A 144,179-nucleotide genomic window follows, 5' to 3' on the forward strand; every position below is an offset into this window, starting at 1 on the left:
GGCGGTGGTGGCGCACGCCTTTAATCCCAGCACTTGGGAGGCAGAGGCAGGCGGATCTCTGTGAGTTCGAGAACAGCCTGGTCTATGAGAGCTAGTTCCAGGACAGGCTCCAAAACCACAGAGAAACCCTGTCTCGAAAAACCAAAAAAAAAAAAAAAAAAAAAAAAAAAAAAAAAAAAAACTTTAATGCTGGCAGTGGTGATTCCTGTCTCTAATCCCAGCTCTTGGGAGGCAAGAGAGGTGAGTTTGAGGCCAGCCTGGTCTACAAAGTGAGCTCCAGAACAGCCAAGACTGTTTGTTATATACAGAGAAACCCTGTCTCCAAAAAAAAAAAAAGTCTTATAACCAGATATTCAAAGCAGAATTCTAGACATTCAAAAAAGAGTGCTGCAAACTCTTATGAAGTATCTTATCTGATACCTAAACCAGGAAAAGGCGAAACATAAAAAAAGGCCAATATCCCTGATGAACGTAGATTCAAAAATACCCAATAAATATAAAGAATACAGACACAGTCAAAAAGATTATCCACCAAGTTGAAATTACCCTTGAAAAGCAGGGATGGTTCAACACATATAAGTTGATGAATAAACCACATAAATGGACTTAAAGACAAAAAGCATGTGATCATCTCAATAGAAGCAGAAAAAAAATACTTTGACAGAATCCAACATTTATGACAAAAGTACTAGCTAATATAAGGCTGGAGGGAATAAAATACAAGTAACTCACAGCCAACATCATCCTAAATGGAGAAAAGCTTGAAGCAATCCCACTGAAGTCAGGAACGAGGCAGGAATTCCCACTACCCCACTCCTGCTCAGCATGGTGCTTGAAGCACTAGCTGCAGCAATAAGGCAAGAGAAGGAAATCAAAGGACTACAAATAGGGAAAGAAGAAGTCAAACTATCCCTATTTGCAGATGACGTACTATACATGACAGATCCCCAAACTCCTACCAGAAAACTTCTGGAGACAATAAGCAAATGCAACCTTGTTGATACAGAATCAATTTGCATGAATCACTAACTTTTCTGTTGGTATTTCCTATACCAAGAACACACATACACAGAAGGTGGCTATGAACACACCTTCACAACAGCCTCAAAGAAAATATGGTATCTAGGGGTAAACCTAACAACCAAGGAAGCGAAGGACCTCTACATGAAAACATAAATCCTCTGAAAAAAGAGATGGAGACAACTAGAAAATGGAAAGACACCCTATGTCCATGGATTGTAGAATTAACATTGTGAAAATGACCATTCTACCAAAAGCTATTTATAGGTTCATGCAATCCCAATCAAAATCTGCATCTCACTCTTCACAGGAACAGAAAGGGTGTCCTAAAATTCATATGGAACCATGAAAGACCTTGGATAGCCAAAAGAACAATGCTGGAGAGATTACAATTCCACATCATAAGATATATTACAGAGACATAGTAATAAAAACAATATGGTATTGGCACAAAAACAGGCATGTAACCAAACTGAAGACCCAAACATGAGCACACATAACTTCAGCCGTTTAATATCCGACAAAGACTCAAAAACAAACAAACAACCCAGGAAACAAGGAAGCATCTTCAACAAATGGTGCTGGGAAAACTGGATGCCAACATGCAGTGCACAAAAACTAGCTCCAAATAGATCAAAGACCTTAACTTGATATCAGAAATACCCTCCATGCCATAGGTACGGGAAAGGACTTCCTGAATGGGACTCCATTTGCCCAAGAATTCATGACACTAAAAAGCTTCTGCTTTTTGTTGTTTGGAAACAAGTCCTACAATAGAGAAATGGATAATGAAAATGTGCCACATACACACTAGGGATACTAATCAGTTGTAAAGAAAAATGAAATAACTTTGCAGGTAAACGGATGGAAGTAGAAAAGACCGTATTGAGAGAGGCATCCCAGCTCCAGAATGACAAGCACCGTGTGGTCTCTCTCATTGGAGGCTCCTAGCTCCAAACCTTCAGATGCCAATACATAGCATATAGGAACTACAGAAACAAGGAAAGTAAAGCAGAACCATTGCCAAGATAGGGAGGTCGGGGAACAAGAGGGAGGAATTTAGCCAGGTACCAGGGAAACGGGAGGGGGATCCTTAGTGTCGGGGAGCAGAGTAAATACAGAAAGTGGGAGGAGAGTATGGGGAATAGAAGGATACAAGTGATTTGATGGGGGAAATGGGAAAGCAGGGCTCTTTAGGGACTGAGAGGAAGGTAAATACAGAAGGAAGGAGGTGGCTAAAACAATAACAGTGACATCTAGACCGATAGTGTCAGTGGTGGTGCACACCTTTAACCCCAGTGCAGAGGCAGAGGCAGGTGGATCTCTGTGAGTTCAAGGCCAGCCTAGTCTACAGAGTGAGTTCCAGGGCAATAAGAGCTACACAGAGAAACCCTGTCTTCAAAAACAAAAAAAGGACATATGAAAATGCTACAAGGAATCATACTATTATTTACAAAACCCACAATACAAGAAATTCTGTGTATAAAAATACATATGTATTTTAATGAACCTTTCTCATCTCAACTTTTTGCGCTAGTACAACCTAACCCTCGCAACCAGGAACACAGTGCAGTGGTTCCATGCACTGGGCATATGTAAGACCAAGACTGTTAGCAGTCATGGATAGGGGTGGGCTCATCGGGTTCTACCCCTTCCTGCTGAACTGTCTATCAGTTGTTGACAGATTCTTGGGGAGGGGAAACCATTGTCTGCAGTTGTATATTCACAGCTGAGCCCACCAGGCTACACAGGAAGCCATGGAAAGCCGCGGTCACACAGAACAAAGCTAGCAGATTCTCGAGGTGAGAAATAGTTCTATAGGGAAGATGTGGGGTAGACAAGGGTGGGAGGGAGCTAAGAGGAGATTGAGGGGGAGTAATCAGTATGCAGTAGACTATCAAAGAACAAGCAATAATTTACAAAAACCTTGATCCTTGATTCATCCTCGAGGGCTGGCTCAGAGGTCAAGAGCACTGACTGCTCTTCCAGAGGTCCTGAGTTCAATTCCCAGTAACCACATGGTGGCTCACAGCCATCTATAATCAGATCTGATGCCAACAGATACATAATAAGTAATTAAACTTAAAAAAAATTCATCCTCAAACTGAGTAGAAGACACACCTGAAACTGGATTGACTTCAGAATTTTTGTTTTACAACGCTTTGGGGCAATTATAGTCAATTTTATCAGAAAAAAAATGGAATATATTTATATGTGTGTATACATATATATATATACACATATATATTTTGAAAAATATATTTAGCCTTATTTTTCAGAACAGTTAATTCTGGGATCCATAGGTATAGGTGATCACTTGATTTTACTTTTCATTTTGAGACAGTCTCATAGGATGATCCAAGCAGGTCTTGAACATGTGAGTCTCCTGGTGCCATTAATGGGGACAAGCTAAATCTGTGTTTTTTAAAAGACTTTTTCTGTACATTGGGGTTTTGTCTGATGTCTGAGGATGCCAGATTCCTTGGAACCAGAGTTACGGACAGTTGTGAGCTGCCATGTGGGTGCTAGGAATAGAACCCAGGTCCTTTGGAAGAATAGCCAATACCCAAGCCATTGTAACAGCTGAGCCATCTCTCTAGCCCCTAAGTCTATTTTTAAATGGTTATAGTGTGGTACTGGTTTCTGACGTGTATGTGTGCGTGTATGTGTATATATGTATGTATCTATGTGTGTGTGTATGTATCTGTGTGTGTGTATTTGTCTGTGTATGTATGTATGTATCTATGTGTGTGTGTGTGTTACGCACGCTAAAGGCCACCATCATGGTGGCTTGGGTAAGCCAATATTCTCTGTAGCACTGATTTGCCTTAGGCAGTCCAACATTTGAGTCAGTAGCTTCTTGGTGCCCAGTGTTATCCTTTAACACCTTCCTACCTGGCATAGCAGTGAACACCAACAGTCCCAGCACTCGGGAGGCTGGGCCAGGACTGCTGTGAGTCTCCAGGCAGCACACTGCACATCAAGTACCATGTCAGCCAGGATGACGCACAGGACCGGACCGTAAAAAAAAGACAGAAAAGCAAGCAGACCAAACCCCACTTTGCTTCTAATCTGTGTTCCTGCTGGCTATGCCACTGGGGGAAGTGGCGAGTTCCTCCGAGAGGTGGTGGCCATCAGGCAGACAGCCTGGCCCTGGAGGTTCATCCCTTCATGCTGTTGCGATTTGCTGTGTGTCGCTAGTGTCTACTGCTGAGCTACACTCCTATTTCAGCCTTGCTCAGCCTAGAACTCGACAATGGTGAATTCTGTTTTACTTTTGTTTTTTTAAGACAGGATTTCGCTGTGTAACAACCCTGGCAGTTCTGGAACTCACTTTCTAGACCAAGCTGGCCTCAAACTCTGCCTCTGAGTGCTGGGGTTAAAGGTGTGCACCACTGTGCCCATGTTTTATGCATTTTTAAGCTTTCAATTAGAAGATGGTTAATTCAGCAGTTCTCAACCTATGGGTCGCGACCCCTGGTTTATTTTTTTAAGCCTTTCGCAGGGGTCATGGTAGATCATTGGAAAGCAGTTTACATTATGACTCATAACTAGCAAACTTATTATAGTTATGAAGCAGCACCGAGATAATTCTATGGTCGGGGTCACAACATTGAGGAAGGCTGAGAGCCTCTGCCCTTGAGCTGGCTGAGGATTCAGCTCAGCAGGCCAATCAGGCTGCCCTCTAGGCCTATAGATCTGCATCCACAGGCTGAATGAAACACACGCCCCGCCTCCCACAAGCTGTCACCCCATGTGGACCCAGCCGTGGTGTGTTTCCCACAAGCCCCCGGTGACCCACTGACTTATCCAGTTCCCTGCCCCCAACCGTGTGGACGAAGAGCTGCCCAGGTCCCGACTGTCCAATTGCTCAATAAATAAGACACCAGGACGCCAGACTCTTGTTAGCTTGGATATATTTTTCTTTTTCTTTTTTTTCTTTTTTTTTGTCAAAGAACACTGTTTGCAGTAGAGGAAACCGGCATTGCAGTCTGGTGGTGTCTTTCTTGGCTTCTTCACATAACCAGGCCGTGGTCATCCTTCAGCGCAAAAGCCCTCATGGCACGCACCCTATTGAAATTCAGGACGGCTCCAATATTCTCTCTCTGTTTTTGTCATTTTTAAAAAATAAACATTTTTAGATGTGTCCACAAGAAGGCCACGCAGGCTTTTGGCCAGCGGAAGACGAGCCAGCCCGGTAGCCACACACTTGGGCTGCCGCCTGCTCCAGGCTGGCAGTTGAAAGCTTTTTCTTTTCCAACTCATTTTTATTACAAAAATAAAAAATGCTCCAACTATCAGTTTTACAAAATCTCTAAGGGAAACACAAGAGCGAGGTGCTGAGGTAAAAAAAACACCTGAGGTAGCTTTATTTGTGTGTTTTTCTCATTTTTTAAAAAAAAATCTGTGAATTTAACGCCCTGGGCCAACAACCTTGTATAAATTGCTATTTTCCTGCATTTTCAATTTTTAAAGGAAGAAATAATTTCACTAAATGTTGATGGCTTATATACCACAATGTAGAAAGACAAAGTACATTCTTTCTTTCTGGAACATTCCTTTGTTTGGTTGGCTGGCTGGTTTGGAGGGTTCCCGTTTTCCTCTTCTAGAGGCTCGGACAAGTGCCATCGACTCTTGTTCGCTTGAGTAACCAGGGGCAAGCTGAAGCTGGTTCCTGTGTTTCGCAATGGTTCCTTTTATGTGACGTGATACTCAGTGCACTGCTTTGCCTGGGGGGGTGGGAGGGCGTGCATAGATATGGGGTAGGGACAGAAAAAGATGAAGGAATTCAAAGAATGGCAGGTAAAGAAGAGAGAGGAAGGTATGGGAGGGAGATAAACAGAGAGACAGAAATATATAGCAGTATGCAAAAAAAAAAAACAGTTTAAAACCCGTGCTGCAGAGAAATGGGTGTATGGGATAAACAGGTGACAAGGGCTGAGCCCCTCCTCAGGGACGGTATCCCTTCTGTTGATAGGCACAGGTGACCCACAACTGCCATTAAGTGTCCTTGACGAGATTTCCCTCCAAGTGAATTTTGTGTGGGTGGCTCAAAGTTTCTTTCACTACCTATGGTCCTCACCAAGACTTTATTCTTTGAAGTGTAGAAAAGCCTGCTTTCTCTTCAACAGAAAACAAAATTAATAACTGAGTAAAAATTGGAGTGAGTTGGGTTACTTGATATATTATTTCTAAAATATATTAATGCTGCAGGCGCCCTGTGTAACCCACAGGCCACATTATCTTAACATCTTCCCCTTCTAGTATGTACAGCCATGTACAGAGACACTTTCCACAACGAAGAAAAGGCTACGGAGGTTTGCCTCGCTTTGAGCATGTTCACCTATGTTAGTTCAACTGGAAGGGACGGCGTCCTGGGAGCTGAGGAGGGAGCTGAGTGGATGGGCAGTGGATGATGGTAAGCCTGCAGAAGCCAGGGGAAGCTGGGCGCAGGTCAAGTGGTGTTCCTGGGGAACCCGGCCCTCCCTCGGCCTCCTGGATCCCAGGATGTGTGGGGGTCTGCAGGCCCTGGCTGCTCTACAGACTTCTCACTCCTCAGGATGGTCTTTGGTTTGCTCCCGATCTGCTGGCTGTTTGGTCTCGTCTGTCAGGTGTTGGGAGGGTTACATTCATCGGTTGTTTGCTGGCGCCTGGGGAGCCTCACTTGCTGCGCTGTGAGGCGACTCCCTGAGGGTATTTCTGCTCCTGCTGCTTCACCTGCTGGACAATTTCCCTGATCTTGCGTTGAGCAGTCTGCAGCAGAGAGAGGGAGGGGAGGACACAGGGAAGAGACAATCCTAGTTCTGGGGCCCACAGGAAACCAGCTGGGACTTGGGAAAGGAGAGAGGGGTCCTCAGACCAATCTCACATCCCCCAGGTCCCCCAGCACCACACCCAACAGCCAGGGGAAGTATTCCTCTTCACCTCACCAAGGCTACTTACTGGGTGCAAGATGGGATGGGGGAAGAGGAAGGAGGGTGCAACGGGGTGGGAGGGGGAGGAACTAGCAGCTTCTAATTCAGTGAGCAGTCTGGCTAGAGAGCAGCTGTAGGGTAGGGTGACCATTGATGGGGGGAGGGGTGTGGGCTGAAGGCCCTCTCCTCACACCTGAGCTCTCCTGTGCCCCTTCCTTTCCCAGAGCACTAGAAAGATCAGCAGAGAGACTAGAGCCCTGCCAAAGCCCGGAAGAGCTGGAGTTCCGACCCTGACCCACAGCTCCCAAGGCCACAGGAGAGCAACTGAGAGTCAGATCAAGCAGGAGACCGCAGACTGCCCTTCTCCCTCGCTTACATGAGGATCACAGTTGCCCTCTCTCTAAAACCCACCCAGCAAAAGGCATCGAGACAACCAGGTCACATGTCACTGCAGGGCTGGCTTCTCTGAGTGCAGGGCAACAGTGATGGGGTCTTCTAAGTAGGTGGGAAAGAGAGCAACAGAACACTAGGGCCCCACTGTGAGCAGTTAACCTTCCGCAGTGAAACCTGGCCACCTGGTTGCCCTGCTGGGGACCTGCTGGACATGTGGCTCCTCGGAGGAAGGCTGGGAGGGCAAAGGGATGCTAAATTCCCAACCCTAGCATGCCAGGAGCCTTGCACCAACAGTTTCCAGTCCCTGAGGTCAGGGGCTCAGGAGGGGCCCAGGTATATGGCCACTTGACACAGATATAGTATGTGAACTAGCAGAGAGTGGGCAGGAGGCAGGCCCTTACAGAATAGTACCTGGCTAGCAAAAAAATGCCCGATAATTCTGACGATCACTTCCGCATTTTCATCTGGCGTTTGGTCACGAGGCACAATAACTTCTGCACTGGTCAAGTTCTGCAGCTCGTTTACCTGGAAAGGCAGAAAACTGAGAGAGGCCAAGCGCACCCCACATCCCAGTAAAGCCAATACGTGAGCTGTGGAGGGAGACACTCTAGGGATGCGGGGGAAGGGGAGGCAGGGAGGCTGAATCTTCTCTCTATAGTGATATTTTATTTGTGTTTTAATAAATAAAGCTTGCCTGAAGATCAGAAGCTGGGTGGTGGCGGTGCATGCCTTTAATCCCAACAGGGAGGCAGAGGCAGGTGATCTCTGTGAGTTCAAGGCCAGCCTGGTCTAAAGAGCAAGTTCCTGGGCAGGCTCCCAAGCTACAAAGAGAAACCCTATCTCAAAAAGCAAAAATAAATAAATAAATAAATAAACAAATAAATAAATAAGTAAAAATTTCTCATCCTATTGCTGAGCCAACTTCCCTAGAGTAGACAGCCAGACTTGAGAAAGAATGAGAAAATGGGAGAGCGAGAGGGCCCCTGGAGATGGCTCTCAGGAGAGCACAGGGCAGAGTTACAGTCTCGGAACTTGGAAACCAGGTAGAGAGTGGTCTCAAATGGGTCCTATCTGCTACATGCGGATGTATGTATGTATGTATGCTACATGTGTATGTGGGGAGGGAGCAAAAGATGGCCTTCTTGTCTTTCAGAAAAAAACAGGGCTAGGTGGCACAGCACTCAGGAATAGAGTAAGTGTGACACCATGGGATTAGGCCTTGCTGGTGACATCTCTGCCCTCGGAATCCCCATGCCTCACTCATCCTGCTCCTGTCAGAACCCAAGTGTGTCATCACAAGGCCCTCATACATGTTGAGAACGAGCAAAAGAGCTCGTGAGGATCTGAGGGTCGTCAGGCCTGGCCCGGACAGGGAACTCATCCAGGCGAAGGGACTCGAGTGGGGAGCTGACTTACGGTTTTCCCCCCTTTGCCGATCACCCGGCCAGCTGTCGACGAAGGAACTCGGATGTGGGCTTCCAGCTTCACCTCTTCTTTGGGATTAAAGAAATTTTCTTCTTTCAGCTTCCCAAAGATCCGTCCCTGAGCCTGAGAACAAGATGACTGGTAAGGGCTAGCAGCCGGCCACACTGCTTTGTGGGGGCTGTGCAGGAACCAGGAGTCTCAGTGACGGGCACCCTGGCAGCTGCACAGCCACTCAGTCCTTACAGAGCTGGGACGCTCGTGCACTGAACAACCTCACTCTACCGGAATCTGGACACGCTGCCAAGCCTCTAGGTTTGCATGCGATTGCTCCCTCTAGGGAATGCGTTTCTTGGCTGGGAGCAACTGGCGAGCCACTAAGACTGCATCCTTATTTCCATATCCCCAGCACCTGTAGCATTTGGTTGGCTGAATTTGTTCAAGGCATTCTTAACTCCCCTCCACTGTCTGCTCACTTCTCTGGTCATTGAAGGAGGTAAGCAGATGGTGACAGCATTTGCTGAGTCTAAACATACTGCTGGTTTTGTTTGTTTTTGTGGTGCTGGGAATCGAACTCACGATCGTGCACCTGGTAGTGAAGTCATTACTTCAGTATTGTACTTGGTAGTCAATATGTGTGGGCCCATCACCACCATCCAAAATATTCAGGATCCTCCCCCATTACCCAGCGCTGGCACAAGCCTGTAATACCCAGTTTCTCAGGAGGCTGAAGAAAAGAACTGCAGGTTAGGGCCAACCTGAGCAATTTAGGGAGACCCTGTATCAAAATTTTTAAAGAATTGGAAGAGGGTTAGGAATGTGGCTCAGCGGCTGAGAGTTTGCTGCCCCTTACGTGTGAGCCCTGGGCTCAATTCCCAGGACTGGCCAATCAGCAGCTAGCTGCCACCCCCCTTCTTGCATATGCGGAACCATGGCCTACAAGCTCTTGTTTCTCCGGGTTCATCCCTTGGTAGCATGCATTGGGTAAATCATTCTTTTTTGTGTCAAAATAATATTCCCTTGTGTGGGTATACCACGTTTGTCCGTTCATTTTCTAGCTGAAGACTTCTGATTCCTTATGACTTCAATTATTAAGGGCTTAACTCTTATAAATCAATACACGTTTCCAACTTCTTGAAATTCAAAGCAAAGCTTCCTATAGAGGAACTCTCCAGTGCTACCAGAATTCTCTTACAGGCTGCCAGAGTACCCACTACAAAAAGCTTCTCCTCGACATCCATGTTAACACCCACAGCTGAGGGGGACCCAAGCCACCCAATCAGAGACATGCTGGAGGTACTACCACCCGACTGAGCACCTACAGACGACCCACCTCTCCGTAGACAGAAGGCAGAGCACAGAGGAGCAATGAGGACCCGGAGGGAAGATGGACATGAGGCCGCCACAGGCGAACCTCAACACCAGCATGGTCTTTGGCACTGACCTTGAACTGGGCTTCAGGTGGCCCGGTGATGATGACCATCCTTTCACTGACATCCGGACCTTCTGCCGGAGCTATCTGCAGTTCGAGAAAAGGAACACGCTGAGGCCGAGCCCCTCTGCTTGTCTGAGAGCATGCTCACACCAGCTGATGACAAGGCTTCCGCCTTCAAGCTCCACACTCTGACACAGTGCCGCTCTGCCCTGAGTCTCAGGAAGTCATGACCTTAATCCTCGGTATCAAATATGAATCTTTGGCTACCCAGGGCAGGGCAGGGCAGGGCAGGACAACTCAAAGCTACTGTCTGTCCCTGCAGTGAGCCCCCTTCAGCAACTTGCCTCTTACCCGTCAAGTCCTGTGAGATAAGGGATTCTGCCAACCCCCGGGTCCAGAGGGAAGGAGGGTTAGTCCACGCCGTCTGACCAGTAGAGCTGCAGGAAAGGTTAGCCTGGCTCTAACGCTCAGTTCGCAGAGGAACCAGCCGTAAGTGACGAGGAGGCAGAGCAGGTATGGCTGTCATTGAGTAACGTTTCCCTGGTTCTGGTCATGGCTCTGCAAACCCTTCTTCTATGCACGCCCCCACTCATCAGTGGCGCACGGGAGGGCTGAGCCAGCTAGCTTTTAATCCCGTGAGATTACAAACAAGGACCTCACCAATAATTTGGCTGGAGGTCTGTGGTGGTCTAAGAACGGCCTGCCATAGGTTCATATATTTGAATGCTTAAGGAGCGGCAGCTTCAGTCATGTGATTCCGGCTTTAGAATCAAGGATACAAGACAGGTGTTGGGAAATTTCCCTCTGTGACTAAGTTACAGAGACCAGGGATGTGCCAGGGCCCAGACAGGCCATTGCATGAAGCTGTGCAGGCGAAGCCTGGATCACCTTGGAGTCCTCAAGATGTTGGGGACGCCAGAGGAGAGCTACTAACAGGTGTAGAACCAGTCCAAGAGAGACAAGCTGACATCAGACGTGGAGATGCAGAGTTCGGAGTTTGCCCAGTTTGCTTTGGTCTGGTATTTCCTCACTATGCCTCTTTTCCTCCCTTTGCTCCCTTTGTTACATCACTGTGGTGTGAAGTATGTGATCTGCTTTTGATTTTGGTTTTTTTTTTGGTTTTTCGAGACAGGGTTTCTCTGTGGTTTTGGAGCCTGTCCTGGAACTAGCTCTTGTAGACCAGGCTGGTCTCGAACTCACAGAGATCCGCCTGCCTCTGCCTCCCGAGTGCTGGGATTAAAGGCGTGCGCCACCACCGCCCGGCTTTGATTTTGGTTTTATAGGGGATTACAGTTAAGAGACTGCTGTGAGTCTTTGGAGTGTTATAAGTGTTGACGCTGTGATAGACGATGGGGACTTTTGAAGTTGGACTGAATGCATTTTTTGCATTATGATATGGCCACAAGTCTATGGGGGCAGGGAGTGGAACATCGGTAGAACACTGGCTAAGACATTTATACATTCATTACATTTCCCTCCCAGCACATTCTGACTTACTTAAAAAAAAAAAATCTTTAAAGGAGAAGAGGAAGGAGGAGGAGGAGACAACAAAACCGAGCTGGACCTGGCAGTTCATGTCAGTAGTTCCAGCTACGGAGGAGGCCAAGATGACAGGATCATTTGAGACTAGATGCTGAAGGTTAGCTGGACAACACAGACACAAGACTCTCGTCTCAAAAACAAGTAAGCTAAAACTCAATCATCAGATCGCTGCAAAATTAAAAGTAATTCAAAGTAAAAAGAAAGGAAAGTGCAGCAGGAACCTAAGGGTGAGCCAGGAGCTACAGGCGAGCACACCACACACCGTGCGAGGCCCGACACAGTTCTCAACTCTCAGCTCCTCGGAGCATTGCACAGCCGAGCACAGCGAGAACAGCTGCAAACCACACTCCCAAGATGGAAGCAGGAGAATCAGGACCTCAAAGCCATTGTAGGCTCCACAGGGAAGCTTGCAAGTAGCCGAGGCTATGAGACCATGACTCCCAAGCAAGCAAGCAAGCAAGTAAACAAAAGAGGAGGAACATAGTCTGTTACAGGGCCGCTCAGGCAGAAGGAACCCAGGGTCAGGGAGGTTCCTTTCCACTGCTGTGTAAGCATACTGTCTCCAAAGCTCAGAGGAATGATTCTGTTTTCACCCATCTAGGCTCTAAACAAGGGTCTCCCCCAGGACCTCAGGGTCCAGTGCTGAGTCCCAGATTTCTTGAGAACACTCATCCACAGCATGTTGGCACCTGCACTGATCTAGAAAGAGGGACCCCTTCATCAAGGCCTCTGAAGACTCCCCTGGCCTTGACTACTTACTCTGTGGCATGAGGACAGATGGGAGCCACAGGTAAAGAATGAATAGGGAAGCTCAAGGACCATGGCAGGAAGTTATTTCTGGGTGACAGTCACAGTCTGTCCAGGGGATGGAGGCTGGGATGGGCTGGCCCTGCGGCAGGTGGCAGGAAGCCCTGTCAACTTCAAGATCCAATGCCGGCACTAAGTCCTTAACTGAGAATGCTGTGGAGTGATGTCTAATGGACTAGTCACCTCTGTGCCTGAACTCCTCCTGCCCCCCTGCATTTCCCTGAAGGCGCTAACTGGGAATGATCAGTAGGGTTGCTATGGGAGAAGGCAGTCATGGAGCAGAAACAGGACATATCACACTCTAGTTCTGTGGCCTTGGGTGGACAGTCAGACTTCCTGGGCTCCATTTCTCACAAGCATTAGTGGGAAATTACTGCTGTGGTCAGCCATAGGAGATGCTCAGGACCCTAGAAGTCAATGGGATTTAATCTATCCAAGAGCTGGGCTGGCTTAGGCTTCATTTAGTCCCTATTCTCTCCATGGCTCACGTTCCCCAATAAAGTGGGGCAGGGGTGAAAGGGCCCCACAAAGCTCTTTAATCCAAACTGTCTGTGGTCCTTCAGCATGCCTGACCACAGCACTGAGCACCAGCAAAGATCTTCTGGGTGCAGCCAGCCTGTTCTCATCCTCGCTTTCTCCATCAGCTAGGCCAGGATGCAGCCTGTGTCAAACCACTGGGCAGAGCGGACCCCACGCCCACATGGCAGCCACCCTGGTCTAGGCTTCACCCAGTTCGAATGTGAGTCTCTAACTGCAGAGACAGACGCAGTCTGAGTCTTCCCCGGTGGCACCGCAGTTCTCATTCTGCACAATTCAGAAAGTTTTTGTTGTTGTTGTTTGTTTTCCCTGTCATACTTTCTGTGGGAGAAATTCCAGCTCTCAGGGAGAAAGTGTAAGTATTCTTTCTCTCTAAGTCATGAAACTTGTTTTCGTAATTCTGGGTTGTCTTATAAGTAGTGAATTATTTTCCATAGCAATGGCAAGTATTCCATGGGGTTTGCAGCGTCTCAGCGGAGCTGACAGCTGGGCTTGAGGCAGGCCCGCGGCAAACCATCCCTGACAACAAGGGAGGCAGAATCCGGGACTAACTGCAGCCACTTCTGCACACAATTTTACAAACCGAGAGGACTTCCCTACCCTTCTGCTCAGTCCTGGTCTCTTAACGGGTGATGCTATCAGCCCCATCTGTCTATGATTTTATCAGCACTTTCCAGAAAGCTCTTCCTCCCATTTCTCTTCTCATAGTCTGTACATCCTTGAAGCATGGACTAACAGAACAGCAGCTCGATGTGCTGAGTGCTAAGCACAAAGGCTCATTCCACTCGAGCACACACCCCTAGCTTGGGATAAATCTTCAGCCTTCTTTTATCTTCTTGGGAAGAGCAGACAGTGCTAATCCCCGGAGGACGCGGTTTGGTGGAAAGGAAAGGACTAGGATGAAGAATGGGAGCAGATTCTGTCTCTGGGCAGGGGAGGGAGGTTGTAAGAATTGTCTGGCACGGACAAGAGGAGGACCATGGGGACAGGCAGCTGACGGCAAGAATCTTACCTTGATGGAGGCTCCAGCAAATCGAGCCAGCTGTTTGATGTGCGCCCCCTTTTTCCCGATGATAGCACCCACAGCCTGGGTTGGGATGAAGAGATTCACAGTCTCCTGCTCTGGGTACTAGAAAAGAACACGTGTACAACTGTCCCTCTAACCTGGCACCTCATGGCCCAGCCAAGTAACCCTGAGAGTACCAGAACGGGAAGGCCTCACTACCCGGGGAGATGGCCAGAAGCGGCCAACCCGGCATGTTTGATCTTTGTGTGGCCTGGTACTCTGTATATGAACCCAAGCGGGACAGCATGAGCCTACAAGCACCTCTTGAGCAACCGTGTTTGCTGGGCACAAGCATCCGCCCTTTCCTGGGTTCTCTGACATACACAGATTTAATGCACACGTTTCCTGTGCCTTCATCCAAGAACCAAAATGGTTATTTTGTGACAGTGTGGTGGATTAAAAAGTGCTTATCATGGGGATGGAGAGATGGCTCAGAGGTTAAGAGCATTGCCTGCTCTTCCAAAGGTCCTGAGTTCAATTCCCAGCAACCACATGGTGGTTCACAACCATCTGTAATGAGGTCTGGTGCCCTCTTCTGGCCTTCAGGCATACATGCAGACAGAATATTGTATACATAATAAATAAATAAATTTTTTTTTTTAAAGTGCTTATCATGCAAGCCTGATGACCCAAGTTCAATCCCTGAAACCTGCCGTGGAAGGAGATAAGCTGGCCTGACTTCCACATGGTGCCGTGGCCCATTACAGCCTACATATATACATGAAACAGTAAAAATTTATTAAACACACCTGGCCACAGACAGAGACAGCTGTCCAGTCTGTTCCATCACTAGGACTACCAATTCACAAGGAGACTCACCCTGCTGTGCCCAGGCCCCATGAGGGAGGTGGGCAAGCCACCTTTCCCTGGAAACCCCGAGGAACGACAGAGGCTCCTCCTGGGCTAGGCTGCCAATGCTTCTTATGGGAATGATGTTGTCTTCAATTATTAGACTTTTAAGAATTCCAGCAAAATGAGAAAAAAAAAGTCTGGTGTGGTGTAAGCCTATGCACATGTTCATGAGCATACATACATGTTGGAGGCCAGAGGCTGACACTGGTGTCTTTCTCGGTCACTCTCTACCTTAGTTTGATAGAGTACCCATGGAACCTACGCTTGCTGATCTAGCTAGACTACCTGGCCAGTGAGATCCAGGGATCCCGCCACCACTTCCTCAGCAAGAGGTGTACCCCACAACACCTGGCTTTTATGTGGGTGCTTAGGATTTGAACTCGGGTCCTCATGCTTAGATGGCAAGTACTTTGTCAGTGGAACCACATCCCCTGCCTACTGCAAACTTTTCTTTAGCTTAGTAGTATTTCCTGACTGGTTTTCTTTCTATTGTGTTTTTAATATAATTTAAAAAAGTGTGTGTGTGTGTGTATGTCTACGTAAGCACAGGTGCCTACAAAAGCTAGAGACACTGGATCCCCTGGAGCTGGAGTTACCAGTGACTGTGAGCCACCTGGAGTGGGTGCTGGGAACTCCAGCCCCATTAGAGCAGTGTGCGCTCTCAATGACTGAGCCATAGCTCTAGGCTCTTGTTCTTTTTTTTTTTTTTTTTTTTTTTTTTTTTTTTTGGTTTTTCGAAACAGGGTTTCTCTGTGGCTTTGGAGCCTGTCCTGGAACTAGCTCTGTAGACCAGGCTGGTCTCGAACTCACAGAGATCCGCCTACCTCTGCCTCCCGAGTGCTGGGATTAAAGGCGTGCGCCACCATCGCCCGGCTAGGCTCTTGTTCTTTAAGTTAGGACTTTACTCTGTATGTAGCTTAGTCTGGCGTGAAAGTTACTACTACACAGCCCAGGCTGACCTCAATCTCTCAATCCTCCCACCTCGCTCTCGCAGTACTTAGGATTACCGAAGAGGCTCTGCACTGAGTGTGAAGCAGGGTGGCTTGCTGCATCACTCCTGAGACAGTCTAGATTCACAGCAGAGAATACTGTGACCATTCACAGGCCTGTTCATCAGGGGCTACGTGGGGCCAGGCCATGGAGCAGGAAGGGTGGCTGGGGCACATGCAAGGGGCACTTACAGAGTGATGATGCGGGAACGGGCCGAAATGGTGGTGAGGGTACAGACTGGAGAAGTATCCGGAGTGGGTCTGCATACAAACGAGGCAGTCAGTGAGTCGGCTGTCTGTCCCGTGCAGCACACACGCTCTGCGAGCCAGCAACACTGTCACATCTACAACGTGTACCTCTGTGTTCCTAATCTCTGAACCCTTGGCAAGGTGTCACCTGGTTGCAACAGGCCCTGGGAATGCAGCTTCTAAGACAAGCCTTGCTCTCTCCTCTCTAGTTCAGCCCACTCACGCTCTCACTGCTCCAACCCACCTTTTGGTGCCGACAGGGCTAGTGGCTCCTACATTATGGGAGAATTACAAGTTGTACATTATAAACAACAGAGATCTCTGGGGACAAAAGCCAAGAATTATTCAGAACAAGCGAATGTGATCCAGGGACGACAGACCAGTTAGCAGCAGAGATCAGAAGGAATAGAAACTCAGTTTGGAGAAACTGAAAGTGAAGGTAAGAGAAAGGAGCCAGACAGATAAAGGCATTGTGTGCAGTGTGGGGAGGGGAGGAGCGGGAGGGCAGATATGGGGAGGGGAGGGGAGGAGCGGGAGGGCAGATATGGGGAGGGGAGGAGCTGGAGAGCAGATATGGGGTGGGGAGGAGCTGGAGAGCAGATATGGGGTGGGGAGAAGCTGGAGAGCAGATGTGGGGAGGGGAGGAGCGGGAGAGCAGATGTGGGGAGGAGCAGGAGGGCAGATGCAGGGAGGGGAGGAGCAGGAGGGCAGATATGGGGTGGGGAGGGGAGGAGTAAGAGGGGAGGAGCTGGAGGGCAGATATGGGGAGGGGAGAAGCTGGAGGGCAGATGTGGGAAGGGGAGGAGCTGGAGGGCAGATGCGGGAGGGCAGATGCGGGGAGGGGAGGAGCGGGAGGGCAGATATGGGGAGGGGAGGAGCTGGAGAGCAGATATGGGGTGGGGAGGAGCTGGAGAGCAGATGTGGAGAGGGGAGGAGCGGGAGGGCAGATGTGGGGAGGGGAGGAGCAGGAGGGCAGATGCAGGGAGGGGAGGAGCAGGAGGGCAGATATGGGGTGGGGAGGGGAGGAGTAAGAGGGGAGGAGCTGGAGGGCAGATATGGGGAGGGGAGAAGCTGGAGAGCAGATGTGGGGAGGGGAGGAGCAGGAGGGCAGATGCGGGGAGGGGAGGAACGGGAGGGCAGATGTGGAGAGGGGAGAAGCTAGAGGGCAGATGTGAGGAGGAGAGGAGCTGGAGAGCAGATATGGGGAGGGGAGGGAGAAGCTGGAGAGCAGATGTGGAGAGGGGAGGAGCGGGAGGGCAGATGTGGGGAGGGGAAGAGAAGAGTGGGAGGGCAGATACAGGGAGGGGAAGAACAGGAGAACAGATGCGGGGAGGGGAGGAGCAGGAGGGCAGATGTACACTCATGAAGCAGAGTTAGCTATCGAAAAATTGAAAATAAAAAAAAAGAAAATTAAAGCTGAAACAGCTACTTTTTAATTGAATACCTACAGTATAGCAGGGACTATGATATTTTATATCTATTTATAAATTCATAAACCTCATAGTGGTCCTGCGAGACAGAAAGCTATCCAAGTTCACACACACTAAGTGAGCAAAGCTGCATTAACTACGTTTCACGTACGGCCACATAGTAATTCAACAGTACTCTCACTGTGACCACCAGCATGATGGTGACAAGCACGGAGCATCAAGGCACACTGCACTGCCTGACAGAGGGAGATGAGCGTGTCTTCCACCGTCCCAGTCTCCAGCTAGACTCAGCTCCAGATAAGACTCACTTACGATTCCTTATCAACAGAAACAACTGTTCTTTAGAGCTTGGAGAGAAAAGACCGAGTTATGAGCACCCTGCAGAGCTTCCCAGGTCTTAGGGTAGGGCCACACACCTGCAGCTTCACGGCTCACACCTGGTACAACTGAAGAGGCTGCAGTAATGTCTCTGCCCACAAGGGGGGGCCACGAGACCAGGGTCTCAGGGAAGCTTGACCACTTTGAAGGTTGGTCAAGAGGGAACTGCCTCTTTCTGAAGGCTCTCTGAGAAGCAGGTGGACTTCAGCCCTTTCTCTGTGCAGGTTCTATTCTGGGGTGTGGCTGGTAGAGGGGAGCCAATTCCTGAGCTTTTCACTCAAGGCTCTAACCAGGGGAAACGGGACCTCTGCCCGCTTCTGGCCCCAAGCACTGTTCCTTCAGCTCTCATGGCAAAAGCGATTCCTGTAAATCGTGATTCTAGCGCCCATGCAACGCCAAGAATGGATCTAGAGCGCCGTTTGTATTCCAAGTGTTCAGGGTCCTAACATTAACACTGCCCACGTCAGTCCCAACCTGGGATAAAGGAGAGATTGTTAAATTAGCTGTAAAACGATAATGAGGACAGATTCCTTTTATCCCTAAGTTGGAGCCGCAGGGCTGCAGAAGGAAAGAATCCTGAATTCAGCAGCCCAAGGAGTCATTTCTAGCTGAGACTCAGACCTACACAAGCCTGAATCTCTCTAGCTCTTTTACAAATGGGAGCTTTCTAAGTCGTTCCCCCCACCCACCCACCCACTCAACTGCCTGTAGCTGACTGTGTTTGGCCATCTACTTTCTGAGTCCCCCACAGACTCAACTGCCTGTAGCTGTGTTTGGCCATACATTCACTCACTCAAGAGCTTTCGAGTACCCACCGTGTGGGCGACCTTACTCTAGGAGAGAGGGACACGAGGGGACTTACGGTCTATTTGTGAGGCAAATGCAAAAAATAACTTCAGAGAAGTCTTAAGCCAGTGGCCACAAAGATGGAATGAGTGAACAGCCCAGGGGCAGCAAGTGTGAGACTCAGAGACCAGGATCACATGCAGCCCTGGGTAAGAAGTATGCGGAGCAGCAGGGTTCTTGGGAGGTCAGGCCAGGATGGTTGGTGTCTTTGAACATCAGACAGAAGGCTAGCGTGGGGACTACAAAGGCATTCTGAAGGACACGGGAGAAAGCAGGTGGTTGAGATCATCCCTGGTGGAGATGTGGACTGACCTCAAGTACTCCTGGGAGCCAGGAAGTGTGGGCTGTTTTAGAAGTGTGAGTGAGTGCTTATTACAATGAGCAGGTGTCTACGGTGGCCGTTCTCTTTCCCACCTCCCCATGCTAGGGTGGAGTTGACAGAATCCACTGGGATGGGATTTTCAAATTCTGCTTCCTCTGGTGATCAGAACGCATCTGCCTGTCCGCAAGCAACTTCCTCTTGACACTGGGCTCACTGGCCCAATCCTTGTATGAGGGATGTGTGTCGTGTATATATATTTAAAAACCGTAGCACATTATGAGTATGTGGGGGAGGGGCGGTGCTTTCATGAAGGTGACAGCTAGGTGTGTCCCACAAGGGGACAGCGGCAGAAGGTCTTAGCCTAGTTTGACTCTGTTAGTGGGCAGACAGAGTACGCAGCAGACACTGTGAACACTGGCAGGAGTCACCATTAGTTCAGCCACTTTGCTGGAAGAACTGCAGAGTCCAGGGTACAGCTCAGAGATGGCTGACCCTTGAATCAGGAGAAACCAGAGACCGTCAGGGAGCAGGGAGTCCCAGTACGAGCAGGGAGGAAGGCATATGGGCGGCCCAGGCCAGGCTTATGTATTATACTCAAGGGGTTCAATAGCTCTGATGTGACGACAGACTCATCCCCGGCTGAAAAGACAGCAGGTTCCTTCTGGAACCAGAGACAGCGTGGGGCCAGGACAGGCAAGGAAGAACTTGGACAGGTTCCAAGGCTAGGAAGGTTTAGTGTTCTATCCCAGACTGTCAAAATGTCGCTATCCCCGGCAGCTTATCCACTCTGGGTTCTCTTGGGACAACTGGGGGAAGAGTGTAGCACGATTAATAAAAACTCAGAGAGAGAAACTGGGGGTTCAACCTGAAGATACAAAAAGCAAAACAACCAGCCACTGACTCTTACCTCGACCTCAGTCTGAAATGGTGATCCTGACTCCCAGAATCTCAGAATGAGACTGTGTCTGAGAGCTGTCTCCTCCGTTTTATAACCCTCTCTAGGTCTGGGATTAAAGGCATGCACCCAGTTTCTATGGCAACTAGTGTGGCTACTGGGATTAAAGGTGTGTGTTACCACTCACTGCCTGGTCTATAAGGCTGACCAGTAGGGCTGTTTTACTCTCTGATCTTCAGTCAAGCTTTATTTATTTATTAAAATACAAATGAAATGCCACTGCATGAGAGGTATGGGAGCTAGTAACTAAGACTAGAAGCAAAATGAACCTGGACCTTTGGCTGACTCTGCAGCCTGAGATTTTTCCCCCTTATGTCGTTACTTGCAGAGTTCATTGCAGAGTCATTGGTCTGGTTCAAAGCCTCTGGTTTCTGCTACACTATCGATGCTGGGCCCTCACTGGGACTCCTCTTGGTTTTCCTTCCGTTTCCCCGTGTTGTGGAAATCCTGCAGCTTTGGGTCTGCAGGACCGGTCCCTTCATGTGCTCCAGTAGGTCTCAGATCACACATAACCCTGGTTCTGGGTCTGGGTAGATGTGGGGTTGGCCAGCTGGCCAGCTCTCCCCCGTCCTCAACACCTGGGTGAGCTCTCCTGCATTGCCCTGGCTAGCTCACCACTTGCAGCTGTGAGCAAGGGGTGGGGCCAGTTCTGTCCTCAGGGTTGGTTCTCTCACATCTACACCTTCACAGCCAGCTCTACTGTGTTGTCCAGGCGAGGTGTAGGGGCCACTCTCCCCAGTGCTGCAGCTGGTGAGGGACAGGGCCAGCACGCAGAGGGATGGGTGCAGGAGAGGGCATCTCTGTCCTGCCCAGGCCACCACATAACGGATGAGTAACGCAACAGCTGTCCCATGCTAACGTTGGGCTGGCTCACCCACACCTCTGCCAACAGGATGGCTGCAGCCTGAGATCTAAACCACATCAGCTTCCTTGATCTGAACATGCCTGGAGCAGTCTCAGGAGAACACTATCAATAAACTTCCCTAAGGACTCACTAATATAGCCTCTCGAGTTCACTAAATACATGAAAGTGCAATTACATCTCATTAGGCAAGTATAAGTCAGTGGGGAGAGGGGAGGGAGCAAGGCTAATCAACAGGCCGGGTGAACAAGTTCAGAAAGAGAGCTCCCAGAACGCAGGAGACAGCGCAATAACAAATGGAATCCCTTATCTGTAGTGGCATTTCATTTGAATTTTAATAAATAAAGCTTGCCTGAAGATCAGAGAATAAAACAGCCCCACTGGTCAGCCTTATAGACCAGGCAGTGGTAACACATACCTTTAAACCCAGGAGCCACATTAGTTACCATAGAAACGGTGCATGCCTTTAATCCCAGTCCTAGAGAGGATTATAAAACGGGAGGAGACAGCTCTCAGACACAGTCTCATTCTGAGATTTTTGGAGGCAGGATCTCCATTTCTGACTGAGACTGTGTAAGAGCCAGTGGATGGTTGTTTTGCTGTTCTGATCTTTAGGTTGAACCCCCGTTTCTCTCTCTCTGGGTTTTTATTAATCGTGCATCACTTATCTCCTGTCAAAGCCTGGGTACCTCCCCAGCACCGTATAAACTAGGTGTGCTGTCACGTGCCTGTCATCAGGGCACTGAGGTCAGGTAGCAAAGCAGAAGCACAGAGTTGAGGCCAGCCTGCACTACAGAGAAATGTCGCCAGTAAATAAATAAATAAATAATGGAAAAGGGAAACTCTGCAAATCTTATTAACATATTAAGAAAGAGTCCAGAGGTGGTGGTGCATGCCTTTAATCCCAGCACTCGGGAAACAGATCTCTGAGAGTTCAAGGCTAGCCTGGTTTACAAAGTCAGTTCCAGGACAGCCAAGGCTACAAAGAGAAACCCTGTCATGAAAAACATAAAAAAAAACAAAAAAAAAAAAACAAAAAAAAAACTAAGAATACAAACATATAATATTAGGAAACAAAAGAGACAAAAGACCACAAGATTGGCCATTTAAAAAACGAAGCAATCTGTTCTGCACCACTTTAAGGTGCTGTATCTAAAACAGAGATGAAGTGGATTTCCCCCTTGCGCTGAAGGGCAAACCCACAGCCCTGCACGTGAGAGGCAAACATCCTCTACTCAGGTTCAGCACAACAGCTGAAATGGACACTTTGATAGACAGCTACAAACTAACAAAGCCAAGTCAGAAACTTTCTAAAGAAATGGGGAAAAGTTATCTTTTTCCGAACAAAGTTGCCAGGTCAAGAGGTTTTATGAGTAGGACTTATCATGTCTAAAGAAAAAAAAAAAACCAGTATATTTTTCCATTTTGTCAAACAATAAAAGCTGCCATCTTTCCAACTCATTCTTTGCGAAAAAACACAAAAACAAAAGCAAGCTTTCTGTTGAAACTGCCAGATGTCATAAAACGCTAGTTCTACACAGACACAGAGTTCAGTGGAAAGGGGACCAAGTGCAGAAAGACGATGAGGTAGGCTGAGGGACAGCTGGAGGGGGCAGGAGGATCAGCGGCTCAAAGCCACCCTAAATCACAGAGTTAGCGGGAGGCCAGCCTGGGCTATAGGAGACCCTGTCACAAAGAATCAAAAGCAAAACGAAGTAGAGAGCTGGATTTCAAGCTGACGATAAAACAACATATTAATAACTTCCTTTGGGAAACTGGCTATTCCCTTGGAAAAATAATAAAGTTAGATCAAAATCAATCCCCTGTAAAATACAATATAAACATCCCCCAGAAAAACCAACAGACTGAAAATTAGTATAAGGAAAACACTGTTTACAATCTTGAATGAAGGGGCTTTTCCTTAGCAAGACATGAAAGGCCAAAAGCCCAAAAGAAAACATCCCATGTTTAGTTCGTATTGACTTATCTATTTCATTTTGAGACAGGGTCTCACTATGTAGAGACCAGGCTGCCTGGAACGTCTGGAGTCCGTCCGACCCCCCAGCCTCCCAAGGGCTAGGACTACAGGCAGGCATCGCCATTCATAGACTAAGAAAACATTCCTCTATGCTGAAAAGGCCTGCACAAATTTGGTCTAAGAGAAAGCTGTATATTCATTTTCTACTGTAATTTCAGCTATCAAGGGCTTTAACTTTCAGACCGATGCTACAGAGCTCCTTTGCAGAAGTGAGATGTCTTAAGTGTCTTTTAACAGTTGGTTATCACATCTCCCAGCAAAGATAAAGAACGTGAACACATCCATCCCGCGTGCTTCCGCCACGACCCCTCCATCACAGACACACGTGCAGTTCCTTTAGTTTAGAGGAAATTGGACAGAACCAAAGAGCTACAGGGCTCCCAAACACCCAGGAAGCTCCTGCAGGTCATTCAGGATGTGCTGGGCCTGTGGGCATGGTGCCAGTCCTTGCCTGTTTTGAGGGTGTGAACACAGGGGGCACCCAGGAGCCACTAGCCATGCCTACACCAGGGAGCAGAACAGAGTTCCCTTGCCCATCTGATTCTCCCCCACTGAAACAGTTTACACACAAACAAGTGCTTGGAGAAGAAAAAATGGGGGAAGGCAGCCGTGGCGTGGTGGGTGTCTTCAGCCTCCATCTGGTAACACACTAATCTTGAACAACGGCTCTGAGTGAGGGCAACAAGCAGGAAACAAACCATTCACGTTTCTTTCGCTGAGAATTACGAGTCAAATGATACTTACTGAGAGCCTGCTACATATCAGAGGGCGTGTGGTTTAGAAGCGAACACGCTAGCATTTTCTTTTTAAAACTTCCTTTCAATAAAGGTGGGAATGTGTATGCATTCAAGAATAATCCAGGTACCTTAACATTTAGATTAAATAACAAGTACTCATGATTACTGTTTGAAATAATGACTTTTTTCTGTTTGTGTTTTGCTCTTTTGGGACAGGTTTTCTCTGTAGAGCCCCGTCTGGTTTTCCAGGACTTGCTCTGTAGACTAGGCTGACCTTGAATTGCCCCAATCTCGAAGTGCTAGGATTAAAGGTGTGCTCCATCACTGCCAGACCAACAACTTTTATTTTTATCAAAGGGACCTTGGGAGGCTAGAAAGATGTCTCAGAGGTTAAGAGCACTGATTGTTCTCTCAGAGGACCTGAGTTCAGTTCCCACCAACCACATGGTGGCTCACAACCATCTGTAATGAGTTGGGGTTCTCTTCTGGCATGTAGGCAGAACACCGTATACATAATAAATAAGTAACCCTTTTTTTTCACCCCTTTAAAAGGACCTCCACTTAGCGAATTGGCGAGCAGTTCCTTTTCTCTGCAGCACGGCACTTACCACGCTTGAGTGCGCACACTCAGAGCCAGGGCCAGTGTCACTTCCCACCATGAAGACAGGACTGCAAATAAAAGCTTTTACCTTCACTCAACACTGCCTGGAGGCGCCCCACATGAGTGACCCTCAAGACACTGAGCTACTTACAGCGAACGGGTGGTAGGGGACACTGGGGGGACCTCCACGGGGCCCTGCTGGTGGAGGGAGCACGGACAGTCCTGTTGAAAAGATGCCAAGTGCACTGAGGTTCAACCCTGGGATTAGATTGGCTTGTTGCTGGGAACAGAAATGAAGAAAAAAGATGAGGGAGAGAAGGCCGGAAGGGCCAGGCTTGCAGCGGTCAGGTTCACTTCCTGTCTGCGTAGCACTCCTGCTTCCCGGGCAGCTCCCCTAGGTACCTGGACTTCTTCACCTTGGACTGGGTGTAGACAACAGATCCCAACCTGTCAATCTAACTGCGACCTTCCTCCCAAGGTTCCCTGCTACCCCTGGGTATATCTACATATCTGACTGTGGCCAACGACGCCTTCATTAGCTGCTTCCTACCCCAGCAGATCCTGCTCCCTGAATACCCTGTGCCCTTTCACCTCTGGACCCCTGCTCCTTGTTCCCCTGCCCAGGTGTCCCCCATCCCTCCCAGTTGACATGGCCTTTCTAGGCTCTCCTCACACTCCTATTTCCTCAAAGACACACGACAGAATCAAGGGCTCAGTGCCTCGCTCCTGCCTCACTTCTTTGGATCAATGGTCATGTATTTAGAGCTGTAGGCAGTACCTGACACACTAGTACACAATATTTGTTCAACGAGAGCAAACACCAGTCTTTTCTAGTTCCCAAGGACAGGTCAGCTACGTCAAGAGCTCACTGCTTGTTTCACATATCTAGGATGCTCATCAGGGTTGGAGGTGGAGAGATGCTGGCCCTACGCTGGCCTGTGCCCAGCCTGCCCCATTCCTTAGCTTCCTAAACATGAGGCAGTTTCTCTGTGAGTAAAGTCACCCTGGAAAATGATCCTTTTCATAAGAACGCAGAACAGCACACCTGGGTCCCCACGCTGCCTGTTAAGCCCTGGTGTTTGTCTCACACAGCATGGATCTGACGCAGGTACCTAAGTGACCCGCTCTGGATAGCGATGCGCAGGACACCCATACCTCTTCTGAGTCTAGCCAGGTGTTCACGGGAAGAGATGCTTAGCAAAGAGATCGAGAGTCCGCAAGCAAAGAAAGAGACGGCCAGATGACTGCCACAAAGGCGTCCACATGGGGTGCTCTCCATCCTGCCCCAGTCACTGTGGTGATGGGGGGGGGCTGGAGAGGTGGGGGCTGGAGGGGGGGCTGGAGAGGGGGGCTGGAGAGGTGGGGCTGGAGAGGGGGCTGGAGGGGGGCTGGAGAGGTGGGGTGGAGAGGGGGGCTGGAGGGGGGGCTGGAGAGGGAGGCTGGAGAGGGGGCTGGAGAGGGAGGCTGGAGAGGTGGGGCTGGGATGCCCACAAGAGAAAGAACGGTGCAGCGTTGCTGTGGGGAGGTGGGGCTGCAGTACAGACGGCTTTGTCGCTGTTTATTCCTTTGTGAAATGTTCGTTGGTGGGATGGGAAGTAGAGAAAGGGTCAAATGAAGCCAAGAGGTCAATGAGGTTGATAACCGTGGAGGCTGGGTTGTGGCCTATGACGGCTGATCAAAGGACCCTTTCCGCTCTCAGAAAATTACAGTGAAAAAGGAAAGACTTTACTCTTCTGAGATGATTGAGTCTTTGCTGACAGAGAAATAATTTCAACAATTATAAAGTGAGAGATAAGAAACAGGAAGAATGTGCGGTCTTCTTCAAGTGCCAGAGAGCACTCAAGTGGGTGACAGCATTTACTAGGAGAACTAGGAGCGTCCACCAGCAAGCGAGAGATGCCAATGAGAAGTTAGGCCATTCCCTTCCTCCCTCAGGCTTGCTTCAGACAGATCTGCCCCCAAGCAGCCTATACAGACAAGGTCTCTATACCCCATGATGCCATTTGTTCTGACCCTGAATAATTAACTCTAGGCCTTACATATGCTACACACGTATTACCACAGAGGCAAACCTCCAGCCCAGTCAATTTATTTACATATATATATTGGAAACAGGTTCACACTATGCAGCCCCAGCTGGCCTGGAACCCATTATGTAGACCAGGCTGACCTCGAACTCACAGACATCCACCTATCTCTCTGTCTCTCCAGTTCTGAGATTAAAGGTGTGTGGTCACCAGACCTGGCTAAAGTATATACTTGAAATTTTAAAGAGAGAGAAGCCACAATAATATTATACAAAGTTTAGAAAACAGGGGAACCACTGACTGAGCCATCTTCCCTGCCCCTGATTGTCGTTCCTTTGGGGTAGAGGGTGAAAGATAAGGACTGAGGAGCCATGAATACTGTTTGACTCTCGATCTCTTTTTACTTGTAATGTACAGTGTGTGAGCCTCTCTTGTTTCATCTATGAGTTGGAGGGAAGCAACATGTTCCCACAGGATTGTTGGTAGGATCAGGGGAGATAAGGATATAATTCTGAGCCTGGAACATAGCATGGGGATCCTAATTAGTTTGGTACCTTTCCTTCCATTATTCAAAAAGCATTTTCTCCTTTCAGCTAAGAATATAGGAACATTATCAAAATCTAGTCTGTGGACTAGCAATGTGAACACCTTCTTGAATAAAAATGAAAATTCTTAAGTCCCTCTTGAAAAAAGAAAAGAAAAGAAAAGAAAAGAAAAGAAAACAGGGGAACCCACTTTCCTGGCTCTCTAACTTTTCCTCTGGTAGGCAGCATCCAGCCCTGTTGGCCCACACTACTTTGCACACCTATGTGTAACCCAGCTTTGACATCTCCCTTTTCTAACACATGTGATCATGAACATCACCCCACTTTATGGTCTGGAAGGTATGATTTTAGCGGCTCACACTAATCCGTGTTTCCCCCAGTTTACCGACAGGAAGCCCTTCCCTCTTCCCTCTTCCCTAAGCTCCTCAGCTGAAGGACAGCTATCCTTGCAGAACCTGGGTCCTGGCTTAGCTGTGGGGAAACCAGCAGAAAGGGAAGAACTGGATGCTTACATTAACGGCCAGCATGTCGTTTTCAAAGGCCTCGCGCAGTTTCTTCATGATCTCTATCTCAGCATTGGCACAAGCGTCAATGGTACCCTTCACCGTGATGGTTCTCTCGGGGTTATATATGCTCAAATCCTGTAAGCTGGCCAACGGGGAAAAGACAGGAAGAATAAAACTCCAGACCACAGGCACATCTCAGTAAAGACTTGATTTCTCCTAACACTACAGCATAGAATCCTGCTATCTAATCTCAAGTCTTACTAGTGACTTTCATTATATACAATCTATGGGCACAGACTACGGACTGAACCTCAGCCTTACACGTGCTAGGAAAGTCTTCTGCCTTTGAGCTATATCCCCAGCCCCCCGTCTTACTTTGTATTTTGAGAAAGGTCTCACTAAGGCTCTCCTTGACTTCTCTGTGCATCTGCCTCTTCTCCTGAGAGCCTGGATTACAGGCTTGTGCCACAGAATAGACGATATTTTTTATTTTAAGATTTTCATGGTGTTGGGGTGGGCCCAGAGTCTCCCTGGTGCTGGTGAGCACTCTGGGGACTGTAGAGCCCACCCGTGGGTCAGTTTCCATGGCTGCTCAGAGAGACTATGGCATGGCTGAGCATCTCCCCTCTGGACAAAAGCAGAGGACAGGAAGGCTCAGTCAGTTGCTCCCGCAAATAAGTCTGAGGGGTAACTTACGATGAGATGGTTATCTTGGTCCCTGTCTCATGCTCAATTTTCTTCAGATTTCTGCCTTCTTTGCCAATAAGTCTTCCAACCAAGCCATTGTGGGCCAAGATTTTCAGAGGAACCTCCTCAGCTCTAGAAGACAAAGCACATTCAACACTTAGGACAGACACTCTGTCTTCTCCTGAGCCATCCTGCACTTTTTATGAATGGAAACCAACTTCTCAGCTTACAAATCCCGACTCAAACGAGCCACAGGCTAACTCTACTTCCACTTTCTACTCACTAGTAGCCAGATGGCAGAGTGAGTCCAAAGGGTGGCCTGGCCAGGGGGAGCTACATTAACAAAAATAGAATCCCATAAAATCCAGCAATCTCACTTCTGGGCATATATAAAAAAAGAAATAAAAATCATGATCATTTGTGATTTGACATTCACAGCAGTATCACTGAGAAACAGCCAAGGCGTAGCAGTATAATCCAGAGGGATGGGCACTTTATGTGCTAAACCTGGAGGAACTGGGGGACTGAGCTAAACCAGCCACAGGAACACAGAGCCACATGACCCATTCATGTCAAATTTCTAAAGCAGTGGTTCTCAGCCTTCCTAACACTGCAGCCCTTTAATACAGTTCCTCATGCTGTGGTGACCCCAAGTACAAGATTAGTTCTGTTACTACTTCATAACTAATTTTCTATTGCTATCTGATATATCTGATACGCAGGATACCTGGCACGTGACTCCTCTGAAAGGGTTGCTCGACCCCCAAGAGGTCACGACCTACAGGTTGAGAACTACTGGTCTAAAGTAACCCAGTTGGTAAGAAGAGTAGGTGGACAGGGAGGCAAGAACAGGCAGCCAGAGCTGTTTCTTTTGTAAGAGTGTGAATGAATATATTGTTAGGTGTATTTTAACACAATTCTTCAAAACATTTAAAAAGGAAGTGACGGCCTTCCTCTCAAGTTTGGGATACCTTCTGTGGTGATACAAGGTCTGAGTTATTGTAAGGAAAGCAAAGCAGAAAAATGTCCCAGATCTCTGAGCCCAAGGTTTCAGTGACATAAGAACTTTTCTAATTTTAGCACTTCATGTTATGTGACGATATGTTTCTTACTACTTTGTATTTTCTACTCCTTCAAAATGGAAGTGTCTGAGGGACACATTACCTCAAGGCAATTAGCACTGCAAGGCACTCAAATAAGCAACCTGGCTAAAGAGGCTGCCCTAGGACGCACACCCTCAGAGGGCGGAGGAGCCTGTAGCCCCTGCTGGGTCCCCAGTGCACACAGCAACGTCCAGCACATGGTACATGATACACGCTGGGCAAATGGAAAGGAAGTTTTAGGGTCTTATCATGTGTCCCTTGCCTTTTACTCGCCCCCTGGGCCCTCCAGTCACTCCCTGTGTCCCTGAATGTTGGGTGAGTGCCCTCATGAGCAGTCAGCAGGCTGATTTCTCCCTGCTGTGTTTACTCCTGCCCACAGCTGTAGCTTCAACACGCAGCTCAGGCATGCATGGGACAGCTGCTCAGAAAAACTCACTTCGGACATGCGAACTCTATCTGGGCTCTATAGGACATCTTAAAGCCCCCTTCACACATCCACCTTGTGGCCATCTCCTAAGCTGCACACAACTAATCAAAAGAACTGAGGAGACTGTCACTTGTAAAAGCTTCAGTAATTTAAATCAAAGAAGGATTCCCTCAAATCGAGCCATGACATCTGGGGGACTTCCAAAAGTCCCAAGTAAAGCAAGTGCTTGATAACCATTAGGCAAGGGGCTAAGCCCTGTCTGTGATGTGCTAACAGATTGGCAATGTTGCTCTTTTTAGAACATTCTAGTCTTAGTTTTGCACATCACACCTGCTATTATTGGCCAAATGAGTTTACTACTCAGCCCACGCCCTGCTCCTCTACACAGCTCCACCACTGCCCACAGACAGATTTGGAAGACCGACGATCTTTTTAAAACTACAGATAAATTTAAGGAAAACCTAAGCTGCTGGGTACACTTGTGAGGGATTTTTTCTTTTTTCGAGACAGGGTTTCCCTGTGTAGCACTGGCTGTCCTGGAACTCTGTAGCCCAGGCTGGCCTCAGACTCAGAGATCTGCCTGCCTCTGCCTCCTGATCATTGAGATCAAAGGTGTGTATCACCACCACCCAGCTATTTTTCTTAATTATACGAAGTGGGAAGATCCACCTTTAATTGGGGCCACAACTTCTGCTGGCTGCCTATATAAAGGACTTGGAAGAAGGAAGCCTCTGCTTTTTGCCTGCGTGTCCATGCTCTCACTGGCAAGTCCATTCCTTCACTGGCATTAGGGTGTACTTCTCTGGGAGTCCATATACTGAAGACCATCTGAGTCATGCAGCCTCATGGACTCAACTGCTGGACTCTTGGATTTCTTATTGGTAGACAGACATTGTTGGACTAGCTAGACCACACAGACCACAGCCTGTAAGCCACTCTAGTAAATTCCCTCCCTCCCTCCCCCTTTATATATAATATACACACATACACATATGTGAATCTATACATATATACAGAATATATTCATATACAAATATACATATATATTTCACACATTGTATATGCAATATACAGCATATACTGACATTATGTCACATACTTACATGTCTACAGTATATTCATGAATGTGAATATATATGCATATGTATAAATTTATTCATCAATTCTGTTTCTCTAGAGAACCCTGAGTAATAAAAACATGATCCCCCCACCTTTATTAACACACTTAGAGCTTTTTAACATATTTCTTTTTTAAAAAATTCTTCTTTCATATATTACATCCTGATCCTCCACCTCCCCTCTCCCCCAGATCCACCCTCTTTTTATCTTCCCTCAGAAAGAGCAGACCTCCCAGGAACAACAACCAAACACAGCATAATTTGCTACTACAAGACCAGGCACACACTGTCACATCAAGGCTGGACGAAGCCATCCAGGAGGAGTAAAAGGGTCAGGGACCATCCCGGCCGGCTCTCACTGTTACAAAGAACACCAAGCTGCTCAGCTATAATGTATGTGCAGAGGACCTAGGTCAGACCCCACAGGCTCCCTGATTTCTGCGAGCCACCATGAGTCCTGGACAATTGACTCTGTGTACTGTGTTCTCATGGAGCTTTCTTCATCTTACAGCACTGAGTGGTCTGGGCATTGTACAAACTTACAGTTTGGTCTCATCAGCCTCTTTCTGCATAATCTCAAGGATCATGCGGCATGCTTCAGACGTCCCTTCTGGGGTGGCATGGATGGTGACAGGCTTCTCTGCGGCTCCAGAGTTCTCCTTTCTGTGGATGTCTACCCTATAGGAAAAGAATCAGGAGCCATAGCACAGATCCGATAGGGCCTCAGACACAACAAACACAGCCCAGCCAACACAGCGAGGACAGAGGAAATGATGCTGCGATCCAAGCAGGTCAGTGTGCAAAGGGGCTCGTGCCAGACGTAAATTCTTTGCCGCTCTGGTCAGAAGTGGGCCATTCTGACAGGAGTGCTGAGGATCAAGGCACCCAGCCAACTTGTTAATAAAGTCTGCTTGGTTAGTGAAGTATTTTGTGTGGCCTTTCAAATGTCCGTCGAAGTGAAGGGTAAGGTGAGAAGGAGTAGCACACTGGACCAGTTCTGACCTCTGCACTGAGCACAGCTTTTAAAAGCCTTATATGAATCCAAATTCCAGCACCAAATTCAAGCAAGCTTTATGTATCTGAGCATCCACAGAGGGACAGAGGGGCAGAGGCGTGCCTCTCTGCCTTCCTGAGGTTTTGGTTCCCTTTCTACTAGCAGTCTACCTTCCTTCCAGACTCCTAAAACTATTGGTCTAACAGTCTGTCAGGCTCCTTTGGGGCCTGTTGGCTTCATTCACTTTAAGAAATCACACAACTGATCGCAGCCCCTTTCCCTCGGCTGTTAGAAAGGGCCCAGTCGTCAGTCTCCTTCTCCAACTGGGCACAAACTTTAAGAACTAATTTCACTTCCCTGAAACTTAAGCCACCTTGCGCAGTTTTTGGAAGCAGAACAGAGATAACTAAGAATTACTTGGGAAAGGAAAGGCCGGGTTTTTTTTAGGAACCACAGCCAACAACTTCCAGTCTGATCTCAGTATTCCCCTTGCCCATCAGCGTCTACAGCTGGGGCTTCCTCAGACACTGGAGCGACTTCCCTTTCAGCTTACAGAGCGCTCACTGACTGGAGTAAGACACACCAGCTCAGGGATGAGTACTAGCTGGCAATTCGGGGCTCTGCAAATTCAAGTTCATTTGCTCTGCCCGAGTGTTTGCATCCTCACAGCGATCCTGGTAAAACACCGTGGCTTCCTTTTTCACAGAAGCAACCGAAACTCAAGGAGGTGAGACATTTTATCAAAACTTGAACACAAGTCACTGTTTTCAAGTCTTGTATCTTCATGACAGTGTGCTGTGGTCTTACGGACACATAAAAATCAACAATTGTACAAATGACTTTGCCCACTGACTGCCACCTCCAGTCCAGTCTCTTCAAACAGAAAATCAGACAAAGCCCCATACTTTCTTGTTTGGTACAGCAGTGACCCGCAGCTTCTATAGGCGACAACCTAGACAGTCTAAAGCACGGCTACCCCACTGCAAGGCTGACCCAGCAGAGGGTGAGAGCCCGGACCAGAGCATCCTATAACCAGAGCCCCTCTCAGCTGCTGTGGAACTAGGCATGCTCATGGAACACTAGCACAAGGGATCATCCTTCCTGGAGGTCCGTTAAGTGTTCTCTTCATGGACTTAGCCTTTCAGAGAATGACGTACATCTTAGCATGAACACTCAGACAGTCCCCTTGAGGTGAGTCTAGTCACAGCCTAGGGAAAGAAGCACTGGTCCCTACTACACAGCCTCCCGCTACAGCACCAAGTGACCTGAGGATGGGGGAGTCGGGATGCAGGTGACCCCTCAGAAGGAAGCGGAGGGAGCACTGGAGGCACGTACCGGGACTGGGTCTGTTTGGTGATGTTCTTTATGGTCAAGCCCTCCTTTCCGATGATGGCACCAACGAACTGGGTGGGGACCAGGATCCGCAGCGGGAAATCAATCTGTCTGGCCTGAGAAGAGTTCCTGGGGCTGTGGCCTTGCTCCCGGGAAGAGTGGTCCCCATGCTGGACTCGCTGAGGGGGTGAGGAGGAGTTCACCTCTTCATCGGGGATGTAGGAAATCTTGAAGGAGTAGTTCTCAAACTGATGCCCACTTAGCTTCTCAATTGCTCTGTAACACAACAGAACACAGCAAGCTTATCCGAGAGTGTGGCAAAACTCTAGAAGGCGGGAGGGTGCACTGACTCACCTTGCTCACTAGCCATTTATGGGGCACCTGTGCCAAGCACCAAGGATACAGGGGTGAGCAAGACATAGCCCGTCTTGGGCCTGGAGTCTCAACGATTAAATAAGTTCTCTCTCAGCATCTAGATCTAGGTGGCTAAGACACAATTCTGCTGTTTGCGTTCCTCCCATCCCTCCGCAGACTAAACCCTCTTTACCAACAACTGTAGGTGTGGCTCCAAAACCATTACTTTCTTTTTAACCACAAGACATCTTCATGATTATTTTAATCATATCACAAAATTCAAATATATTTGAGAAATTCAAAAATACATAAGAACAAATTAGGAAAACAATAGTTTCCTTGTCTTTATTATATACTATTTATTAAAATGTACCAAAAATAAATATATTATTTCTAATCCTTAAAAATCAGTTAACACTCTAAATATTTTCCACTATCAAATATTTTCTATAACTCATTGCCCACTCCACTTGACACAACTGTAAAGTGAGGTCAGCCCTTTTCCGGGGTTACTGTAACCTTTGCTAGGGCCAGCCTTCCATTTAAGTTTGTGAACTATGCCCAGTCTCTTGAAGACCACATGTTGTCATGGGCATCTCTGAAGGTATAGCTTCTTCTCTAGGGCAACTCCTAGAGATTAGATAGCCCAGGGTCTGTCTGGTAACGTTTCAGTATCTACTATTCTACAGCAGTTAGGGTGTATTTATGCCCCCAATCCTCAAGGCTACAGATTATCTAAAAATAACTATTATGAACAACAAAACTTACTTCTGTATTTTAAAAATTTTACATGAAACAGAACAACGCCCTTACATGTTTCTGCAGCAATCCTACTCGAGTAACACTGAGGGTTTGTGAATTCATTACAAAACAGAAAACTTAATTCAATGAAGGCAAGCGAATAACGTGCAGATCCTACCCAAGTGGCACTGGGCTATGGCTATGATGGCCAGCGGTGGCATAGCCTGAGCCTGCTGGTATGAAAACGGGTTCACTACATCTTCACGTGTGCTGAAAACTGTACCAGCACCACGGTTATTCCCTCCCTTGGGAATGGACATACACAGCCACGAAGTATGCCCGCCTGGTACACTTCTAAGTTACTCTGGCCTAGGAGCCACTTCAAGGGCCTCCTGCGAAAGAAACGTCTTAGCTATGAACGGTGGTACAAGGGTATTAATTCCCCACCTCAAAACAGCCCAAAAAATTAAAAAGAAACTTGGGGTTTTTTTTTTTTTTTTGCTATTCTTAAAAAAACGTAATCCCATGTCTGTTAAAAATAAACTCTAATCATTACTGAAGTAACAGAGTAATGAACGGAGTAAGAGTAGGGGTCCAAGCCAGGGTGGAATATTCCCAGGTAGCCAAGCCTGCTGCTGCCAAGGAGGTGAATTCTTCTGAAAATATTATACACAGGAAAAAAAATAAAACACTATTGTTTTAGTCTGCATTCAGTGAGTGTGGCTAGCAGGCTGTGCACATTCCTTGTGGAGAATGGAGTACGCTCCAGGTAAAAGAGGCCCCCTGAAGCTTGTCAAAGTGAGCCTATGGGTGCAGCATCATAGTGCTGGTGTCCTTCTCTTCCTCATGCGGTTCCTGTCTTTCTGCTGGTGCCAAGTTCAACACTGTTCAAGAAAGAGATGCTGTACAATCACACAACAGCCCGACACGAACTCCCGGCGTTGCATGAACATGCCAAAAGTAGCAAGAATACCTTGGAGTTGTACAGGCATGTCCAAGAGGACACAGACACCCTAGAGTTGTCCTGGCATGTACAAAGAGGATGTGATCTGGCTGGTTGGTACCTGTCTTCTCAGGAAAGGTTTCCAGAAGCAGGACTCAAAGGAAACCAAAGACAAACCCAAATAAACCGGCAAAGAAACGAACCCCAACCCACTTACATCTTTGCTTCTTCTCTTGTTGTATAGGTGACGTTGACAACAGCAGTTTCCGTATCTGTATTGACTAGGGAAGAAGTGAAAACTACAATCATCATTTAAAAATAGCTCTCACCCCTGTGCCCATGGAAAGCTAACTTCAAAGGAAAATGCACAGAACACCGCATCTTAACTGTGCCCATGTGTGTTTATTATCATTATAGCGTTTGTAAGTCAGACATATGCAACCCTCTGTAATTAGGTATTCATGTAACACACTGCCCTGCACTGCACTTATAAGTATTCTAAGGAAGTGAACTATCTCTGCACATTCATGTATTTTCACACAGTTGTGGAGAGTAAAGAGGCCATGAACAGCCTCATCTTTAATCATTTGGGAATGTGCTGCCCCCAGTACTGTCAACCTAAAGTGCTGCTAAGTCACCTCCATGGCAAGGCCATTTGACTTTGTATTCTGAAATATTTCTTTAGGCTAAAATCACAGAGGGAAAATGGGTGAAAGAACATGACATAAAGAAAATAAAGGAAAAAAAACCACCATGGTTCTCTATGCTTCATTACTTTCAAACTTCTAAACCTATTTATTATTCATTATAATTGTTAACCTAATACTCACAGAATGTTAAAGAGAAGGCTGTGGACTCTGACTCCCAAAAATAGCTGGGCTTGAGCCTTCTAGTTAAGATATCCTCCATATATAGACACCATAATAAGAAAAGTCAACCATATATATCTGTGGCATGCAATGTGTGTCTGTCCGTCCGTCCATCCATCGTAAAAATGGGAGACTGAGGCAGGATAGTAAGCCTGAGCTACACAGCAAAGCCCTATGTCTAAACAGACACAGACATGCAGACAGACACACATACACACACACACACACATCATTCAAAAGGCTTGATTGATAAAGCTTGCTTACGTTTTCCCAAAAACCAAGAATGACTAATCAGACCCTCTCTTCAAAACACATCGTTGGGGAATTTAAAGTTAACAGCATTAAGAATAATTCCAAAACCCTGTCTCGAAAAAAAAAAAAAAAAAAAAAAAGAATAATTCCAGAAAGTCACAATAAAGCTCCCTTCAAAGTAGCAATACTCATTCTTAAACCTTAGGAGTTCTGGGCTGGAGAGATGGCTCAGACGTTAAGAGCACTGGCTGCTCTTCCAGAGGTTTTGCGTTCAATTCCCAGCAACCACATGGTGGCTCACAACCATCTGTAATGAGATCTGGCGCCCTCCTCTGGCATGCATACACGGAGGCAGAATGTTGTATACATAATAAATAAATCTTAAAAAAAAAAAAGAAAACCCTTAGGAGTTCTAGGACCATCCCACTTGCGACATCTTAAACTGTAAAGAAATGTGACTCTGAGATTCTCAAAGGAATCTGGTGTCCCCAACCAAACATTAAAGACTCTAGGATAAAAACATATTTTGCCCAGTAATTTCAAAGCAGCTTCGGACTTGGTGGGGGGTGTTGGGGACAGGTAGGAGGTGTACAGTAACTATCAGCTCAATGAGCTACACACCATCAACACGGATCCCAGCCCTGGCTCTGTCCTGGCTCACGGGGGCTGCGCCTAACGGTCTTACAGATGCCCTCACAGTGCTCAAGGCAGCAGTGTGGCAGTACAGTGTCAGAGGTTTCCGATCTGCAGCCTTCTAGACTCAGACTCCCAGAAGTCATCTAGGAATCCTGGCTCCTTAGATTTACTCTCACTTTCACTAAGTCTCTGGTCTTCAAAGATGTCTGCCTGCGGAAAGTCACGTGGTCCTTGATTCTAGAGTAAGCTGAGCTCCATTTAAATAACTTATTTCGTTGTTCATTAAAGTTTCTAAGACTCTACTGACAGGCTGTGCCGGATCGAAATCACCCACGAAAAAGGACAAAAGACGAGCTCAATAGCTTGCTCTATGCCTTGAGGGCCTGAGCTGAGCAGTCTCCAGTGCTCAGGGGCTGGAGGGCTGTGTGTTGCCCCGGTGCCCCTGAACCCCTCCTTCTCAGGTAGCACCATTCTGAATCGATTTCACAGTTTTAGCTGTGTCTGTCTCCATCTCTCCAAAACTGGGATTTCAGGCGTGTGTCACCACACCCAGACCAGCAGTCTGTTCCAAAATTTTTTCAAGTTGATACCTGGAAAGCTATCTTGCCACTAGAATGTCTTCCTTCCAACGACAAAGAAGTGAAAACAGAATTCATAGAAAGCATGTTCTCTCCGAGTGCTTTCAGCTCTGAGCACGGGCAAGCGGCCGTAAGAGACAGGGTAACTTCTTCACCATCGTGGAGGGGAACACAGCTAATAACTGCAGCTTCAAGACGATTATGCTAATCACTGACAGACTGGACCATCTGTGAGAAATAGGATGCTCTACGATCTTTTCATGAGGACCCTTACAATTGTCTATAAAATACATCAACAGGTTTCCACTGAGTGACGTGACCATCCGATGCTACAGGAAGGGTAGAAATTACGCTTGTTTTATACAAGTGGACACAGAATCAGTGTGGTTCAGTTGGTGAGGCTGAACGACTGTTCCAAGGGTTGACAGGTAAGGAGCAGTCAGGGTCTTGGGATCCACCTTTCTGGGACTTGTAAGGAGCTATGCAGGACATCATCTTCAGGTGCCTTTTTGGTTCCTCTTAAAAACCAGCACCTCAGGAATTAGCCATAAGCAATGGGGAGCAGAAGAGAAGAAGTATTTCCTGAGGCATTTGTAGTGCTGTTCCTGTGACGGCAGGCCTCAGTTCTGAGTGCGCACAAAACCACTCCAAGATTCTCCATTCAACCACGAGCCACTCCCTCTACCTTGAATCTCTGCAAGTTTGTGCTGAACCCAAGGAACTAACATTTTCGTAAGAATCTTGGTGGGGAAATCCTACCTCACAGTAAACAGACACTAGGTGTGTCCTCCCTTCTAGTGAGGCCGAGTCAGCTAAGTCACAGCAGTGACTCAGCTATTCTCAGAAGAATTAAGTGTGCTCCACCCCAACTGTGTCTGTCCAGTGCTTACGTAGGTGTCAAGACGCCCAAGGGTAAGGCGAGGTAGCCACGCCTCTAATCCCAGCACCCAAGGCAGAGGCAGGCGGGTCTCTGTGATTTCGAGGTCAGTCTGGTCTATAAAGTGACTTACAGGTCAACCAGGGCTATATAGAGAAACTCTTAAAGAATATATTCCCTGAATGACTGGATTATACAGATATATAAAGATGACAGTCACAGATTCCTCTGACAAGGAGGTGTACAGACACCAGAGGAAGCACACGGCAAAGGCATTGGGACTTACTACTTCTCCCTGATGACCCCAACCCAAGACTTCCTGACTCTCGTGTTCAACTTTCCCACTGATTACCTTGTTCCACATTCTCCACTGTCCCATACTCGGCCAACAGGCCATCCAGCACCTGTGAAGAAACAGAAGATCATAAAAAAGACATTCATTTCCCCCTGCAGGGAAACACGCAGAGAAACAAGGACAGCAGAACTGGACCGTAAGATGGCCCCACACAACTGCGCGGTCTTGGTAACTGGACAGCCACACCCGCGCGATGACCCGAGCTACGCTGCTGAAATGGAAAGCAGAGCAAAGGACACAGCGCACTTTTCTTCAGGAGGTTTAACAATTCTTCCTTCAGCTCTCCCCTAGGGATCACCTTATTTACTCACGTAATAGATTGTGAATACTTCAAATTTTCCACAGTGAAAGAGTTGTTCTTGAGGAGGGAGAGATGACAGTAAAGAGTATGCACTGCTCTCGCAGAGGATCCGAGCGTTCCCAGCACCCACATGGCAGCTCACAAACACCTGGAACTCCAGTCCCAGGGGATCAAACGACCTCTCCTGATCTCGTGTGCTCTGAACACATGTGGTGCACACAGACACACATACATACACATTAAAAAATAAATCTTTTGACAACGTTTGTTCTTTTTAAAGATTTATTTTTGAGACAGGACTTGGTTGTCCTGGAAATCCCTATGTAGACCAGACTGGCCTCAAACTCAAGAGATCTGCCTGCCTCAGCCTCCTACGCATGGGAATTAAAGTCACACACACCACTATGCCTGGCTCTGTGTGTGTGTGTGTGTGTGTGTGAGAGAGAGAGAGAGAGAGAGAGAGAGAGAGAGAGAGAGCCGTGTGTATGTGTGACAGGTGTGTGTGTGTACATGAGTGTGACAGGTGTCTGCAGAGGCCAGAAGTATTGGATCTGGGGTTATAGATAAGCCACCCAATATGACTACTGGAAATTGAACTTGGGTCCCTAGCAAAGGCAGTGCAGGCTTAAGCACTGAGTCAGTTCTCCAACCTCATCCTTTCTCTTCTTTCCTTTTCTAAAGACAAGATAAAGCACAGCTTCATTTAAGGCTGGTCTGGTTTCCTGTGGGTTAGGGCAGTTTGTTCTTAACAGTGGGGCCACTCCTGGCATCCTACTGCATTTTATATAAAGACAGCAATCTTAGACCTGTCTTTATATGTGCTCTGAAGATGTATCTGTAATGGTTACTCATAGCAGCTAACTCAAAACAAAAGACAAACAAACAAAATCTACTCTAACAAAGAAATGTCTGTTTCTATAGGTTTCCCAGTGCCTCAGCCAATCAGAATGTGAGACAACAAAAATCTTCCATCAGATCATGTGATGAGCATCACAAGAAGCTGCACACTGTCTCCTGGCTGTTGTGCTGGTGCTTGGGGCCCAGTACTGAGGGAGAAGACTGTGAACGGCCAGAGTGCCATCATCAGAGAGGGACAAACACAACCCCTAACTGACGTCGTGAGCCCCAGCACTGGAAAGGAAGGACAGGACCCAGAGGCTCTGGGGACGAGTCTTATGGCCTCTAATTCCTAAAGTAAAGGAAGCTAAACTAAGGAGGTGTCTGGGTGCCCCGGCTTACCTCCCACTGCAGGTGAGGCGGGATGTTTCGAATTTGGATTTTTCTGCTCCTGTAAAGACAAGAGCAGTCCAGAACATTTTCTCCGTACACTCCAACTCCAGCAAATAACAAAGCCACACATAAGATCATAAATCAAGTTCACTGTGCAACTGCATTTACTAAACCATCCACAGAACATTCCTACAGTAGGCTCCGTGTTTTAAGGTTTCCAATTATCTCGGGAGGGAAAAAAGAATCCAGAAACTATAACAAGTTAAATAAATTACAATTTAAGTACAGACTTATGTTTCCTACCAAAGTAGTCAGAAGATAAACTAGTATATATTGTTTCTACAGTCATTCTATCAAAATACACATGCTTGCAATGATCCTATTCCAAGACTCAAACACAAAGGGTAAGGTCACAAATACTCCGGGCCTAAAGAAAATCAGATCTTGTTCCATGTCAAATTTCATTTAAAAATTTATTTCCAGAAGGTAATTGATTGGCAACTCAAAATAACATAAAAACCTTCCACCTCCTGACCCTCACACACTTGTCTGTGTATCCTCGGTTTCATGCAAATACAGACTTACATCTCTTACAGAGGCACCGCACTCTCTCAGCACCTTGCTCCCCCGCCCCAGTAACACACTGACCATCTTCCTAGCTTAGAAAGCTTCCACATCCGCTTTCTACCCCACGATTGTCCCGGCATTCATTTTACCCAGCCACTTTCCTTATCATGAGTATTTAAACATCTCACTTTTTAAAAAAAATTTAGAGGCCTTTCTTAAGACACCCTGATAGTTTGATGGCTCTAAATGATTTAGGTATTATCCTCTTCTGTTTTGTTTTTTTGAGAGGGGGGTCTCTCTGTGTAACCCTGGCTGTCCTGGAATTCACTCTGTAGGCCAGGTTGGCTTTGAACTCACAGAGATCCACCTACCTTCTTCTCCACCAGTCCTACACTCTACACCTAACCTCCGTGGTTATGTGGATTGGTGGGGATGTAAACTTGTACACCCACTATGGAAATCAGTGTGGCAATTCTTTAGGGAGTTGGGAATAGATCTACCTCAAGGTCTAGCTTTACCACTCTTGGGCACACACCCAAAGGAGTCTACATCCTACTACCGACACGTTCTCAGCCATATTCACTGCGGCTCTGTTCATACCAGCCAGAAGCTGGAATCAGCCTAGATGTCCATCAACAAACAGATGGCTGGGTAAAGAAAATGTGGTCCATACACACAACGGAATACCACTCAGCTGTTAAACCAAAATCATGACAGTTACAGGTAAAATCATATTGAAAGAACCCAGATCCTAAAGACAAATATGATTATGCATTTGCTTACATATGGTTGTTAACTGCTAAGTCTTTGATAAGCAGGGTACAATCCATATAACCCTTACTGTTATTATTTAATTAATATGCAAGATTTATTCTTTAAACTACACCAGAACTTGCTAGGAGAAGAGGGGACTCAGCAAACACTCCTATCTCTTGTTCCATTACTGCAGAGCATCAGCTGATCGGGCAAATTGTCTGTTCAAGCGCAACAGTCGAGAAACGAAGGGTAGCTCGTCCCGAATCCTAACCGAACAGATCTAAAATAACAGCACTTCTTGTAACAGATACTTCTGTGTGAAGGCTGCATGTCAGGCAAGCAGAAACCAGACCTGGTAAATCCCAGTGTTAGGATGCCTGGAAACATAATCTCTAAAATGCTTGTCCACAACCCCTCTAGTCATAGATCTGGACATCAAGGAATGAAAGGAACTGAGAACTGGGAAAGGAGATCACCCTAGGAAGACCCACAGCCTGGGGCTTTGTCAGCCGCAGCTGTCCGGAGACTCTCCATGCGGGAAAGGTCCATGTGGGTCTGAGGGAGGTCTCTGAAGTTGCCAGCCCCCACAGCATCACCAGGCTACCATACCTGTGGTCAGGTCATCAGAATGCTTTGCTGGGAGGAGGGGCTTCTGAAGGTCCTTCCAGTCCAGCTTCTCCCTGAATCTGAGCTTTCTAGCTGCGTAGGCAGACATTCTGCAGGCATCCTCTGGCCTCTCTAGCAACTCACTGTTCATTCAGCCTTTTCACTATGGTTGTCTCTCCGTGAGCGCTGAACCCCATCATGGTGATTCCCTTTAGGACAGGCTCTTTGTGGACTTCTAACATGAGTCAATCACTTGGAAGCCTAGGACTCCAAGAGTCCCCCGTGACCAGCTGCTCAGTACAGGGCCCTCCCGACCTACAGGAAAGCTGTGTTCTCTACTTCTCCAGTGAGGGGGCTAGGTCAGAGTTTTGGATGAGTGACCCCGTGTTCGGCTCAAACACTGGGGACATACGCATTTTTCTTCCTTTAAGTCCACTGTCTTAGTTAGGGTTTCTATTGCTGTGAGGAGACACCATGACCACAGAAACTCTTATAAAGGAAAACATTTCACTGAGGTGGAGGCTTACAGTTTCAGAGACTTAGTCCATTATCATCATGACAGGACATGCAGGCAGACATGGTGCTGGAGGAGCTGTTACATGTTGATGTGCAGGAAACAGGAAGTAGACTGCCTCAGTAGGCGTGGCTTGAGCACACATGAGACCTCAAAACCCGCCTCCACAGTGACACACTTCCCCAACAAGGCCACACTCCTAATAGTGCCACTCCCTTTGGGGGGCATTTTTTTTCAAACCATCACCATTCATGCAAGTGGGCCTTGTTTTGAAAGCTAAACTTAAAATTTAGCATGGTGACTGGTTATAAGGAAACCTCCTCCCTTCTTGGTTTGCTATTTTTGAGACAGGGTTTCACTACATGGCCCTGAACTTATGACTCTCTGTCTCAGCCTCTAGAGGGCTAGGATTATACGTGTGTACCTCCACGCTACTAAGGAAATAAATCTTTGTCCCTTAAAAAATACAAGAGACTAACCCTGGATTGTCTGGGTTGCTGCTTGTTTTTAAAGCAAGCGCGGCAGCCACTCTCACCTCCATTGCCACGTGGCTACTACAGAGCTCTCCTGGCCGTCTCTGCCCTGGTCTCCCTTCCCCAGGTGCATTTCACTGGGCTCCAGGTGCCTTCTAACTAAAGCACAGACACATGCTGAGTACCCTGCTTCCTTTGAACAGGCTCCCGACAACACGGTTAACTGCTCCCTCTATTTGTACTATTGCCATGGCCATTCTGCAGCCCTTCTCTGCCTTCCGGCTCTTACAACCTTCCCACCTTCTTCTCGGCAACATTCCCCAAGTCTTAAATGGGCTGTATCTGGGCTGAGCGCTCCACTGGCCTCAGCATGTTGTAGTCTCAGGTCTTCGCACAGACCTCCATTTGCTGAGGAGCTTTCTCTCATTAAGGTCAAGAGTCTTTGAGGTAGTTTGAATGAATATGGTCCTCATAGGCCCATAAAGAGTGGCACCTAATATTAGGAGGTGTGGCCTTGTTGGAGGAAGTGTGTCACTGGGGGTGGGCTCTGAGGTTTCAGATGCTCACAAGGCCCACTCTCTCTTCCTACTGCCTGCCAATCCAGACGGAGAACACACTAGCTATAGAAAGAGACCTTGGCTCAAAAAAACAAAGGAAGATTATCTTAGAATTTCTATTGCTATAAGAGACACCATGATCACGGCAACTCTTCCTTTTTAAAATTTTATTTTATGTGCACTGGTGTTTTGTCTGCATGCATGTCTACGTGAGGGTCTCAGGTGTCATAGAGCCGGAGTTACAGACAGCTGTGAGCCACCATGTAGGTGCTTGGAATTAAACCCAGATCCTTTGGAAGAGCACTCAGTGCTCTTAATCCCTGAGCCATCTCTCCAGCCCACAACCATGGCAACTCTTATAAAGGAAAGCATTTAATTGGGGCTGGCTTATAGTTTCAGAGGTTTAGTCCTTTCTCATCAGGGCTGGAAGCAAGCAGTCCGCAGGCGGACATGGTGCTGAGGAGGAGCCGAGAGTTCGACATCTTAACCCACAGGCAGCAGGGTGAGAGAAACTGGGCCCTCTTCCAGTGAAACACTTCCTGCAACAAGGCCACACCTCCTAATTCTTATAATCCTTCCAAATACTGCCACTCCATGGTGACTAAACATTTAAATATATGAGTCTGGGGGCCATTCTTATCAAACCACCACCACACACCTACAGTTTACTATTGTTGGCGTGTGTCTATGTCTACAGATGTATATGGATACACGTGCAGGTACATGTGTGTACATGAAGGCCAGAGGACAACCTTGGTGCTCTTCAGGAATGCTATCCATCTTGGTTTTGAGACAGGGTCTCTCTGGTCAAGAGCTCACCAAGCAGGCTGGGCTCGCTGGGCTCGCTGGCCAGCAAGCTGCGGGGATCCAGCCACTACTCTTTCTCTCCCCAGAGTGAGGGATGCGCACACCGCCATACCCGGCTGTTTCATGCAGGCTCAAACTCAGGTCTTATGGCTCCGAAAGCAAACACGTCACTGACTAGGCCTTCCCCTCGCAGCTCTACACCCGTAGCTTAGGTCGCACAGCTGATCATCTCACCTGCGTCTTCACTCTGAGCGCAAGAATGAAGCCAGCAGCAGGACCTGTGGGGTTGCCCCCTTGCATTTTAACTGACATTAGCAAAGGCACAGGTGCCCTTAATAAAAGTACACAGTCACTTTCCCTGTGGCTTTAAAACGCAGAACTTAACAACACTCAAAGGAAGTTTTCTGCAGTAGAAAGGGTAAGAGCGCCAATTCCACACGGCCAGGACCGAGAGTGCGGCCCTGGAGCCCTCAGATGGCTCAGTCTGTTTCACTGGTCACAGTACCTGTGTCAATTCCACAGGGCCAGGACCTGGAGCCCTCCGATGGCAGATGCTGCAGTCTGTTTAACTGGTTGCAGTACCTCTGTGGGTTTCCCCTGGTAAACCGTTTCAAAACTAAACCGACCTGACCCTAACCTATCTTCTAGCACTCGATGCCTCAGGGCATTCTCTACGAATGCCATATTTCTGTACTCTAGATCCCCAAAGCGATACAGGCTGCAACTACTGGACTTCAGATGAAATAGATGTCTGTTACAAATATCAAGAACTGGCAAAATTATTTCGTCATGATAGAATCTGTTACAAGCTTTGATCATGCTGGGCTGGAGGTTTCGGTCAAGAATGAGTTAATGTGATTTGTAGGTACCCAGCTAGTTGCATCCCTGGTTCCTTTTTAAAACTAGGCTTGAGGATCCCCAGGGAAACTGCAGGCATGAGGGGAAGCAGAGGAAGCCAAGAGCATCCTGTGGGTAGAATTCAATGAGGAATTCTACCTAACTAGGCCCCCCTTGTTTCTATAGCAACGCAGCAATCCAACAGATGCCATGGGGTCCTCATCTTGCGGGGGCTTTAGAGCACTTTGGAAACCTACTGTCTGCACAGAAGGGCGGATGTACCGACTGACTCCAAAGGCTCAGGTGAGCTCGCCTGTTCCAGTCACATAGGCAGGTTCTACACACCTTATAGACTCAGCATGTTTGATGCAGTTTTACCTGCTTCGAGCTCCTTAGTTTAGAGAAGTCTCTTTAGAAGGTCTGTGATCAACTGACCTATTATGGGAGGCAGATAAATGTGTGGTGAGAGCCAAGTCCCACCCTATACCCACATCAATTGTGTTTTTCCTTCTAGCATGTATGTTCACACATGGTGAGCAGTAGCATAGTCATGGATGAATCATAAAATGATAGGTAAGTTAGGTAGATACTGCAGTGATACCTTGCAAAGCATTGTCTGGGACAACTGCAGTTATGAACGCGGTGACTCCTGGCACTCTGTAAAGGTATGTTCATAAAGCTATAAGGCTCTGGCAGGGGACAACTCGTGCCTCCTGTATACTCAGAACTCCTGAAAGCCATGCTCAGATGGAACAAACCAGTGAGCAGAAGTGTCGCACTGTGAACTGGGAGGCTTATAAACAGCCAAGGACAGCTGCGGGTGGGACCCGCCTTCAGCCAGGGTTCTTCCCTGGTGATAGGGTAGCAGAGCCCGGAAGAAGGAGAGAATTGCAAGGGCGTCACCCTGAACCAGTACCTTAGGGCTGAGGATTTCAGCATATGACCTTGAGGGAGGTGGGAACAAAGTGATACAATAGTTGGGGACTGCAAATCCTGTGACCCTTGCACCTCCCCATTGCCTTGAGAAAAAAGCCTTTTCCACAGGCACAGCTATTCCCACCTGGAATCCCAGCACCCAGAAGGCTAGGGCAGGAGTGTTGCCATGGGCCACAGGTTTCACTTATTCCCTTCTCAATAAAAAACATAGGGTCAACCAAAACTGGCTCATAACTCAAAGACCTCAACTCTTAGAGAAGAGTCATTAACTTGCTTCCAGGAAACCAGAAAACCAGAGCTAGTGGTGCATTCCTACAATCCCAGCACGAGAACTGAGAGGTAGAGGCTAGCCTAGGCTACACAGTGAGACTCTGTCTCAAAGGCCAAAAGGAACAAGACGACTATGAAATAGAGGAAGTAAAGGAGGGAAGGAAGAGGACACGATTGGGATGCGGGGACGCTGGCACAGGACAATCCCACTCTTCTGAAGCTCTGATAACATCCCCCATCATGCTCCTCCTCAACGCATCTTTTACAGCAAAGGAAAAGCCTTAGTTTCCCCATCTTCTCTGTGGGCTCACTGATACTCTCTCGCCTACCCTTCTAGTAGTCCAATGGGATGCAGACTGACAAAAATCTCAAAAGTACACCCAAAATATCCTTCATCGTTTATAACAGGAAGATCACACAAACTACGACTGTTACTTCTATCAACAGCTTCTGTGCTTCTGAAGTGAAGCCTTACCACTCCTACTGAAGTGCCTATCATTGTCAAAAATTGTCAGATAAATAAACTTCATCTAAGTCTCAGGGAGTAACAGGTTTGTTGGTGGTGGTGGTGGGATTTTTTTTTTTTTTGCTTTATATAAATTTAAATATTTGCTCTTAAAATGTCAGACTGGAATTGCCAATTCAACAACAAACGTTTGTATTTCAAGGACATGTTTTATTTCAATAGACCCTGGGTAGGATGCGTCCCCTTAGACAGAAGAACAGCTGGCCTTAGCTTTTCCTTCAACACCAACCTCACTGTAGATTTTCACCAAACCCTCTCCTCCTGGAAAGGCTATTCCAGAAACTTCCCCATAGGTGGGGAAAAGTGGAAAATCACCTGCTTTAGTTTTACCAGACTGTGTCATGTCTCACGGGGCAAGCTCAAGTTTGAGAACCTCCCCAAAATATAGGTGGGACACATTCCAGAGAGCTCCCAGAGAAGGGTAAGGGTGCATTGCCTGGAATGATTGATTTTGTAGGCTAGGATGCTCTTTAAGTTTTATCTACAAGTGTTGCCAAATCATGTAACAAACACTTGCCTATTAGAACCCAGTCCCTTAAGGTTATCTAGCCTGTAGGCTGCATGCAGCCCAGGACAGCTGTGAATGTGGCCCGGCACACCTGCAGACGACATCATGTCACAATATCAAAAGGTTGAACCCCTGCACACTGGGGTGCCACAGCGAACACAGCCAAATTACTCTGACAGCTTCACTCTCTAGGGAGTGAAACACCAGCCTTCATTTTATAAACACTAAGACATAGCTTACAGTTGTTTGTTCAATCCAAGTCCCTATCTTTTCCTAGCTTGTTTTTAGATTGCCCGGACCTGTGCACCACCCTTATGATGTAACACACTCCAGTAAAGGCCAAGAGCACCAGGGAAAGCCGGTGTTGGATGTCAGTAGGGCATCTTCACTGCGGCATGGACACGTCGGGGAAGCTCTTCTTACGCTCACACTCTGCCCCTGCATTGAGCTCTCTGCCCCTGTCATCACCAACAAGGGAGCGCTGGGGAAGACCAGAAGGAGAAAATTCTAATGGCTATTTATCACAACGAGAGGAGATCCAGAAAAGTAATTTTTCAGAAGGGAAGGAGAGGAGGGGCAAACACCTGTAAGGCCGGCTCTCTGGAACCTGAGGACAGAAAGAGCCCACGACTAAGGCTGGCCTTGGCAACAGAGGAAATTTGAGAGCGGTCTGTAATCAAGACGACAAATGACCAACAAGCAGCACATTATGAATGACATGAGGGGATGCCGGTCCATGACCATCTTCCGGCTTCTCAAAGGATGCTGTGGTTTGGGAATCCCTGAGGCTCCCTTATGATTAAAGTCTCGTCCATAGGGTGGGAGGTTGAATGACATGAAGGGATGCTGGTCCATGACCATTTTCCGGCATCTCAAAAGATGCTGTAGTTTGGGGACCCCTGAGGGTCCCTTATGATGGAAATCTTGTCCACAGGGTGGGAGGCAGGGACACACACCTGTATGGAGGCAAGGGAACTTCAGGAAGTAGGCAAAGCAGAAGGTTCTTGGGTCACTGGGGACATGAGGCATTTCCTTGTGACTCCTTTGGCAGCTCTTACACTCCCTGTTCAAAACAACATCACATGCTCACTGGTCCAACTCCCTTCAATACTATTCATATGTGAGGCTCTCACTAGAACCCAGTTGTCCAGGCTCAAGTCAAACTTGTGTGTTAAGTTAACCCTTTGATCTCCATAAAATCAGCTGCGTTGGGTGTTTGTTACAGCGATGAAAGGGCAATACACAACATGCTGATTCTTTTTAAAATTAGCTTCTAGCGCCAGCATTACACAAGTTGAATACACAGAAATCTGCTTTTGAGAACAGGGACAGCTCCAACAGCAAGTAGACTGGTTGCCTGGCATGATCAGACTTCTAGCATCAAAACCAAGGTGGGGATTTAAACTCACCTTTTAAAAAGAACCCTGAAGAATCTATCTTTAATACAGATGAGCAGACTATGAAAAGACCGAATAAAAATTGCTTATATTTTTAAAACTAGGGTTTTTTTCCTCGAAATTTCCTATATATGTACTGTATTTAATCTGAGGGAAATTAATTAGGGATAAGTTCCCAGATAAAAATGTGAATGAGAGACCAGGCTTCTGTCAAGAAGCTCCCCCCACCCCCAAAGTGGCTCTGAGGGAGATGCAAGGTCCTCACTCACGGGCACCCCACCAAGCAACTTGCAGCTGTTGGGCAAGGCCAGTGGTGCACAAAGGCAGGCCGGCCACAGGGCCTCACAGCTCTGGATCCAGCACAGAATTTCAGCTTCAGATTCACACTGCCTCCAGGGCTCCCCCTTCACACGTCACCAGCTAAGCAGGCTCCATCAGGACCCGCTGTTGAGATCAGGCTGCATTCTGCCCTGAGTTATGCTGAGTTATACCATTTGGTGAACAACAGTGGTTTTTCAGGCCACGCCTTACCCTGAGAGAAAGGCCTTTGACTCCATTTGGAGCAGGGGATGGCTCTGCACGGGTGCAAGCATTTGAATGGCACCACCTGCCTGGCACAGCCACACAGCACAGACTGGCAAGTGGCTGCTCCTTAAGGAAGGGCACACCCACCTCTATAAAGTTTTTAAAGTAAATGGGGACTGTGAGCATACGGGCGTATTAAAATACCAGGAAAGCAGGCCTGAAGGAACGCCAGGATAAGGCAAAGGTGCAACTCCTCACCTGGCTCCCAGGAAGAGAAGGACATCTAACACTGGGATGGTAACGACTGCTCCAACCTGACACCTGACCAATCCAGCAGCCCGACAGGCAGAGAGGGAGCTTCTGATTGTCCCAGGAACTTCAGTTTGTGGCAGTTCCCACTGCTGATGTGGCATACTCTCAAACTGCCATCACTTGCCCACCCCCTCACTCGCCTGAACCTGGTCCTGCTCTCTGCCTCCCCAGCCTCTACCACACCTCACTTCTGCAGCTCTACCCACCCTGGGGCTGCTCCACAGCAGAGGCGGCATACCCCAGCACCCACCCACAGGGACTCATCATTCCCATTGGCTTCTGCCTCCCAGGCCTCCGTGAAAGCCCTCGAACGCGGCTGGCCTCTTCAGCCCTTTGCAGCGTCTGTAGCTACAGACTTATCTGCTGTGCAGTGTGTGACCTCGGAGTGAAAGTCAGTAATTAAGACTGCAGTAAGAGAACCCCTGCTCACCTCCGCCTAGGCTATCAGCAACGCAGGACGACTTGACAAACCACTGCCTAGGGAACTGTTGTTCCTTGTGAAATTATTGCTACTCAATAAATTCTGACACTGTAGACCACAGGTGTGCTCCTTCCGTCTCTGTGTAGTGTGTAAGTCACACACAGGAGTCAATACCGGACTTAACACTGGTGAGATTCATTTACCCTTTCACGGATGCTGGCATGTGAGGCAGGGAGGTGAGGGGAGAGGGGCACGCAGCCAGACAAGATGCTTCCAAGTCAGAGTTATGGCATCTTGGCTACAAAACAAACCTGATGCAAAGAGAAGGCAAGAAATGGAGAGAGAGAGAGAGAGAGAGAGAGCAAGCGAGGGTCTCGAGAGGCTTCGGCTACAAACAGATCACAAAACCCCAAACATCTCAATTCAATCTTGTTTGTATTAAAGTTTTAACAGCTCAACAAAAAGGGCAGACAGCAGGACTCAGAGAGGTTTTAGAAATCCCCATTAAATGTCAGTTATAAGTAGTCGCCCAGAAAACTGATGTTACAATTTCCAGAAAGAGAAGTCCACCTTGAACTGCAGAACAAAAGCTACAACAAGCAAAGCTTTCCAGGGAATAGCTGCAAACCAGAGAGGAGAGGGGGAACCTAGGAGTCACCAAGGGCAAGCCCTGCAAACAAACACCGTGGAGGACAGACATTTATGTTTCAGGCCTGCACCTGGGAAAGCCCACCATCCTCACTGACTGAAATGCTCCAGATTCCTAAGGCCCAGTCCCTGGAGCCCAGCTTCAGAGGCAGAGGGTCTGAGGGAACAAGGTTTCCCATGCGTCACCTCCAGCTGACTCTGCTAGGCAGCTTAGAGAGACAACACAGGCGGAGCTCACCACCACAGCCTCTGCCTTCCAGGAACTCTGGCCAGGGCTCATCAAAAAGAAGCAAACCACAATAACACTGCTCTGTGTTCCTCTCTAGCCGCCAGCTGTGAAATACACCTTAGGGCTGGGCAGTGTCGGCAGGTTTCAGAGAATACTGTGCCCTTCTCTGCTTTGGGGAGGAGTTAGAGTGAGCTTAGAAATGGTAGATGGTGAGACAGGAAGCTTACAGTGAGAGCCCTGTCCCATCAAACCTGGGACAATCCAATTAGGAACAACTGAGTCTGGTGGAGGCTGCACGGGAAATAACACGTGAACTCAGCTGAACAAAACTGCAGACTTGGCCTCTTTACATCAGGGCTGCAGAACAGAGAACTCTGGCCTCATGCTATGGAATTAAATGAGCATACATGGATTTACATACATACACAGTTCTTGCATGCATGCACACGTACACACTGATACAAGTTAACAGTATGTCACAGTGCAATTAAAACACGGAAGCTGTCACTTCTAAGGCCAGATTCCATTTTAACAGACAGGGTTTGTCTCTTTCCTGAAGGATACGTCACTTTTGTCCCTGGACCGAGTTGGAAGCTGTTATCCCGGGAAGACAATACAATTCAACAGATGGGGGGGCTGGAGAGATGGCTCAGTGGTTAAGAGCATTGCCTGCTCCTCCAAAGGTCCTGAGTTCAATTCCCAGCAACCACATGGTGGCTCACAACCATCTGAAATGTGATCTAATGCCCTCTTCTGGCCTGCAGGCACACACACAGACAGAATATTGTACACATAATAAATAAATAAAATATTTTAAAAAAAGCAATTCAACAGATGGCTAAGTATGAATTAGGATCCACTGAGGTTTATATAGACAGGGGGAGATATCTGTGAACTATGGATGGATTTATGATTCCAGCAAATGAGATGATCACAATGACTCAACAAGTTTCTGCCCCTTGGAAATGATGGTGCGGGGTTATATTGGATTTTTTACTACATTGTTGGCTCTGGACATGTAAGCAAGGGGGCCTGTCCCTGAGCTGCAGGCCTAGCCCAGAGTTAACATCTCAATACTCAGAATTTACTGCTTGCTTATATGGCAGCCTGTAGCCAAAAGTCTTAGAAAAAGTCATCTTCTTAGAGCATAGGGCTATAAAAACTCTCAGGGCAACTGTTTTAAGAACTCTCTCCCTGGGGGCATGGAAACAAGAGCCTTCCTTCATTATTGAGCAAAACAAAACCAAGGAGCCATTCTGAGTTCACTTGAGGAACCAATGAGCCCATCAAGTCTACTTACAGAGCATGCGTGACGATGACCGCAAGGTAGCCATGCCACTGAAAAGTCTTAGGTCAGCATGGATGACTCCCCACAGCTTTGCAGATGGGGTCCCCTCCCCCCTGCAGGCCATTTCCACAGTCTACATGCTCTGACACCTCCTAAGAACACCAGAAATCAGGGCAAAACTGTATACAAATAGCTGGGAGGTGCTGCAGGATGGCAGACTCAGCTGAGGGTCCAACGACCCTCTTCAGAACTCCGCTATAAAGAAATACCAGCAGCCGCCAGTCCTGATCTGGAGGCGGGGGGGGGGGGGGGGGGGTGTCACTTGCACAGCTGATATGATGAAGATGGTTTTGTATTCCAAAACATCAATCAATATCTTCACTTCATACACAACGATAAAAGTGTTCAGACTAAGATTCTCTATAATCTTACACCAGCATCTCTGTACCTTCCTTCCGCCCCAATATCTCTGCAGTAGTGTCTGCCCCAGACAGGCACTGGCGTATACTAGATGCTGCACACCCCCCGCCCCCCCAAAGGATGCAGCTCCTACCCTCAGTTATAAAGAGGCACTAAGGGTTATGGAAGAGTGACATTCAGCTTCTTCCCTGCTGGAGTTTCCAGACTAGTGAGAGTTCCACATAACCAGACCAAAGAATGCATACAGAATAAGGTGAAGCCATTGGAGGACAATGGACAGGACTAAGAGGCAAGGAGGCAGGAACTAATCTTAATCCTGCAGAAAGAATAGACCTCCAGTAGAAAGAAGAGCAAAGGACATTCATCCTGCAGAGAAAATAGCATAAGCAAGATTGATGATCCCAACCAGGTAGCAGCAGGTTGAATATGGACAAACTCAGGAAAGTCCCAAATCATTGAGAAGCCAAAGTACACAGAGAAAGCACACTGGGATGTTAAGCAAGGTTGCAATGAACTAAGGTCAAACAAATACACTCTAGCATCAAGAGTCCTAGGAGCACAAAGAGCCAGGTAGGAGGGGACAGGAGAAAGCTCACAGGGGGAGATCTCTCCCAGCCCCACCCAACAACTCACAAGCAAAGCACACAGGATGAGGTCTGCAGAGGCAGACATGGAGGCAGACTAGCATTAAGACCACCCCGGTGGCTTTTCTTACCCACTGGGGCCATGTGTAGTCCACAGACTAAAGTGTCCTGATCCACCAGCCATCAAGAGTGGATTAGACAGTGTAACTGGCCCGGAAGGGGCAAGGATAGTCCAGAGATACTTGTGTTGCCTGCTTTGACTATTCAACTGTTAAACAAAGGTCCTCAAGGAACTGGAATGTCCCCCACAGGAGTCTCACGCTGGGAGGGAGCAGTTGAAATCTGGTGCCAGTTATAGGAATGGCTTGTCCTCTTGTCCCCTTCCCTCCACTACCTAAAGATCTCACGTGGTTCCGACATCTGTGAGGCCACCTTGTAGGAGAAATTAGAGCCCAGACAATGATGGTTAATAATGGGCAGCCCACCTTGGCCAAGACTGCTTAACTACATAGCCTTCAACCTAAGTTAGGAGTCGGAGAATGGACTTGGGGCAGGGAGACAAGCTGCTGGACATCTTTAACCCCCTTCTTTCTCAGTGGGCCACACTGAATAATGTTTTTGTTTCTTTCCACTAATACTTGTTTAATTAGCCTGTAAAGGTGGGTGGCTGAACCTGGCTTATTAGGGTCGTCAAGGCTCAGGTTCTAACTTCAAACAGCTCAAGTAAAAGGGAGATGTCATTGTTAATTAAGTCTTGTAATTGTCATGTGCCCCTGTCCTCTGCCTCCACAGTACAGATGTAGAAAAACCAAAAGTTCCAGTTCAAAGCCCATCTACCCAGACATTTAGCTGACCTTGGGGGAACCGTCTGACCTCACCGACTCAACTCGTGTCTGGTCTCAGAACTGCCAGGTTGGATGAGGAAGCCTGTGACGTGCCAACGTGATCTCTGGCACACGAATGCTCTGTAGTCTAGCTAAAAAGAAGACGAATCAGATTGTATCGAAGCTCTCAAATTAGTCTGGATTTTGTGGTAGACAAAATTTCCTAAAGATGACTTCATTAAAAAAAAAAAAAACCCACCCTTATGACTCTGTCCCACTGAGATCTTCTTCTGAAATCCAGCCAGGCTTATAACCACTGAGAAATGAGTCTCTTACTTCTCAAGCCAGAACACAGCACAATTCCCCTAGGAATGCTACCCTGAGAACTCAGCCTATGGTAGAAGGAAGAGGAAGCAATCAGAGAAAAGCCACCGCTTCAGCCAACAGCCCAGCTGAGGTCCCGGTGATCAGCCATATCGACCTGCCAAAGAGTAAGTGGTGAGTGAGTGAGTGAGTGAGGAGTGAGTGAGTGAGTGAGTGAGTGAACCGCCTCCAGATGTAAATTACCTTGACCACTGAGTCTTCCCAGTAGAGGGCCCAGACACAGGACAGGAACAAAACAGGCCTGGCTACACCCTTTCCATTCTTGACCCACAGAATCTGTAAATATACGGGTTTTATTTTATGCCACCTAATTTGAGCTTGCTATGTAACAAGAGATACCACAAGTGGAAATAAGTCTTGATTGACGCATTCTCTGGTCAGGGCACTTTGGACTGTATAAAAATGGAGACGGGTACCAAGCAGTGACACACATTCACTACCTTCTACTTCTTGACTGTAGATGCAAAGTCGCCAGCTACTTCAAACACGGCTTCCCCACCACAGTGGAATCTAGCCTTCAACTGTGAGAATATACCCTTTATCCTTTGTCACATTTGTTGGAGTAACTTATCACAGCAAAAGGGAAAGAAACTAAGACAGCGTCCCAAATGTATTAGGCATACATGATGTCTACACAATCTCTGAAGTACCCAGCAAGAACTTAGACATTCACGAGGAAGCTGACTAATGGAACCTTGGAAATGAATGAAGGCATACTAACAAAACCCTTGGCCTCCAGGTGCCTACTATCAATGGATCAGCAAGTGAGAGGGACTAGAACTGCCCCACCAAAGAGACAGAGTGACTAATATTGATCCAAACAACTAGGGCCTACAAAGGAGAGGAGAAAAGAGGAGGTGAAGAAGAGAACCAAGATTAGAGGAGAAACAGCCACTGGCTGAAAGTGCAATCGGGCACGTGGATTGAAGCACCGAGAAGACAAGATGTACATTCATTCTAAGACTATGAGGCGCACGCAGACACCTGCACTCATCTGTCTCCCAGGTACACACCAGGTTCCCAGACAGCTATCTGCGTTCCCCATCCTTCACATTTTAGAAAAATTCTAGGGTGAGCTGAACTCCACAGCATTCTTGGGTAGTATACAGTATCACTGGAGGAAAGATGCTATATACTACAAGACAAAATCCAAGGCAGGGTTAAGACCTGGAAACTGCACAAGAAATCAGGCCAATCAGGCTGGCTGGATTCCCTTTATGTCAGTAGAACATCTTTTGATCAAGAGGCTATTCGGGGGGAAAGTTGTGGAAGAGATTCATTAACAACCATAAAGCTCTCTGACTCTCACTCAAAGTGATGTCGAGGAGAAGAAGTGGAGACACTCCGATTGGAGAAACAATAAAAGTTGCTCCAGGAATGAGGAGCATTCTAAGAACAGCAAGGCGGAGCTCTTGGGAGGCACGGGGTCTGAGGAAGCGGTGGCCTCATGCCTCTTTCCTGCTGGTTACCCTGCTTCTTTGCAGTGGGCAGACATAGCATCTGACAGCTGGGTGGGACTGGTACATGGAGCATCAAACACAGAACAGTAAATGGCTAAGCCACAGACAAGCAGAGCCAGCAGACAGGCAGCTCTGCAGGTCAGAGCAGCCCAGTCCTCAGAAAGACTGAAGGGAAAGAGATGCTACAGTTTTATGAAGACCTCGCTAGCAGGTCCTGGAGAAATGACATCACAATTCTCCCAGTGCTGTATTTACTTTTCCCCTAAACAGTTTTTAATGAAGTAAAGCAATGATGCCCATGTCTGAACAGTAATCAGGGCTTTTATAAGTGAAGAGATGAGCCTAAGGAAGGCATCTGGCTGCCTACTGTACACTATTTGGTTTCACACTTACAATACTCTCAGGAAATGCTGGCAGTCCCACTTTATAGAGACAAAATGAAGGGGGATGCTGTACTGCCAAAGTTTTATAACGAGTCCATGCCACAGTCAGGTCTTGCCCTGGCGAACCTGCTCCCAAAGCCCAAGGGCTGGACAGATCAATATGTTAAGAGGTATCTCTTACGAGTAACAAGTTCAACGTTAGTCAAGTGTGAACTATTGAGCTTTGTGGTAACTGCTCCAATGGTGACTATATCCTAGAACCAGAGACTGTATGGAGGGGACTCCCATCACATGTCATATGTATCTCAACCATGACAGCAATTCACACAAGTGCCAGGCCACTCTACGTGTGTGAGGTGAAGCTCCTGTCATCACTCTTGTTCTTGGAGAGCCTCTCTCAGAACCCCCAAGCTACCAACAACACATCTCTCTGCTCCACAGGATCCCTGTCTCCTCTCCGTTTCTTCAGAGTCTGGACTCAGGAAGGAAGAGTTAGTGTAATGATTTCAGCCACTTGGTCGATTTTCCATTGAAGTCGCAGCAGTGCCGAAAGCCCGACTCAAGCAGGCTGAGGTGGGAACTGTGTGGACCAGAGACGTCTGCCACTCATTTCTCACAACTCCCATTTTGACTCAAGAGTTCTGTCTGGTGGACGCACTGCGACAGGCTTGAGTCCCAATTAACATGGGCTTCTAAATGGGTTCTTATGATTCAAAGCCAAATCCTCAAACACCCTTGGGCTGCCTTTTATAAAAATCCTTTTAGTTTGGGGCTATCTAACATCTAACGTAATAACAAACAAGGCTCTAAAAGCCCATGGTTTCTAGATGTGTGCTCCCACCTCCACTCCCCTTCCCCCTCCCCCTCTAGCTGTTTGCTGTTTGTCTCACTCTGGGATTCTCTAAATGGATGTTTCCCTGTCCTTCTACTCTAGTCTGGTCTTTAACGGGACCACCTCTGTGCTTCCCTGGCCTCTGCCTCCTGGAATTTTTAAGTTGGTCAGCTGACACAGGTTTCTAAAAGTGTTTTATTTGTCTGTCTGTTAGAATAATGTGCCTCTGTGACTATGTGGGTGTGTTTTCATAGTATGACTGTGTTAGGTCTTTATGTGTATATGTGTGCATGTTTTAAGATCTGTAAAACTTATACCTCCAGATTACAACAACTCTGGAAAAATACAAACATGTGACCTCACCACCATCTTGGGTAAGAGTACCTACATGTGCTAATGTTTTTTGACTTATTAAAACATTCCTTTTAATCTTCTTACATTTACTGGCATTGGTAAGCTGTAACTAATTGGGTAAAATACATGTCTAAATTTAGCTTATATGCCCAGTTTAAAATAACAGGTAATGGGACCCAATTCTCAAATGCCTTTACAGATCTGAGAGTATGGCATTTAACAAAAGAGCTTCTAACACTGAGACACGCCAGCTCCCACAGCATCCTATAGCTCCTCCAGAAGATCTTCCATCTTGAGGCTTGCCTTTGGGTTTGGCAAAGCCACTCACACACCAAAAAGCGGCCTTCCATCTCTTCAGCTTCCTGGATGCCACCAGGGAATCCATCTTCTCATCCTGCCAAAACAGGCAGACTAAATCTCTCCCCGCCCCCCAACAGGAAAATCTTTGGGCCTCTTGTACTCAGCAAGCACTGCTTCTAGGCTGGTGTTCTCCAAGGACTAAGGAGAGACTTGGGATTTCCTGTGTAGCTAAAAAAGCTCATTTCTGCTCATTTATCCCTCTTAGATAAAATGGCATTTGATGGCTTAAGGTACCGGTAGCTCATTACTTCATTTGTTAAGTTTCCTGCTAAAATACAGACAGGTGTGCCTCTTTAACAGGCTTCATAGTCCAGGACTACCAGGTTTCAGGTTTATCTTCAGAGGTTCAGAGTTTCCAATTCCCTTTAATTCTCTTCTAAAATGTACACACCTTTTAACCTAAAGCAATAGCCTTTTGCTATGACACCAAGATGCAAATCTCTCCCAGTTCTCTTACAGACACCTACAGATTCCTGAAAAAGTGCTGCTGTATCAAAACTCAGGTCTGATGATGACAACTCAAGGGCAAGTCAGCTGCAGTGCAAGCCTGCTGCCCTCTTTACCTGATGTGGCCATTCACCACTGTGCTCTTCCATCTTGTTTATAATCAGAGATCCCAGCAGGGGGCACCATGAGGGAGGAAGCTGATGGAGTTAAAAGAGCAAACTCTCAGTGTCAGTGAGTCTCTGCTACACGACAGGGAGGCTGCCTGGCTCCCACAGACTGCAACCTGACTCCTCCTGCTGACCCTGATATGCAAAACTGTGCAATCAGAACTGGGTGAGAAATCCTCACCAGGAAGAGCATGACCTCAGCCTTCAAAATTAGACCTGGAAAAAGCCCTCAGCAGCTCAGGGTCTCCCACACAGCAGCTTCTGACATTCCTTTCTGACTTTAATTCCAAGCTAAGAAGTTCACCATAATAAAAATAACTTTTTAATGCTGACCATTATTTTTTTCCTTTAGAGTTTTTTCCCCCCTTTTGGTTGTTCAAGATGAGATTTCTCTGTGCAATAGCCTTGGCCGCCCTGGAACCTGCTCCATAGGCCGGGCTGGCCTCGAACTCAGAGATATGCCTGCTTCTGCCTCCTGAGTGCTGGGATTAAAGGCGTGCGCCACCACCACCCAGCTCTTTTAGAGATTTTATTTTTTTTTAATTTTAGGGGTTTTTAGTTGGCTTGGTGGTTAAGGGCACTGACTGCTCTTGCAGAGGTACTGGGTTCCCAGCACATACATGGCAGCTCACAGTCATCTGTAACTCCGGTTCCAGGAGGTCCAAGCCATTATCTGACTTTCACTGGTAGCCCACAAAACTCTGACATTATATATATATATATATTTTTAAAAAAAATTGGTATTTTAGATTACAGCATTTTTATGCAGAGTGTTCATTTTTATTTCTTGTTTGCATGGTTCTAAAGACGTGATGTTTATGTTCTTCATGTCCATTCTTAAGGGCCTGTCACACACCCTTTCTCATAGCTTTGGCCAAGCCGTGCTATTTAGTTCCTTTCATGTCTTCTCTGTCTTCTCTGTCCTTCCTTCCAACAGTGTTGGCTCCTCTTTAGATTCCTCCCAATCTGTCAACATCTTTCTGTAACTGGTGCATAACCCACCCTTGATAAACTCTCTAGGTAGTTCCATTCCCCAAGAGCTCTCCAAAAACCCCGACAGTAAAAACAAACCAGACTAGGACTCCAAGGGTAGCTCAAATCTGTGATCTGATCCAAGCTTTGAAATAACTCTGCCAACAGTGTGCATGTCCCATTTGTGCAATTAAAACAAAAATATGGGAAGCAGATATACTCACTGCAACAGCTGCCCTGACAGACTATTCCAAAGACACACTCTCCATGAGCCCTTCCTTCCTGTTTTCAGACTACTGGAACAACAGACAGCAAAGCATGAAAATTTCTCCAGGAATCTAGTGCTGGGGGAGGGAAAGGCTGAAGCCGGATGCCAGGCAGAGGAAGAACTCGCCCCCCAGAAACATACGCTAATTTTCTGGCCTTGGTTTCATCTTTTCTATAAAACTTCCAAAAGTGATTACAGGAAACACAGAAAGCAGCTAGGAGTCTTTTTCTCACTGCTTTGGTTAAATGTAAATAAACTCATCTTCCGCATCAATTTGCTTTTTCTTTTTCTTTGTCTTTTTTTTTTTTTTTTTTTTTTAAGAAATGGCAGTTTAGGGGGCTGGAGAGAGGGCTCTGTGGTTAAATGAACTTGTTGTTCTTCCAGAGGACCCAGGTTCTATTCCCAGAACCTATGTGACAGCTCACAACTCCCTGTAACTCCAGTTCCAGGGAATCTGATGCCCTCTTCTGGCCTCTGCAAGTACTGAATGCAGGCAGTGCACAGACATACATGCAAACACATATGCACAGAATAAATGGTTTTCTCAAGAAAAAAGAGGGAGGGAGGGAGAAAGAGAGGGAGTAAAAAGGAAAGGGAGGGAAGGGAAGAAAAGGGAAGGGGGCAGAGGGGAGGGAGAAAGGACGGACGGTTTATAACTCTAAGTACCTCCTTGTACCAGAGCACCAAATACAGCTGGGGTGGAGAGAGCTGAGACCAGGTCTGGCCTCGAGCTCAGAGGATCCTCTGACATTAGCTTCCAAGGGTTGAGACATAGGTGTGCTCCACCACATCTGGCTCAGTAACCTTCCTACTTCATCTAATCTGAACACAGCATGTGTGCGCAGCGGAGACATGTGTACTGTGTCCATGGTCACTGATTGTCACCTGTTGCCTCAGCACTTGTGATGCTCTCTGTGCAGGTTCTGGTATTCTCCATTTAGGTTCAGCAAGATTCGTGGCAGGCTCAAGAAAGCATCAGTCTACGGTTAAGCAGAAGTCAAATCCCCAGGAAGCCAAGCTTCTTGGGAAGTGGCACTCTACTAAACATGAATGACTTGCAGAACTTTTTTTTCTTGTCAGATAGGGTCTCTCTTTGTAGCCCTGGAAACCGGTATGTAGACCAGGTTGCCTTCAAACTCAGAGCTCCTGCCTCTGCCTCTCAAGCACTGTGATTAAAGGCATGCACCCTAATACCTGGCTTTCATCACCCACATTTTTAAAAGCCAGGTGAGGCAGCACACACCTGTAATCCCAGTGCTAGGGGTGGCAGAGATGGAAGCTCCCCAGGGTCTACTGGCCAACCAGTATAGCTGAATTGCTATGCCCCATGATCAGTGAGAGACTCTCAAAAATAAGATAGAAGCAATTACTCAATTGCTTCTTACTCAAAATGCCTGATGTTGGCCTCTGTTCAACACACATACGCATACCCACAAACATATGAATACACACATAATAACCAAACACTGACTAGAGTTCTGAGTTCTGGCTGGGTGACGTTCTGCTAATCAGCACCCATCCACAGCCGTCTTCCACCAGACACGACAACCCAGAAGTCAACAACAGGCATTCAGCCCGACCTAGAAGAAAGCACTTTAAACATGGAGTTAATGCTCACAGGTCCTCTGACATCTAAGACTGTGCCTTAGGAAGGCTCCCTGGGACAGACATGTGCACTGAGGGCAGCTACTGCAACTGTCACACTCTCAGCACACTTCTCCGTGTGACACAGCAGCCTCGGGCTGCAGCAGTGAAGAATGCTGGTGCCCCTATCACCTTTGGCAGTCTAGGGATGCAGATCTCAGCACATGGGAGATGCCTTCCGGCTACTGAGCCCAAGCACTTAAATACAGCCTTATTTTATTCCTGAGACAGTCATGTGAGACACTCAGGAAAGATAAAAAAATAATTTTAGTTGTTAGTATTCCAACAATGGAAATAATGTTATTTCTGATGGTCTCTGTCTGAGTAGTGGCTACCTGGGGATTTAATTCATACTCATTTACTGAGCTAGTGTGTGTGCCGGGGAGGCACACATTGTATGTCTGTGTTTGAAAAAAAATTAAAATAAAAGGTAGTAACTTCATAAGAAATGAGAGAAGAAAGAGTTGAGGGAGCTGGGCCAAGCAGGCACTGGCTCACATTCTTTGTTTTGGGTTTTTTTGAGATAGGGTTTCTTGTGTAGCCCTGGCTATCCTGGAACTCATTCCGTTAAAGACCAGGCTGACCTTGAACTCACTGAGATCAGTCCGCCTCTGTGGGGATTGGGATTAAGGGCGTGTGCCACCACTCCCTGACATTTTTTGTTTTTAAGAGACAGAATCATAGTTTTCATCTTTCTGTCAAATTCAGTACACTATGCTTTCATCTAGGAAAAAAAAATCTATTTCTTAATAAAGCAAATCTTTGTTTATTGAAACATCTGTGCTCAGCCTCCTAGGCATTTATCCTGACAGGCTGAAGGGAGAGCTAGCGACAACAATCTGCTCTGACCTTTCCCCAACAACTGTCACCCAAAAAGGACAGAGTGGTCCCAGTTCTGCAGAAGGATGAGCATCCAAGGGAAGGGGGCCTACAGAGCAGAGTCGACATTGCCCTTTCGAAAGTGTGCTGCCAGGACAAGAAAGTCACGCCAGAGACTGAAGAAAAACAAACCTCAAAGGTCTGAGGTTACAGGGTTCAAGGTTAGGGACCATCTTCTGTTTGTTACATCGCACGAGACTCTGTGTGCAGCGCGCATGCATGTGTGTGCATGTTGGGACGTGTGTGGCTGCATGTGTTCGCGGCTGGAAGCTGGAGTGTCCGGCTTGTCTTCATCACTGCTCACTTATTTACTGAGGCGGGTTCCTCACTGAGGATGGATTTGCCACCTCCAGTCAATCCATCTCCAGTCAGTCTGAGGTACTGTGCTGGGGCTCACAGGTGCCTGACACGCCCACCTGCTTTAGAGGGGTTCTGGGATGCCGCCCCAGTTCTCACACTTTATCCATGAGCCCAGAAGAGAAGGTCCATAAACATCTACTGAACAAAACTCTGCCTGTTCACTGGTTGGTATCGTGAAGTTTCCCTTCCTGCCCCAAAGACAGCGGGAAAGCGGGCCTGGTGAACCAGCAGAAAGCACTAGCCAGGCGAGATGGAGAAAAAGTGATGTTGAGAACAGCTGGAATTAGAGCATGAGCCCAGCATCTTCGCCTGCTCTCTCCCCTCTGCCTCCATGGCTCCCACCCGTTCACTAAAGCAGGACACTAGAGAAGAGAGACACAAAACACTGGCCACAAAACAAGAGCTGAGAGGTCAGGGCTGAGCAGTCCACAGTCCAGCTGCTTCCCGACAGGTGGAAGCGTCACACTTGACACACTGAGTGCAGCTGGGTGGTTGACAAAGGCCCTAGGGTGCTGGAGGGCTGTAATCAAGACAAACAAGGAAAGGAGCCTAGGCCAGGCTGGCGGGTGGTCTGTAAGCTGTCTTTTAGGTAAGGCCATGTCGACTTTAACTACCCCTTGCGAACCAAAGCAGCCAAGAGGCCAGGTTTGGGAAGATGACTCTCCCTCAAGGAGAGCCACAATTCCTCCCCAAACTTAGGACTATCTACCCTATTATATAAAGGACTCTATAAGATCAGTGATCCCCAAACCCACTGGAACCCAAAATGCTGCACTGTCATTTAGTGGAGACTTCATTCCTAAGACAGACAGACAGGACACTTCAGCTCTAACCTGATTCCCAAATTCTGGAACAATAATGACGACAAAAAAAAAAAAAAACACAACAACCCATTTTTCATAAAACTTAAAATAGAGTCTACAAGGCCTGACATGTTTGACTTGCAGGGTATTCCGCTTAGAGCTACAAAGTGGTCACACTATCTCACTGCTCTTATAGTAAGCGTGGCTATAAAACCAGCCGGCTCCACGTGTTCAAGGGCCAGGCTCCACACAACCCACCCAGGTTTTCCCAGTGAACACAGTCAACATTTAATGATGACCACTGTCCTCAGCAACACTGAGGAGGCAGGACAGGGCCCTAACTCAGGACTTAGACACTGGTTCAGATTGTCACCCCTTCCTACAGTAAAGGCCAGCTCTCAGATGAGTGTCAGGCACATACCTGTGGGCCCAGTGCTGAGGACGCTGAGACAGGAGGATTGCAAACTCAAAGATAATAGGACTCCGTCTCAAAAATAAGTAACTATAAACGGCCAGCTCCTACCTTTCATTCTTGGCTATGAGACACGGCTTGATTCCTAGGGCTTGGGGCCGTGTGAGGAAGATCACATATGGAGGAGGAAGTGGGGATAAAAGTAACAAGAAACTGCAAGGCACCTGTCTCTATTATTTCAACTTCGGCTCATGGTTTAACTAAAATTTTAATTATTTTTTTAAGATTTATTTATATGTATATGATGTTCTGTCCGCATGTATACCTGTATACCAGAAGAGGGCACCAGATCTCATTACAGATGGTTGTGAGCCACCATGTGGTTGCTGGGAATTGAACTCAGGACCTCTGGAAGAGTAGTTGGTGCTCTTAACCTCTGAGCCATCTCTCCAGCTCCATTTTAATTATTTTTTAATATATTTTAAATTTTAAATATATTTACACCATTTTCTCCCCTTCCTTCCAACCCCGCTAATATTGTTTTATTTTATTATTACTATTATTATTGAGACAAGAGTGTTATATAGCTCAGGCAATACTTAAACTCACTGTGTACTCACTGTGTAACCTAGAAGAACCCTGGAAGCTTGCTCCCTGACTTCACTGTCCATGTGTAGGATCTCAGGCATGTGTCATCAAATCCATACACACGCACGTACACACATGAGAAAAAGAGGCCATGAATTTGAGAACAGGGGAGAAGACAACGTGGGAGAAGTTGAAAGAGGGAAAGAGAAGGGAAATGATGTAATTATATTTTAGTTTTAAAAAAAAAAAAACTAGGTATCCAAGAACTTTTTCATTTTTGAATTGGTTTTTTTCTAGAAGTATGACTGGGGAATAAAAGGAAAGGAAAGGATAAGAAAGGATAGAATAAGAAAGTTAAAAAAAGAAAAAAGAAAATTAATGACAGAAGCAAAATCAAAGCAGAAAAGGCAGAGACCTACAAAACATCAGCATGAACAATTTTCAAATCACCCACGGTAAGGGGTTTACATATCTGAACTCAGGGTCTTCACACGTCCAAAATTAACCACCCACCTGCAGCTTCAAACTTAAAAAAAAAAAATTTAAGCAGGTACTTCTTAAATTTTTAATATTGAGTTTTGCTTATGTAGGCTTGGATAGCTTAAAACTTGCAATAATTCTCCTGGCTCTGCTACCAAGTACTGGGGTTGCTCTCATGTGCTACCACACTAGGGTATGCAAGCGCTCGTTTAGTGAATTAAGAAATATATATTTTAGCTTGGAGGTGGTGGCACATGCTTTAATTTCAGCACTCAAGAGGCAGAGGTGGGTGAATTCTCTGTGAGATCAAGGCAAGCTGACTTCAGAGCAAGTTCCAGGACAGCCAGGGCAACACAGAGAAATCCTGTCTCAAAAAACCAAAAAACAATACACACACACAAATATATATATACACATATATGCCTATAAATAAATCTTGGTTTTAAAACTGCCAGATATTTAAACGCTCTCCAAAGTGTTAACACTCTTACCCTGCACCTCTCATGGACCTTGAAGCACAGCACTGTCACAGCCCTGAGCTTGAAGACTGACAACTTAGGGTCTTGGAGGCTTTGTTTCTACATGGTCTTTGTTCTTGTTCTCAATCTACGGACAGAGACTTGTTCTGTTTCTTTAGTAGGTTGGGATGTCCCCAGTGGTGACCAAGTTCTGTCTTTTTAAAAAGGGATCCCAGGATCAGGATGGCACAGCAGGTAAGGGGCACTTGCCGAGCAAGTCTGCAGAACTGAATCCAAAGCCCTAGAGGAAAGTGGATGGAGAGAGCGAACTCCACAAAGCTGTCCTCTGACCTCTACCCACGTGCCAAGGCACTGCACACTTGTGCACAGATGATGCACACTACAATTTAGAATAAACAAAAAGGGATCCTCTAGCTGAGGGTGGTGGCACACAACCGTACCCAGTCGTCAGAGACAGGAACACAACTGCCACAAGTTTGAGGCCACTGTCCACAAAACAAGTTACAGACTAACACTACAGTGCAGGTCCCTGTGTTGACAAAACGAAACCCATCTTCACACCATCATGCTGCCTTCAGCAGCGGAGAGAGAGGTCACACGGTCTAGGAGTCCCATGACTATGGCCTGCCTGTGTCTGGCGTCAGAGAAAGCATCCTTGTGCCTTGACATCAGGAACGGTGGCTGGCAACCCAGAAAGAACTCCCAAAGCCTGCTGTCACCACTGTGGGAAGTCAACACCAACGTTCCAGTAGCACCAACAACTAGTTCTATTAAACCCTTCACAGTCGCCACACTCTAGACCGGGAGAACTTGACAGACACGGTATGTACAACCATTAGAGGCTGAAATCCTCCATCACACCATCACCATGGCAACCCCATTCTCCAATGGATAGCTGTCCCTGCATAATTCTAAAGTCAGCCTAAATTCCATTCTTCCCAATTCATATTTTCATTCATTCATTCATATTCTCTCTCTCTCTCTCTCTCTCTCTCTCTCTCTCATTTTTAAACTACTTCTTTGGGAATTCTGTACCAGGTGTTTGAACATAGTCACCTCCCTTCCCCTCAATACCTCATGGATCCATCCCTTTTCCTATCCTTCAACTTTGGGTCCTTTTATCCCCCAAGTTCTTGACACAAAGAGCTTCAATACCACTGATGAACTCAGAATCCCACAACACTCTGACCAGCCACTAAAACAAGAACAGTAATTTAACCTAAACATTTATATACATCAAGGCTGGGTTGTTAAAGGATGATTGCCTACTGGTTTATTTATCAGTCATCTGAACTAAGAAATATTGAAAAAAAAAAAAACACCGAGAAGTTGTGGTCCTCACTTGAATACGAAGTTAAAACACTTCATCATTACTGTTTGGACACTAACGATGATAACAAACTCTGGAGCCTACAATGCAAACAAGCAATCAGCATGAATACATGTGTAGACAGTCACTGGAGAATGGCCTGGGGTCCTCGCTCTGACAGTCTAACCTCGCATCTCTATGGTGACTCTGACTGCCACCTCCTCCCAGGACCACTAGCCTTGGGCAAGCTCATTTCCTGTGGGCATCTCTTCTCACTCAGGGAAAGACTGAACAGGAAAAAGTTATCAAATCCTTTTCCTACCCAGTAAACGATCAGACTCAGAATTAGCCTGGATGTGGCCTCTCATTAAAGGACAAATGCCCTGGTACAATGAAAAGTCAAATTATGCTCAAAAGGTTCCTGACATCAAACCAAGAAAAGGACTCAGTTTAGTTCCGAGAGAAAAGAACCTGTTCCCAAGATAACCAAGCAAGTATATAGTAAACACTACCAGGGCACCTGAAGCAGCCATGGCTGGGCTCTCCGGCCCTAGCTGACTTAGGTTTAAAGCTGTGAACTTCCTCCTCCACTGAACGTGTGTGGGAACACAACTACTGGATGACAAAATTCGAGCGACAGCGACGTGTAACACACCCGTCTGATCAGAGAAAAACATTTACATTGCTGGATTCAAAAGCATTTTAGCCCTGAGTAAAAGTGCTGCCACCAAGCTCCATCCTGGGACCCAGATCCGCACGGTGCAAGCAGACACCAGCCTCCCAGTGTCAGAAGAGGGGTCTTCTGAGCCTCACATGTGACACATAAAAATATAAAGTAAATAAAGCCAAGGCAACTGTCAACATTTTCAAAAGCACTTCTATTTTTCATTTTTCGGCAATTCTAACATTGATGGTCTTTAAATTTCTTATTCATGCCCCAAAGCAGCTGCTGTATTTTCCCCATTTTTAATGGAAAATTTAATTTTGTTAGCAAAATTTGTTTTTTTTAAAAAAAAAAGTATTTTCTACAGCCGGAAGCTGGTTAAGAGCATATTGTAAAGCTCTTCTTTCCAGTAAAGGGGAGAATTCAGATATGCAAGATGCCTGCACTGTGTTCTAATCTCTCATTCACCTGAGAACAGTAAGAATGAACTCAAGCACCACGCTGTATGGTACCCAAAATGCCGAGGCCCAAAATGCCGAGGCCGTGGGAAAGAAGGGCTTTCTGCTTTGCCGTGATGCTTAAAGGCTTCTCCGCTAGACGAGCACTGTCAATGCAGGGATTTCCTTTCCAACATTTGATCTCCATGGCCAACATGGCGGCTTCCCCTGGTCCTGTTTCCAGGTCTGACCCCTAATTCTTAATTTTTACTGCCTCAAGGTGTCAGACCTTGTATCAAGAGACTCAACATCATTGGGGAAAATACAGAAGAGTTAATACATAATTATCTTAGAAAAAAGTCAACTCATATATCTCTTGTTAAAAAAAAAAGTTAATTACCATCCCCTAAAATAATTCATACTTGTGGAGCCCACTTAGCCACTGTATCATGAAACACAAGGCAACTGCCTGACCCAAATCAAGTAGGGCATAGTCATTGTTTCTAGTACCCAAATTTAAAATCCTGTCTTCTAAGATCAACTCCAGCTCCTGAGTTCATTTTATGTAATAAGACAGCAACAGTAGCACCACCTTTCTCCCATGATCCCCAGCTCAGGACCATGGAGTCACCTTGGTTATCCTTCTCTCTGTCAAGCTTGAGTATCTACTCATTAATTCACCAAGCCCTGTTTCTTCTCCCTTCACAATCTCTACCTGCCTCCTTTTGCGTTTTCTCGGTCACTATCCCAGCACAGACCTTTTACTCAGCTCCTCCATACTCACATCCGTAGCCTTCTCATTCCACTCGTGGACCCCTGCTTACTATCTCTCAGCTGTTAGAAACAGGAGCGGCCGCAGATGAACTCTGACTGCCTTGTGCAGCATGGTTCCAGACAGTGCTCCAAATACACCCATTGAGCACGGGCACTTATGTTTATCAAAGGCTTTCCTAGGGTTAGGAGACAGCTCCGTGGGTAAAACACTTCTGGGCAAAAAGGAAACCAGAGCTGGACTCCTCAGAACCCATGCAAAGGAGGACGTGACAGCAGGTTCTACAGTCCCAAGTTCCTATAGCTACGGAGGCAGAACGAGGAGGTTCCCCAGGTCATGGGCCAGCTAGTCTGATATACGCAGTATCAAATAATGGAAAGCTTGTCTCAAACAAGGCAGAAGGCAAATGACACTTGAGGGTATGATCTGACCTACACACACACACACACACACACTATGGCACATGGGCATGTGCACACACACTATGATTTTTAAAAAAGCTTTCCAATGACTCAAATTCAAGTCTGGGCTAAAAAAAAAAAAGACAATGGATACCTCGTTTTCAACATCTAGCCATCTCTTAATCTTTTTTGACAGGCAGTGGTGGAGCCTGCCTTTAATCCCAGAACTTGGGAGGCAGAGGTATGTGGGGGATGGGATTTTTTTTTTCTTTCTTCAGGTTGAATTTCCAAGCAACACACCACAGTTGGCTTCCTTAGACGGTCCCTGAGGCACTGCGGGCGCACCTCTAACATCACAGAAAGCCTCTGCATCCCTCCTGTGGTGCAGTGCTCATGTGTCCACTCGCTGTTTTCTACATAGGGTGCCATCATCAGTTTACGCTGTAGTTGCGGCCTGGGCTGGTTTTGCCCTCCCCTTCGATAGCACGCAACCATGGACTGCTTCCATTGGAACCCACCGTGCTCAGAACCTATAGAACTACACTGTCAGGAAAGTAACCCAAAGGCCAAAGAGGAGACGAAAGGAGGAACTCTTTTCTTCCTCACGAGTAGAGTTGGGCTAGAGAGACGGCCAGCAGTTAGGAGTGCTTGCTGATCTTCCAGATGACCTGAATTTCTGTGTCCAGCATCCATGTTGGGCAACTCACAACACCCTATAATTCTACCTCCAGGGAATCTGACTCCCTCTTCTGTCTTCCCGGGCACGTGCACACACAGGAACACCCCGGCACACACAGACATATAAATATAAAGTAACAATACATTTTTACAAAGTATCAAGTCTAGAATAGACATCCAAAGCTAGGGATTATACTCAGAGTAGAGCTTGCCTAGTATAAATATCTAAGGTGAACTAAAAATCTCATCTGCAGAGCTGAGGCAGGAAAGAAAAGACTAACAGTAATTATCTCTAAGAAGTGCAACTAAGTGTACCTAAAAGAGTGGAGGGTGGGGAATGGGGGATAGGGGAGAGGGAGAATGTTTTTCCTTGTGAGGCATACTGGGAAGAAATACTCTTAAAATCATTGATCAGCCTGAAGAATGAAAACTTGGAATCCAGCTGGCGGTACCATCTTAAGGTCTACAAGAGCTAGTTCCAGGACAGGCTCCAAAGCCACAGAGAAACCCTGTCTCGAAAAACCAAAAAAAAAAAAAAGAAAAGAAAAGAAAAAGAGGCTGAGAAGCCAGAGAAAGCCAGCATGCTTGGCTTCCATCCACCATGATGTGAACAACATCACCAAACTCTCCCACCTCCATGAACTGTTGTGAGATATTTATACACCATGTGAAGAGAAATTGCTATGATCAGTTTAATAAAGAGCTGAACAGCCAACAGATAGGCACGAGGTGTGGGCGGGACTTCCGGGCAAAGAAAGAGGAAGTAGGAGATAAACTTAGAGGTGCACAAGAGGATGCCATTAAGATATGGAATGAGTCAGACACACAAAATGAGAGAGGTAAAAGTCATGTGGTAGAACGTAGATAAATAAAACTACGGGTTAATTCAAGTTATAAGAGCTAGTTGAGCAAGCCTAAGCTAAGACCAAGCTCTCATAATTAGCAGTAAGTCTCCATGTTGTATTTGTGAGCTGGCGGCCCAAAGGAAAGTCTAATTACAACAAACTGAGCTACTCTGCTAAGCTTCCCTGCCATGGTGGACTAAAACTCCTCTCATCCCTTAGTGGGCTTCTCTCAGGTACTGCGGTCACAATGACAAGAAACTAAGAGAGACCAGAGAAACAGCATAAACAGGGAAGTCAGGCCTGTCATTCCAGCTACATGAGAAGCTAAGGAAGGAGGGTCCTGCAGGCCTAGGAGGTCAACAACAGCCTGGAGGGCACTGAGGCCACTCACTCCAATAAACAAAAACAGCAATTTAAAGAACCTACAGAAATGCCAGAGGATTGAAAACCAACAACTGGGAATAACTGAAGGTTTTTAAATGGTACCTTTATTATTACAAAAATAATACCTTTCTGGGGCTAGGGATGGAGACAGCTAGAAGAGTGTCTGGCTAGTGTTAGGAGTGGTCCCCAGATCTTAAAACCTGGGGGTAGTGGCACATGACAACAATCTCAGCACTCAGGAGGTAGAGGCAGAAAGACAGAAATCCTATGTCATTGATTTGGGCCAAACCTGAGCTTCAGGGCTGTTTCAAATGAACAAATAAAAACCTTTTTTAAAATTTATTTATTTATTTTGGTATATGAGACCCACTCACCTTACAAAGAGGATTTACTCAAAGTCTAATGGTTAGTATATGTCTAATATAATCTAACACAGGTCACAAACAACACATGCTTTGACAGGCAACACAGCTGGGTTGGGTCAAACATCGATGCATCATGGCCTCTCCAAAGGGGCCACATAAAAACTAGCCAGTGCAACAAGTAATCGCCCTTAAATTCTTCCCGCCATGTGCTCCTAATAAGACCCTGAGTCCTGGTAAGTCATGCGGAGGTGGGTGGTTTGGGAATCATTCCAAAGCCGGGCAGAGCTCAAGCAAGAACAAAGGCCAGAGGCTGAGGCTGGTATTCACTGCGCAGCTCCAGCGGCTTGTGGACACCCTGCTTCCCTTCAGGCCTGCCCACTTCACGAATCTAAGCAATCATTCTTAAAAAAAAAACAAAAACAAAAAACTACTGATCAAGCAATTTGACATAGATAAGTTCTCGGCAGGAAGACCCTCACTCATTTAAAAGTCACGGCTGCTATTTTGGACTTTTCTGTCTTCTCGCAATGCAGAGTGTAAAGGGTCTCTGTGCTTTGTCGTCTGCAGGGTCGGCTTAGGCACCTGCATTACTAGACAGATGTCCTAGGTACGAAGCAGACGTCTGGAAATGGGAATGAGCAGGTGAGGCTTCTCCACTCAGATCGGCAGCAGCTCGGTGGCTGGGAACTGGCTGTCTCATTCAGGTCCTGTGGGGCAAAGACGACTCAGATCTCCAGTGAGCGGAGGGTGTGACCTCAGGGCACCAGCAGGTGGCCGGAGAGGAGTCTGTCTTGGGAGGCTTATGTCACAGGCCTGGAAGTGGTTTGCTGGAGACCATCATCAGCACGATTCCCAGAAAGGTGATTCCTAAAAATAGGTGATGATCTCTCTCCTGTGTGTAACTATGTTACGATAAAGCAGCTGACATTATGGCAAGTCGTTAGTCACAAGCCACACTGACTCAGATTCCAGCCTGCAGAGGGGACGACCTAGGCCACAACTTAGGGAGGGTTCTACCTGACAGCTCTCACAGCACCCAGCCTCACCCCTACCTTGAGACCACAGGGCTTGGGGCTGTATGGTCTGACTCATGTAAGCCTCTCCTACTGCCATGAGAGGTCTACTATTCTGCTTCCAAATCACTTGAGTCCAATGATTTATTGCTTCTCCCTCCTTCCCCTTGCTAATTTTAACTCAAGTCCAAATTAATATTTTCTGAGAGATAACGTAATGCCTGGCCCCTCCTACCACTTCTCATGACTGAGGAATGAACATCAGCACAAAACATCTTCTGGTGGCCTCAGAATAGAACGCAAAGTTAAAGTTTTAATTCTTTCTCCCAAAGCTGTCAAGGCACTGGTTCACTCCAGCTTCTCTCCACGCCGCTTCCGCCCTCTTCCTTCTCAACACGCAAAACAAAACTAAACATAGGTTCTTTGGCTCCTAAGCCCCAGCCTACAAGGCAGCAGTGGGAAAGCAGCCTCCTGCGGACACCAGTGAGAAGGACGGACACAGATCCGCGGAGGGGAATGTGTGTAATGAGGCGCACACGCCACCTCCCCCTCGGGCACTGCCCATTCTCTCTGAGCTCTCTCAGCTCTTTCAGCAGCGTGCTAGATGCTGACCTGGTCATTACGTCATACACTCACTGAGGTGCCTGGGAAGGAAAGGGACGCATGGAGAAGACATATCTAAAAGCAACGACGCATGGAGAGGTGCTGGGCGACTGGGGAAGCCTGGCCCATGCATGCCTCCTCACACACACCCCACTGCAGGGGCTTCATACCACAAGTCTACTCCACTCACTGATCTCACACTTGGCTTAAGCTGGTTGCCTGAAGGAAGTCCTGTGGGACCTGAGGACAGGGAAGACACTCTGGGTCTGGGTTTCTAGAGAGCTGGGACTATAATGACAATTAAGTCCTTTGGGGAGAATTCTTGTGCATCAGGCAGTTCTGCTGTAAGCCTAAATCCCACAGTCTCTCACTGTAAGGAGCAGAGATAGCAGGGTGCAGAGACGGGAACCACACCCCACAAGGCTTTGGTATTCTGGAAAACAGACCCCTACTTGCCCATGCCTTCCCCAAAAGCAACAATAGACACTTGTGGGGAAAAATTCAATTTTCTAAGAAGCTAACAGTTGGGAAGCAAGCTTATTGTCCACAAGTGTTGACCGCTATGGTGGCGCCACACAGCCACCCACTACCTAATGGGAAGCTCTTATCACACACAATCCAAATAAAGACAAAATATTGTGACGATTTCAGCTGTGTGTCTGTGTGGCCTGTTCACATCTGCTTGGCCATGCCACCCTGTAGTTGTAGACGGTTCCTTTTTCTCAGAGTCCCGCCTTTTGCTCTCAAATCACCCACGCATGCATGCATGCAAGCACGCACGCACGCACGCACATTTTAAAGTACAAATCTACATACGACGATATTTCTCTTCCCACCATCTCTCCCCCTCCTCTCCCTTCCATTCAGACCCACTTCTCTCCTCACACAGCCCCCTCCCATGACCTATATGTTTATTTAAATCCAGAGTCAACACAGGAGAGAAAACACCTGGTATTCGTCTTCCTGAGCCCCGCATGTTTCACTTAACGAGATGTCCAGGTCCAGACGCTTCCTGCCAACACCACCACTTCACTCTTTACAGCGGAAGAATACCGGGTGCACACGTGCCGCGCTTCTCCAGGGTGCATGTGTGCCAAAGCTTTAATCTGTTCACTCGCTGCTGGGCATCCAGGCGGCTCCCTGTCTTGGCCACTGTGAACGATGCGTGTGGTGTGCCGGCATGTCTCCAGCACGCTGACTTTGCTTCCTCGCAGCCTATATGCAGTAACGGTTCAACTGAGTCATACGGTTCTGGTTTCAGCGTTTCTTGAGGAACTGCACACTGATTCCCACGCTGGCTCTAGCTTACGTTCCCACCAGCTGTGTCCTGAGAGTCCTTTGCTCCCCACAGGTAACATAATTAAGGAACATCCTAAATTGTTTACTACGAAATTAAAACCAAATCAAACAGCTGTTCATTTCTCCTGCTGCCCTTTCGTGTGTTTTAGAAGAGTTTCACTATATACACAGGCCAGCCTGAAGTTCTGAGATTACAGGAATAAGCTACCGTGCCCAGCCCTTATAAGAAAAGAACTTAGGAATGTGGTATGGAACATGTGTTGGCAAACAAGAGCCAGGAAGCCAAACTCAACCAGGCAGCCAGCTAGTCTTGTCTTTAAAGGTTTTGGTTTGTTTTAATGTTCTACAAGCTAAGAGTAGTTTTAACTTTTGAAATTACCTTGAATGGTGGGTTGGGCGACTGTGTACACATACATGGAGGTCAAGGAATAAACTTCAGGAGTTATTTCCTTGTATCCTGTGGTCCTGGGAACTGAACATCCGGCTTGGCAACAAGCTCCTACTGAGACACTGTGCTATCCCAATTTTTAAAAACGTTTTAAAAATGTTTGAAAGGGCTGACATTATGGTAACTTCAGCAAAGGCATTGCCTCCAAACCGGATGACCTGAGTTCAATCCCCAGGGATCTATCCACAACGTGGACGGGCAAACCTACCCTGACAAGTTGTCTTGTGACCTCTAATTGTGTGTGTGTGTGTGTGTGTGTGTGTGTGCGTGCACACACACTAAGTGAATTATAAAAATAAATATGAACATGTAAAAATCTTTTCTTCATCTTGTCACACTTCATAGACGTTTTGGTACACTCTGGTTACTGCTTTTATTTTCTCTTTACTCCAAGTCTGAAAGAAGAGTCAATGGGAACCGTGTTGGGTGACTTTTTTAGATAAGAAGGCCGAGAAGCTTGGAAGTAGATTGGTTCAATGGATCCCTTCCCATCCCTACATCCTGCGGCATTCCCATTATACAACTCTGTCTTCTTGGCTGTCTCCCCAGTGTAACTGCCCAAAGTCCCTTAAACATTCTCTGCATATTTGACAGCTCACCATAGTGTAAAATCTACCCTTCCTAAAATAGGACGGAAAACAAGTTCCCAGCCCATTTCCTGCAGAGTGGACACAACCAGGGCTAGTGATGCCCTGTCTGACGATGGAGGTGGAGCATCCTTGGCTGACTACTTCTGACCGGTTCCTTGAAGCTCTGCCTGGGGTCTAGCTCTTCAGCCACACAACAGCCGTGATGGGTGTATCTGCTCCTTCAGACTTTTCCACATAATCTTGATACTACAGAGCCCTTACTCCGTAAATAGCATCACAAGGTCCAGAAGAAATGTTTATGATACTTCAAGATGTTTTATTACGTGCATTTATTCATATGGAGATGGGAATGTGTAGGTTGGAGGGCAAATGGTGAGAGCTGGTTGTCTTCCCATCACGTGGTCAGGCTTGCCGGCAAGCGCCTTTACCTGCTGAGCCCTTTCACCAGACCTAACAGACTTCTAAAATCTTCCAGAACATCTTTCTGCCATCACCTGGCAGCACAGTCCTGCTGTCACTAGCTCTTACCAGCTGCTGGCCTTAAAGGGACCCTGTGATTAGCGAATACAGGCCCCCCTTGCCATGCTTCTTGGAGCCTTACAATGCCCATGGGTTTCACACATTTCCAATGCAGGAATAAGGGAAACACACATTTGAAACATTTACCTGACCACTGAACCATATCCTAACATACTTCACAGAATAGGAATGCACTTGGGAAGCAGAGAAATAAAGAATCCACTATCTAGAAAAATGTTTGAAATTATAAAATATCAAGAAAATAAAGCCGGGCGGTGGTGGCGCACGCCTTTAATCCCAGCACTCGGGAGGCAGAAGTAGGCGGATCTCTGTGAGTTCGAGGCTAGTCTGGTCTACAAGAACTAGTGCCAGGACAGGCTCCAAAGCTACAGAGAAACCCTGTCTCGAAAAAAAAAAAAAAAAAAAAAAAAAAAGATGAGGGATGGAATTCTGAAATATGTATTAGAGCGAAAATGCTTTCCTAATACTCTTTTGTGGAAATCAGTTTGGTAGTAATTAGCAGAATGCTACATCTAGGAATTTATACTTTAAAAATCTGAAATGTCCTAGGGCTGGAGAGATGGCTCACTGGTTAAGAGCACTGGCTGCTCTTCAAGAACCTGAGTTCAATTCCCAGCAGCCACAGGACAGCTAACAACTGTCTGTAACGCCAAGATCTGACACCCTCACATAGACAGAGATGCAGGCAGAACACCAATGAGAACAAAAATAAGAATAAATAATTATCCTACCCCTTAATGTACACCTAATGACTTCATGAGAAAGGAAAAGAAGGTGCTAGCCCTTGAGAAAACGCATTTTTCTACTCGACTGAAAAGGACAAGAAACAAATGAGCATTTATATCCTTAGAGACATCAAAACAGTATAAACATGTACTTAAACCCTAGCTTTCCCAAGAGAATGGCTGCCGTTAGTTAAAACAGATCCCCCACGTGCCTGTAAGACAGCAGTAAGAAGACTCCCCCCCAAGTCATAAATATATAGGGAGAGGTGTTCCGGAGGCTGAGCATGATCCTCGAACCCTTGGTAACTTAGTAACAAACATAATGACGATCAATGACTTCATGTTAAACCTTTTTAAACAGCTGATTTAGCAATTTTAAGAGGTCATTTAATATTAAATACATTTGTTCAAGTTGTATTTTAAGTACATGTGTGCAGTGATGGCTAATGATGGAATACAAGAACGGGAGAAGCTAAGGAGGCTTCCAGTGCAGCAAGCTGCAGGTTCAGATCATGTGACTAAGGCCGGCTGCCCTCTAGTGGTGGGAGCCGCTTGCTCTGAGGCTTCTCTGGAGGTCAGCAAGCTCTTTGTATTTAAAGCTTTAAATCACAGAAAGTTACAAAGAGGCAACAAAGTTTCCAAAACCTTGTAGAGGTCCTTAAATGTTGAAGGCCGAAAGAAACAAGGGCATTCAGGTTAAAGGCCAGGACTTCATTATTCATTCTCAAAGTCATTGTATAGGTCAGATTCTCAACCTGTGGGTTAGGACCCTTGGGGCCTTTTTGTAGGGGTTGCCTAGGACCATTAGAAATGTACAGAATTTTATATTACAATTCATAACAGTAGCAAAATTACACTTATGAAGTGGCAACAAAAATAATTTTATGAAAACAAAGTAATTGTATGGCTGGGAGTCACCACAACATGAACTGTATTAAGGGGTCATATCATTAGGAGGCTGAGAACCACTGGTATAGATAGTCAACCTGGGTCTCCAGAGATAAGAAATAAACAGGGCATGGTGGCACTTGCTTTTAAATCAAGCACTCCAGGGACAGAGGCAAGCAGATCTCTGTGAGGTCCGAGCCAGCCTGCTCTACACAGTGAGACCCTGCCACAAAGGAAAAACAATCATTTCCAGTCATGGAAATTATACGAACCACAAAGTTCAAGCTTCCATCATGCTTAAAAGCCGATTAGGCACTGACCTAACTGTGAATGAAGGAACTATTTTTTTCTTTCTCTCCAACCAAGTGCCAGAAGCCCACCGTGGTGTCTTCTATATTCTTCCTCCCACAAGAGCAGCCCTCGTGATCTGTGCCAGGTCCATGTACCCTGAGATGGAATATGAGTTCTGATGGTCTCCCTCTTAGGCTCATTCATCAACAATGCTGTCTCATCAGAAGGGAGACCGCGGTGTAGAAAAACGAAGCTTCCACTCCTGTGTACCAGAGGACACCGCACACGACTGGGGGAACCCAACTCACTGCAGCTCATCTGGTGATTCACAGGGGCCTCTGGTCCTCTCCGGGAAAACATGATTTGTCACGAGAGGTAGAATCAGAGAGCACTGACTCAGCATACTGTGTAAGGAACAGCAGTGGGTTCAAGCTGTGCGGCATTTCAATGTCTCAGTGTTCCTTGCTCCTTAGGAGCCTGCAGACTCCACTCCATGGAAACAGACCAAGACGGTGAATGCCCGAGTGTGGAGCCTGACAACTGCGTGGCAGACCGGCCTGACTCACTCCTGCACTATTTAATTCCCCACAGCACCCATGAATCATAGGGGCGGGGCTGGGGGTCTTCTCAGAGCAGCAGACTTTACTGAGTGACAAGGGGAAGGCTTTTTATTTATTTATTTGTGTTTTGAGACAGGGTTTCTCTATATAACAGCTCTGGCAGTCCTGGAACTCACTTTGTAGACCAGACTGACCTTGAACTCAGAGGTCTGCCCACCTCTCCTCTCCCAGAGCTGGGATCAAAGGCGTGCACTTTTTTTTTTTTTTTAAATCACCACCAAGCTTTCTTTTTTCCCCATGTGCACTGGTTATTTTACCTGGATGTGTGTCTGTGTGAGGGTGTCAGGTCTCCCGGAACTGGAGTTACAGACAGTTGTGAGCTGTCATGTGGGGGCTGGGAATTGAACCTGGGTCCTCTGGAAGAGCAGTCAGTGCTCGTAACTGCTGAGCCATCACCTCTCCAGCCCTGAGAAGGCTTTTTAAAACCCGAAAGACTCACAGAAATTAAAATGTGAAGTTCCAAACCATTTTCTTTTTAAGTAATAGCCAACAGTCAATCAGGCTCGAGAGGTTAAAAAATGAGGGTCACCATGAGCTGGAGGCCAGCCTGGGCTACACACAAGAGCTGATGTGCCCCCCCCCATCCCCCAAATTGAACTAAGTTAAAATGTACAACAAAGCTTGAAAACAGCATCAGGTAACCAGTGTATTACAAGTCAAGCATGTCCTTAGACTCTTGTAAGAAGCAGGAAGCTGGGCGGGGGGGGGGGGGGGGGGGGGGGGGTTGCAGGGGAAACCTAGCAACATGTGTTCCATCCTCAGAACTCAGACATGGAAGGAGGAGCAACTCCACAGACGAAGGGTGTGTGATAACACCCATCTACTTACTGACCCACTGGAGGGAAACGGCACCATGTGTCACCCGCAGAACACACAGTTTTGTGCAGCTATACGGTTTCTGTATACAGAAAATACAGTCCCTGCCCCCAAAGGCAGCAGAAAGCAAGTTAGAACTGGCAGAATGGTCAGCGGGTAAAGATTCTAGTCTCTAAGGCTGGTGGTCTGAATTTGATCTTTGGGACCCACGTGGTAGAAAATAAAACCAACTTCCCCAGGTTGTCCTCTGACCCCCCACACATGTGTATACGCACACAGGGGGACACACACAAGTACATGACTGTCTTTAAAAAGTGTAAAAATCAACTATGACATACTATGAGCATTTCAAAATTAAATACACTCGCATGGATCTCTATGATGAATCTCTTTTCATCATTTTATTTTCAATAAAAAAATTTAGATTTATTGCATATGAGGTTTTTGCCTGTAGCTAAGTGTGCCACATGCATGGCTGGTACCCTTGGAGGTCAGAAGAGGGAGTCAGATCCCTTAGAACTGGAATTACAAACGGCTGTGAACCATCAGGTGGGTGCCAGGAACACAAACTGAAGTTCTCTGCACGAGCAACAAGTGTTCTTAACCACCGAGCCATCTTTCTAGCCCCAAACACTTAAAATGCTTGAATGTATGTTGCATCCACCCACATGAGGACCAGAGGACAACCTCCAGTGTCCTGCTCAGAACCACTGTCTGCCTCCTTTGAGAAGAGGTCCCACACTGGCCTGAAGCTCACCCATCAGGCCAGACGGGCCAGCCAGCAGGCTCCAGGATCCTCTTGTCTCTGACTCCCCAGGGCAGGGATTACAAGTGCATGACACCATCCTCAGCAACTTTACAGGGTTCTAGATATTAAACCTGGACCTTTGTGCTTGTAAGACAGGCACTTTATTGATGGAGCCATTCAACAACCCCTTATCCACATTTAAAGGCAGTGGTAGAGAGCCCTCAAGTTGGAAATTCTCGGGAGAAATAGCTACATTCAGATAATATGTGCACAACTGAGATAGCGAATACAAAAACTTTGAGTATTTTTCTATTTTTTAATATTACACTTTATTATTAAATAGCCCAAGCAATCAAATGGGGGGGGGGGCTACCACTTTATCCTCAGCACCATGGAAAACAAAAAACAAGAAAAAAAAAAAAGAAAAGAAGAGAAACAGGCCAAAGTTAGAATCAAGTCTAACCCCTGGGACCCACATGATGGAAGAAGAGAACAAATTCACCCAAGTTGCCCTCTGGCCTCAAAAGGAGCTGAGGCACATGCAGGACCACAAACATATATGCGCTCCCACACAGCCAATAAATACAACAAAAAGATCCATTTCAGCTATTCTGAGTTTCTTTGTATAACTATGAATTTGTTATGGAAAATATGAGCAAATACAGAAGTAAACAGATATTATGCACCCATCTCATTTAGTCACGTGACTGACTCTGCAAGCAGTGTCTGAAGGATTAGGAGGAAGAATCCAGCCGCCTTTAAAATGCTGAGACAGTCCCCTCCTAAGGAAAACTAACAGTGAACACGCAAGCCCTTCATGAGAAATTCTTTCTAGCACACTTACAGTGTGGTGTTTACAAGGCTAAAAGGTTACAACAGACCTTAGGATAGTAAGACTACAACCAGCTCCCTACAGGGGACCTTTTGGGCACTGTGCCTACAGAGACAGCACTGGGCATGAACACACATCTATTTGTAACTGCAAGCACCAAGTCTTAAGAGAAAAGCTCTTTGGTCACTGAAGACCAAAGTATTTTAAGCATCTCGTAAGTTTCTAAGAATTGTTTTTATATTGTTCTCAAAAGTGGGTTTATAGTCTGTGTATGTACACATGTTCTTGCCTTGGGGACACTTGCCAACAAAAACCGTGAGTAGAAATCTACCAAGGGCTCCAAAATCAAGTTCTGGAGAGATTAATTACCTTGTATTATTATTATTATTATTATTATTATTATTATTATTAATTTTGGCTTTGTTTAGAATTTGGCAGAATCCATATATTATTGTTTTAAAGAAAGTCAGGGAACTGGAAATGACTCAGCATTTAAGAGCACACTCTGCTCTTGTAAAAACCCAGAATCCGTTCCCAGTGCACACACAAAGGGCAGCTCTGTAACTACAGCTTCCAGGGGATCCAGCGCCCTCTTCTGACCTTTGCTGGCACTGCACTCACATGGTGCACACACATAAAATCAGGAACATAAACATATGCACAGAATATACATCTTTAAAATAACAAAGAGTCCTTTATAACTTGCTTCAAATGGAAGAGGAATTCTCATAACCTTAAACATATGCACTGCCCTTGAAATCTTGGCAAACTTAAACCCTGACCTGGCTGAGTAAAACTGTCCTTCTTTGGAATGGGGTTGGAAAGCTGCTAAAAACACCTTCTGAGTGTCAGGAACAACTGAGCCAGGAACTGCTTAAGACTGTAGTATATTACTAACAAAGAAGGAAATGGCGCAGGGCTGTCAATCAGCTCAGCATAACAGCTTATTTCCAGCAATGGCTCTCCTGACTCCCGAACCTGCACCTTTTCTCTCTGACACCAATCAGCCCAAAGTGACAGGTTTGCTACAGAGGGCCTTCAAAGAAGTCTTTCTGATCAGCATTGCTTGGAACTGACCTCTGATGATCACCTCTACAGTATAAAGTCTAATAAGCCTTCAGTCTCTTATAGGGAACGTGACAGTACTTACCCTAATTCCCTGAGAAGAGATCCTACTCCACACAGTATGGCACTTACGAGGCAGTCATCAAAAATGGACAGTACAGAGGCTACAGATGGAACTCGGTTGGCAGAATGATTGTTGAACATGCAAGAAGCATCACATGTTAAGAGGTATAGGGTTGGCACTCTGAAAATGGGGGCAAGCAATCACAAGTTCAAGGTCGTCCTCATCGACATGGCAAGAGTTCAAGACCAACATGAACAACATTAAGACCCTGTATCCAAAAAATAGCTATTTTATTCCATAGTCAGAAACTAATGGTCATGGTTACCCTAGTCTTGTCTGGTAAGAGCTCATGACTGTCCACACAGTGACTAGAAACTATTAAACACATGATGGGGAGAGAGTCTCCACAGACCTGCCACCCAGGTACACTGACCTTCAGGTTGGGGCAGGCAGGTCGAAATCATTGGCCTTCTAGCTCAGTTACCAACGGCATCTACTTGAAGTTTTTTCCTTTTTCTGGCTGAGATTTTTATCCAAAAGTCTTCCAGTGGTATTCTTCCGACATTATCTCAGGACATGTGTAGGGGTCTGAGAAGATGCTGAAGGAAGACCCTCGACTCAAATAGTATGCAAGAACAAAGAGTGCTTACTGCTTACACGAGCATCTGCGGGGTCATTCACCTGTACAAAATGGCGACGACCCTGAGAGGAGCGTGCAGGCTCCTGTTAGGCACAGCTAGGGGAATTTTGGGAACAGTGAGGTCATCTCAAACATAATTGGTCAAGCAGCAGTCACACTAGTATACTTTTAATTGACTAAGGTTTAGTTTTACCATTTTTGGACATACTTGACCAAGTCCGGACATGACTCAGAAGGGGGGCTGCAGGATTTGTCCCTGAGACATTGCAGGGCTGACTCAGGCCTTGTATGTCTCCGAATATATGGGTGTTACTGATAAATGGCCCTTTGTTGGGAGAGACATATATTTTGCTCCTCAAAGAACTGAAACCTAAATTCAGTTTTGTAAAAGTGGGAAAATTTAAAACCTTCACTTGCATAGGAAGAAGCTATGTGGTTGGGATTTACCACCTGACTGTTTTATCAAGTTACAGGCTTTCTTGATTTATAGTTATAATTTTCAGTACAAATTTACTTTCACTAAGATGTTGTCATAAAAGTATGCCAACTATGACAGTTTCTGGACCAAAGGGTAATAATAAAAGGTATCATATATTTGGTCCACAAGCCCATCTGGTCTCACTTGGCTCAGGCAGGTGAAAGGCATCCACAGACCGGCCTGGATCCTCACGGTCCCGGGCTGAAGGCATCCACAGGTTGGCCTGGGTCCTCACAGTCCCTGGCTGGCTGAAGGCATCCACAGGCCGGGCCGGGTCCTCATAGTCCCTGGCTGGCTGAAGGCATCCACAGGCCGGCCCAGGTCCTCACAGTCCCGGGCTGAAGGCGTAAACAGGCCGGCCCAACGCCACAATGATAAGTAAATGTACGGTGGAGCAATGGGAGAGAAAGAGGCAGACTGAAGAGGCAAGAGCAATGAGCAGCAGGTTGATCTGAGTGGCTCAGGCTGCCACCTGGGGCCATGACGACATCTGGGACTGATCACAGCAGCCAGGGTCTATGGTGGTGCCCATGGCCTCAGTAACCACTGAAAGCCACACAGATGCCCCGGATCTGGTCAGCCAGCCGAGTCCACACTAATGTCTGGGAACCATGCTGCTGCTGGGCTCATGCTGATCTGGGTGGCCAATCTTACCACCCGAGGTCACAGTGACATCTAGGCCCAGGCTGCAGCCTAGAGCCATGTCTGGTTCCATGGTTCTGCTGCAGCCACAGATGGTGTTGGTGTCCGTGGCTCCTGCTGCCAACAAAGGCCATGCAAATACCCAGGGTCTGTGCTGCCACCTGGGGTCATGTTGGCATCTGAGGGTCAAGCTGAGGGGCCATACCAATCCCAGTGTGCTGCTACCCAGGACCATGTCTGGGTCCATGGTCCTACTGCAGCTGGGGTCTGTGATGTCTGTTGCCCATGTCACCACAAAACACCACACAGATGCTTGGGGTCTAGGCTGCAATCTGTGGCCATGCTGGTGTCCGAGGGCTGGGCCACTTACGGGCCATGCTGATCTGAGTGGCTTGTGCTGCTACCCAGGGCCACGGTGTCGTCTGGGCCCAGGTTGTTGCCAAGGGCTATGTCAGGGTCTGAGTTGATGTCCATGATGTCCACTGAAGGCTGTGCAGATGCCTGGAGTCTGGTCAGTCACCTAAGACCATGTGGTGTCCAATGGTCATGCTGCCGCTGTGGCCATACTAATCTGGGTGGCCTGCACCGCTACTGAGGCCACAGGACGTCCAGGCCCAAGCTGCTGCTGAGGGCATTTATGGGTCTGTAGTTGTGCTGCAGCTGTGATCTGTGTGGATATGTAACCACAAGGGGCCACAGGAACCAAGTGTGTCAAAATCTGAAGGTCGTGCTGAGCTAGCCCCATCCTTCGCTGGCCCGGCCCCTCACTACAGCAGGAGAGCTGTGCCCCACCACCACACACTTTACCATGGATGTGGGAGAGCTGCCCTGATTGCATGGCTCTACTCCTCACCTGAGAGGGGTGGTCCCCACAGCCTGGACTGACTATGACTAGCTCAGCTACCATCCAGGCCCACATCCTGGGCCTTGGGTTGGCTCACCCTAACTTCTGCCCCATCTATGACACGCAGGAGCACAGGAAATGACTGGTACCACAGAGCGTTAGCCAGAGGACTTCCATGACTCAGGGCAACAGCAGGATCTCCAAGAGGCTTTTCGGCGAGTGTCTTACAATGACGGTCGGCCAGAGGCCTTGACCCAGACCACAGTCAGTGCAATGGACATTTGTGGGTGGGGCTGATTGTACAACAGGGTGTACTGCATGACACATCCCAGCTCCCGATGCTACTGGGATAAGAGGCAGTGCTGGAGAGATGAGAAAGACAGAGGAGCAAGATGGTTTTGTTTGTTTTGCTTTAATTAATTTGGGGTGGTTCTTTTGGGAGGAATGCTACAGGGGTTAGGAGTGGATATGGAGGGACTGGGAGGTGAACAGAATTGGAGTGCATGAAGTGAAATTTTCAAAGAATCAATAAAGAACTATGTTATTTTGTTGGCAGAGTCTGTTCCTTCATTCCTGGCAGTTCAGTCCCAAAGAAACACACAGAGGCCTACATTAATTATAAAGTGGTTGGCTTATTAGCTCAGGATTTTTTATTAACTAACTCTTAACATATTACATTAACCCATAATTGTCTGGTTAACAATGTGGCTTGGTACCTTTATCAGTGAGGGATTCATCTTGCTTCCTCTGCATCTGGGTGATGACTGCAGACTAAGCCTTTCTTCTTGCCAGCATTCTCCTATTCTGGTCTCCCCACCTATACTTCCTGCCTGGCTACAGGCCAATCAGCATTTTATTAAACCAATACAAGTGACAAATCTTTACAGGGTACAAGACCATTGTCCCACAGTACTTTTTTTTTTTTTTAAAAAAAAGAAAGGTATCATGTATTTGATTAAGATTTAATATGGTCACACATCATGGGCATTGTGGTGAGCCCTGTTTGGGGATCAAAGAGTGATGAAGAGACTGTCTGTATCTAATAGCGTGATCCTCTTGGGCAAAGAAAAACTGCAAGTAGGAACACTGGGTACAAACAGGCAACTGAAGTATGACCAGTCCCAGAATCCTGTTCTCTGAAAGTACAAAGATGTTATTAGTCACAGGCTGTGTTTGCAGGGCCCCAAGAAAGACTTCAATCCCAACAACAGCCTGCAATCAAATCTGTATATTCTAAATCTGAAACTATTAGGCAAAACAATGACATACTTGTGCTTTCTTTTCAACTTAAGACTTCTCTATACCCTTGGACCTAACCTCATTTTATTACGTTAACAACAATTAGAAAAAAAAGTAAGTCAATATTGCACATGTAATCCCAGACCTAAGGAAGCTGAGGCAGGAGGATCACAATTTGGAGGCCAGCCTGGAGTCACATGGCAATACATTATTTCTCAAGAAAGAAACAAAGAAACTAGAGAAATGGCTCAACAGCTAAGAGCACTGGATACTCTTCCAAAGGACTTGGGCTCAGTTCCCAGCACCCTCACGGTGGCTCACAATCATCTTTAACTCCAGTCCCTAGCGGATGAGATACCTCTTCTGACCTCCAAGGGTGCTGCACATAAGTTACACACACACACAGATGCAGGCCAAACATTCACACACATAAAACATTTAACATTAAAGGAAAGAAAGAGAAGGAGAGAGGAACTCTAATGCCTGCCTGACCTTGCAGAGATTATTTGACAAAAGTTCTTCAAAAGATTATTTATTCACGTGCACGGGTGCACATGTGGAGGTCAAAGGGCAACCTTGCAGACTGAGGTCTCGCCTTCTGCCTTTCTGTTGGCTCCGGAGTCCAACCCAGGCCACCAGGCTTGAGCAGAAAGCACCTTTACTTGCTGAACCATCTTGCCAGCCCGTGGCAAACTCTGAACCAAAGCCCAGAGTCCTGTTTGCCTAAGCGAGACTGTGCGAATTTTCATCACTAGGAACCTAGAAAACCGTGGCCTGATGTGGAAGGATGAAGTGTGGCATTCATGACCAAGTATGCCAAAGGTCACCAGCTCCCAGCTGCCCCTGGGCTCGTTCCTGGCCCTCCCTCCCCGCTAGTTCCCATCTAAGAAACTAGGTTAAACCTCTTTGCTACCAGGTGTTCAGGGATCCCACAGACAGGCGGTTTAAGCAGTTCCTGCAGCGGTGACTCCCCACATCCCCCTCCCCCAGCACCATATGCAGAAACTTCATCTTCATGTCTAGAGCATCACTCCCAGCAGTTACTCTCTGCCAAGTGTCAAGTAGACTAGGAAGGTGCGGAAGGCACAGCCTCTTTAAGTGCGGCCAGTGTAAATGCTATTCATCTATGGAAAGAAATCCTTTACCATGAATAAAGGAACAAGAAAAAACTTCTACCTTCTTCCCATCAGCCAATCACTGTTTGCTTAATTTTGTATTATTATTTTCTTTAGTGATGTGGTTGTTTTATTCTATCCATTAAATGCTTATGTTTAAAAACATTTACAATATTAGCTGAATTCACCCTAAGAGCTCATGGTTTTATACCCCACATTAGGAATCATAAGAGAGACAAGATAATCACCGGGAAAATCACTCAGTTAAAAACTGTAGAGGTTTGGTCTTAGGATATTTACACATAGCTTGTTTTGAGCTATGAGGGCCTTTGGCTTAGAAAGAACATTCTGTTTACTTCACTGTCAGGAATACCATTGGGCAGCCGCTTCTCGGTAGGTCTTGTTCCTAATTTCTCAGCAGTCATCTGTGACTGTATGGAGTTAAGTGGACAGGAACTCACCACGTTAATTTCAAGTAAGAACACGGAACCAATTATGGCAGGAAGGAGGGGGGAGGAGGCAGACGGGTGATGCCACTGCTCCGCTCGGTGTCCTTGAGGACAATAGGTAAGGAGGTCAACCAAGATTCAGGGGTGTAAGTCTACATGAGGGAAAGTATGATGCCAGACCGGGAGCTTACAGAGAAGAAACACACACAGAGAGACACACAGACACAAAGACACACATGAAACACACAGACACACATACACACACAGACATAAACAATTGCACACAGACACATATACAGAGAAATAAACACACATGCACACAGAGACATAAACACAGACAGACACAATACACACACACTTTTATAAATTGCTTTCTGGCTCGGTGGTGATGAACTTCCCACCGTGTCCCCGTGGCTTTAGACACTTTGGGTCCTTTTCTGACCAGTTAGTTCTCAGTCATTCTTTTGGTTTTGGTTCTCTTCTTCCATGCGGAACATCAACGTAAGAGCTGATCAATGCTACCTATGCTATGAACAGAAACAGTGGCTGTGAGTCACCAACTACAAGAAACTGTGTTTGCCTCAGTGGAAAACTCAGAAAATTAATAATTAATAGAACACTTGAAGCATTTGGAAGAAGGAAGGTGGTAGGTAGGTTGTCCAATCAATCTCAGCTGAGGGGTGTCTCTGCAGGCGGAGGGGGACTGATGTGTTTGAACCCACGCCTACAAGTAAACGCCAGGCTGGCCAGAGCGACATAAGATCCTGTTAGAGGGAAGGGGAAGGGGAGAAAGCCAATCACAGGTTTCTAGGTTAGGTAACTTTCCCTGAAGAGAAGCGAAATAAGAATTACTTTCTAGCTGAAGATTGGATAGAGGGAGGCTGCCCATTTCAGATTATCTACCGATTTCATATGAAGACTTTTCAAATAATTATAAAAATCATCATTTTGTCACTAGTATTTGAGGAAAGAAAGGGGGTTTTGGCATCAGAAGCGTGAGCTGATTCAGGATGCACCCAGGCAAGTGTAAAGCTCCTGCAATCCCTAGGACAGTGGACCCAGGTCTAAGCCACAGAGGACAAGGGATGGGTGTGAGTTATCACTGTGGTGCCTTCTCATAGGTGAGCAGAAAATATATAGCAAATAAAAGTAAATTAAGGGACCAAACAAAACCAACTTCTAAGATGATTACACAGGGAAGGTCGACTTTTCCCTCAATTCAACTAAACCCAGCAAGTATTTCTGGGCGTATGTCTGTGCCAAGACCTGCCAGCAGTAGCATAACAACCAAACAACCTGCCTAAGCTATGCCTCTCGGAGGACTTCCATCACCTGGGTGCCCACTGTCTTTAGGCCCTACCCACTCATCAAAACAGCTATAAAAAAGTGGGAGTGGTGGAAGGCAGACCATGAAATATTTCAGAAAAATGTGACTTTTAAATGTACTGAAGTATACTAACTAGCATTAAGTGTTAGCATGGTCCTGCATCTGTACTTCCTCCAGTGAGAACACTGGTCCATCAGAGATGAGATAGAATGAAGAGTAGACAGTACAACAGCCCAGACACGGCAGGGGTAGCTGGAATCTTGCCCAGCAGAAGGAGCCTGCATCTCTATTTCTGATCACCGTTAAACCCGGGTGCCTGTTTCATACTGAACCCCATCCTCACGAGAGATATAATGACTATCCACTTGAAGACATGATCACAGTAAAGTCACTTACAAATTGTAACAAATCCTGCTAAAAGCAGATTGCTTTCTTATGGGGGGGGGGTTCAGATATCACCAAATGATGATCCCACCAAATACAGTAACTCTGCAGAATAAAAATCTATCTTGAAGGCTGGGCTTTGCCTTTCTCCGTAATGGCCAAGAGTCAAAAATAGAAAGAGTAAAGAAAAAGAACGTGAAATTGTCAATATATTTATTTAGCACAGATATTATCAAAGTTAGGCCTTCTGACTTGAAGGGTGGGGTATGATGGAATGTTTGCCTCGGATACATGAGGCCCTGGCCTTGACCCCAAGCATAGAGTATTCAGAGATAGAACCTGTAAGCTCTCTTACCTTCCTCCTCCTCATCCACTGACCACATTCTATGTTAGCCTCAGAAAATAAGGGGAGGGGGGCGAGAGTGGGGGCACACAAAAGCGACACGCCCTCTACCAGTCATTTCAAGTGCCATTCTTTGCTCCTTGATTCGTTCAAATCTTACTGCAGGCCTGGCCGAAGAGGGAGCGTAAGAGAAACGCTGAGACCTATCAGATGATAGAGTAGGGGTTAAAAATAGAAAGGAGCCACTACTCATTAGAAATACACAGGTGCAAACACCGTCAGCATTCCTAAAAGACACCATAAATAGGCCTACGAGACACAGTGACATCAGACCCCATAGCTCCAGATCACGTGAACTGCCCCTCCCCCATAAGCAGCCGCAGTCCTCCTACCTCTCCACAGGGCAGTGCTGACACTTGGGTCCTGAGGCGCACAACGCTGGCTCAATCACCGCAGAACTATTCAGACCTCGGCGTTATAGGAAGCTACAAAGTCTTCCTGGTGATTGTCTTAGTGCTTTCCTGTATGGGAGGCCAACTCTGTTCTAAATCAGCCAGCTGTATAATAGCGTGCCTTCCTATACCGTTTTACAGTCAGACAAATCGAGGATGTATCTAAAGGGATTCCCCCCCCCTCTTTTGTTACTGGTGGCCTTAAGAGACTGGTGACCTCCCTAAACTCCAGTCTGCTCTTGTGAGGAATAAGGGCTATTGAGGGACAGCCACAGGGCTATCGAGAGATCGGCAACAGTTCTGGCAAGTGGCCCTCATTTTCCATCCTAGGCCAGCTATACCTCATCTTTCCCATCCCATCCATGTGCTGACCACACACAGCAGTGGGTGAGTGTTCAGGTGCGCTCTGGTCTGTCAATCTACCTGTGGAGGCTTCACAAAGGCAGAGGTCACAAGCCCCGGTGATAGCTGCTGTACAGGGTTAACAAGACTTGTCACCGATGAAGCCATCTCCCCAGCTCTGCATGCCCTGCAGAGTGGATTCCTTCCAGCACCACAGAAGCCTTGTAAGTGAAAGCACTGGCCCCTGGCTTCTCCTCTTCACCCTGGATCTTAGTAGCTGAGGGAAGATGGGAACGGAGAGTAACACGCTCACTGTGACGTGCTGTTAAGAATGGGCCTTCAAATACGTTTCTGTAGCGGTGACCGAGTTGGCACAGCTTGTGAATGTGGGCAAACGGTGAGTGGAAAATAGGCCAGAAGACCTGGTCCAACCTGGCTGCGAGCCTTGCTGCTCTCGTGACCAGCAGTCTGAGTCCCTGCTGCATCTGATGCCAACGTTAGCACCGACCTGCCTCATTAGAAGGGTTGTGTGGTTACTGTCCCTCACTGTACCAACTAGGACACTGTCAAATATTTTAAGTAGCTGGAATATTGGTGAAACAAGCATGGGAATCTCGACCTGCCCTCTCGCCTCTGCAGCAGATAGACGCCTCAACAGAAGAGAGTTCCAAGGGAGCAGGGGAAACAGTGGCAAAGCGTTGCTTTTCTCTCTGACCCTTTCCTCAAGAGAGAGTAACACCTCCAGCCTTGGGTGGTCAGGATGGGTCCTGAGGGTGGGGGCCCGGCCCTTGGAGTATGCTGTGGTATCTTGCCTACAACCCAGACTGCACTTGATGATGGTAGCATGCTGTCCAGCAACAGATCAAACTATCGTAAGCGAGCGTTTTTTGGCAGGGGTGCCCTGTTGATACAGAGCCCGGCGCACACTGACAAGTCTTAGAGCAAGTGCTACAAACTGCCTGCCTTACTTCAGGGGTCCCAAGTAAGCTGTGACTCGGAGTACACAGGCAGGGTGCTCTAGACATTCTAAGGCAATTATCAAATAAATTCCCACTGGAGAAAAAAACATGATTGCTTAAATTGATCTCTGTGATGTTCTAGCTCAGGAGTTCTGCCTCTAGAACCAGGTGTGAAGAACATACCACATTCTTTTGGTTTTCTAAGATGCCCCAGTATTTGGCACAGGCTGTAATTCCCCGTCCTCAGCCCGCTGCATGATGGACTTAGAGGCAGGAGTCAGCCACTTTGCTCTGCTAAAGACAGTGCTTCTCTCTTTTTTTCTTTGCATTGTTATGTATTTACTCCGTATGTGTGTAGTTGCATGCACCACAGTTCAGGTACAAGGAGAGAAGACAACTTGTAAGAGACTTGGTCCTTGCCTTCTACCATGCGGGTTCAGAGGATGGAACTCAGGTTATCGGCATAACTGCAAATGGCTTCACTTGCTGGACCAGATCCTTGGCTCAGAGGAAAGAATTTAGCCTAAGCCCTAATTCTGAGTCTGTGAGCAGCCAGTTCCCTGAACAACCCACCTGGCATTGGTTTTCTCTCACACCAAGTACAACAAGCACACATACTTGCTGGGCTCTCATCTTCTATTCTGCTGGTCTGTGACGGGCTCTCTGACCTCACATACAAACACACATGCATGCACGCATACACACACACTACATGTAATTTTTAAATACTTAAAAAATAAGATAACTGAAAAAAGACACCTAAGCATTGACCTCTGGCCTCCACGCACACAGATACACATACATGTAAACGCACCACACACACACGCTTTCCAGGAACTCCCTTGCTCTTACCACTTCCAGCAACTGCAGTCACTGATGGGTCCCCATTCCGAGGCTTACCCCAGGAAGTGAACTGTGAGGAAGACTCCCGAGACAGTCTGAACAGCTCAGGTTCTCCAAGCCTTTTCTGCCCAAATTCGTAAAAGCACAAGTATTTATTAAACACTAGATTCTGTTCCTAGGATGATACATATTTTTCCCTGGGCTTGGCGCAAAATTTGCAATTTTAAACTACCATGGACGTCCACAATTATTGTATCATTTATTTCGTCACGTTATTGGTCCACTCTGTGATTTATTTGATGCTAAGGCCCTGATAAGGAAATTAACACCCATGTTTGATGTTGCTGCTATGAGAAAACACCGCTGCTCTGAAACACAGGTGTAACATACGCACACATGCGCCATGTGTGCACTCGGCATCCGTATCCCATGGCACACATATGAAGTCAGGAGACAGCCTCAGGGGTCAGCGGTGGCCTTCCCCCGAGACATGGGTCTCTGGTGTTCTCCTACTGTGTATGCCACACTAGAAGCCTGTGCACCTCCACGGAGTCTCCTATCTCACCTCCCGTCTCCCCACACGGGCACTGGGCTTTCTGTGTGGATTCTGGAGCTTTAATCTCAGGTCCTCACGCTTGCAAGGCTGCTATGGGGCCGGGAAGATGGATCAGCAGAAAAATATTTGCTGCCTAAGCATGAGGAACTGAGTTCCAGTCCTCCACACCCACACACAAGCTGGGCATGGCAGCATATGCCTGTAACCTCACATCTGCAGGGCTTGCTGGCCATCCATTCTATCAAGCTGGATCACTGAGCACAGGTTTTCTGAGAGATCCTGTCTCAAGAAAAAAACAAAAAACAAACAAACAAACAACAACAACAACAACAAAAAACCAGGAGGAAAGCTGTAGAGAAAGATACCCACGGTTGGCATGCTTGACTCCTGCCTCTGAGTGCTCACACACAGGGGAGCACACAAGCATGCACTCACGCACACACGTGTATGTGTTAGTGTTTCGTCTACATAGATGCCTGGTGCCCATGGCATCCAGAAGAGGGTGCCAGATCCCTTACAACAGGAGTTACAGAGGGTCATGAGTGTCCATGTGGGTCCTGGGAATCAAACCGGGGTCCTCCGTAGGAACAGCAAGAGTTCTTAATCAGGAGCTATCACCCCAGCCCCTCCACCAACTATTTCTATGGGGTACTTTTCCCCTCAGGGATGTTTATAGTGCAGTATTGTGAAAAGCAGACCCACCTGCTCAATAAAACCCAGCTAAGTAAATTGTAACTAAGTTTGTCCTTATTCCACTTTCAGGAGGAAGACACTGCAGTGTGTTCTGAAGTGCCGTGCACCTCTGTGCACACTGGCTGCACACTACCAACATGTGAGATACCTACACAAGCTGTGCCACTTCCTGTTCCCCAGACCATGAAGTCACTCCCCAGGTACCTACGGGGTCCATCCGGGTGCACCTGTACACCACCTGGGCAGTCATTCGTGTATCTGTTTACATTTCCCACCCATCTTAGACTTTTAGCATATTCCCCCATTGGTGCAGATGCGATTAGCCCACAGGCCGCAAACAGAAGTATTTTCTCGGCCTCCTCTAGCTTAAAAATGTTTTGTTATCCTAAATTGCCTTTTTTTGTTTTTGTTTTTTGTTTTTAGAGACAGGGTTTCTCCTAAATTGCGTTCTTAAAACACGAGACCACTCTTTGGAAAGGAGTGTGGACATTTCAGATAGGTTGCCAGTAGTGCTGGACAAAGAAGAGGATTTCTCCTGGCGTGGCGATGCAAGCCTACAGTCCCAGTAATGAAGAAGTGGAGGCTTGAGGTCAAGGCTAGCCTGGGCTACAAGAGACTATAACAAAAAGGTTTTCTGCTTGCCTGTCAATCTAAAAAGGTAACTTAGTTACACAGAATGTGTTCTTCCCTAAGAATGGTACCAAAATTAAACACACTAAACTAGATACAATTTATTTCAATCTGCTTGGGAAGCAGTTCCCAACTGCTGGCCAGCACCCAGGCACTGATGAACACATACCACGAGTATATCACTCCTTCCTGCTGTGGGTGTAAACAGACACAACTGCTGTGCACAGGGGACAGTCAGTAACTGAAACCTGGAGGCTGCTCAGGCCAGAAGAGACTTGATTCAGGACAAGGCCTTTGAGATGGGTGTTCAAGGACACTGCCAATTTCCCAACGTCCGCAACAACTTTTACAGCGCCCAAGCAAGTTTACTGCCTCCCCACGAGCTCCACCTGGACCTTGTCCCCAGCCATTTCAGAAGCGATCAGGAACTACACGCTCATTTGAATTCTAGGCTGACGGGCTCTGCAGTTTATCTCCCTTTGGACTTTCCAGTTATTAACCCAATGATTCCCACTTAGAAATCCCTTGCTTAATGCTTGGGAGTAAATGACAAAGAGGATGTTGTGTGGAGACAGGTGCTGCATCCCAGGGGGACCCGCAGGTAGAGCGAAGATCAGGTTTTGACTATCTTTGTTCTAAGCAGCGTCCCATCCCAGCCTTACTTACCAGAGGCTTAGAAATGTCCTGGAAGGAGAGATCTCTTCCCCAGCGCTGTCCCCACATCTAAGCGCAAGCAACCCTATCAATTGCAGTGAAGTGCTCTCAGACGCACAGAAGCAGGAGGGGACCAGATGGGAAGAACAAGTGGCCGTTACTTCAACACAGGTGCAACGTCTCCAATGAGGTACAGAGGTCCCCTTATTCCAACCAGCAGACTAAGGCATCATCCATGATATTCAGGTCTCTAAAAGAAATACCCTGGCAGAGAAAAGGCCTAAAAGGAAAATGTTTCTCAGGAGAAGAGCACCTACAAATACCTCTATGGTGGTTTGGAGGAGAATGACCCCACAGGCACAGACATTTCAATTCTTGGTCTCCAACTGGTAGGACTGATTGGGAAGGATTGGGAGATGTGGGCTTGTTGGAGGAGATGTATTCTGAGGTTTCCAAAGAGTCGTGTTTGTGGTTTGAGATGTGAGCTCTCGCCTGTTCCTGCCATCATGCCTTTGCTCCATCACTGTGGACTCCAACTCTGAAACCACAGTCCAGTTAAATGCTTTCTTTCACTATGTTGTCTTTGGCCAGCAACAGGAAAGTAATTAATGCAACCTCTTCATTAGAGCTGAAATAAATGTGGATTTAGCTGGCATAAGGCTTCCTTGGGGAGTGGATGTTGTGGTGGTTCCTGACCCCCAGCCTCTCTTGCCTACCAACAATCGAGATCATCGTCCTGTCTCCCAAGAATGCAATCTGTTAGACTTCAGTCTCACACTGAGCCAGACTGGTGGCTCACACCCGACATTCCAGCACACAGGAGGCTGAGGCAGGAAGAATGCCACAAGTTCGAGGCTAGCCTGGGCTACAGAGCAAGTTCTAGGCCAATGCGGGCTACACAGAGACACTGTCTCGAATTCAAACAGAAAAACTAAAGTAAATTTAGTAAGCAATACAGAATGGGTGTCATATGGCCCCCAACGGAAACTAAAGTACAACTGCTCGACAGATTAGTCCTGTGGAATATTTTCCAAATACAAGTACTGAAAGAGAAATGTTTTCACTATTATAAGCTGTGAGCAATTTCATCATCTTCCACCGGTCAGATCCTACTACATCCCATGGCTGGAGTTACAGCATATTTCCACCACCAGAAAGCTTCTGCATCCTAAAGCTCAGCAGAGGCCATCCCAGACATCACTAACTGCCTGAGCCTGGGGCCATCAAAAACCTAAAACAAATCAAAACTAAAAGTCATTGAATAATAAAGCACTGTACTTGGTACTCATAATAGAACCAAGCCAGAAGAAGTTACTTGGTCTTCCCATCACAAGGAGAGGAGTGGACGATTACTCAATGATGAAACCAATATCATAATCACAAAGAGGACGCTTTAAACTGCACAAGGGAATAAGCTAGACGTATTTCTGGAGCATTTGTACAACGCTCATGCTGGAAATAAGTCATAGTTTTACCCAAAGAGAAAATGTGGAAGGAGTTTAACCCAGCAATGTCTTACAAACACTTGGGTGGCAGTATGTAAGGGAACTCAGTATTTAACTGCGCCTGAACAGGCGTGATCACTGCACCTTCCCGCTTCAGCTAGTTTCGGCCAGTTTCAACCAGCAACGCAAACCATATGTCAAGAAGCGAACAGTATCCATCCAACTTGGAGAAATTTAAATTGCTCAAATTGCTTATGTTTTCAGAGTGGAGGCTCAGATGTCTGTGCTGATGAAGGACACATGAGAAATGTGATCTACTTCCTGTGGCTCCTAGGTGCTGGGTAGAAGACAAAGAACTGGAGGCCAAGCATCAGCTGGGGATAACACAAAGGCATTTCTCAAAGTCCACACATAAACGGTACTTCACAGAGGGGATGCCTTGTACAAGTCTAAACACAGTGATGGATACTTGTAATCCCAGGGATAAGAAAGCAAGGTAACTGTTTCCTGAGACTTTGTGACCACCAGCCCAGCCCACTTGGAGTGGCATCCCCAGAGAGACTGTCTCATGAGTTTGACATGGGAGGGACCATCCCATCCCTGACTGGTGGTCCTGAGTTCTCTGAGAAAGCAGACTGAACAAGCCATGGGAAGCAAGCAAGTAAGCAGCACTCCTCCATGGCCTCTGCATCAGCTCCTGTCTCTATTTGACTTCCTGTCCTGACTTCCTTCGATGCTGAACTATGATATTGAAGAGATAAATCCTTCTTCCCAAATTGGTTTTGGTCACGGTGTTTCCTCACAGCAATTGAAACCATATCTAAGACAATAAATATAAATAATTTTCATTTTAAAAAGAAAGTAACCAAAATAACTTTCCAGGCCACATAACTCATGTTCTCAGAACCTTTTTTTTGAGTTACGTGTGTTACAGGAAGAAGCATATTGCAGACAGCCAGTGGTGAGCTGAAACAGAAGTCTGAAATCATGACCATTACTCTACACTATAATTGACCGAGTCAGGTAACTCGGGACATCCTACATGCAAATGAGAGGCTGGCATGAGTCTGGTAAAATATAGAACGGATTTCCTGGTATCCACATGGATAGACTTGTACTGGAGATATGGCTCAGTGGCCACATTTGCCTAGCGTGCTGCAATCCCGGCTTACACTAGCAAGCATGATTATGCTTGACACAAAAGACAACTCTAAATACAATCAATTTCTTCAAAAACATCAAGATGTGTTCACAGTGTATTTACGGTGTGGTAAAGGTAAGGGCCAGATTCTGAGGACCCCATGGCTTTAGTTTTTAGCTGGGGAGAAAACTTCACGTCTGATACCAAAGTGACCACTACGTTCTGCGTGAGAAAGGCGTTCATATTTGGATAGTAAACGGCACATTTCTTAGAAAACCAATGATTTTAAAGAGTAAGTCTATTTTCCTCTCGTAGGCCATGGCTAACCACAGTATGGCGTAATTCTGGAGAAATCAGACCTCACCCAGTTACAAAAATAGCAAAAAGAACTCTTCACTGCTGGCAGAGAAGTAACAAATATCCTTCCTGATAGTAGAAAAGTGTTTTTGTACTTTCAATTAGGCATTTAAAACACCAGCTCTTCCAGGTGAGATGGAGAGAAGGGGACCTAAAGGAAATCATCCTTCAGGGGAGGTTAAAACAACAACAACGAGAATCTCACAGGGGTTGAGAACTAAAGATGTGTCCTCGCCTGAGGCACTAAAAACTTGGGTCTCATTCTGTCACCTCTGAAATGGAGACAGCAGATGTCTTCCTACAGGTGATGGAGAAGTCAACAGGACTGGGTTCGGGCAACCGGTAAGACCGTGGCTCGTGAGGAGTCCAGTTTCACTCTGAAAGGTGCTAACTGTAAGTGTGACTGTAGCCATTCTCACCCTTCGGTGTCAGTCACAAAGGAAACACGCATTTGCTTGTTGGCTCTTCCTGATGAACGCCACCACTGCTCCCAAAGTGGCCACCCTGACACTCACCATCCTGAGAGTGTGAACCACACCCAGTGTCTCCTGTCTAATAAAGGGAGGGTGTGCAAACACCCTGACACTCACCATCCTGAGAGTGTGAACCAGACCCAATGTTTCCTGTCTAATAAAGGGAAGGTGTGCAAACACCCCGACACTCACCATCCTGAGAGTGTGAACCAGACCCAATGTCTCCTGTCTAATAAAGGGAAGGTGTGCAAACACCCCGACACTCACCATCCTGAGAGTGTGAACCAGACCTAGTGTCTCCTGTCTAATAAAGGGAAGGTGTGCAAACACCCCGACACTCACCATCCTGAGAGTGTGAACCAGACCCAATGTTTCCTGTCTAATAAAGGGAAGGTGTGCAAACACCCCGACACTCACCATCCTGAGAGTGTCAACCAGACCTAGTGTCTCCTGTCTAATAAAGGGAGGGTGTGCAAACACCCTGACACTCACCACCACGCGAGTGTCAACCAGACCCAGTGTCTCCTGTCTAATAAAGGGAGGGTGTGCAAACACCCTGACACTCACCACCACGAGAGTGTCAACCAGACCTAGCATCTCCGGTCTAATAAAGGGAGGGTCATACAAGGCAGCTGGTGACCCTGCTGTGTTACTGACTTTGGGGAAGCCTCCTGTCACCATCCAAACAGAGTAAAAGGCAGGTTGTGCTGATAGGGGCCTCCACAGATTGAGCCACAGCTGAGCCTTCAGGTGACAGCCACTCCAGCTGGCACCAGACTGTAGTTTCTTGGAAATCCTAGCCATATGGCTGCCACGTTCCTGACCTTTACAAAAGGAGTAAGACAGACAGCAAATTTTGCAGTTTGAAAGCACTGATGTGGGGTTAATTTGTCCATAGCAACAGATGATCAGTACAGACCCAACAGCATCTTGCTTCACAAGCCTAACCTTTAAGAGTTGCTGGCTGTCACATCTTCCCACCCCCCAAATGCTACACTGCCCTTGTCTGGATGGTTACAGAACTCTCGAAGCCTCTGTGCTAGGTTGAGCAAACCTCATCGAAAAAAACATCTGGAATCTGAAGTTTCCAAAATGGGACACTTTTGCAAGTTCCACAGCATAAAGGTTTATTCCATTTATAAAGCCATTAGAAATAGGAAATTCGTGTCTTATCTACTAGTCCACTGCCGTGAAGAGACACTACGACCAACCAGCTTAGAGGAAGCGTGTAACTGGAGGGCTCGGCCAAGGGGGCAGGAATTAGACTGCAGAAAGAGGAGCGTTATTGTTTGTGTTCAAGTGGTTTTCCCCTGTAGCTCAAATTTTTACTGTAACTTGTGTTTTAGACAGAAACACCAACAGGAGGAATTGAGTTTTCAGATAATCATGCGAGACTTTATAAATCTAACAGCTGAGCCAGGTGGGACACAGCATACATACCTCTAGCCCAGCACTCACCAGGCAAAGAGCGCTAAACTAGCCAAAACTCCGCAGCGAGACTCTGCCTCAAATATTACAAAGCAAAAGCTGAATTACCCTTAATTTCTGTTTTGTTCTCAGGACAATTTCTCTGTGTTTCCCTGGCTGTCCTGGAACTCACTCTGTAAACCACAGTGGCTTCAAACTCACAGAGATCTGCCTGCTTCTGCTTCCTGAGTGCTAGACTCAAAGGTATGAGCCACCACCCACAGGCTACCTTAATTTTTTTTTTAAAGAGTGATTTCTGAAGCCTGTTGCGACCCCCATCAATCTGAATCATCTTCTTCATGTTTGCTATGCACAGTGCAGCCACCTCACGCTCCAAACAAGCTGTCCTGAGGCTGCCAATTCCACCTACACCAAAGAGTCAGTCAAAAAACTGAAAAGGATATTAACAAAAGGCATAGAATAGTTTAACTCTTTTCCCTTCACAATGAAAATGAAGAAGAGAAAGGGGGAGAAATAAAAATGTAAGCTAGTGAAATAAAATTGAAGCTATTGTGGCTTCAATTTTAGTAAATTTATTTAAAAAAAAAAAACTCTTCAAGGCACAGCTATTTCTGACAATTCTAATGTAGCCAGTGAGAGTCCAAAAGGCTAGGAGACAGCTCAATCAGCAAAGGTTTGGCCTGGCAGGCATGGAAATCTGAGTTGGAACCCCAGAATCCATGGTTATGGGGTTCATATCTGTGACCCCAGCACTGGGGAAGCAGACTGGCTGACCTACCCCTACCTGGTAAGTTCCAGACCAATAGCAAGACTCTCAAATAATGAGGTGAACAGTGCCCAAGAAGACCCCAGGTTGCACTCTGGTCTCCACAAACAGCAACACATGACCACGTGTGTGTGTGTGTGTGTGTGTGTGTGTGTGTGTGTGTGTGTCTGAGGCAGGTGAGTCTCCGTAATTTCAAGGCCAGTCTGGTTGGTCTACACAGTAATTCAAAACAAGTTTTAAGTTCAGAAGACCAGCCCAAACCAGGAGTGGTGATATTAATGCATTAAATCCGATCATGCAAGAGGTGCATCTCCATGAGTTCAAAGGCATCCTGGTTTACACAGGTTAGCCAGAGTAACACAGCAAGACCCTGTCTTTAAAAAATAAAAAGACATGTGGCCAAAGGCCAGTCCTCCCTCCTCTCCCCACCACTCTGCCCTGCAAAATAGAGCTGGCCATTCTGTGGATCCTGAACTTCCAAAGAAACGTCTGAGCTATGCTGACTGGTGTGGTGGAGAACGTGGTTTCGGGGAGAACGTGTAAATAGGAATGGCCCATAAACCCATGTGTTTGAATGCTTGATCTACAGGGAGTCACACTATTAGGAGGTGTAACCTTGGAGTAGGTGTGGCCTTGTTGCAGGAAGTGTGTCACCTTGGGGGCAGGCTTTAAGGTCTCATATGCTCAAGCTGTGCCCAGTGTGGGGGACAGTTCACTTCCTGTTACCTGCAGATCCAGATGTAGAACTCTTAGCTACCTCTCCAGCACCATGTCTGCCTGCTTGCTGCCTTGCTTCACAACATGACAATAAAGGACTAAACTTCTGAAACTATAAACCAAACAAATGTTTTCCTTTATAAGAACTTCCATGATCATGGTGTCTCTTCACAGAAACAGAAACTCTAAGGGGCTGGAGAGATGGCTCAGCAGTTAAGAACACTGGCTGCTCTTCCAGAGGTCCTGAGTTCAATTCCCAGCAACCACGTGGTGGCTCACAACCATCTGCAATGAAATCTGGTGCCCTCTTCTGGCCTGCAGGCACACATGCAGTATATGTATACATAATAAAAAGAAAAAAAAGAAACCCTAATTCACTACTGTAGAGTGACCAGTTTCTTCATGCTTGTAAATTACACTACAAGATACATTTTTAAAGTGTAATTCCAATGTCAGCCATGGCACATGCCTTTAATTTCAGCACTGGAGAGGCAGAAGCAGGTGGATCTCTGTAAGTTCGAGAACAGCTTGGTTTACATAGAGTATTACAGGGCAGTCATGGCTGTTACACAGAAAAGCCCTGTCTCAAAAAAAAAAAACAAAAAAAACAAAAAACAAAAAGTGTAATTCCAGCTTTCAGAGTTGCATGTGTTTTGACACAAACAAGCCGGCCTCTGACTCACTACACAGAAGACTCGCTTCTGATGGTTCCCCTCTGCAACATTAGGATAACGGGGAATCCATCACACCGGGCTTATGCAATGCTGGAGACTGAACCAGGGCTTCCTGGTGCTACATCCCGGACCTCAGAGTGGTTTTTATTTTTGTTTTCTGAAAATGTCTCTTAAGTCAACAGTTTCTAGTTTGGCATTAATGAGTATTTATTGCACCTAGATCCAAAGAACAAAATCCAGACAACCTTCAACTTCCTCGACGGAGAACACACAAAGTACAATGCTAACCAGAACACTTTGAAACATATTTAAAGGCACCACTTTTCATCAATATATTTCTCCACTGGCATATTGTACTTCCAAAATAATCTGCCTTTTCCAGGAGTAACGAGGCACACCTGTCTTCCTAGCACTTGGGAAAGCGGGGGTAAGATGATTTCAAATCCCAGGCCAGGCAGGGTTCCACAGCAAGACCCTGTCTTAAAATATTTTTAAAAAATCAAACCACTGGCTTTACAGTCAGCACAGAACAGACTCACTCAAGTTCGTAACTCCAGAAGCGTAAATGAGGGCTTGTGAGATTGTGCAGTGGCTACGGTGGCCACTTTCTGTTGCTATGATAGGACACCACGACCAAATGCAAGTGACAGAGAAGAAAGGGTTTACCTTGGTCTACAGTTCCAGAGGGATGAGAGTCTGCCATGGTGGGGACACAGGGAAGCAAGAGGCAAGCACTGCAGTGGGGGAAAGATGGGAGAGCTCACATCCCCAACCACAGCACAAAGCGGAGAAAGCAAACTAGAAGTAGGAAAGCCTTTTCAATCCCAAAGACAGGCTCGAGTTTAAAGGTTTTTGTTTGTTTGTTTTTGTTGTTTTTATCCTGCAGCAAGGCTGAAGCACCTATACCTCTCCAAACAATGCTGCCAACTGAGGATCAAGTGTTGAAATGCCTAAGACTATGGAGGACATTCCTTATTCAAACCATACTGCAAAGGTGCTTGCACCCAGCCTGACAAGCTCAGTCAGATCCCCAGAACCCAGGTAGGAGAAAACACAACCCTGTAGATTGCTCTCTGACCTCCACTGCATGCCCAAATATACACACACTCACAAATGTAAAATAAAATTGTAAAGTATTTGCCAGACATGTAAGACTCTGTTTACTAGGGTGTGATTTAGAGCACTTGTTATAGGTGCAAATGGGAACTATGTTCCTCCAATTAAATGGAAATAGAGTGCTGTATTTTTTATCAGATGAACCTGTATTATGTAACACACACACACATAAACAAGATAATGTTATGTAGTCAGTATAAATACATCCTGTATTTACAGAGATATTAGGTGGCTTCACAAAACAAGTATTCGGGACACCTGCAGCTTGCAGGCCAGCCAGTATAGCTTCAGATTTAATGAAACACCCTGTCGCAAAAGAGAAAAAAAAAAAACCTTAAAGCCACAAATCAATTTTGGCATATAAACATTGTTTTGAAAGCATTACTGAAACAGATACATATTATCAAACCATTATGGAAAAAAAAATCAATGAACAAAAGAAATAACTTTTCCCAGGCAAAACTCTGAAGATGCCGAAAGAAAGGCATGAGAAACAACCACCTGTCTCCCGCCTCCACAACCCTGAAGACAAAGCCCTTTTAACAATCTCAAGTCTTATTTCAAATAACTCAGCAGTCAGCACCTCTGACATCTTGTACAGTTCATGATGAATAAACAAGATGTGTGAAAATTTTAAGAGTAACAGCAGCTAAAATTTAAAAATCTTTTCCATTAGACTCTTAATTCTCTAAAAGGAGGAACAGGTCCTATATTTCTAAAGTTCTTGATTTCCTTCTTCTCAGGTGTCCCAGCAAACAGTGTCAGAGGCCTGGCTGGAGGCATCGCTGTCAGGCAAAGAGGAAGGGAGGGAAAGGCTGGCTGGATTAGAAGTCAGATGATTTAACAGGGCCGCAGACCTCTTTTCTAGCCTTCGGTAATTAACAAGGAAATGAAAGCCATGTTTTCCCTTTGCAAAGGATGAATGCAACTGCACTTCGGGAAAAACCTTCAGCATGGAGAAACTCTTTCCCAATCACTCAACCACTTACAAAAAAATCTGCAGTGTGTGGCCCCACACCCCTTGAAGCCTGTGTGTCGGCTGCACCAATCCAAGGAAGTGTGTGCCACAGAGACCATACATTCCAACACACTGAGCAAGCACACACGTGCCTCCTGAGCTGCCCCAAACCTCAGCGATGAGGGGCACTGGGGCTAGAGCACACAACGGGCCTGCAACCTAGCGTCCCTAGCACCCCACAAAGTGCAAGGGAAGGCAGCGGGAAAGGAAGGGGTCAGTGCAGGGCCTTAAAGAAACCTTTTGTGAGCAGGCCAATCACACTGGAGGAAGAAAGGTGGCAGAGCTGCTTAGCCCTGGAGGCTCTGGAAGCATCGACCGCCCTCACCCTGGAGTTCCAGAACACACACAGCGGCACCACAGGCTGCAGCGACCCGGTTGCCTCTTGTTTTCTGAGGCAACTGCTCTTCTGCCTTCCTCCTTCCCTCCTTAATAAATTAAAGGACTAAACTCTTTTTCTGGGTGAATCTTTCATCATCTACACAGGACAAATAGAGACATCAAAGCACGGTCCTTCAAAACTCTATGTATACAATGATGAAGAAAAACATCGATTTTTCCAAGGCAGGTCTGTTCTCACCAGAGATGAGGGAGCACTAAAGGAAAGGGTCCCCAGCTGGACAAAAGCCCACAGCTGCATTTGCAGGCCTCTCAGTCAGCAGCTGACAGGCGACGTGCACTGGGAGAGGCCAGCATTTAAGATCTATCTACTGATACCTTGAGCTGGCTTCATTCTGGTTCTTAACTGAGAAAGGGATTATCCTTTACAATTTGACACATTTCATATTATCTTATGGCTAAAAAATGCACCATCCTCTACAGGAGACAAAGCCCTTACATCTCATTTCATTGGTGATATGACTGTAACTTAAGTCTCATGTCACTAAAGAAAACAACAGCCACAAATACACGAGATACTTTAAGTACCAGTTTAAAGGAAGCCACAGATCTTCGTCCCTGTGCCTCCACATCTGAAAGGCTTAAAGTTTCCTTTCTTTCCTTTTTTAATGTTTTTTTAAAGACATCTTTGTGTAGACCTGGATATCCTGGAACTCAATTTGTAGACCAGGCTAGCCTTGAACTCACAGAGATCTGCCTGCCTCTGCCTCTGAAGAACAGGGACTAAAGATGTGCTCCACCACCACCTGGCTCAAGATTTCCTAATGTTAATAAGATGACCGGCTTTAAAAATAGGATTTAAGGGGCTGGAGAGATGGCTCAGCGGTTAAGAGCATTGTCTGCTCTTCCAAAGGTCCTGAGTTCAATTCCCAGCAACCACATGGTGGCTCACAACCATCTGTAAAGAGGTCTGGTGCCCTCTTCTGGCCTTCAGGCATACACACAGACAGAATATTGTATAATAATAAATAAATATTTTAAAAAAAATAGGATTTAAAAATGGGGCTGGAGAGATGGCTCAGTGGTTAAGAGCACTGATTGCTCTTCCAGAGGTCCTGAGTTCAATTCCCAGCAACCACATGATGGCTCACAACCACCTGTAATAAGATCTGGTGCCAACTTCTGGCCTGCAGGGACACATGCAGGCAGAACATTGTATATATAATAAATAAATAAATGAATCTTTAAAAATTATAATAAGTAAAAATAAAAACAGGATTCTGTAATTCCCCTTCCCAACTTATAAACATTTAAAAGAATATAGCTGAATGAACTACTAAGGTAAGAAGTATTAGACACTTCTGCACCTCAAGTACATGGATCATGGACATGCGTGTGTGTGTCCTTACTTAACTTTACGATCATTTTGGGGTTTTTTTTTTTGAGCACTTACTCCCTTTTACATAATTAGAAATTTCTCTACTCTAGGACTACTTTAAAAAATCCCTTCAAATCATGACCAACACTTTCAATTTCTTTCTATCTTTTGTGTGTGTGGTTGCTGAGACAGGACCTTACGGAGCCCACAGTGACCTTGTGCCCCTGATTCCACCTCCCGAGTGAACGGAAGCACAAGCCACCACACTCACAAAACTGGTTTTCAGCTGCACTCAACTATGAATACAGCAGACTTCAGCCCCCTCTGTCCTCGGCATACCCACTGTGGACAGGGGTAACATACAGAGCTAATCTCTATTTGCTGACTAGATGCTGTTAGTCTAGTCGAGCTACACACAGCTGCAAAGATATTACAGCCCTTGAATGAAGCAGTTCGGTCCAGTGAAAGGATCTGTTTAGAGTCTGAAGGTTCACACCCAGTCTTCAACAGGGTTAGGCTCAGGGTGGGGTGGTGGTGGGGATGCAGAAGGCCTGGGAGGCCTGGGAGGCCGAGCCCAGGGCCTAGCGTATATAGCAGCTACCACTCTGTAATTATTAGTTACTCTCTTCCTCTCCCCCATCTTCTGAGTCACAATTCCATAGAAAATGCCACATCCCACCCTGGACTGTACAGCTTGAAGAAGTGCACGAAGAGTTAGAATAACCCTTCACCTACTTTCTTTCTCGATAATTCCACCCTCCATCCCACCACCACTACCACCCTGAGAGTCCACAGAAATGAAACAAGATGATGAGTTCAGGAAAACATTACAACGTGGAGACGAAGGGCAACTTGTACACGTTTAGCTACTGAGGATGCCATCGAGAACTCGGCTCCATTGGTGGCACCTCCACTCATACTCACAGCAGGCGGGGGAGACCTTATTCTGTGCAGAGAATGAAGCAGAGGAGAAAAGACTAGCTCCAGGGTGAATCCATGAAAGACTGGCAGCTCCCACTAACTCAAAGAAAGCACTGGCACTGCCTCCTGCAAGCAGCTGAGCCACGAGGAGCCCACCAGGTGAATTACTGAATTTTACCAAATGGCACAGTCTTGACCAGAGCTAAAAGTCAGTGCCTAATTTGTGTGGCTCAAATGTTAAGAGAAATGTCCTATTTTTGTTTTCTGGTATATTGGGACAGGGTCTCTCTATGTGGCCCTGGCTGCCCCGAAATTTGCTATGCAGACAAGCTGGCTTCTAACCCACAAAGTTCCTCCTGCCTTTGCCCGGGATTAAGGGCCTGTGCGACGGTGCCCAGTGAGGACCGTCCTCCTTAGCACTATCCTACTTCTTAATACAGAAAATGCGACCACTAGAAAAATGCAACAGTATAAACAAGAGCCAAAACAAGCCAGCAGAAATACCGTCTGAAAGCAGGGATTAACGCTGCTTTTAAAACGACATGCCTGCCCACGCCTTTAATCCTAGCACTCGAGAGGCAGAGGCAGGCAGATCTGTATGTGTTTGAGGTCAGTCTGGTCTACAGAGTGAGTTCCAAGACAGTCATGGCTACACAGAGAAACCCTGTCTCTGAAAACAATAAACAAACAAACAAAGTTTCTGATAAGCCAGTGTAACAAAGAGCGGCTCATCCAGACATGCTAAGAATAAGGTGGTTACAAAAGGGCACTTCTCTATTTCTAGAGTTCCCAAATGGCATCTGGGCTTCCCAAAACTTTCGGTGGATTAATTTAAAAGGAAATGTTACGGGAGGCACTCTGTAAGAATCAGTGACGGGAGCCCTTGCCTGGGTTCTTCCCTACCACTGAATGTCTTCCTCTGCCGCAGACAAATTTCTCTACTTCTCTAAGACTAAGTTTCCTCACGTGAGAAAAGGATGGTCCATTTTTCCTCTTCTCCAAATCTTACTTAGGAAAGGTTGATTTTCTGTCAAAGAGGCCATACAGCATTTTTATTGTATGAACTGAAGATGCAGCCTCGCGCAATACAGCTCATGCGATGCTCTTAAATACTGTGCCCATAACAGTACCAGCTCATAAAACTCCAGTGATTCTAAAGCCCAAGCCTCTCCCCAAGGCAAATTCACACTTACACATTAAATAAATACACGACGAGAAAAACTGCAAACATCCCTCTTGTTGCAATGGTTCCATACAAGCTTTTCTGTTTACTAGGTAAACAAACGCTCAAGATGTAGGAAGAGATGATAATACTTAAAGTGTGTATCCAAGCCTTTGACTTCACTTGCTGAACTTATTAAAATGCCTACTTGACAGACTAGGAAAATGGTGATTAAGAGTTCAAATTTCAGGAAATAAAAGTGTAAGGACATAAACAATGAGACAATCCAAAAAATAAGCAAAAAAGAAAAAAATGCACCTCGAGAATGCAGAATTATTACTGAGGGTGGGAATCACCGCTTCAGAGGAGATATCCTGAAATGACGGACGTAAGGATGGCCCCTCTAATGCAGAAGCATCCTTTCCCGCTCCTATAGTCCACGTCAACATGCCATCCAACTCTGAACCAAATTAAAGACACATTCTTGTATTTTATTTTTCTCCTCTTTGGCAGTGAAAGCAACAGAACCTAAGGTTTTCTGCAATAGAAAATAATTTCTTTCCCTTATTTTATGAAGTAACCAGACTAAAATCCATAATCAAAACAGGAAAAGTAAAAACCTTAAAAATAATTCTGAGCACTCTGCAATTTGCTGCCCAAAATAGAACCCATACCATCCATACCACCAAATGAAAATTATAAGTTTGTAAGCATCAAGCCAAATTATAAAGTGAAAGATTTAAAATGTTTCAATGGCAATAAGTGAGGGAGGGGCTGTCTTTCTTTACTGGTAGGTATTTGCTGTTTGTCCCCTAGCATCTCTTCATTGACATTGTTTGAACGTTCCCCCAAACTAATTTGTTCTTCCCCTTGAGTACAAAATGATAAAACCTGACTAATCAATTGTTCAGGCATGCCGTCTTAAATAGAACTCTCCTGTCCTCAAATTAAGGAGTCGGTCATATTTTGGGATATTATGCCTTTGACAAGATGTTTCAAAGCACACATTTTTAAAAATTAGTTTAGCCAAAGCCCACCAATCTCATTTAAAAAAAAAGGAGAATAAAAAGAAAAGGAAGAAAAATGGAAAATGCACTCATGGTGTTTAAATAGAATCTTTCAAATTACATTTTGAAACTCATGGCTTCTGAGCAGCTCCCAATTCTACGCTGTTTCTAAGAGAACTGGTTCAGGACCGGTTGTGCAAAAACAACAAAACACCCTTCTAGGACAGCATTTCTAAGTGGAAGCGCGCACGCACCAACACACACTTCCCAAGCTGGGCACTGCGATATATGCCTAGGATCCCAGCAATTTGGGAGGCTGAGGCAAAGAGCTTCACGAGCTAGGAACAGCTGGGACTAAATCAGGAGACCCTGTGTATAAAAAAGAAAAGTTGGTGTGTGTTGGGGGGGGGGGGGGCGGGGGTGACAGACTGTGAAAGCCACCACAGGAGTGAACTGGAGAGAAATGAAGGAGGGGAGTTTTTGCATTGGCCAGTCTTCTCAGGAACGGGCTCACTGAAAATGCCACTGCAGGTGTCTGCCTTGCCGGCCAGGAGTGAAGGCACCTGTAAGTGCTAGGCATCTCACAGGGGCTGAGCATTACACGTGACTTCCTTGGGGGGGGGGGGGTTTCAATCATCTGGTGATTTTCATTAGCTTTGTCTGGACTGAAACTCAGAGTAATGGCTGCTCAATTAAGGACCTCCCCTTTCTCTTACTACTTGATCTATGAAAAGCTACCGCTCCCCCACAAGACGCACACACCCCAGTGAATCAGAGGGATGATACATACATTTATACATGACCCATTGCTCATCAACTTTTGACGGTTTCATTAGCAGACCTGGAATAGTGGCCCAGTTGTAGACAGCAGATATTTAGAAAATATCAAACATTTATAAATAGTTCTAGGAGAAATCTATTTTTACTACTTTTCTGTCTTGTTATAAATATACCCTAATCTCTATCCTTTTACGCACAATTCAGCATCATTAACATTCTTCTTGAACCCACTAAGGAACTTGAAAAGCAACCTGCGCACACACACACATAAAAATATTGTTTAAAGGGTGAAATGATTTTCACATGTAGTTAGTTTTGAATCTTCTAATCTTTTTTAAGTGTATTTTAAAATATAAAATCATTTCTTAAAGAAAATATACTTCAGACCATTACATATTCTTCAAATATTATTAATTTTCCCTCATCCATCAAATGACCACCCCAGCTTAACATGATGAAACACACAACTTCTAAAGGGTCATCTTAGTCTCTGTATTTGCAAATAAACCTTGTTACTATTGAAAAGTACAATGTAGCAGATGGACTAAATAATCAATTCTCTTTTAGAACTAAGGTTTAAGAATTTAAATACCTCTATAAATTGCTGCCTTCAATTTAAAATTGATACTACTGGAAAACCAATCTAATTCAATAGTAGTATTGAATTAGAAAATAAAGGAAAATGATATTCTTTATTTGTAGACCTCATTAGTTTTTAATGTTTAAATAATATATGAAAAGTTAAATACTAGCCTCTTAAAAACATCTTAAGGCTACATTATTATCTAAATATCAAGAATTTTTTTTTTTACCATTTCTATTCCAACCCTAATATCTATTTCTTAGAGATCAGGAAAATGTATGTTCTCTACAATATAAAAAAATTCACCTTTTTGAAAATGTGTAACTGCAACTTCAAAGCTAAATCAAAGTGACTTTACAGTTTGATAACATATATGGCACTGTATTAATCTTTCCACATATGTAATTAAGTCCAGCCATCATTTCTAATTCAACAAACTCTTGAATTAGGAGGCTCCTATAAGATATAAAACTAATAAAGTCTTTCTGTTTCTAGAAAATTAAAAATTAATGCAGAAAAAGCCTTTGTTACAGGGAGGACGTGAAGTTGGGTGGATTTTTTTGGGGGGGTTGGTATTTAATTCAGCTATACACAATGTACTACATACAAGCAAAATACAATTGGGATACTGTTTTCTTTAGCATTCCTATAGGAGACCAAATTCATTTGCATTGGAGAACACAATTACTGATTTCTGACTCATGAAAGACAGATTCATAGCTTCCCTACAGCACCTCGGAGCATTTGACTGTCCCAGTGAAAATGGCATCAATCAGCTACTTCCTAGACGTGGGTAGATACTGCATTTTTTTTTCTAAAGTTGTGTTTCGCACAGAATCATTCAACTTTAGGTACAAAAGCACAGTCAAGTAAGCGTGTCTTGGATCAAAACCGTTTATCCAATGTGTACATGTGTGTATATGGGAATTTTTAAGTGCACTTTCAGCAACACCCAAAATAAAAATTCTACCAAGGAAGTTTCTGGAACTTTTCACAGCACTTTTAAAGTTATCAGTTTTTTTTCCCCTCTCTAACCCACAGGTACTATACAAATATAGAAGACAATCCAAAGATTTTTATTCAGCAGATTGAAACCAAGTAGAATGCAAGAGAAACAGATGATAGCTGTGGCTTACTGACCAACAATCTGCACTTAAGATGGACGAAACATAAGTAACAAGAAGAAAAAAAAAATTCTACTTCAGAGTGGCTGAAAAAAGAAACAGTAGTGTCTAGTCTGTCTACAGTGTAGCCATGTGTATTAAATGATGCTATGTGATTTAACAAAAGACCCAATGGTAAGCAAATAGCATGCCAATAACTCCACAAATGAAGATTAAAACATTTTACAAACTATCATCAGCTTTAGAAAAACACCACCTATCTTCCTATTGGGAACGTAGGTATTAAAACAGCTTCCTGAGAATTCAAAGAGCCAAGCACGATATTTAAAAAATTAGCACTCACTCACTGAATCATTTCTCAAGGAGGTAAAGAGAGAGGACGGCTTGTTTTCCCTGTGCTCCACAGAACACAAAAACCACATATAGAACTGACCAAATGTTCACAAATTTACTTCCAACTTGTCAATTTGCATGGGAAAGGGAACAAAAGAACAATAAAACAATCACTGTATAACATGAAAGCTTTGGTCTTAAATGTCACAGTATTCTGGTTTTTTTTTAAAGCCACCAGCGTGGTTGTGCCCAGAATTATGGAGACCTCGTCCCAGAGAGCTGAGCCTAGCTAACCAATTCCAACCAGTTTAGCTTTCTCTCCCTTAAGTTGCAGTGCAAGTAGAGAACGTCTGTATTTGAAATAAAGGGGGAGGAAAAAGACTAAAACCATCAGTCAAAAAATAGTGCCCCTCTCCCCAGCAGCCGCTACCCATGCCTTTGGTTTCTTAACAGTCTTCAGGTGTAGTCAACCACGCGGCAGGCTGAGGTTATTTTATATCACCAACATGTTCAAAGAAATCCACTTATTCCTAGGACTATATAAGCCCTAGACTGTTAAACAATTTATACTAAAACTTGTGACATGACTATTTTTGAGCTATGGCAGAATAAAATTACCTAAGTGACACTACAGCCAAAATACAAACAACCTCTGCATTTTGAAAGAAAAAGCCAAAATAGTCTTTTTGTTGCTAAGTTCTGGGTGATCTTAACAACTTTAAGTAAGCTAGCATTTCACTTACTTTGAAAACTGAAGGATATACACTGCATGGTGGAATAAGGGGACATCAAATAGCCCCAACTACAAATCTATTGACTTGTGCTAATTATGACCTCCAAAAGGACTCACAAGAGCTAGACAGCCAAGAATGAAATATTTAGAGATACATCGTGCATTAAACATTCTCAGTGGTTCTTTTTAACAGTATTCATCAAAACTTCAACTGTTGAGGGACGAAGGGTTTAAACCTACAGTAAATACTTAGCATCCCAGAAGACATTCCCCTACCCATCCCCCAAAATGGTAATAATAATAATACTGAAGGAAACCACATAAACTCAGAACAATTTACAGAAAGCCTGCTACACATTTTCAACATAAGAATCCACTCAGTAATACAACCCAAACTGCAAATCATTAGTTCTTAACTTTTTCTAAAACAAAAGTATTAAAACCGTTTTCTAATGTGGTGCAGTCATGTACAAACAGAGATTCCATGACATTAAAACGTATGTGGAAATAAGCTCACGATATTTTTAAAAACCCTCCAGCACAGCCAAGTATTTCTAAAATCAATTTGTTTTAAAATGTTCTCAAAATCTTGCGTCTTAACCTCTGACTAAGAAGGTGGAAAATCAGACTTAGCGTCCCAAGTTCACATACTTAATGACGAATGCAAAGAAACTTCCTTAATGGCTGTAAAGTAAGTCAGGACACGTGGGAGGAGGTAAACACCCCCCCCTCCCAATTTAAAGTCCACAGTGAGCTTTACACAAAGATTTTCTCCTTCATTCTTCCCTAGCAAATCACTGGGGAAACCCAGCCCCTACAGAACGCGTTACTCCTAGGTTAACAATAGCTAACTATCGGCTTCACCGCGACATTGTTTATTCTCCAGCGTTTCTCTAATGCAACAATAACAGCAAAGTGCTCAGGAGCACAGCCCCTCTGCCTCAGTTACTGAAGTCTGGCTTCTCCCTGCATCCCATACAAACAACCTACTGCTTTAGAATACCACACAAAATACTGACCCCTTAGTTACTGAATTATTGTATTATTCGTCACTAAACTATGCAAAAAAAAAAGTAATTAGTCGCATGGTCAAGTTAAGCAATTCAACTGACACAGTAAATATTTACTCTTAACATCTCCCAGGAAGTTTGCTATTGTGCTGGGGGTAGGGATGGCAGTCGGGAGTTCTCGGGGAAAGGCAATTTATGATAAACAGCTTAATCACAGCCAACTGAATCCACCTAGTGTTCTCCATCTCGACCCCTAATTAGGCACCAAACAGTTTGCAAGCGCAGAAAGCACCTTATATAATGAAAGTAAAATAATAATAAAAGAATAATAACTTTCTAAGCTATGTATCTCTACTAACAAACAAACAGAAGACTTTTTTTTAAAAAACATACATTTTTTAAAGTTGACGATTTTTTTTTTAGTTATACGTATGGAAAAACCAATCGCGGAGGGGGGGTTAGAAAAAAAGAAACTAGGCAAAATATATTTACCTTAGCTTTTTAGAGACTGAGTAATCAACTTCCATGATTTTCCCATGCAATTCCACTTTACCTTTAAAACAGAAATTTAAAGTACTCAGAACCTCCCCAAATCAAACCCGCAGGGGTCTAGGCACACTACTCCCGCGCTCCGGCTCCGCCTTCTGGAGCCTTTAAGGGGTCCTCCACCCGGCCGCAGCTGGGCGAACTTAGCGCCAACTGTGATGAAAAGTGGGCGCCACGGGTGGCGGACGAGGTGGGAAGGGCACAAGCCTGGTTCCGACCCCAGGTATAGCTGTGGGTGGCATAACCGGAAAAACACATTTAATAAAGAGCGGCGCCAATTTGAAAAGATGAGCTCATTTGAAACTCAAGCTGCAGGGCTGGCGCGCCCCGGCTTCTCCGGCCCCCAGTTCCATATTCCGCCACCCGAGGACCCCGAGATCCGGGGCGCTCGCCCCCACCCCCACCCCACCGCCCTCCCTGCCAGCGGGGCTCGGGGGACACGCGCAGGAGACCCCAGCTCTGCGGCCGCCTACTTTGGGGTGACCCCCAGGTCTCGCCAGCCCACCCCACCGCACAGGTCTCCAAGGAAGGGGTTCCCTGGGGAGTCGGGGGTCGCAGGCCTGGGGAGCGTGGCCCGTCGCGTGCGTGTGCGGGATGCGAGCTGGGAACGCGCGCGCAGGCGAGTGTCGCGCTCCGACTCCCGTCTGGGCTCCAGCGCGCTCGCGGGCCCCCCGGTCGCCTCTTTCCCGGTTCTCAGCCCGGGCCCCCACCGAGTTGAGACAGGGTACCTCGTAAAAAGGTGCTTCTGGCCGAGCAGGAGGCGGGGAGACGGGAGGCGGAAAGCCCCCAGCCCCGAGTTCTTCTCAATAAAATCGGACAAAAAATTCAGGGAAAAATAGGAGCGCTTCCGAGACCAGCGAGAGGGAAGTGAGCTTCGGGAAAAGACCGAGGGAGGTGTGCGGTCCGGCAAGGGGGAACCCCGGGACCTCAAAGGGCTCAGTAGGTAAAGTCGAGGAACTGCCGAAAGTGGGGGGCCAGGACACGGGGGGGGGTCTCGAAAAGGAGAGTGCAGCTCGGGAGACTGCAGAGGGCGAGAGGTCTTTGGCACGAGGCATGGGAAGAAGGAAGGTTTGGCCAGAAGGGAAGATGCTGGACTTGGGGGGCCCCTGGCAAAGAGGGCACTAGAAGGGTCAGAAAAAAGGAAAACAGGGGGCTCTGCAAAGGTGGGGGCGGGGGAAGCTCCGCGAAGCAGCTGGGCACGCCAGGGGCGCTTCTAGGAAGCCAGCAAGCCCTGGGACCCCCGGAGGAACACAGGGTCGCCCCGAGTCTGAGGCCCGAAGGTCTAGGGTAGCCCCCGCTGTGGGGGCAGGGCAGCCGGCCGTCCCGGAGCCCGCCCGCCACCAGAGTCGTGCGGGGCTGGTGCGTGGAAGTGTGCGTGCGGGCGCGGGAGTCGCGGCGGGTGCGGCCCGTGGGGCTCGGCCTCCCCGCTGCCACCGTCCCGAGCCGGCGAGGCGAGGCGTGGGTCGCGCGAGTGCTCACCCGAGAGGGTCTCGATGGCGCGGATGGCCCAGTTCTGGTCGGGGTAGTCCACGAAGGCGTAGCCGGACTTGAGAAGGACCTGTCCCGCCAGGGGCAGCTTCCTGTCCCCGAAGAGCTGCCGGAGGTCGTCGGCGGTGACGGCGGGGCTCAGGTTCCCGATGTACAGCTTGTTCATCATCCGTGTCTTCCCGAGAGCCCGCGGCTCCCCCGGCCCGGCACCCGGCGCTCCCGCCGCCTCTGCTGCCCTCCTCTCTCCTCCTGAGCCCGCCCCCGCCCCCACCCTCGCCCTCAGCCTGGCTCCCCCCACCGCGGCCGGCCCGGCCCGCCCGGGGGCAGAGGCGGAGGCGGGGACTCGGCGCGGCTGCCTCCTCGGGGCAGAGTCCCGGGCGGGCTCGCGGACAAAGCTCTCGGTCTGCCTCCCGGTACCGGGGCGGCGACGGGCGACGCACCCCGCGCGCTGGAGAGTTGGACCGGCGTGTGCACCGCCAAGAGTGCGCGCCCAGCCCGTCCCGCGCCGCGCGCTCCGAGGGCTCGGCGCTCCCCAGGCTGCGCGCCGGACGGGCGGAAGCGGCGGCGACCCGAGCGAGGACCCGACCGGGAGCGGCTTTGCGTGGCGGAGCGCGGGCAGTAGGAGGAGAGGGGGCGTGGGCGGGGTGTGTGCAAGGTGGACCGGCGCGGGCGTGCGGCCGGTGAAGTGCACAGCGAGGTGAGAGGCGCACGTCACGGCTGACAACTTTTCCCCCGCGCGTCCAGAGCCATGCGCGGATCCGGATACTCGCTGCGAGCCGGGCTCCTGGAGAAGGGGGCGCACGTGGTCAAAGGACGGTAGACCACACCGGCTTCTCCCCAGATAAAACAGACCGTGTATCCTAGGAAAGTTGCCGTGGCTCTGGGCCCCGGTTTTCCCATCCAAGAAGAGAAAGGAAAGCCAGAGCTGAGCCCAGCGGCGGCCCAGGTGGCAGCCGAAGAGACGACGACGCTGGATGCCAGGCTGAGCGATCGGTTTGGTTCCAGAGCCTGGGAGACATTCCCGGAGTTCTGGATGGAAGAGGCAGGGTCGTACGCCCCCTCCCGGGAATGAGCCTTTACAAGGGACTTGTGGAAATGTAGGGCTACAGAAGAGGAGAATTGGAGGGATTTTGAGGTGAGATGACTCTGGACTTCTGGGTGTAACCTGGAAAGCGTTTGTTGGAATTTAGAGGGCTTACATGGTGGGGGGTATGTCTAGGTGGAGAAGTGGCCATGAGCCATAGGGAAGAAGGCCTGGCTACTCCATTCTCAGACCCAGCAGTGTGCCCCCAAAGTGTGCCAGCGTCCCTGAGCCTGTTTTATCTGTAAACGAAACAAAATAACCACACTAGTGAGGGTGTCGTAAAGGCTAGTTGAGTAATGTGTGACTACTGAAGGTTTGCTTTCTTTGCCCAGGGAACCTTAAAAACTTGGAGGGGGCGGGGGGCTGTCCTTAATTACTTGTCTTGAGAAGGAAACGGCGAATTCTTTCTCATTTAGATATTTACTGACATTTCAATTCTGGCTTTCATCAAGCCTTCACACATTTCCTTTCTGCGTTTTACTGCTGCTGGAATCTGGAGCAGCTTTGCTGACAGATAAACCAGGGATAGATGCTTCCTTAACTAAACTGTGGAGAAAAATCACACAGGGAAACAACTTGTGTGTGCATAAATCACCGGGGACTGGAAGCCAACCGCCTTCCGATTATTTACACAAATGCTCCTAATTATGGTGGCCATCTCTGCATGAAAGGATTCGATTGCCTGCTTGCAGTAAATCATAGTTACAGGTTACAAAAGACAAGGAACTGTCATTGATTGGCAGTCTCCTTGCTCTTTGAAAGGTTAGTATGCCTTTTGTTTTACATCACATTTTCAAATATGCCAAGTGTTTGTGTTGCAAAACTGTGGCTGCTCCCCTGGGCAGTGTGCACAGTCTACTGATTCTTACTTAGCAGAGATGGCTTCTGGTGGACCCTCTTTACACTGGCAGTAGGATTGCTTTCAAATTGCTTTGTGGACTTGCTGTCTTTGGTGTGTTCTGTCCTGCGGGCATCTTGTAAACGGTGCTACTGAAAGAAAACTTGAAATCTTGAAGCTTGAAGGACCCTTTTTTCCAGACCTCTTGTGTTCTTGACTTTTTTTTTTTTTTTTGGTACTGTGGACAAAATACCTGATAAAAGAAGTTGAAGGGGGAAAAGATTTATTTTGGCTCACAGTTTGAAGATACAGTCTGTCACAGCCACAGGAGCACGCAGCAACTGGTCACATTGCAGTAACAGTGAGGGCATACACAAGTCTTTATGTAGTCTGAGACCCCTGCCCATGAAACAGTACCACCTATATTTGCAATGGGTCTTCCTGCCTAAACCCAGCCCCTCAGAGACATGCCATGGTGATTTCAAATTTCATCAAATTGACAAGATTAAGCATCATAACATCCCACCCCTTCCCCCTAAAGTTTTGCTTTGATCTCATAATAAAAATGCAGTTAGTTCAATTCTAAAAGCCCCTATAGTCTTCCCCTCCTATCGTCTCTTCCTTCTCTTGTCCCAGTGCAGAGGTCCAAATTTCTTTTGATGGCACTAGTTCATTTCAATAGTTCCAGGTGCTTTCAAACCTGCCTCATTTGAAATTTCAACTTGTTTGCACTCCATTCCTCATCAAACTTTACATTTTTCCCTCCTTTTGCTTTCTCTAACTGTATTCCCGATTAAGAGCAGCGCACCGCAGCCAGACCGCAATTTGAGCGCTATCTTGTCTTTAATTTCCCGCCATTGTTTGATGAACATTAGTCCTTTACTTTTGAATTCTGCCTCACTCGGATTCTCAGGACACAGTCAAGAGGCAGCCTGAGTCTTTATAAGGATAGGACACAATGGCCCCCAACCCAGTTCCTGATAGAGTTCTGTTCTCTGAAAACTCATGAGCTGGGCCTCCACTGTCTGCACTTAGCATTCTGGTTTTCCAAATTCCCACCAGAATTCTCTGTTCAGCTCAATGCCCCATTTTATAATTGGGTTGATTAGCCTTTTACGGTCCAGTTTCTTGATTTCTTTATATATTTTGGAGATCAGACCTTTGTCAGTTGCGGGGTTGGTGAAAATCTCCCAGTAAGTGGGTTGCCTTTTTGTCTTAGTGACAGTGTACTTTGCTTTACAGAAGCTTCTCAGCCTCAGGAGGTCCCATTTATTCAATGATGCCCTTAGTGTCTGTGCTGCTGGAGTTATATGCAGGAAGTGGAGACCTGGATAGAGGTGGGCGGTCCTTGGGCTTCCCACAGGTCAGGGAACCCTGATTGCTCTTCGAGCAGATGAGGGAGGGGGACTTGATCGGGGGAGGGGGAGGGAAATGGGAAGCGGTTGCGGGGAGGAGGCAGAAATCCTTAATAAATAAATAAATTAAAAAAAATAAAATGAAATACAATTGAAATGTCAAAAAAAAAAAATCCCACCAGAATGGTCTGTTAGCATTCTAGGGCTTTTCTAGCCCAAAGTTCCAAACTTACATTTCTCCTGTGAATCAATTCCAAACTCTTACAAACCCTAAAGTCAGGATTATCGTAGTGGCCCCACTACTAAGTGCCAGTTTTCTACGCTAGTCATTCTGCTGGTTGTGGCCAGACACTGAAAAAAGCAGCTGGAGGACGACTTTAGTTTTGCTTACGTTTTGAGCACACTGCCCATCATGGCCTAGAAGGCATGACAGCTGGGGTATGAAGGAGCTGGCTACATTGTGTCCCCAGTCAGGAAGCAGAGAGAAAGAAATGCTGATGGACAGCTAACTTTCTCTTTCTGCAGCCTACAGCCCCAGCCCATGGAGAATGGGCTCACATTTAGAGTAGTTCTTTCCACCTAAACCCAGTCCCTCACAGACATGCCCAAATGCTTGCTTCCCTGGTGATTCTTTTTTCTTTTCTTTTTTCTTTCTTTTTCTTTCCTGTTTTGTTTTATTTTTCTAGACAAGTTTTCTTTCTGTAACAGCCTTGGCTGTCCTGGAACTCACTCTGTAGACCAGGCTGGCCTCCGACTCATGAAGATCCATCTGCCTCTGCCTCCCAAGTGCTGGGATTAAAGGTGTGCACCGCCACCACCCAGCTCCCCTGGTGATTCTATCATGTCGATTGTGAGATCAACCGTCACACTGCTCCACAGATGCCATGATTCCTTAACTGCCATAGTTCTTCTGTGCTAGGAAAGGGGCCAGGAAAACATAGGAGACAGCAGGGACAAACTCCAAGGTAAAGCCAGAAATCTAGAGGCCCTCACTGACAAAACTCACTCCTAGCTGTTTCTCTGTGCCAGCCCACCCTAGACAGTGGAAATGGTGGCCACTTAGAGTTCCCAAGTGATCTCGGTTGGATTGAAACCTAGCAAACCGAGATGAGAGTTCAGAGTCAGGAGTTTGGATATATTCTCAGAGTCTTCCCATTTTTTTCCAATGCCTATGTTAGCCTTCCCCTGGAGTTTCAGAAGCAGGGAGACCCTGACAGCTTCCCACTGAATCTCTGAGGCAGAGCAACAGTTAGGTGACCAGGACAATAATTCCTAATCCCATTTTGCAGGTGGGAATACTAAAGCCCCAAAAGCAGCAACTCATGGTCACGCAGAGGCTTAAGACATGTGGTAAACATAGCTGAGCCTAGGAGTCCATGAAGAACAAAGTCTTCATCCAGGATGTTGGCCACAGAAGGTACCGTGACTCATGGCCCTAGAGGTAACTTTCTGAAGCTGCAAAGTCACGGGAGAAATGGTTATCACAGTCAAGGGTCATACAGTCAGTGTCTTTAGGCAGTATGAGGAGCTGGAAGAGGAAAATGAAACCTTATTGGAACATGAGGCCGGCATGGCAGTGACTGAGAATGTCACGCCAGCATCTGCGTGTCCAGCGGTACTTTTCATGGTCCCTTAGACTCCTCCTAGTGAGTTGGTGTGGGGAATTGTCTAGCCATAGTTGAGTTAGTTCACCTTGCTCTACTTGGACTCCTTGTCTGTGAAATAACACAGCCATTTCCTCACAATAAACTCCACCTCCTCTGCTCTTCACGTTTTCCAGAGCCTGGGTCTCCTCAGAACTCTGCCCGTTTCCATATACTGTTCCCTTTCCCTGGAATAACCTGCCCCTGAATGTTGCTGTTCCCTTTCCCCAGAATAACCTGCCCTCAAACATGCTGTTCCCCGTCCTGAAATGCATTTCTTCCTCCGGAACCTCATTCTCCTCCCATTTTGGCACCAGGCACTTCACACAGATAAGATACATCCTGGCTAGTAGTCACCGTTGCATGGTGTTGTAAATATGCTTTAAAAAAAAAAAAAAGAAAGAAAGAAAGAAAAAAGAACCCCCTGAAGTTCTTGTCTTCTCTGTGTGCGCGTGTGTTTCTTTTCCTGGGGATTGGTCCCAGGTTCATTCTCTACCACTGATCGATGGGATGCGAATTAGATCTTAGTTTTTAAAAATCATAGAAGGAACTAAGGAGATGCCCAGTAGCAATGCTGGGGACCCAAGTTCAATACCTAGAACCCACATGCTGGAAGGAGAGAACCACTTTGTCCTCTGACCTCCACCTGCGTGGCACAGCATGGCATGTGCATACACATACATAAGTATTAAAAATATTTTTAGTTATATAGGAAAAGGTCTTTGTAGTAATAAGAGCGGCGGGGCTGCGTCCCCAGCACCCTGGCCGCCTGGCTAGCCTATGCTCCGAAATAACAACACACAAACTGTATTCTTTTAAACACTGCTTGGCCCATTTCTATCTAGCCTCTTCTAGGCTAATTCTCACATACTAATTTAGCCCGTTTCTAATCATCTGTGTAGCACAGCTAGGTGCACTTACCGGGAAGATTCTAGCCTACGTCCATCCTGGGTCAGAGCTTCATCCCGTGTGTCTCAGAGAGCAGAGCTATCGCATCTGGAGAGGGGAGCATGGTGTCTCTCAGCTCACTTCCTCTTCCTCCCAGCATTCTGTTCTGTTTACTCCTCCCACCTATGTTTTAACCTATCAGGGCCAAGCAGTTTCTTTATTGCTTAACCAATGAAATCAACAGATTGATATATGACACTCCCACATCAGGTCTTCTAATTAGATAGTTGGTTTTTAGATAAATGAGACATTTGTCTTTTCCCCCCTGTTGTTTTTCGAGCCAATATGAAAACTAGTCCAGGTAATAATTGTTGAGCAAACAGTGGTCATCTGAAACCCCAGACTGAATGCAGGCATATGCGTATGGTGGTGCTTGTCTTTTCTCCCTGTGCTGAACACGTCCTTGTGCTAGGGCATCATAGCACAAGCTAATATGGACACAACAGGTACTCACTCTCCCGACCTGGCAGGTTTATGGTCAGTGGGGGAGGCAGATGTGCACATGGATGTAATAATGGCATTTCCTATGTGAGTTTGTTTTTAAACAGATGTCATTCAGCCTAGGGCTACCAGGGATCATCATGAGAAAGCTGATACTAGACATAGGGTTTGAAGGATAAGTAGGTGTCTGAGTCAGGGTGTCTATTGCTGCCATGAAACACCATGACCAAAAGCAAGTTGGGGAGGGAACGATTTATTTGGCTTATCTTACACATCATATTTCATCAAAGGAAGTCGGGACTGGAGCTCAAGCAGGGAGGAACCTGGAGGCAGAAGCTGATGCAGGGGCCAGGGAGGGGTGCTGCTTACTGGCTTGCTCCCCATGACTTGCTCAGCCTGCTTTCTTATAGAACCCAAGACCATAAGTCAAGGATGGCACCACCCACAATGGGCTGGCCCCTCTCCCATCAATCACTAATTAAGAAAATGCCCTACAGCCTGAGCTTAGTTTCAGCGTTTTCTCTGTTTTCAGAGGAAGTTCCCTCCTTTCAGGTAACTCTACCTTGTGTCAAGTTGACGTCAAACGAGCCAGCACAGGAGTTTACTAGTCTAGGAAAAGCATGAAATGAATTATATACCTTAGGTAAAAAGTATGGCATGCAGAGGTTGGAGAGACGGTTCAGTGGTTAACAGCTCTGGTTGCTCTTCTATAGGACCCTGGTTTGGTTCCCAGCACCCACGTGGCAGCTTACAACTGTCTGTGGCTCCAGTTCCAGGGGATCTGATTCCTTCTGGAATCACTAAGTGCACGTGCTACACAGACACACATGCAGGCAAAACACCCACACGCATAAGATAAAATGAAGTCTGTTTTGTTTTGGTCTTTCAATAAAGGGTTTCCCAGTAGCTATGGAATCAGTCTGGGAACTCGCTCTGTAAACTAGGCTGGCCTCGAACTCACAGAGATCCTGCCTGCCTCTGACTCCTCCAGAGAAAAGGCACCTCGCTGCGAAGCTCAGAACTCACAAGGTGGTAAAAGCACCTGTTGGCAGAGTCAGTAATGTGGGAGGGATTCGAAAAGAGAACTGCAATGCATTTTCCTAAAACAAACAGGAGACTAGAGGGCAGGGGGAGGGGATATCTTTACAGCAGATTGGAGATGATTTTAACCTGGCATTCTAATTTTAGACCAATTACAAAGTCGTGCCAAGATTCAACTATGTCCCCACCTAGTGAAAACCACCAAGAGATGAGTACCAACCACACTGAAAGAAGGCATGGGTATGGGAAATAGGAGCTCCGATACAGAATACTCTGAATACACACCTGGAATGCTATCGTGCAGCCGTCCAGAGTGCAATGAGTACAGAGTGGAAGATGAAGGGCTCAGAGGAAGACTAAAAAGGACACACACACACACATACACACACACACATACACACACACATACACACACATACACACACACATACACACACATACACATACACACACACATACACACATACACATACACACACACATACACACACACATACACACACACATACACACACACATACACACACACACATACACACATACATACACACACGCACACACACACACACACATACACACACACATACACACACACATACACACACATACACACACACATACACACACACATACACACACATACACACACACATACATACACACACGCACACACACATACACACACATACACACACACACACACATACACACACACATACACACACACATACACACACACACACATACACACACACACGGGGGGGGAGAAACTCGTTTATGCAAATAGTAAGCGTTCCTGGTAAAATGACAGGCATGGAGCTTCAGGGGAAATAATCACAGGCATATGAAAAACAAGACAACTGGAAAAGCATGTGACCATTCAAGCCAGGAGCCCTGGCTGTAGGCTCCATTGTGAAAATGTTTGCACAGTCGTAACATAAGCAGCTACAAGAGACTTCTACAGAACAACCAGAAAAGCAAAACCAGTAGAAGAATCAACAAAGACCGTGAACGGACTAATTCACTGGAAGACAGAGTGCAAATAAGCTCATCTGCCAGTAATTGAGGAAATTAAAGCCACTCCCACCCAGCGCATTGACAAAGGTTTTTAAATTCTGAGGAGACGGGCATTGGAGGTGCAGCGCATCAGAAAGCAGGGCTGAAGATGTCGGCTTGACTACTGCCTGGCTATGGGTCCATGGGGTTTTTTGTTTATTTGTTTGTTTTCTTTTGTTTTTTCCAGAAAGGGTTTCTCTGCACAGCCCTGGCTCACCTGGAACTCACTCTGTAAACCAGGATGCCTCTAACTCGCAGAGATCTGCTTGCCTCTGCCTCCCGAGTGCTGTGACTAAGGGTGTGTGCTACCACCGCCAGAGATGAAGACCTGTTTGTGGACGGACTGCCCTCTCTATCACTGCAGAACACTGTCTATGATCTAGAAGGTAGGAAGCAGGCAAAGAGACAAGCAATTCAAGCTCTGGAGTGAATCAGCCCTGGTGAGATAAAACAGAAGATGGGGCCAGAATTTCAATTTTATGTGTCTGGTTTTTGTTTTGTTTTTGTAAGGTGGTGCCATTTCCTGGGTGCACAGGTCTGCTGTTTTCTGCTGGTTTCTGAGAGCCAGAGGCTGATGCCAGAAAGCCCAGGTAGATGGCAAGATTGGTTGTCACAGTTTTTAAGTAAAATTAGTAGTCTTATTTAAAAAATAGTAATAAATCTTGGTGGTAAATGTGTAGGCATTTTATTTATTTATTTTAAATTATTTAATTTTGTTTCATGTGCATTGGTGCTCTGCCTGCATGTACGTCTGTGAGAGTGGAACGGGACCTACAGACCCGTGAGCTGCCATGTGGGTACCAGGAACCAAACCCGGGTCCTCTGGAAGAGCAGCCAGCACTCCCAACCACCGAGCCATCTCTCCAGCTGGGTATTTGTCTTTTAAAAATCTCGCCCTAACAAAATTTTATCGCAAGGCAGAGAATGCTTTCCGAGCTTGATTTTTGTACCATGATCATCAGGATAACTTTAAAAATACAGATTTCTGGGCTGGCAAGATGACTCGGCAGGTAAAGGCACTTGCAGGCAATGCTGATGACCTGAGTTCCATCCTCAGAGCCCACATGGTGGAAGAAAAACCAACTTCCACAAGTAGTCCTCTGGCCTACACATGTGCCTTGTGGCTTGCACTGGTACCCTCCCCAAACAAATGTTGCCATTTTAAAGAAAACTTGAATTGTCGTTTTCAAGATCTATCACCGGAATTCTTTTTTTTCATTTAAAATAGTTTTTTTCATACAGTTTATTCTGATTAAGGTTTTTCCCCCTCCCAGGTTTCCCAAATCTCACTCACCAAAAGCCACACCCTTTCTCTCTCATTAGAAATCAAACAAGCATCTAAAAGATGATAATGATAATAAAATAATGACAAAACAAACTGAAAAAAAGGGCAATGAAAAAGCACAGAGGACCCACGTTCAGTTCTCAGCACCCACATGGCAGCTCACAACTGTCTGTAACTCCAGTTCCAGGGGATCTGCCACCCTCACACAGACATGCATACAGACAAAACACTAGTGTACATAAAAGTAAATAAATCTTTAAAAAAAAACCAGAAAGCACCAGAAACACATACAGATGCTTAGACACACACCTTGGCCCACAAACAGTAAAAATAAAATCAAAAACCATACTATATATAACCAAAAAATCTGTAAGGCTAAAAGAAAAAAAAAAGAGGGAAACAAAGTAACTCTGAACATAGCATTAAGTCTGTTTGTGTTGCCCATCTACATGGATCTACCCAGTGAGACTACATTGGAAAAAACCTAAATTTCCCTTTGTAAGTAGTTATCAGTTGGAAATGACTTCTGAGTTAGTGATGTGGGCTTGTGTCGACTTCCCCTCTCAGCACTGGTACCTGTGGCTTAGCCCTGCATAGGCCGTGTGCATGCTGTCTCCTTCTTCTCCTTCTTTTTCTTCTTCTTCCTCTTCTTGTTTTTTTTCAAGGCAAGATTTCTCTGTGTAACAGTCCTGGCTTTCCTGGAACTTGCTTTGTAGACCAGGCTGGCCTCAAAATCACAGAGATCCACCTGCCTCTGTCTCCCAAGTGCCGGGATTAAAGGTGTGCTGACCACTACCACCTGCTGCTCCATGTCTTTAGCAGAGCGATAGAATTTTGTTTTCTCAGCTCCACGCCTCTCTAGTCTCAGGTCTGGCCACCCAGGCAGTGTCAGGTCTAGGTTCCATCTCCTGGAGTGGGCCTTAATTCCAAGCAGGTAATGGTTGGTTGCTCCCAACTTTTGTGCCACTGTTGCACCAGCATATCATGTGGACAGTCACCATTGTGGATCTCAGGGTTTGTATCTGGGCTGGTATGTACTTTTCTCACTTGGGAGCATGCTGAGTATGTTCCTGTACCACGGACATTAGTCAGTAGGGCTGAAGGTGCTAGGTAGGCATCAGTTTGACTTCTCTCTGTTTTCAGTGAGTTGTATAGGTGTTGTCTTGAGCAGTAGGGCCTTACCATCATCAATTTGTGGAGAGCCACAAGTAGCCTTGGCCATAACCTGAGTTTGGAGGTTTCCATGAGGTCCCTGTGGACAACAACTGGATTAGGTGTAACCCATTCCCAGTACTGGAAAGTTTAATTTGGTGGTGAGAGATGTCTAGGTGGGGCTCTCTCTCTCTCTCTCTCTCTCTCTCTCTCTCTCTCCCTCTCTCTTTTCTCTCTCTCGTACATCATACACACATACACACAAGGCTCAGCAGTTAAGAGCACGCCCTGTTCTTGCAAAGGACCCAGGTTCAGTTCTCAATACCCCTTGGTGACTCACAACAACCCTTAACTCCACTTCCAGGGATTCAATACTCTTTATGGCCTCTGTTGACACTGCACAGATGTATGTAGTACACATACATTTAGGTAAAGCACTCATACACATAATTTTTTAATTTAAATAACATTTTAAAATTTATTTTACATACCAATTAGTTTCCTTACCCTACTCCCCTTCTGTCCCCTCCCTTTTCCCATCCAACCCCTCCCCATCCACTCCTCCTCCATCTCCATTCAGAAAGGGACAGGCCTCCCATGCACTTGCACAAAGCATGGCACATCAAGTTGAGGCAGGACTGAGTTCCTCCCCTTATGTCAGGCAGGGCCAGATAATCCAGCGTGGGGAACATGGTGCCAGGGAGAGGTCCTGCTGTCACTGTTAGAAGCCTTACTAAGAGACAAAGCTACGTGATTGCCACATGTATGTAGAGGGCCTATGCCAGTCCCATTAAGGCTTCCTGACTGTTGGTTCAGCATCCATGAGCTCCCACAAGCTTGGGTCAGCTGTCTCTATGGGCTCCCCATCATGACCCCCTGGCTGGTACAATCCCTCCTCCCTGTCTTCCACAAGGCACTCGGAGCTCAGCACAGTGCTGGTCTGTGGATCTCTGCCTCTGCTTCCACCAGTTACTGGATAGAGTGTCTCTGATGGCAATTAGGGAAGTCACTAATCTGCTTACAGTAGATGGCCAGTTCAGGCACCCTCTTCACCATTGCTAGGATTCTTAGCTGTGGTCATCTTTGTAAATTCCTGGGGGTTTCCCTGGCACCAGGTTTCTCCCTAACCCCAAAATACCCCCCATCAAGACATCTCCTTTGTTACTCTCCACCTCCATCCTGCCTCAAACCAGCCTCCTGCACCCAGCCTGCCCACATACCCATAATTTTTTTAATTTATTAGATTTTTAAAACCAATACCAATCCAAGTTTCCACTCCCTCCCCTCCTCCCATTCCCTCCACACACCCTCCCACCCCAACCCCAACTAATCCTCAGAGAGGGTAAGGCACATTGCTTTGTGGAAAGTCCAAGGCCCTCCCTACTATATATAGGCTGAACAAGGTATACATCCAAAGAGAATAGAATCCCAAAAAGCCAGTACATGCAGTAGGAATAAATCCTGGTGCCACTGCCAGTGCCCCTCAGTCTGCCCCAGCCATGCAACTGTCACCCGCATTCAGAGGGACTGGTTTGGTCCTATGCTGGTTCCTTCCTAGTCCGGCTGGAGTTGGTAAGCTCCTATTAGCTCAGGTAAACTGTTCATACACATAAATTTTAAATATTATTTAAAAAAAGAGGACATGAAGTTGGGATGGGTTGGTGGTAAGGGTAGTTTAGGGAGGAGCTAGGTAGAAAGTTGGGGATGGATTATAATGAATACATTGCATAAACATATGAACTTTTCAGACAATTAATACATTCAAAGTATATACAAACCATGAAGTAAACAGTAATACTAAAATCTGTAGCTTTTTCAGAATTTATTGTCAAAGACATTTGTTATAGCAAAAGGAAATTCAAATCATTTTTTACATTTGCGTGTATTGAGGTTGTGTAGTTTCTTGGTCATTTGTTCCTAATGTGTTGATGTTCTTGATGCGTGTGAAATATTTCTCTGGAGAATACTGTCAAAGTAGGTGTGTCCAATGTTTTCTCCTGGCTAGATTTACGTGAAATACTCAACAGGAACACCACGCAGAGGCTACTACTTGGGTAGGGGAGTGTCAGTGATGATTTGTGCCCTACAGTTTGTAAAGCGGCTTGTGGGTGTCAAGCAGGTTTCTGTGTTACAAAGTTACTAAGTACTTCAAAGCTATGTAGATACTTTTTACCCTTAAAATTCAACCCAGAGGTTTTAGTGTCTGTTGTCCTAGTCCTGGTTCTTTTTTTTTAATTAATTAATTAATTAATTTATTAATTTATTATGTATACAATATTCTGTCTATGTGTGCCTGCAGGCCAGAAGAGGGCACCAGACCTCGTTACAGATGGCTATGAGCCACCATGTGGTTGCTGGGAATTGAACTCAGGACCTTTGGAAGAGCAGGCAATGCTCTTAACCTCTGAGCCATCTCTCCAGCCCCCTATTCCTGGTTCTTTTGTGCCTCTTTTTCCCTTTCTGCCGTACTAAGGATTGAGCCTAGCAACTCACACATCCTAGGCAAGCCCTCTACTCCTGAGCTATGGCCCCACCCCTATTGTTGATTCTTCATTGGATTAGTCATTATGGTTATATTAATTCAGTGTTAGAATGCAGAGGAGTTGCTCATCTGTCTTTGAAAATGAAGTCTGTTGCTGGTGCTGGAGAGATGGCTCAGTGACTATTGCTCCTGCAGAGGATTCAAATTCAGTTCCCAGCAGCCAGGTTGGATGGTTCACAAGCTCTAGAGGATCCAATACTTCTAGTCCTTAGGCACCTGCACTCATGTGCACATCCACACAGACATGCACACACGTAGTTGAAAATAATAAAAATGAATCTGGCTGGTGTGGTGATGTGTGTTTTTAATCCCAGCACTTGGAAGACAGAGGCAAATGGATCTTTGTACATTCAAGGCCCTCCTAACCTACAAAGCAAATTCCAGGCCAGGCAGCATACATATAGAGACCGTGTCTCAAATCAGCAACAACAATAATAATAATAAAACTTTAAAAATGGGGCGAGAGAGATGGTTCAGAGGTTAAGAGCACTGTCTGCTCTTCCAGAAGACCCAGGTTTCCCAGTACCCATAGGGTAGCTTGTAACTGTCTGTAACTCCAGCTCCAGGGGATCTGATCCCTTTCTCTGGCTTTCTCGGGTACTGTGTACATGTGGTTCATAGACATACATGCAGGCAAAATAGCCATGCACAGAAATTAAAAATAACTTAAAAAAATTTAAGTGTTTTTCTAGACTTCTATTATCTAACATCTGTCTTTGGCATAAGGATGTAGATTCCATCTACAGTGTTTAAGGCTCCCTTGGGCTGCATTTCCCTTCTGTGGTATGGATCTCCTTCATCTGAAATTAGGTTTGGCTAGCCGCAGTAGCCAAAACAGCCAGCTCGTGGTCAGCAAGAGACCCTGCCTCCCTTAATATATAAGGAGGAGAGCTGTCTTGAAAGAGACCTGATGTCGCCCCCGGCCTCCATGTATAAACACACGTGTGTGCAAGCATAAGCATGCATTTATACAGACATGCACATAACCCCGGGTCTCCATGTATACACACATGTGTGCAAGAATAAGCATGCGTTTATACAGACATGCACATAAAACACACACAAGAAAGAAAACGGAAACTGCTGTAACAACCTTGTTGCTCTTTTGTACTCTTAGAGGTTTGTCTGCAGTGTAAATTCTTTTTCTGTTGCTTTGTTTTTCAATACAGTGTTTTTCTGTGTGTAGTCCTGGAACTCATTCTGTAGACCAGGCTGTCCTCTGACTCACAGAGACCTACCAGACTCTGCCTCCTGAGTGCTGGGATTAAAGGCATGCGCCACCCCTACCCATTCAGAGTAAATTCTTAAGAGCAAGGTTGCTAGGTTAAAAACCTGTGTATACATGCTTTAAATATGCATTGTGGAAGTGTCCTCCATAAACATTATTATTTTTTTTAAATATTTATTTATTTATTATGTATACAATATTCTATGTGTATTCCTGAAGGCCAGAAGAGGGCGCCAGACCTCTTTACAGATGGTTGTGAGCCACCATGTGGTTGCTGGGAATCGAACTCAGGACCTCTGGAAGAGCAGGCAATGCTCTTAACCACTGAGCCATCTCTCCAGCCCCTCCATAAACATTATAACAGGGCTTAAAGGAGGGTGGCTCCCTTGGAAATATTGCTGCCCTGTAGATATAAGGAACTGCATTTGATCCCCAGCACTAACCTTCAAAAAGCCAGGTATGGTGGTACACACTTGCAATCCCACTTCTGGAAGGTGGAGACTGATCCTGAGGGCATACTGGCCAGGCAGCCTAGTTTAACGAGTGAGTCCCACGTACCGGTGAACGACCTTGTCTCAAGAAAACAAGGTGATGAACTGGGCATGGTAGCCATACTCCTTTAGTCCCAGTGTTTAGCAGGCGGTCTCTTGAGTCTGAAGTCATCCTGGTCAATACACTGGATACTAGTCCATCAAGGGCTACGTAGTAAGAACTGTCTCAAAAACGACAAACAGCCTAAGTGATGGCTCCTGAGGAACCACACCTAAAGCTGACCTCTGGCCTCACAATGGGAACATGATCCCACAGTTACACCTGTTGGCATTCCATCAGTTGTAAAGATCACCCATTTCCCAACTATTGCCAACAAAGTATGTGGTAATCTTGAGATCTTGCCAGTCCTATTGATGAGAACTGGTATCTCAGTGTTGTTTTAATGTGTAATTTCCATGACTGGGAGAGGGTCCTTCCCGTGTATGAGAGCGGCATCTTGGCATTTTCTGTTCCTGTCTGCCGACCACTCTACGGAGTTTCTTTCCATTCTGTGAATCGCTGGAATGTGAGGTGCAGAAGCTCTTTGTCTGTGTGTGTGCGGCTGCTGTTTCCTCCCAGATTTTCATCTGACTTTATCGTGTTCTCTCCTATGCAGAAATCTTCACTTCTGTGTATCCAAGCTGTCTCTCCGAGCTGCATTTGGTTCTAATTTATTATTAAGCACATTCTTCTATATCTACATTAAAAAGGAATTCGCTCATTTTTCTAAATGAGAATATGCATGCCTTTTTTTTTTTAAAGACAGGTGATGGAGGAAGGTCATTGGTTAAAAAAATAAAGAAACTGCTTGGCTGGTCCTCATAGGTTAGAACACAGGTGGGTGGAGAAAACAGAACAGAATGCTGGGAGGAAGAGGAAGTGAGCTCAGACTCGACAGGAAGCAGACACCTCAGAAGAGACGCCATGCCCCGCTCCTGGGCAGACACACGCGATGAAGCTCCCACCCAGAATAGACGAATGCTAGAATCTTCCCGGTAAGATGGGTGCTCACAGATTATTAGAGATGGGTTGATCCGGATATCAGAATTAGCCAGTAAGGGCTAGAGCTAAAGGGCCAAGCAGTGTTTAAATGAATACAATTTGTGTGTTGTTATTTCGGGGCATAAGCTAGCCAGGCGGCCAGGGTGCTGGGGATGCAGCCCCGCCGCTCCTATTACTACAGAATGGTGCCCAGACGTGTGGACAACTGAATCCACTGAAAGCCTGAGAAAGCTTGGGAAAGAGTAAAGCATGTTTGCTTGGTAGTGACAATTTCTCGGGTCTACTCTGATTGCTAGAAGCAAGCAAGCGCTCTCATCTAAGAGAGGCTTCCTGACTCAGCTTTAGCTGCAAAACCCTGCAGCTCATTAAGAGGTCCTGCCAAGAAACACTTAAACAGTGTTGACGAAAAGCTGAACGCATGCTTTTCAGTTTTCAGCCGTAGCAGGAAAAAAGCTGCACCATTTAAAAATGCCAGCTTTCTGGGCTGTCCTGCCAGGGCAAACTCTGACTCTTTTACGCAGGCGGTTCGTGCGGTTTGCAAGCACAGGCTGCTGAAGCTCGCTTGCTGGCAGGGACATTGAAACACTGTAGACTTGTGGCACTGAACTTGGCTACAGACAGTACCTCAGCCATGAGGCTGGAAAGCTAAGGAATGGGCTACATCTAGCTGGCAAAGCCATGGCTTTAGTCCTACTGATATTGTTTGGTAAATTGAAGACTCATGTGTTCAGAAAAAGAGAGATTTATAGTAAAGAGAGATTCAAAGACAATGAAAATTTCTAAATGGCTTACTGTGTGTTAAAAATATATGCAGACTAAAAGTTGAAGTTCTTAAAGTAAAAAAAAAAAAGGAAGAGAGTTGTTGTGTGTGGTAGTACACACCTTTAATCCCAACACTTGGGAGGCAGAGGGATATTGACCTCTGTGACTTCAAGGTGTGGTAGCACACGCCTTTAATCCTAGTGCCTACAAGGCAGAGACAAACAGATCTCTGTGAGTTCAAGGTGTAGTGTACACCTTTAATCCCAATGCTTGTGAGACAGAGACAGAAGGATCTCTGAGAGTTCAAGGACAGCCTGGTCTACAGAGTTATTCCAGGTCAAAGATATATGCTCACAAAGCAAAAAGTTAAAAGTAAAAATAAACGAAATAGAGGTTAAAACAAAGCTGTACAAAGATGGAAAATACACAGAGAATTTTGATACTGTATGCTATTATGCTCTCTTTGAATTATTTGAATGCTGAGGAAAGAGCAACAACTGCTAAAAGATATTTGTTTATAAATGCTGCTGAACTAATCCAACATAAATATTTTGAAAATGCCTTGACCTTGAAATTTGGATCTAAGGACATGATGCTTTGGAAAGGAGTTTCTTATTTTGTTTCCACAGAGGATGAGACCCTGTTCATTTCTTCTATTCCGATATGGTATGATGGACCACGTCCTCCTGAAGGGTTGCTGTGAACATCTTCAGAAAATTGCTTCATTCAACTACCAACTGAGATGACCCTGGCACACAGGTTATACCATGAAAGACCTAATTAACGATGCCCCCATTCAGCAGGAAGCAGTTTGGAGAGAAAAAACTGCGCCCATGTTCCCAAATATAGTTTATAAACATTCTTTAACATTTAAAGGGGGATATGATATAGACATGAATAATTTGTATTAGTATAGATTTTGCTTTATTGATAGAGATTTAAGGTCAATTTTGTCATATGTATATGCATATTTCTGCTATTGATTAAGATATTGTGATTGTGTAGTTCATTAAAAAATGTAATGTATAATTAAGAAATATAGATTAATGGATAATCATCAGTAATAGTCAAGTTTGTAGTCATGTTAGTTAAGATTTTCTAGATGTACATAGATATATTTTAGATAGGCATTCTTCATATTTTTCAAAGATTATAGAATATGGCATTTTAAATGTTTTAATAATTTAGGGCTTTTCATGACAATGAGACACCAATCTACTTCAAGAAGAAGATGGGCATCGAAGAGGCACCTTATGGAGTTTTGATAGCCATTTGGGCAAGAAACTGCTCTTGCCTGGACTATTGCATAAACTGGACACAGAGAACCCACAGAGAGAGGACTACTGAACTTGCCTAAAGGTGAGATGATCTTTCGGGGTTCCTGATTCATGAAAGAGTCTGCAAGACATTCTTCAGGACACAACAGATAGTGACTGAACTGCCTTTGAAATTTCCTGCTTTGTGGAAATGTCTCTGGATATCATGGGCCTGTAGGCCGAAGATGGATGCCCCAATGGTACAGAGAAACTTTGGATGACTGTCCAGGCAGCAAGATGTCTCTGTCATTTCTAGAGTTTGAAAGTTGCTTTTTTCTTGTTTGCTTAGGTAATATTGTATCTTTCTGGAGTCTTTGATGGAGTTAAGAATAATTAGTTATAGTTATAGTTTTCCTTAGTTATGATAAAGATTATTGTAATTTTTACTTGATAACTGTTTGGTTATATGTAATTATGCTATGTTAAAGTTAAAGCCTTCCTTTGTTTTTGTTTAAACAGAAAAAGGGGAAATGATGGAGGAAGGTCATTGGTTAAAAAAATAAACTGCTTGGCTGGTCCTCATAGGTTAGAACACAGGTGGGTGGAGAAAACAGAACAGAATGCTGGGAGGAAGAGGAAGTGAGCTCAGACTCGACAGCTCTCCTCTCGGAAGCAGACACCTCAGAAGAGACGCCATGCCCCGCTCCCGGGCAGCACATGCAATGAAGCTTCGACCCAGAATGGACGTAGGCTAGAATCTTCCCGGTAAGACCGGTGCTCACAGATTATTAGAGATGGGTTGATCTGGATATCAGAATTAGCCAGTAAGGGCTAGAGCTAAAGGGCCAAGCAGTGTTTAAATGAATACAATTTGTGTGTTATTATTTCGGGGCATAAGCTAGCCAGGCGGCCAGGGTGCTGGGGATGCAGCCCCGCCGCTCCTAATACTACAGACAAGCCTTATTGTCTCACTAGGTTGGCCTGGAACTTACCATGCACCCAACGTAACTTCCCACTCCTAATCCCCTTGCCTCAGCCTCTCAAATGTTGTGATTCCAGATGTGTGAGTTGGGTCATGGAATCTGGTCCCATCTTTTGCAATAAGATCTCCCTGACAGAATCAAAGTGGTCTCAAAAACCTCAGTTTCCATTCTTCTGCTTGCTTCATCGGTCTTTGCATATTTCATTTATTCTTACATTTTCCCAGCTTGTTTCATAATGATATCCTGAAATAGAAGGGGCCAACTCTGCACTTACTGCTGTGCCTTGGGCACAGACATGCATGGACAAAGCAGGAACTCACTTTTATTATTTCTAGTTTACAAATCTTGAGGGGGTGCAACATGGAGGAGGCTTACCCAAGACAAAAAAAACTAGATCCAAACCATGGCCTGGGATTGACTCTAAAACTCACCTTTAACTGCTGCTCTACAGGGCCTCTCAATGTAGGGATTTCCACTGTAATCCCCAGATCCCTTTATCAAAGGGAAAATGATGCTATTTAAATTGGTTCCTAACTTCTTTCCCTTGGGGAATGACTCCTTAAGCACGTGATGGCTGCTTGTGCCTTTTCTCCTTAGATTCCCACCTTCAGATACAAACTCTAAAGGAGAGGGTCCTTTAGCAACTGTAATGTCTGCTGACCCACAATGTAGGGCTCTGCTCTGGAGAATTGTTATCTAGGTTAGAGAAGAAAAGTCAGGAATTGTGTCCCTTGTGGTTAGAACAGCTGGTTCACAGACCGCAGTGGGAAATCAGCAGGGAAGCCAAGTATATACCTAGACTCCATCCGCATGGCAAGCCTTAAAGGAGAGGCTACAGAGGGACTTGAGCTGTTGGTTAAGTTTTGACTCATGGAAGGTAATGAATGACCAATCTTCCCTTCATGAATATTCTAGCCTTAGCATAGTGTAATTGCTCATAGTAGCAATTTTATAGCATCGTAGATCAGACTTCTTTGCGTTGAGTCTTGGAGAACGACTAAGGTCTGGATGGCAGAAACACCAAGAGCTGTTTGTCTAACAAGTGCCTTAGTGTGCTTTCTGTTGCTGTGGTGAAAGTGCTGGCCAAAAGCAGCTTGGGAAGAAAGGGTTTATTTCAGCTTGCAGCTGTAGTTTCATCCTGAGGGGAAGTCAGGGCAGGAACTAAAGCAGAGAACATGAAGGCATGCTGCTCACTGGCTTGCTCCGTCATGGCTCACTCAGCCTGCTTTCGTATGTAGTCCAGGACCACCACAGTGGGCTGGGCCCTTCTGCATCAATCAAGAAAATGCCCTCACAGTGTTGCCAAAAGGTCAATCTGATGCAGGCAATTTCTTAATGAAGTCCTTTGCTCCTAAATGACTCTAGCTTGTGTCAAGTTTAGATAAAAAAGAAAGAAAGAAAAAGGAAGGAAGAAAGAAAAAGAAAAACTACTGAACTACCTAGTACTGTAAATTTCTGTTACTGGTACAGTGGCCTTTTAAATACAACATATGCTCCCTTTCCACAAACCATGGGGGTTTAGTCTTTATTCATGGCTTCTGACTTCTGCACTAGACTTCCCTGACATTCTGGTTCTGTTCCCTGCTTCCTCCCATTTGGGTTGGATTATTCCTTTAGTACAAGAGGCCATAAAGGAAAGTGCTGTGTCAGCATCAGAAGACCCAAAGTTGAACTCCCTAATGTTCACTACTGCTTGTTCTTTGTATCATGTTAAAGTGGTCTTTTGCCTTCTTTCCACCCCACCACCCCGCCTTATTGGATTGGGGTGTATAAGCATATGGAAAATAAATGCAGGCAAATTCAGTATTCACTGGATTGCCCTCCAGATTCTATCCTGTGTCTCTATTCCTTTTGTATCTCTGTTCTCTCTGCCTGGTGTTTCTAATCCACATACCCCTACCCTGGAACGTGTGAACCCCATCCAGGTTGGACCCTGACAGATGTCGCCCCAACGTGGGACCCCGACACATGTGCCACCATAGCCTACTGGATAATAAAGTCTTTAAAAATCACCTCCCTGGGGCTGGAGAGATGGCTCAGTGGTTAAGAGCATTGCCTGCTCTTCCAAAGGTCATGAGTTCAATTCCCGGCAGCCACATGGTGGCTCACAACCATCTGTAATGAGGTCTGCTGCCCTCTTCTGGTCTGCAGACATACAGACAGAATATTGTATACTGTATACATAATAAATAAATAAATATTTAAAAAAAATCACCTCCCTTCAGCCAGCAGGAGCACTCAGGAGGCAAAGCTTTCATCAAGCCTGACAACCTGAATTCAATCCCTGGGAGCCATGCGTCGGAAGGAGAGAGATGACTACATACTGCCTTCTGACTTCTGCTTGCATACACATACATATATAATATACATATATACACACAACACACAAAATGTAATTTAAAAAAATTAAATCTTCTTCCTTTATGTGAAAAACATGTTTTAGAAACGACCCCAGAAGTGCTTTGAGAAACTGCTGCGTTGATTGACTCTTGCCCAGAAGAGCCAGTACTACAGCAAAATCAGAAATGCCCTTGTCTGCCAGCATTATTCAGATAGGCTAGTCAGGGGCCTGTGAGATGGCTCAGCAGTGGGGACTGGAGAGAGCTCAACAGTTAAGAGCACCAGCTGTTCTTCCAGAGGACCCAGGTTCAATTCCCAGGACCCAATGGCAGCTCAAAGCTGTAACTCCAGATCCAGAGAATCTGACACCTTCACACAGACATACACGCAGGCAAAACACCAGTGCACATAAAGAAAAAAATTTTTTAAAAGGCTTAGCAGTAAAAGTGCTTCCCAGGTAGACCTGACATTCTGAGTTCAATCCCCAGAGCCCACAGGGAAGGCGAGAAATGACTCCCTATGGCTGTCCTCCAGCCTCCACACAGGTGTTACCACGCACACATGCACACATGTGCACACAGTAAATTTAAATTAAAAACTTGAAAACAGGCCATTAGCATAATGCTCCTGCAGTGGTGACTGCCACATGTAGATGGCTTCCTATTTTCCTCTCTGGTTTTTGGACAGGGCTTCTGATTTAGCCTAGGCTGTTCCACAGTTCCATAGTTCCATAGCCCAGGCTATTATCATAGTTACATAGCCCGTTGTTACATAGTGGGGCTGACGTCGAGCCCCTGCCTGGTCCACTGTTTCCATGTAAGCCCCATCATGCCCAGCTCTCACCAGATCTAGGCATAAACCAGGCCCTCCCTTTGCCAAAGTGGCTCAGAGAAGACTGGACTCCAGCTGGCCCCCAGACTCCCCAAGGAAGACAGGGCCAGCAGCCTTCCCTTCTGCTCCAGTCTGAGCAGGGCATTTCTATAGTCTCATAGAATGGTGTAGCAGCTGTACTTTGGCTCAGTGTGAAGTATTTTTAAAGGCTTGTTTAGAAAGCTTTCCCACCTTCTTTAATATTTAATACACAAGGGTTTTTTTTAATCTGATAACACATCATGAAATAATGGAATCAGTGAGGAACATGATTCATTTGCAACATCCGTGCTGGAGAGGGGAGGCAGGCCCAGGTGAGAGCCGTGTCTCCAAGGCTCTGATGGCCCGCAGGCTGGCAGTTCTGCTGTTGGCTTATGGCAGTAAGGAGTTTATTCTCTCCTTCCTTTTAGTTTTTCTGTCTGTTTGGTTTCACCTTTTGAGACAGGGTCTTATTCTGTAGCCCAGGCTGGACTAAAACTCACTATGTAGTTCAGGCCAGCCTCACACTCACAACATTCTTGCCTCCTCTCCCGAGTGCTGGGATCACTGGGGTGAGCCACTTCACCCAGCAGGTTTTGTTTGTCTACCAGTGGCCCTGGGAATGTATCTCAGGGTCCTTGAGCATGGTGCAGAAGTGGCTGTCACTGCCCACCTCCTCGGCCCTTGGAATTGTGAACTGTCCAACTCGGTTACTTCTAGAAACACTTGCCGGAAGCCAAAGTAACTTAGTATAGGGTCAAAGTCAGTGCTTTTGTTAACAGACCTGAGCAGGCTTTCTGGGGTACGCTATTAACTAAATGAAAAGCAGCATTGCCTGAAAAATTGCGAACCACGCTGGGTGGTGCACCCCACACCCATGAACCCGGCACTCAGGAGGCACAGACAGGAGAATGGAGACATCCAGGTCAGCCTGGGCTACGAAGCGAGACCCTGCCTCAAAATAATCAAGGACTGAAAAAGTACCTCAGCAGTAGAACTCTTGCCTAGTATGCACAAAGTCCAGCACTGCAAAAATAATATTAATAGACTTAATAAGCTAAGTCTGTTTAAAAATGAAGAAGAAAGAACATAAAACCTAGACCCTAATTCTTACCAACTCTCACCCTGTGGACTTGAACTTGGGCTAGTTCTGGGATTCTAGGCATGAACCACCACATATATGAACACATACATTGTCTATTTCCTACTGTTCTATGAAACATTAATTTTATTATGTTTAATAGAATTAGATTGGCACATTTCAAAATGTCGTTGCATCATCTAACTTAACTTTTTAAAATAAATTTATATTTATTCATAAGTACTCTCTGTTTCATTTTATTTAAAAGTTTCACAGTTTTATATTATCCCCTACCATGACCATGGCCCCTGTCACTCCACCTGAGGACAGCACAGAGCCCTGCACAGGGAGCACTACCCACCTCACCATGACCACCCAGGGAGCACTGTCCACCTCACCATGACCACCCAGGGAGCACTGCCCACCTCACCATGACCACACAGGGAGCACTGTCCACCTCACCATGACCACACAGGGAGCATTGTCCACCCTCACCATGACCACACAGGGAGCACTCTCCACCCTCACTATGACCACACAGGGAGCACTGTCCACCCTCACCATGACCACACAGGGAGCACTGTCCACCTCACCATGACCACACAGGGAGCACTGTCCACCTCACCATGACCACACAGGGAGCACTGTCCACCTCACCATGACCACACAGGGAGCACTGTCCACCTCACCATGACCACACAGAGATCACTGTCCACCTCACCATGACCACACAGGGAGCACTGTCCACCTCACCATGACCACCCAGGGAGCACTGCCCACCTCACCATGACCACCCAGGGAGCACTGTCCACCTCACCATGACCACACAGGGAGCACTGTCCACCTCACCGTGACCACACAGGGAGCACTGTCCACCCTCACCATGACCACACAGGGAGCACTGCCCACCTCACCATGACCACACAGGGAGCATTGTCCACCTCACCATGACCACACAGGGAACACTGTTCACTTCACTGTGACCACTCAGGGAGCACTCTCCACCCTCACTATGACCACACAGGGAGCACTGTCCACCTCACTATGACCACACAGGGAGCACTGTCCACCTCACCATGACCACCCAGGGAGCACTGCCCACATCACCATGACCACACAGGGAGCATTGTCCACCTCACCATGACCACACAGGGAACACTGTTCACTTCACTGTGACCACTCAGGGAGCACTCTCCACCCTCACTATGACCACACAGGGAGCACTGTCCACCTCACCATGACCACACAGGGAGCACTGTCCACCTCACCATGACCACACAGGGAGCATTGCATTGTCCACTTCACCATGACCACACAGGGAACACTGTTCACCTCACCATGACCACACAGGGAGCACTGTCCACCCTCACCATGACCACACAGGGAGTACTGTGTAGGGATAAGTCCCGCCCCTTGGGGGGCGTGTTCGCCTCAGGCTAATGTTTGCCTATAAATTTGGCGAGCGTGCTCCCAGCCGTCGCTTCTGCTTTCCTGGTCTCCGTGGGAACGGTGGTTCTGTAAGTCTCCATTAAAGCTATATATATATTTTTACAATCTGTCTGCATTAGCTTATGCCGCTACAGCGCTGTCTACCTCACCATGACCACATAGGGAGCACTGTCCACCCTCACCATGACCACACAGGGAGCACTGTCCACCTCACCATGACCACACAGGGAGCATTACCATTCTCACCCTGACCATCTGCCATCAAAGGACCACTGACAAATAGGTATCTGAGGACTTGTGGGAACCTTCTAGCTTTCTATTATCATTATTTTTACTTATATTGATCCTTTGTGGATTTGACATCATGCATTCCGATCCCACTCATCTCCTTGTCCCCTCATATCCGACCTCTACTCTTGCAACCTTTCCCCCAAAACAAAACAATATTGGAAAGAAAAAAACAAACAAAACAGACAAACAAAAAGAGAAGAATCAGCTCCTTGAAGCTGTAGTGTGGCCCTGTGGGTCACATCGTGCACCTTTTAGTCCATTCATCTGCCACGAGTCATTGGTCTTGCTCGAGGCCTCTGCATTCTGCTACAACCCCGATGATGGTCTCTCACTGGGGCTCCTCCTGGATATGCTGTCCTGTGTCATGGAGATCCTGCAGTTCTGGATCTGTAGGCTTACCTCCTTCACGTGTATTGGAGCCCACAAGATCCACAGTGAATGCACAGCTGACAGACTTAGGCGGGTCCACGGGAAGTGCATCCGTCCACGTCCACATGGAATAATCCATTTTGCAGAGCTGCAGGAACACTTGTCTCTTGGAAAAGTCACTGTCATATCTGTGGAAACCTTGTGAAGCCACGATTCTTCCCTTCAAAATGGGATTCATACCCAGAATACCTCAGTAGTGTGACTTCTACACAGGCAATGGAGCGACCTTGCTCAGTTCCCCCATACCACAAGGCCTTGGAGAGATGATGGAATTCAATTCACTCTTTGTTCTAACAGTCAAATTTACATAGAATCAATCCCACAAAATTACCTGCTAACAGACCACATAAAAGAAATTTCTGTAGGAGACAGGCACTGAGCAGGAAGGCAGCACGTCCCCAGTTTTGCTAACAAACAAATCTGGGCGTCCTCAAAGCTAGTTATCACCAAAGAGATTAGATGAGGAGAATGGGTGAGTCCAGGATTCAGGGATGTTTAGTAACTTTATCTAATGGTTTGGAGTATCAGGTACTTCCCCTTGGATGCTGCCCTTTCCTGGGTCGGGTCACCTGTTCCAGAGTACTGCTTTGTCAGGTTCTACCTGCCCCCTTTTGTGATTTTAATATGTACAATATTATTGTCCTTCCCTGCGGAATTTTCCAACCAGCTTTCCGCCGTGGTCAACTACCCAGGTGAGCTCTTCAGCACTGTCTCAGCCAGCTCACTCAACGCAGCCTACAGCAACCTACTCTCGGGTCCTCAGATCCAGGTCACCCACACTCACACCACCAGGGCCAGCTCTACTATTCTGCCCAGGCGAGGTACAGGGCTTCTCTCCCGATTACTGTATCTCAACACCCTCAGGGATGTCTCACCTGCACCCCAACAACAGGGTCAGCTCTAGTGTGCTGCCCAGACAGGGTACAGAGCCTGCTCTCCTGTGTACCGCTGCCAATGAGGGTCAGGGCTAGCTCCCCCATTCTCCTGGCCCTGGGGCCAGCTCTCTCACCTGCTACAGGTGGTAATGGGTTGCAGAGAGGGCATCTTTTTCTCTCACCCTTGCCGCCACATGGCAGACAAGGGGGGGGGGGCAGGGTCTGCTCTCCTGTTCTCATGCTCACCTGCATACCCAACAAAGAGGGTCAGCTCTAGTATGCTAGCCAGGTGAGGTGCACACCTGTGTTGAGGTGTGGGGCCATCTTTCCCAAGCACACCTAAGGGAGGTTTAAGGGGGTCACTCTCCCGTGAGGGATGGGGCCAGCTCTCCTGCTGTAGTATCCTGTAAGGGGCAGAGCCACTGAAAGGTGGGCTGGCTCAGCACAGCATGGTTCCAATGACCCCACCCCCTGTGATAACACAGGCCACGGATGTCATCACAGACCCCAGCTACAGCAGGTCCATGGACCCAGACACGGCCTTCAGCAGAAGCTCAAGCCCAGATGTCACCATGGCCCCCATAGCAGCATAGGCCACCTAGATCAGTATGGCCCTGGTAGCCACCTGGTCCTTGGACAACAACATGGTCTGAGGTGGCTGACCACACCCTGGATATCTGCAGAGCCCTTGGTGGTAACAGATCCTTGGACATTGCCCAAAACCATGCCGCTGCCAGGCGTGGACCCAGACATGGTCCCAGACAGTAGCCCCCCCCCCAGGCCTGATGTTCCCATGGCCCCAGGTGGCGACACAGCCCACCCATGTCAATATGGCCCCCAGCAGCGGCATGATCCTCAGACACCAACATAGTCTAGGTGGCTGACCAGAACGCGGTCATCCATGCTGTCTTAGTAGTAACAGGAGTCACAGACATAAACCCAGACCCTGGCTGCTGTGGGGCCACTGATCCAGACATGGCCCATGGCAGTAACCCTGGTCTGGACATCACCATGGCCCCAAGTGATAGCACAGGCTATTCAGGTCAGCATGACCCCAGTGGCGGCATGACCCTTGGACACCCTTAAGTCTACAGATTGCAACCTACACATTGAGCATCTGTGTGGTCTTCAGTGGGAACATGGGCTAGGGACATCAATACAGACCCTGTGGTAGAACCACGGACCCAAACATTGTCCTAGACAGCAGCCAACACTCAGATGTCACCATAGTCTCAGGTGGCAATGCAGACCACTCAGATTGGCATGGTTCCTGCAGCAGAGTCGCTCTTGGACACCAACATTGCCCCAGGTGGCAGCCAAGACCCCTGCATCTGCTTGGCCTTCAGTGGTATCAGGAGCTATGGACACAGGCCCTGGCTGCTGCAAGACCATGGACCTAGACATAGTCACCCAGGCCTAGATGTCACCATGGCCACAGGTGGCAGTGCAGGCCATTCAGATTGGCCTGGCACCCATAGCAGCAAGGCCCCAGGTAGCGAACCAGACTGTAGAACTCTGCACAACCTGTGACAGGAGACACAGACATCAAGACAGACCTCCTGGGCTGCTTCAGGGTCTTGGACCAAGACCTCGTTCTTGGCAATAACCCAAGCCCAGACGTCACCTTGGACTTGGGTGGCTAGCAGGCCATTCACATTAGCCTGTTCTCACTATCATCGCTTCTTCAGATCTGCCTCCCTCCCTAGCCCATGAACCGTTCCCTCTCTCTCTCTCTCCCACCTCCCCACCCTGTACTCATGCACCATAATGGTGCCCAACTGAAACTTCTAGCTTTATAGGGGATTCATTCCTATACTCAGAAGCTGCACCCAGCCCTAGATGAGCTAGGACCACTATTTTAATTTTAAGATTTCTTTATTTTTAGTTCTGAATGTGTGTGTGTGTGTGTGTGTGTAAATGTGTGCCACATGTATGCAGGTGCCCATCCATAAAGGCCAGAAGAGAGTGTCAGATCTCCTAGAGATGGAGTTACAGGTTGTTATGAACTTTGAGCTGCCCTGGGTGGCTGCTGGGAATCAAACTTGGATCTTCTGGAAGAGCTCTTAACCACTGAGTCATTTCTCCAGTTCCCCCATGCTCCAAAAATTATCTTTGTTTTTTGCTTTGTTTTGTTTTGTTTTTGTTTTTTTAGACCAGGTCTCACTATGTAGCTCTGATAAACCAGGCTGTCATGAAACTCACAGAAATCTGCCTGCCTCTGCCTCCTCAGTGCTGGGATTAAAGACGTGTACCTCCACACCTGACTTAGGACCACTTCCAATATCCCAGGTGCACATCAACACTGAGGAACCCAAGACTGGACCTCAAGTACCCATTTAGCCTACCCAAAACCTGAGAAATTGGAGCAACAGCAGAGACTCAAACGCCTCCTCAACAAAGGCGGGGCAGATTCCATGCTAAAAAATAAATGCCAGTGATCTCATTGCAGATGCCAGGGTCCCATCACAAGAGAATAAACATGAAACCAAGATGGTGTGTCTCCTTCAAACATTAGTATTCCCATAGTGATGTTCCCTGGGAAAGCCAACTCAGATGACACACAAGAACGTGTATTCAAGCCGGGCGGTGGTGGCGCACGCCTTTAATCCCAGCACTTGAGAGGCAGAGGCAGGAGGATCTCTGTGAG

General features: G+C 46.5%; 1 protein-coding gene across 2 annotated transcripts; it reads right to left on the bottom strand.

Moving 5' to 3' along the window:
• Positions 1–4,939: 4,939 nt before the first annotated feature.
• On the bottom strand, positions 4,940–115,316 carry Igf2bp2 (insulin like growth factor 2 mRNA binding protein 2). Of its 2 annotated transcripts, XM_041678244.1 has the most exons (16): positions 115,063–115,316; positions 113,530–113,590; positions 40,281–40,329; positions 38,738–38,789; positions 35,391–35,454; positions 33,139–33,411; positions 31,353–31,487; positions 28,171–28,293; positions 27,481–27,616; positions 24,548–24,676; positions 16,171–16,239; positions 14,084–14,200; positions 10,195–10,269; positions 8,745–8,876; positions 7,740–7,853; positions 4,940–6,774 (listed from the first exon to the last, which is right to left on the bottom strand). In XM_041678244.1, exons 1-16 carry the CDS (start codon positions 115,238–115,240, stop codon positions 6,682–6,684), a joined length of 1,800 nt encoding a protein of 599 aa, XP_041534178.1. In that variant the 5' UTR covers positions 115,241–115,316; the 3' UTR covers positions 4,940–6,681. The 2 variants fall into 2 exon arrangements, with proteins under 2 accessions (XP_041534178.1, XP_041534179.1); XM_041678245.1 differs by lacking the exon at positions 24,548–24,676.
• Between the last annotated feature and the right edge of the window lie 28,863 nt (positions 115,317–144,179).

Source organism: Microtus oregoni, unplaced genomic scaffold (genome assembly GCF_018167655.1).
Source record: "Microtus oregoni isolate MIOR12 unplaced genomic scaffold, Mior012 000029F_ref0000214, whole genome shotgun sequence".
NCBI classification, from domain to species: domain Eukaryota; kingdom Metazoa; phylum Chordata; class Mammalia; order Rodentia; family Cricetidae; genus Microtus; species Microtus oregoni.

What these genes read in the sequence shown, in the direction of transcription:
- Igf2bp2 (XM_041678244.1), bottom strand. Translation starts at nt 115,240, where the DNA reads ATGATGAACAAGCTGTACATCGGGAACCTGAGCCCCGCCGTCACCGCC. An exon ending in TCCCCTACCACCCGTTCGCT is followed by an intron (nt 16,240 to 24,547) that starts GTAAGTAGCTCA and finishes GTTTGTATGCAG; the next exon opens with ACCCACTCCGGATACTTCTC. An exon ending in CGTTCCCGCATCATCACTCT is followed by an intron (nt 14,201 to 16,170) that starts GTAAGTGCCCCT and finishes GTTCTTTTCTAG; the next exon opens with TACCCAGAGCAGGAGACTGT.